Here is a 104,457-nt window from a genome sequence, read left to right as displayed (position 1 = left end):
GCAGCCGCTAGCAGGTTACAATCCACGCAAGTGTGGTGTATACAGCCTTATCATCCTTTTCCTATGCCGCTCTCTCTGCCTCTCCCCGCCATGATGAATGTGCTGTATGGGCTCACATGGAGCCTGTATTGAAGGATGCCATAGGCAAATGTAACACACCCACCACTCTACATATCATAAGTGATGGACCAGTGACCCAATACAAAAACAATAAAAAATATGTTCTTCTCAACACAACGCCTTTTCTGAGTGGGTTTCAAAGGGTCACTTGAAATTACAGTGAGAAATCGCATGGGAAAGGAGCTCCTGATGTAGTGGGAGGGGCTGTCAAGCGTACTGCAGACACAGCAGTCCAAAGAGGCACTGACTTGCAGACAGCTGAGGAACTTCCTGAAGGATCAGCCCTCAAGCATCGAGTACTTTTGGATATCCGAGGAAGTCGTTTCCAAGTACGACGAATTGGTCCCAACAAATGTCCCGGCCGTAAAAGGTACGCTGAAAATTCGACAAGTGACCTCTGAAGAGCGAGCTGCGATTCAGTAGAGGGAAATTTCATGTTTCTGTGCAAGACCTGATATCTGCAAGTGCTATGATCCACCTGCAGTAGATCTCCGCAACCTGCAGTCAGAAGACCTCCCCTCAACATCTACCAACTGTCAGCAGGATCTGAAAGGCAAGTTCATTCTGGTCAGATATGAAAGTAAGCCTTTCGTGGGACAGGTCATCCAGGTGGTGGGTGAAGAAGTAAAAGTGAGCTTCATGCAACAACTGGGTGGGAAGAATGTCTTCACCTGGCCTCATCTACCTGACATCCTATTCTATTATGAGTCTAATGTGCTGCACATAATCTCTGAGCCAGAACCTTTGAACTCATGTAACTCAAAACTCATGACAGACTGGAAACATTTCCAAGCACACACACAGCCCTAAACATACAATTCTCCCTCTCTCTCTCTAGCCCTTCCACCACCACCTCACACACACAACTTTTGACATGTTTTTACACTAATTCGTCGCAGTCAAAACATGAGTTCACATGATTTTTGGAAGTTTGTTTTTCAAAGTAATTCATAAAATAACAAGTTCACATGATTTTTGGATGTTTAATTTGGAAAAATTAATTAATTAATCTTGTTGATGTTTTTTCTTCATTGAAAATAATTTAAAAAAGTTCAATTGACCTTGTTCACTGTCATGCTTGATTTTTAGTGCCAGTTTCTTCAACAGACAATGGTCTTTGTAGAAGCAACATAGTCAAGTGGTGTAACTGGTTTGTGTCAATTGGTGTCACCAGTATTTTTCATAAAAATTGTATAATATACAGGAACATTCATGTGGAATAAGATGTAATCCTCTATTGCAATGTATTAACATGTGCTTTTACAGTTTATACATAATTTGTCAAATATTATTTACAAAACAGTGTTTTCAGCATTTGTCCTGCTCTATATTACAAAAACGCATACAATTTTAATTTAAAATAATCCTAATAAAATCTATTTTCATGTGATATTTTAAAATTAAGTAACTGTTTTCATAAGTACACTTGCACACATGAAACCAACATAAATACAAAATATACATTTTAGCAAACCTGATGCAAGCTTTTAAAAAAAATTTAATTTTTTTTTTGAATTGCTCATAATGCAAACCCTTATTTGTCACTGACCCGCCTCTGCCTCCTCATTGTGCTGCTGTGAGGAGGCTAACCCTAACCCTCATAACCATTGCTTGACCCCACACATCAAACATCCAAGATCAAAGATGTTTTGGAAAGCAGTATGGTGTGACAATTTGCTCCATCGCACCACTTTGTGCTGCAGGGTCTTTTTTGACCCCAGAGGACAATTATTAAGGATTAATAATTAATTATTAAGTAATTTGATTGGACATAATTCAATCAAATTATCTCAAATTTATTTCAATCACAAAAAGCATAGTATCGGACAACCCCCATTATTTTCAGACCATTTGATGAATAAAAAAACAATTTTGACGGGAAAAGATTTAACTTGGGGTCAGAACCCCAGGACAACACGAGGATTAAGGTAAGTATGAATTGTTGTTTTAACTTTTTAAGTTAAGTATGAATTGTTGTTTTCAGCTTTGTAAGGTGTCCTGTTCAAGCCGCACGTGCGTGGTCAACTACTTGATGTGTGGTGACGTCTGTGTGTCCGCACTGAGCAGTGGGGGAGGGGCGGGGGTTACAGATACAGCACACGCAGAGAGAGAGAGAGAAACAGGAGGGAGAAAGACACGCGCGTGAGAGAGAGAACAGCCCCTACAGAGACAACACGCTGGAAAGGTGAGAATTGAAATTGAGTGTAGAGTATTAGACTTGCAGGAAGTGATACAATAGGCGGAAATCATGAAAATTAATTTTCATAGTGAAATAACATTTTACTTTTTTGTATTTAAAATTAAAAGGTTTTCAAGTAAAATTCGAATTGTGAATTTGAGAATCTTATCAAAACAGATTTCCATTAATAAATGACGTGGTTTTATTTTGCCATTAAGTGTGGGGGCGGGGGAGGGGCGCCCCCTCTCCCTCCCTCAGAGGAGAGGGGCTGTGGGTTGAACTTGGCAGTTATTTTAAATCACAACATACTGCTCTCCTGAGTAGAAACATGGATTGGGCTGCAAACAAAAGAAACCACCAACCTAATGGCAAATACCAGGTAATACAAATGTGTAACTTAACTCATATATTTAAATAATATTATCTTTTATTTGCAAGACAACTTGTAAGTTTTAATCACTGGCGGCAGGTGTTCTGATCAAGGCAAACAGAGACTAGCATAAGCTACAAGCATAAGATAGCAAAGGCAATCTAATGTGTGTATGTGTGCATAACTGCGTGTGTGCGTATGTGTTTTTGATGGAGAGAGAGACAGACTTGGGCCAAGAATTGGTAACACAGATTTACTGTATTATTCCATATTTACCAGAGTTTACTCTAATAATGGAGACAACAGAGCCAGCGCAGTCAGCAATCCAGCCACACTCACAGACACTGGATGAAAAGGTGCGCTTCATATGTGGAAGTGCTCTCCAGGCAGATAAAAATAATCCACACATCAAGAACCCCAGGACAACACGAGGATTAAGGTAAATATGAATTGTTTTTTTCAACTTTGTAAGGTGTCCTGTTCAAGCCACACGTGCGTGGTCAACTAGGTGATGTGTGGTGACATCTATGTGTCCGCACTGAGCAGTGGGGGAGGGGCAGGGGTTACAGACACAGCACACAGAGAGAGAGAGAGAAACAGGAGGGAGGAAGACACACGCGTGAGAGAGAGAACAGCCCCTACAGAGACAAGACGCTGGAAAGATGAGAAAATGAGTGACGGCAGGAAACGCAGTAAAATTGAGTGTAGAGTATTAGACTTGCAGGAAGTGATACAATAGGCATAAATCATGAAAATTAATTTTCATAGTGAAATAACATTTTACTTTTTTGTATTAAAATTAAAAGGTTTTCAAGTAAAATTCCTTCTCAGTTAAGATTGTCTAGCCCTGCCTGAAAGAAATGTATTAATTCTTGAGTGTTTGTTGGGGGTATGGAACCCACAATTACCTCTGAAGGGCAATGTGGTTATGAGCAAAATAGAGAACCGTACTCAATTGCACTAAGAAATGTTTGGTTGTTTTTCCATGCGTCTCCCTCGACAATTTTGATGCTCGCAAATGCCAAGCGCATCTCTGCTAGAAGGTTGAGATGTGTATATTGCACTACTTTCAACATCCTAAACCTGAGTATTATGAGTGGCAAGGTATGATAAGCAACTTCACATAGGAATCCATTTTGTGCAGCGCTTCTCTGGATTCAGAGGCTTGTAATTCTAAATTCTAAAAACTAAATCAAGATTGTTCTGAATATTGAATTTGAGAATCTTATCAAAACAGATTTCCATTAATAAATGACGTGGTTTTATTTTGCCATTAAGTGTGGGGGCGGGGGAGGGGCGCCCCCTCTCCCTCCCTCAGAGGAGAGGGGCTGTGGGTTGAACTTGACAGTTATTTTAAATCACAACATACTGCTCTCCTGAGTAGAAACATGGATTGTGCTGCAAACAAAAGAAACCACCAACCTAATGGGAAATACCAGGTAATACAAATGTGTAACTTAACTCATATATTTAAATAATATTATCTTTTATTTGCAAGACAACTTGTAAGTTTTAATCACTGGCGGCAGGTGTTCTGATCAAGGCAAACAGAGACTAGCATAAGCTACAAGCATAAGATAGCAAAGGCAATCTAATGTGTGTATGTGTGCATAACTGCGTGTGTGCGTATGTGTTTTTGATGGAAAGAGAGACAGACTTGGGCCAAGAATTGGTAACACAGATTTACTGTATTTTTCCATATTTACCAGAGTTTACTCTAATAATGGAGACAACATAGCCAGCGCAGTCAGCAATCCAGCCACACTCACAGACACTGGATGAAAAGGTGTGCTTAATATGTGAAAGTGCTCTCCAGGCAGATAAAAATAATCCACACATAAAGGAACCCCACCTTGCAAGGACTGAAAACAATAATCGAGGTTGCTGAGGAACGAGGTGATGAAGTTCGTAGGAGAATATCCTCCTACTCTGATGACATACTGTCCTTCAAGGTTAAGGTTTCATATCACAGATCGTGCAGGGCCAATTATTCCAGTCCTAACAACTGTAAGCCTACGACCGGTGACCAAAAACCAGCCGAGGAACAGTGTAAGAGTGAACGACTGAGCAGAGACACTGGATTTGACATTCGTACCCAGTGTTTCATTTGCAGCCAGAAAGCCACAAATACAGAAGGCCTGACCCCTATAAGTACTGGTACAGGTGAAAGTACAAGGTCAAATGTACTCGGTGCAGCTTCAGAGAGGCACGATGAAAAAGTACATCATCGTATGCTGACCCGTCAAGATCTTTTTGCTTATGATGCCAAGTACCACAGAAGCTGCCTTGGACACTATATTTCAGAGAGAAACATTTCAGCAGCCAGACATAAATATCTGTCTGAAAAAAAGTTAAGTGAATATGAAGAAGCTTTCACTAAACTAATTGAAGAAATAACTAGCAGTTATTTAGTTATACAAGTTTTTTCAGGTCACAACACTGAATGCTGTCACCGAGAGCTATGTTTCAAAACTGAGTGCAGCTGCAGGACCAAGCATGTATAAATCATGGAAACTCAAAGAGAAATTGATCCAGCATTATGGAGATGAACTGATTTTCATTGAACGTCCTGGAAAATCAGATCTTATCTGTTCTAGTGCCGTCACTGTTGCTCACGCAATGACAGAAGCTTCCATACTAAGAGAAAAACTAACAGAGGACAAGTAGCCAATGCCTCAACTGAGAACAGAGACTCTCACTGACAATCAAATCCTACACAAGGCTGCAGGTATCCTAAGGAGAAGTATGGAAGAGGTTAGTGTGGTGGTGACACGCTTTCCCTTCTCCAGTGCAGTAAATATGTACCAGCAGAAGTGTATGATTTTGTTAACTGGTGCATTACTTCTGATGCCTTCAGAAAACTGCAGACCTGTAATGATGACCCAGCACTAAAGAAAAATCTACGTGTGATAACTCTTTGCCATGGTCTAATTGCACAGTGCTGCGGCCTGCCGCATATTCGTCACCAACATCAGATATTTATAAAAAGCAATAAAATCAGGCAACTACAAGGTCAACTACATTCCTGAGGACCCCATTTTCAAACCTTCAGCTCTACTGCATGCTTCAAGATCACTCAAGCTCCTATAAGTTTACCATTTTCCCTTAAACTTGTTCGTACAGATACTCTAGAGAGATGAAAGCTATGAAAAATAAACTTCAAGAGGTAACAAAGGATAGGAACAGAATGAAAAACCATTGGGTACAAGAACAAGCTTGGAATAAAAAAACACAAGAATCACCCTGAAAAAAAACAGAGCAGCTGCTGCGGGGAAGCCAACTCAAAAATCCCTCCATCAAGAAAATTCAGCTGTTCCACAATGCACTCATTCATGAAGTCTGCCCACAAGAACAAGAACTTGACGCTGTCAGGCAAGGTTCTGAAAAAATATTGGCTACTTCACCAGACAAGGCAATTTTGTTTTATTTTGTTTACCTGAACTTTGGTTCTACAGTGTTAATTAACATCTGTGAAAGAAACTGGAGTCTAGCATCCAATCAATGGGCGGCATATCATCTGTTCAGCTGATCAAAATAGAGCCTTAGGGATGGAAGTCTCTTTAGCCAGCCTGTTGTGCAGTGCATCATAGGTAGAATAAGATGATGCACAGAAGAGAAAAAAAATTGCAACAGTGACACTTTTGACACTGAAGTGGACTTAGCTTTTAAGCTAGAGATTTTAATGAATCCGTTGACACCAAATACACAATGCTGGCTTAATGGGAAAGGGGTGAAACGTTGCTCCAAAGTTGAAATGTTTTAGCACGAGTGAACTTTGAAGGGGTGACTTTTAATATCGCATGTCATGCGATGTGACTATCTCGCACGCGCACATCGCGATGGCGATGTTCAAACGATATAGCACTACTCAGAAGGTTCAGGATTTCTACCATAATGCAGCACGAATGACAACTGACATACAGGACACAATCACGCGCAAGAAAATAAAGCATCAGAGAATGATTCTGACTAATACAGTATTGAACCTCCACAAGAAGTTCACCAAGAAGGAACCAAGAGTGAAGCTCAGTTATTCATCCTTTTGTGCCTTACGTCCATTCTATGTCACAGCACCTAGACCGTCGGATCGTAAGACACGCCAAGTACCGTGAGAATGCTAAGCTGATGCTTGAAGTCCGAAGAGAAATGGTGTCATCGAGCCTATCAAACTGGAGGATAGTTTTGAACTTGTCTGCTGTTCACAGACAAGCGAGGCATGTCTTCTGCGCTCCTGCACCTGGTGTCTCCACAAACATACACTTCCCACACCACAGCAAGACCAGACCAATGTTGAATGCCAGCAATGGGAACGAGTTCAGGATCAACACAAGACTTGTTGGGAGAGCTTCTCCTACGATATGAAGACAAACTGAAGACAGAAACAACAACACACGTGTGCTCATTTCAGAACCAGACCAGAGAGTACAGCAGCATGATCGAGAAGTGCAATGATAGCACAGTAAGTGTGCGTGTTGACTTTTCTGAGGCGTGGAAATGCAAGTATACTTCTGAGGTGCAGTCATGCCATTTTGGTCAGAATCTCCCACAGCTCAACCTGCACACTGGCATGTACTATACAAAAGAACAGAAGACAGGCTTTTGCACAGTATCAGAATTCAAGCGACAAGATGCGTCTGCCATTTGGACTCACTTGGAACCAGTCCTGACAGATATTCATTTAAAGTTTCCAAAAGTTGATACTATTCACTTTTGGTCAGATGGCCCCAGCAAGCAATACAAGAACAAGAAGAACTTTTCTCTCCTCTGCAGTGTTTCAAGAGAACAACCTGGAACTTCTTCCCCACCTCACATGGGAAGGGAGCCCCAGACGGCATTGGAGGAACTGTGAAAACAACTGAGATGGTTGGCAGAAGCCACTGCAGCACTAAGCTCTACATCATTACTGAAGCTGACATGCAGTCATATGATGCACTCCTTTCTCAATCAGTAAAACCTGCAACTGCAACAAGGAAAATCCATTGCAGATCACTGTCCTGTTTGTGCAGTGAGCCACAGATGTGCGAGTGTTTCAGCCCAACAATATTCCAGGTGACTATACCAATGCAAAAGAGGAAAGGTCCTTTGGCAATGTTGATGGAGGAAACGGAACGGGAGGAAAGTGAGCAGGAGGAAATGCAACAGGAGGAAAGTGAGCAAGAGCCAATGGAGCAAGAGTGGTCCTGACGGGACTGTGACAGATCTATCTGCTGATGTAGTTCATTGCGGAGATTGGCTTGTGGTCATTTATGACCAGAACTGGTGGTTAGCAAAAGCTGTCACTGTGGACCCGTCATCAAGATGTGGAAGTGGAGTTTTTCCACCCTCATGGGCCCAACACACGATTCTATCCAAAAGGAGGTGGAAAGGATATGTGCTTCATACCATTTGACCATATTCTGGTCAAACTTGTGGCACCGTCATCACCAGGTCGTGTAAGCAGGACGATATACAGGAGGATATACAACCTGTCTGCTGAAGTCATGGATTTCATAGAGGAGAAACATATACACCATATACTTCCCAATAAAGCTAAATGAGTGGTGGAGTGATGTAAAACAGTCAGGGAATACTCACAGGAGTTCACGAATTATCATTATTATTATTTTTGTGCCAGATGTGTTTTGTGGCATTTACACAGAATGCTTTCTTTAATTTGAAACATTTCAGTTTATGGAAAAGAGACTGTAAGACGTAGTTATTCATTTATCTGTTCTTCACGTCTTGTTTACAGAAGAATATGATCTATATTATTTTATGAGTGGGGGGCACTACATGACAGTTAAATATGAGGTCAGTGATGAATTCTATCTTATTGCTACTGGTAATGATTTTTTTTTTTACTTATGATGATTATTAAGGGGTACTTTTATTAATGATAGCCTATTGCTAATTGAACATGTTTCTTATTGAATGTTTGCCACATTGCTCACAATTGTTATTTGTTATCTGTTCTTCACTTCCAATATACAGTTTACAGAAGAATATAATGTATTATTTTATGAGTAGGGGACACTACGTGACAGTTGAAGATGATGTCAGTGACGCATTTTACATTATTCCTACTCGTAATTACTTTATTTTTTACTATGATGATTTGATATTTGATGGTATGTAAGTAAACGTTGTATGATGTTAGATCTTTTAAAAGGAGTACACGTGAAACAGTATAAAAAATGAACAAAAGTGAATATTCGACATTTAACAGCATATGTTTACTAACGATGCCAGATAATGATTTAAAAACTCTAAATACATATTAGACAAAATAAATTAAAATGTATTTGCTTTTTATCATGTCTGCGGTGTGGACAAAAACAAAGTAATAACTGGAAGAACGCCTATTTTATGAAGAAAATACAAAATGAGGAGGTTGCACCGATACATTGCTCAACAGCCAAGACCTTGGTCTATAATGATATACCTTCAGATTTTGTTATTTAACTAACTTTTTATTTTCCAAATTAAAACCTGTTTTATTCAAATTCCCAAGAATCGGTGAAAGCCACTGGACCAGTTCTAGGTTCTGATGGAGTGGGGCGACAGATTAAAATTAAACCAGAGACCAGGTTCTTTAAAATTAAAGCCTGTACTTTACTTAAAGTAAACAAGAACAATAAACACAACAGTGTTCAGACAGTGTCTATCGTATCCTGCAGGTATGGGTTGGTATTCGCTTTCCCTTTTTCAGGTTTCTTTTCCTGAATAAGAAATATTCTTCCTTAATAATTCATCCAGGTAGGATGATTTAAATTATGTTAGACCGGTCTGTGACCAACTATCTCAATTTATGGTAATAGGTTGCACCTATTTTGGTTTCGTTATTTTTCTATTAATTCCATAAGTAGAAAAACCTTTTCACTATTTAAAAGCATCTAAATCCAAATAAAGTAAAACAATATTACACCTTAAATCACAATATTGACAATTATGAAACAGAATGTAAACTTGTAACACTTCAGTTCAAGTTCAGTGAAATATCTCCAACACTCCTACCTCTCTGGCAGCGAGTTTACCAGTAATCCATCTGGCAAATCCTCATTGAAGCGATGAATATGAAGGTGAAGATGAAGATGTCTTTTAGGGACCAAGTCTGTGGGTTTGGCTCGCGATCTTGTGTCCCACGGTCGCGTGCGTAGGCTATGTGTTGTCTCCCGCGCCGAGGAAGAGTGTCTCTCTCTGGTTTAGCTAAGGCGATTACCTCTTTGCTAGCGACCAGTCACTCATTCAAGTGCAAACAGTACAACGAAGCATCAATAAAACGAGCTGAAACTCACCAAAACCGCTGTGGCTTATTCAAACATGGTCCTCATGAAACACCAAGTACATGGGTATTATTTTCCAGGCGTTAAACCAACTGTCTCTGTAACTATTTCACTGTTAATTTCTCTGCTTCTCTCCCCTCCCCCCTCGCTCTCGGCTCTGCTCAGCTGAGCTGAGCGCTATGCGTAAACACGGGCAAGTGTCTTAAAGGGGAAGCGTCATCACATTTCTTAAAGGCATGTTTTAAATCATTTCCATGCAATTATTGCCAAATCTGTGTTAACTGGCTCTTAATGAAACGTATGCATTTAATCCAAAAACATACTTATGCTTCTAATTCTTTGTCATTTCCACATATTAATCCTGTGCTAACTCAACAAACCATACAAACTGAGGTAGAAACTATTCAAGAGGGTTGAGTTACTCCCTACGGAAGCGTATTGCATTCACTTGAGTAATTTTTTTTTTTGGTTTGTTTTTCGGGGTAATTATTTCTGTTTTTCGGAGTAATTTTTTTTTGGTCTGTTTTTCGGAGTAATTTTTTTTTTGGTCTGTTTTTCGGGGATATTATTTCTGTTTTTCGGAGTAATTTTTTTTTGGTCTGTTTTTCGGAGTAATTTTTTTTTCTGTTTTTCAGAGTAATTTTTTTCTGAGTTTAGAGAGCATTTGAAACAATAGACGCATTCATTCCTTTATTGAAAGCTCGATAATGGAGACAAACATGACCGACTTGTTTAATTGAATCAAGTTTTACTTTGATCTGGGTTTAAGACACTGGGCGATAGTCCTGTCTTTAAGTCATATAGATGGTATTACCATTAGTTTGTCAACTTTACGCAGGCACCTGAGGACGGCGACAGGTCGCCACTCCGAAGGTTCACTTTCATGTTTCGGAATGCCGGTCCTTTTTTGAAAAAAGATCGCCACTCCGAACCTGAAACCCTAACCTTAACCATAACCCGGTCGGAATGGGGCTTTGCGGTTGTTCAGAAGGAAAGCCCATTCAGATCTGCTAGACACAGTAATGTTTCTCCAGAATCAGTTGGACAGATATGGCAGTTTGGAGGTTCTCGCGGGAGTTCGAAGTATCGCGATAATTCAGAAAAAAAATTACTCCGAAAAACAGAAAAAAATTACCACGAAAAACAGAAAATAAATTACTCTGAAAAACAGGAAAAATAATTAGTCAGAAAAACAGAAAAAAGAAACAAACCAAAAAAAAATTACTCAGAAAAACAGACCAAAAAAAAATTACTGAGAAAAACAGACCAAAAAAAAAAAAATTACTCAGAAAAACAGACCAAAAAATAAATTACTCAAGTGAATGCAATACGCTTCTGTAACTCCCTGCCTTGTAGGCTACACTATTTATTAATAGAAAAATTAAAGCTCAATTTCAACAAACCAAACTGATGAACTGAAGTGACTGACAGTAAATCACACACTGTTCACTTAATTTAAATTCCCACAGAAGACAATAATTTTCACAGAACTATATCAGGTTGCAGTGTCTCATGCAGCATTTTAAGCGGGGTTACCCATTGTTTATTTTACTCCTGAAACCTGGCATCTTTTAGCTTTCGCAAGTGCATCGATATCAGGTGTCACATCCTGACTGGCAGCCAATTTCAGGATGTTATTCAAGTGCTTGTGCGTGAGCCTTGAGCGCAGCTTTGTTTTATTGATGCTCATTACAGAGAAAACTTGCTCACAAAGACATGTGGTTCCAAACATGCTCAACACTTTTGCAGCAAGGGCTGTCGAGTTGGGGTGACCTGGCAAGAGATACTGATAAAATGTGTCCAAGCCAGCTGTGGCAAATTAGCCCTTCAAATCTGAGTCACGAAAATGTGAAATTAACACCTTCATGACGTTAACACGTAAACACGTTTGACACCCCTGTTCTAAATCTAAAGGGAAATTTTGACACATTCGAGATTCTCCTCTGAAAATTGTGACACCACACACAATACAGTGAAATTCTATGAAATCAGAATTATTGCTTCAGTAATATTTGGCCGATGTATGTATATGTATATATTTATGTAGCGCTTTTGTTTCTATTCTGTCTACCAGTTACTACTTAGTTATTGTAGCCTACAACAGAGTTAGGAAGTCCCTATAACAGATATATTCCTGTGTTGCAGAAGAACCTCAGCGATATTGATGAAAAATGATGGGCTCTGACTGCCATTGTTTTACATACATTCAAACTTAAACTTACACGGGGTCAAACTAGCAGTAGCAGCTACAGGTAAACAAGCCGGCTGTCGGGGGTGCGCGCGCAGCTCAGAGATGACATCTTCCAGGTCGGAGGTAGTGGGTCAACCTACAGACCGCGGATGTTGATAACAGACAGAGGGGAATAGCACTAGTAACAAAATATTGGTGAAATGAACTAGTTTTGTGGCAGATAATGCTCATAGAGGCTGCGCTTCAGTGCCCCGAACACTCCAGTCCAGTCCGGTCCAGGTTGTAAAAAAACTGTAGTTCCCCTTTAAGTAGTTTCTGTGCTTACAATAATGTTTGTGTCTTAATTGAGAAAAATAACTTTTTCTCTGATCTAAAACAGAGCTCTGAGCTGATCTCCTCTGAAGATAAGGGGTCAGGTGATTGGCAGCCCCAAAAGAATGGAACAGAAGAAGAGGATTCTGAAGAGGAGGAGGAGGAAGAGGAGGCCAGTGTGAAGCGAAGGCTTCCCCAGCTGCGAAAGAAAAGGCCTGCACCCACACCCAGGAACAGTCCGGTGAGAGCTCCAATTTAATAAAGTTGGAATTTCTCTAATCCACCCAGTCATGGCCCATAGCCATGACAATAGCATTTCATGATGATGATATGATAACAACATAAACATTTCATTTTTAAGTATGGTAACTAACAACAGCAGAGCTAGGGAGAGGAAGTGTTGGTAAACCTAAATTTGGTTGAAAAAATTTCCACATTGAAGCCACTGATACATAGAAACTTGGCATTCACTATTTTGTGTTTCTGATAATATGGGGTTTTCTGTCTGTAGGAGATGACAAAAAAGGCAAAGATGGCTGCACAAGTCCCTCCCCGGGTAGGTGTACTTGTATTAGACAATCTGGCTCTATTGACGCCTTTAAATCTAAACTCAAAACTCACTTTTTTGACTTAGGCTTTAATTAGTCCTTGACATCGACTGCTAGCTTCCTCGGTGGGTCGGTCTCAGTCTCGATGAGTAATCTATAGTATTAGATTCCACATTGTCCTGAAACAAGCTATTGTTTTGAAGAAAGTTGCATAACTGACAGGGGAGGTTAGAAATGGGTCTACAGTTCGCCAATACACCTGAATCTAGAGTAGGCTTTTTAAGAAGAGGTTTAACTACAGCTAATTTAAATGACTGAGGTACATAACCTGTAACTAGAGACAGTTTGATCACGTCTAAGAAAGAATCAGAATCAGAATCCTTTATTAAGAACTTCTTTAAGCAGACTGGTTGGGACGGGGTCTAGGAGACAAGTCGATGGTTTTGACAAAGAGATCGTTGAGGTTAATTGTTGAAGCTTGATTGGAGAAAAACTGTCCAGGTATACAGCAGGTTTTACAGCTGAGTTTAAAGTTCCTGTGCACTTGACACTAACAAATCTGAAGATCAGTATTGGTGTATTTTACTTGAGAACCTGTTAGTGTTTATTTTTGATTTTTTTCTCTCAGATGAATTGGGCAGGGTGCCTGAGGAGAAGAGGACATCATGGAGACAAAGAAGTCAAAGTGGAGAGAGGGCATCCAAGGAGAAAAGGAACAGTTGGAGAAGAAGCGGGATGTCCGAGGAGAAGAGGATGACATGGAGACAAAGAAGTCAAAATGGGTTTTAACAACAGTTAAACAGTCAATGGGTTAAACAGTCAATGGGTTTTAACAAATAAGGTGCGAGTGACTTTGGAATCTTACTATAAGCATGTACTTTTACAAGTTACAATATATCTGACGAGAAAAAAAGGCAATTACACTGATTTACCGTGTGCTCCCGAATTAGAAGTCCATCTTCCTTACCAAGGTAGAGGCAAAGAGCCTTGAGAACTGCTGCCTTTTTGAGATTAACATCACTTGTAGCCTGTGTGAAGAGATTCCACCGATTAAAACATTCAGAAACACATAAATAACTGCAAAGAAATTTTCCAATATCCAACCTGTGGTAACCTACAAACATTGACTTCCAATCAGCTTTGTCAAGTTTGATCTATATAGCTCAAAAATATGTCAAACATACTGTAAAAGGTCATCCTTTTTTAATTACAAAATAGCTGAAGCGTGGCCTAGTTTTTATTTTTTTTAAAGTGAGGTATGAATATGTTTTAACTCCTGTTTATTAAGGGATATACAGTACAACCAACATCTACAGCCCGATCTTTTTATCACCACCTAAGAAAACAGGATTGAACTGGCACCTGTCTGATCACATGGCTGCATCTCTCGCCCATATGGTATTATTGCCTTAAAAAGACAATATTTCTTTAGAAATTATTTTTGCACCTTGCAAATAATCCAGGCTGTTACTGATGATGCAAACTGGGGCTTCATATGGACAATACAATTACACAGTGATTGCAATTAACATTGTATATTTAATATGCTGTTCTGTTTTAAGGGTGACTTTAACATCTGTCTATTTTCTGGCCAGAAACATCTCCCTTCTTCTGGAAAACAGATGTCAACTGGGGTAAAAGATTGTCCAACTGTACCATGAAGTTTGTCTCAAGTGGAAGTGTTGTAATCTGCTGGAATTAGGCATTTATCTGTTAGAAGTTAGAAGAGTAGCTTGCCATAGAGTTCTTCTGCCCCCAAGTGGCCAAAATAAAGAACTGCTTCCTCTACAGGAGATTTTTCTCTCTCCAAATGTTGGTTGTTTTACCGTATCAGACTTTAAATTTTAACAGGTGCACACTGAAATTGCACAATAAGAAGAGAGGAAAAGGCAAGCATGTATTTACCTCATCAGTATGAAAGAATGCAGACCATCTGGCTTTAAACTCTCTGGCTGCTGGGTTTTGCTTCACCACCTCACTGTTTCTTTGTCTGACATCATTCAAAAGTTCAACTCTCACATTTTCAAGACTTTCATCTGTGAGGGTGTGATGGACAATTTAATTTTAATTTTAATTTTAATTTTAATTTTAATGAAACGCTACAGATTGGATGGTGCAGGAATCATGTTTGTGATTGCACTTACATCTCCAACCCAACGCCACAATGCAATACCACCCAAAATGAAAGCCAACCAACGCTGCTTCTTATAGGCCAGTCAGCAATCACAGACATTACCCTCGTTAATACCAAATTGAGTTAAAATGTTGAAAGTGCAAAAATTACCAGCATGGCAATTAATAGAAGCAAATAAATATAAGAATACTGTGCAAGTGGGCCTAAGTTTTCACACATTTTGTAGGATAATTTTATAGTATAGCTTACTATTCATTTAACAGATATTTTCTTTTATGTGAAATAATATTTACAATTACACAGTCTTCAAAAGATTAGATTCTATGATTAAGTTTATCGATTTGAGGGTCCATCCTTTGCCCATTATCACCAAAAGTATATTTTTTATCTAGCTTTTAGGATCAACCAATCACAGCTTTTGTAATGATGACTCATACCTAGCAACGGGGTCAACCACACCTCCTCACTAAGATAGGAGTTTCTGTCCATTCCTTGCTCAGCGTTGTCTGAGAATAATCTGGAATCACTCCTAAGCTAAGACTCCTTGCTAGGAATTTTTAGGTTAAGTTAGGAGCTCTCTGAGAGGATTCTCAGAATCTTTAGGAATATGGGCCCAGGTAAATATTTGTACTTAGATCTGTATCAAGACAACACAATGTCAACTTCACGGTTGACCTTTCCTCCAATACAGTAATGATGACATTAGTGTTCTGTTATTTTGTCACTTTTTGAATTAAATTCTTGAGAATTTGGACAAAACTGGTTTAAACTTTGAAAAAAAACCCAAGAAGAAATCTATACTCATGTTTATAGAACAATTTCTCAACAATTAAGTACAGTAATGTAAGTAAAGTTTTATGTCATTTGTTCATAAAATATGTGTTTTTCCTGTCATAACTTAGTTTTTGTCAACACCGTTAGACACAATAGAAAATTAATCATTCCTATTTGTTTGGTCTGCTATAGATTTAACCCTTGTGTCTTCACCTTGACTACACACATGTTAAATGTTGAATATTCCTTTTTATTAAATTTTTATGCTGTGTCACATGTGCTCTTTGAAAACTCTTACGTCACAAAAGTCTTATCATTTGCATTTAATACAAAGAATAAAAGTTCTGGACATAAAAGAACACATTATTTCATTTAAAGAAACAACTACATTAATAATTTGGCTGTTTTAGAGAAACAGTTTGAAAGTATTCAAAAATACATACAAAATACTAAAGATTTTCTCCACTCAAATACATTTAACTTTGCTCATCCACTTAATTAAACAATTTGGTACAACAAATAACTTATCATGTAAATTTTACTTTCTTTCACCACTGTCAGACAGAGAAAATGATGGCGTTGACAAAAATAACAAACCTATAGGAACTTTTTTGACCTTTTTTTTTAAGCAGATGTGAAGAGTTGTAGGGGGGTCGTCAGGAATATAGCTGACTATGTATTTGTCTGATTTTACTGCTAAATTATAAATGGCTTTTTGCTGTGACGCTAGTTTGGATGCCTCTTTCCTTTTATTTTATTCCAGGCTGTTAAGGACAAACGCCTAAAGACATATTCGCCATAACGAACCCCTGCTTATGGTAAATATACCATATTTCAATATATTTCCATTGCACAGTCAGTGGTGTAGATGTCAGCGTTAGATGTTAACTACTATCTGATATTATTTTGCTTCTGGATTCTTTCTCTTCAGAAAAATTGGTCAGAGATTATCAAGGCCACGTTGCGGGTGCCAACCCCACAAAGAAAATGCTGGAGAACGCTAAACAGTGTTCAATGCACATCATTCAGTTTTTGCGGTTCATGGCCAACTCAAAAATCCCAAATGTGGATTTACTCTTTCTGAAGAATTATGGAAGAGTTCGAGAGTAAGACTACACATTTTTTAAAGATTTATCTCTTGGAATTGATGTGTAATTAAAATAAAAGACATGAACTTGAAAAAAATGTTCACCAAGGTTTGTGGCTGAACTCAAAGGGCGTGGATTCAAACCGAAAACACAGAAAATGTACCTCACTGATGTGAGGTGAGGTGTGATTGGATAAAAGTCTACAGTAACTGAAGGAACTTACAGCACCATGAGTGAGGAGGGCTTTGCTGTCCTTCAAGACAGTATTGAGGGCAAAATAGCTCCCCTGGAAGTCAAAAGATGTCATGATCATGATAATGATATATAGGAAATATTAAGGATATAGATGAAAAAAGACTTGACTTTATTGATCCCTTTGAGATGACTCCCTCAGGAAAATTGAATTTCCAGCTGCTTACAAAGTAAGGAAGCAGCACACAAGGCAGTTTGCAAACAACAACAACAACTACTCGCAAACGGGTGTATAAATATATATATACATATAAAAATAAGAAAAAAAATGAACAATAAACTCTTAGCTAAAAATAAACAATAAATTCTTGGTTAAAAATAGAAAGTAGAGATAAGAAGAAAATGAAAATAAATATAGAGGACTGTATATGGCATTGTGTTATTGTACAGTGGATAAATACAAGATACAGTTCAGTCACCAAACACGCTTAATTTTGTGGATTGTTACTCTTCATCTTGTGCCCTGATCAGGTTAATTAATAAGAAAGACAGATGATAAAGCTAAGATTCAACTATAATTCTCCTTGAGCATTAACATTCCAGGTCTGTCCTAATGTATACTTGTTAATTGATAGTATCAAGGATCAGGTAATACTGTATGTACCTTGCATGTACTTTGTGAATGTGGTAAAATGAATCCTTTATATTTTGTTTTTTGATCTTTTGTTTGTTTCAACTCACGCTTATGCACATAAATATGTATATATACTGTATATGGATTTGTATTATTCACCCCTTTGGATGTTTTCCTCTTATATATAAAAAAATATACAAAAAAAGAAACATTTTCAGAAATGGGGGAAAGCTGAAAATTCGGTATACAACAACTGTTGCCTGGGTTCTTCATCAGTCAAAGCTTTATTGTAGAGTGGCAAAGAGAAAACCACTGTTGAAGAAAGCTCATTAAATCTCAACTAGTGTTCACCCAAAGGCATGCGGGTCAACTGGAAGAAGTTTCTTTGAATAAAAAAATATTATTCATTTAATTTGCTGAGTAGCACGTTACCTTTCCTTCGTTAAATCGCCATTACATTGTGACTTCCGCCGGTATGCTTTTAATGTGAAATCTGACCGGAAGTTGGCTGTCATACAACCGCCAGCGTAACAACTCCGAGCCACAGCCACAGCTCCGTGCCACCGCTGAAGTCGATGAAACAGGGTAAACAAGCGGCGTGTTCAGTAAGTATTCAGTATTTTCTTGAGATATACAGTAGCGTAATGCCATGACAGTTTGATGCGTTGTGTAGTCATTTATTTATTTACTAAAACTGTCGGCTTTCTTGTTTAAGGGTCGCTAGCCGAACACAGGTGTATCACTAATTAGCACTTGCTAGAGTTAACAGTCAGCTAATTAAGACAGTTATCAGAGTTTTCGGGTACCATGGTGGACTGACTCGTTAAAATTAAGGTCATTTGCATGTTCGGGTGTCAGTTATCTTATTTATTTTTCTTTTTTATCTGTGCCAGGGTAGGAGTATAGCGGCCATATTCATCGAGTCCATCACACCTGGTGTGGGGGGATGGGTGATTGGTTTCGCAGCACAATGCACTTGACTCGATCCAAATTTAACCTGAAGTCATGCTTATGTGGGCGACGATAATCCAACCATGTTGAAGCAGGCAAAGTTTTTAGAGCCATGCTTTTCAGACAAGGCGCAGTTAATTTCGAACGATTTTAATGTTGGTTGGTTATAGTTATTAAGCAGTGTAGCAAGCCAGGTTTTGCTTGGAATATTACTTCAAAACGTAGTGGACGTGTAACCTAAATCATGCCAGTGGAAATCAAATTCAGAGAATATATATCTTTATATCATAGAAGAAAATAATAAACGAGCAATATGTTAAATGAAGGATTTAGGGAACCTACTGTTGGAGCCATATTGCTCATATATGAAATGTTTCTGTTTGAATACTGGTATTTATGCGTTTTATTTTTATGTTTAGAATTATTATATTATTGTAGGCTACATATTTTCATGAAACAGTGTTATGCCTTGGTTAGTTGAAATGATTGTTCCCCCTATGGTTTGCTTATGGTATCATCTGTGGCTTGATGATTAATTGTCAGGTGTGTTTAAACGGGAAAGCAGGAAGTGATTTCCCTTGGACATGGACGGGGTGATCGTACAGTTTTTTAACCACCGAATACCATCAGTTTACTATCAGTTTCGTTTCATTTGTTGATTATCCATTGGTTGATCGTTTGGAATTGTGCATCCTGATTTATGGAGTTCGTTTGGGATCGCAATAAATTGCTTTGGATTAATTAAGATAGACTACTGGGCGATTGTTGGAAGGTGCGTCTGAAAAGGTTTACCCTGATCTAGACTCGACTGTACTGATTGATTTCATTACACAATAAACTCAATATTTCACAACTAAGTTTAGGTTGGATTTAACAGAAATTGAGTTGGCATAGCACAATAAAAAGAACAGAAGACCAAGTACTCTGTCGTTTGAGTCTCGTCATCAGTTTAAATGCTTCAAAAGTGGCAGGTGGAGAGAGATGGTAAAAATTGAATGTTTGCACTTCCTGTTTCTCAGTTTGCTAAGGGGAAGAGTCCATATGTTACTCAGGTAACATATTGTTTAAAACCCTGTAATCTAATTTAACTAGAAGTGATGCCTAAGCTATCTCATTTTTTATTAATTTCTTTGCAGTTTGAAATGCCACCAAGGATCAGTCTTCTTAAAGATGCCTGTCACCATGTTGTTTTAAAGACTGACAAAACATGGAGATTGGAGGTGAAGTACATCAATGCAGTGAAAGGTAAGATGGTGTTAGATTAGATTAGATTAGATTGTACTTTATTTATCCCTTGGGAAGGTTCCCTCAGGGAAATTGAGGTTCCAGCAGCATCACAAAGACCGACAGTACAGTAAAAAAGTAAAAAGAAAAGAAAAGCACACAGAGTTCAAATAGACAAAAAGTAGAAGTAAAAGCACAAAAAGAGCACAGTTGTGTGTAGGACAGGTACAGTGCAAGTATAAATATATAAATACAAAAATATAATAAATATAATAATATAAGAAAAATGGTACATTGCACAGTAGATATTGCACAGTTATTGTTGTTATTGCACAGAGATATTGTACAGTTATTGTAGTTACTGCACATTTACAGCACTACAGATCTAGGTGTTCAGGTCATGTTGAATGCACCTTCCCCACTCTCCTGCTACTCCTCCCCCTCCCACCAAGTGCAGAGTTATAGAGTTTGATGGCTCGTGGGACAAAGGAGTCTTTGAGTCTGTTTGTTTTGCACTTAGGGAGGAGCAGCCTGTTGCTGAGAATAAATGTTATTGTTGTTAGTGTTAAATGTGTTATTGTTTATCTGGCTGTCTATCCAGATGTATAGATGGACAAGTGGTGATACATTTCTTATCAGTACATATACTCCTTATCAGTTCTTTTGCTTACTATTTTCTTTTTCCAAGAATAGATTCAGAAACAGATGATGATAATTTTTTATTAATTTTTATGTTACATTATGTTGTTTCTAGAGCAGCAACAGTAAAGCTAACAGCAGGAAAAACCACTATATAAACTAATATATCACTAGAAATTAGTCAAAATGTCGGTAAAATAAATACATATTCTTGAAATCGTAATATTGAGTAAAGTTTAGAAAGGATACAGAATACAGACGTCATACAGTAACAGCCATTCATCCTGTCCTCCTCCCTCTGCTGAGGTGATGCACTGCCTGCATGTATCACCTCAGCAGCAGCTGCGTGGCTGAACCGTATACCAGCAGGGTCACCTTAATAGCTGGCAGTTGGCAGCACATCTCAATCATGCAGCCATGAAGTGAACTTAAATGTTGAAAAGGGAAAAAGCAGGAAGTGGAAGATAAAAATGATAAAAATGGATTTAAAATCCTTTATTCAAAACATGGCAAGGTACAGGAATGTGTTCTTGTGATGGATATAATAATGGATGCAATTTAATGTTTGGGTATTTCTTATGAGTGTAGGATGTACAGGAAGAACATGTGGGGGAGGTGTGTCGTCTTAAACGTGACTTGTATTGGGATGTCCTGATGTCGGCCTCCTGTATTCACCAGAGGTGGGAATTGTGGAGTCATCAAGTCATCTCCATGCCATGTATTTGTTCTGCTCAGTCACTGAACCAGGTGCATTCACTAATTAGCTCACCTTCCTGGCTGAAGAGCTGTGCTGATTGGACTCAGCTGGTTTAGTGCATGAAAAGAACAAATACAGGGCATGGAGATGATGTGATGACTCCACAATTCCCACCTCTGGTATTCACTCAGTCAGGATTAGGTGGCCCCCCTTACCAAGGTTATAAACATTTTTGCCCTCTGTTCTCCATTTTGTACCCTGATGAATGCCTTTTAGGTTGAAACAGGGCAGTGTTTTATTGTTCCATAAGTAGCCATTTTTTGAACAAAGGCATTTAAATCCAACTCAAGTATTTTTGTCCTGCTCCATGTTCCTGCTCCATTGCTTTTTTTTCTCATGTTGACCCTATTCTTTAAGAGCTCCAGCATTTTATTTAGTTTGACAGTATAAAGACAGGGCATGAGCACACCACTACCACTTTTTCATAAATTCAAATTAGACATTATTCTTGCTCTTTATCTACAGTGTGTGTTTTTAATACATTTAGCTACAGATCAAAAAACAATTGTAGTGGACATAATTTGTTTTTTTTGTCCTTAATTTTTTTCTTACAGGACGTGGTTTATTCACCCGAGTTTCATTCTGCAAAGGACACTTTGTAGTTGAATGCAGTGGAGATTTGATTGATGATGACGAAGCCCAGAGGAGAAGAAGCTCTTACCACCGCTCATGCTCTACATTTTTGTTTGCATTCAAGTGGAGAGGGAAAACATGGTGGTAAGAGTTTCAGTTACTATACTGCTTTATAGTTATATACATTGTTACATTTTTTCTTCAACAATATCTTTATTAGATTTTTTAACAACCCTAGAGCTGAATGAAAGGGCAATGTACAACAATATGACAAATAGGTACCAGATCAGCCCATCCCCACAGGTCCGACCATACATTCCTACAGAGTGTGTACCAAGTCAGATTAGTAAGAATAAATACAAGCCTTCAGTATATCATAAAAGAAAGACAGAAACAAAAAAAAAACATATATAGCCTAAAACAAAACTGTTGCAGAGAGGGATTAAATGGCAGGGAGAGGTAGAAAAAAAAATTAAGACAAATAAAAATAAAGCACCAAATGATGAATAAGCATGTTTAACAATCACATGACATTGTTTAAATATAAGAGGATTACTGTACTGTCCACATATGGTAGAAAACCACCCCAGATCTTTTGGAACTCTCCAGGTTTACCCTTCAAATTATACATAGTCTTTTCACCTGGTATGCATGATTCTAATACATCTTTCCAATGCATAGCTATACATTTGTTGGCTGTAATAAGGGCAATTCTAATAAATTTGAGTTGGTTTTTATTGACTTTCAACATAGATGTGTCACCCAGGAGAATTACTCTTGGCTCTGCGGGGATGGTTAGTCCTGTAATATCATTAAGCACTTTGAGTATAGACATTTTATGTAGTCTGTCAGGGGTATAGTATGTTCTATGAATAAGATTGTATTGTGTAATTTTATGTCTCGAGTTAAAAGAAAAACACTGACTACTAGTACACAATGATCCCCTTCTTCAAAATTACACTCCAAGTCTTCTTCCTGTTTACATTTCACTCTTGGCTCTTCCCAACCTCTAATCTGAGAAATTCCTGAGTAAGAGTAGTATATTTACGCTGCCTGTGACGCATACCGGGACTTCTGTGAGATCGAAAGCTGTTGTTTACTGTGTCTCTCTCTTTCTCTATCCATCTTAGCTGTTTTTCTTTGATTTCTGAGTATTTCATAGTCAAACTGGTTTTGTACTGCAGCTAACGTTAGACTTTATAACTTGTACGTACTTTGTCGAACCGCTTTTCTGTTACTGGGTAGTCTGTTACTGCCCGGTTAGCTTCCTCAGCTTAGCCTAGCTCACTGCTTTTTGCCTTTCACCGCAGTCGACACAGCCTCGACAAACAAGTGTTACGATGGCTTGTGCTGACTGTTCTGCAGTTGCAGATAGGGTGTCTCTATTAGAGAGACGTGTCCGTGAGCTAGAACAGCTTCTCTCAGTTAGAAACACGGGCACTGCAGATAGTGTTAGCCCCAGGCCTGATAGCAGGTCGGCAGCTGCTGTGGAATTTGTCCCTGCTCGGTCGCGGCGTGGAAGGCACAGGAGCAAGCCACTGGTTGTGTGGTCTGCGTGGTCTGAGAGCAGATGGCCTTCATCCTACTGGAGTCGGCGCTGCTGCTTTGTCTAGCAATATAGACAGGTGTTTGATGCAGGTTTGACATCAGGGATGTAGCATTCGGCAGGTCACAGGTGACTAGAGAGCCTGCTAGCGATACAGTCAATGCTGGTGTGGAGTCTAGTTAACATGGTATTGTAGTGCAGAGTACCAGACTGATACCCTAGTTTGCAACATTGAGACTGTCACCTTCCCCCGCCACTCTCTCATTGAATCATGCTCTAAATATGTAAACCACTAGGGGTGTCAACGTTTACAATTTTTTCTACACGTGTACACGGGGCTTCTAACCGACGTGTACCCGGTTACACGTCTGAGATTTATGATCTCTTTCTATCGCAGTTGCCTCCATTCAACCGCCTCCTAATCCCATTAAATCAAAGCCATTCCAGTAGTTATCAGACAAAAACGTTTATTCAACGTTACTCTTGTAGACCTATTTCAAATAGGTACTAAATTAAAGCCAACATAACAGATAAATCACAGAGCTTTATTTTTTTTTTTTTACATTTTAAGGCTTAGGCCTACTTATGACAGAAAGTAAAATGAGTTGAAAATAAAATCTATCATTTTGACAGACAAGAAAACGTGAGTGAAAGCTGAAAAAAGGTTTAACCTTCTTTTTCAATCATTGTTTTAACTATTTCTCACAGTTGTACAATTTGTTTTTAAACTTATAGTTCAAACTGCATCCCTCTCTCGCAACGGAAGCTGCCTCTGAATTTTAATACGTCTCATAGTAAAAGTAATCTGGAATTGGCGATAGAAAGAAACTAAAAAAGAAGCCAAAGTATGCTGAAGTGAGAGGAAAAAACTTCACCTTTATATCCACAAAGCTAAAAAAGTAGAGGGGGAATCTCACAATTATTCACTAAAACTGTCCGGGGGGGGGGGGGGGGGGGGGGGGGGATGTTTTTTTCCTCCTCTTTAGACGCGAGGATATGTGATCAGGTCGTAAAAAGCCGACACAGAACACCAACCAACAATATAATGTATACAACAACACGTAACAATAAAGGCTAAAATAAAAAGCCATTACAATTTTTTTTCGATTGCTAAGGAGCATTGGTCGAAACTGAAGCGACATGTTCAAAACTCTTAACACAGTCTGCATTTCCATCTTGCAGCTCAGCTCAACAGTTAATCTCATGCCCAAAAGTGTGTCTCACAACACACACAATCACTCTTAACAAACGGAACGGCAAAATACTAACAACAAAGAACATTACATCAAATACATCTTATATTTCAAGTTTGAATGATTTTTGTCAGGTAAATCAGTATTTTATATAGGATCTTTTGCACTTTAATGGTTCTAAATTATAGTATATGCTGTAATATATTGCAACAACACTGAATCAGGAATGCAGAGATTTATTCAAGAACATTTGTGCTTTTGCGTAAGTACTTCAGGACCATACAAAAAATAAAGATTACGTAAACAGAATAATGCAGAATCTCAGAATTCCAGGGGTAGAATACAAATTACAGTAAGAGATAAAACTAAACTCCTTCCTCTCCTGGCTGCTCTTCTCTCTCTACCAACTTTGCCCGCTGCTCTTTGATCCATACTTGCACAGGAAAAAGAATCAGAAGCCACTCCTTTTGTATATGCTGTTATGGCTACTCTTGCATTCAAAAAAGGTCAGAGTAGTTTCTGAGGAGGAGGTCCACGACTCACTAAATAATAAGCACTCGCGGAGATGTTTCCAGTTTCAACAAAAAGTTTTGAATTTATTTACATAAACAGAAATATTCTCCGGGTTGACTTCAGACAATGAGCAAATAAAAAACGTAATTTAGTGGTTGATAAACTGTTTCACTCCTCACTCCTTCAACACAAAAAACAGACAAAAGCACAAACCAGCTGTCCTCTCTCCCTAATCACAGGAGGAGGATGGCCTGACTAGGAGGAGGGACCTGAGCAGCAAAACGATCATAAATAATAGTTCATGTACAATATATATCCTGAATAGTCATCCTTATCATTAGCATTATTTTATACCATTACCATATACCATTTTCCAAATAATTAATACAAAGAATCAATAGGCTCCAACATCCCGGCCCCTAATTGTTGGCTTTAGCAAAACAATTACATAAATAAGATTCAAAAGGAGCCAAAATAGAACAATTACACAAGGGAAATTAATTATGCTCTTTAAATTCAAAGTCCATTCAGTTACTTGATGATGACTATCTGTCTTCTCAAAGTTCATAATCGTGTCAGAATATCTGAAACGGTCCATAGTGAAGGCTGGAAAATCACGGCCTCTCTCCATTTATCCTGCTGCCTCCATTAGAAGACAGAGCTTATCTATTGGTCGTTGAATCGCACTGCTTTTGGTTTTAACCAAAACACTTCTCACACAGCCCTTGGCATCTGGAAATGTCTTTACAACACGGCCCATAATCCATGAGTTCCTTGGTGCTGTGTTATCAACAATGATGACCAGATCTCCAGGACTCAAGTTCCTTTTTATGCTCTTCCACTTACTTCTTTCTTGCATGAGAGGAAGATACTCTTTTGTCCACCATCTCCAGAAGAGATCTGTAAGGTACTGTGCTTGTCTCCACCTCTTCCTTGAATAATGATCTCCTGGTGGCATAGTTGTTTCGCTTTCAGTTGGAGCAAATGGTTTGGGGTTGGTGGTTCCAAATCATTGGGTTCACTTGACACTGTAGTTATCGGTCGGTCATTCAGGATGGCTTCTACCTCACACAGTGCTGTTGATAGAGTTTCATCGTCCAGCGTTTGTTGTTTTAGAACAGATGTGAGGATCTTTTTGACTAGTCTGATCAGTCTTTCCCAGACTCCGCCGTGGTGGGCTCACAAAGGAGGGTTAAGTCCATTTTACTCCCTCTGTTAAAAGGGTGTTTTGAATCTTCTGATGATTCAGCTCTTTCAAAGCTTCTTGTAGTTCCCTTTGGGCCCCGACAAAGTTTGTCCCACAGTCCGTCCTGATACTTATAACTGCTCCTCTCCTGCAGATGAATCTGCGTATAGCATTTATGCATGAGTCTGTGGTTAGGAAGTTTGCCATCTCCAGGTGGATAGCTGACTCACCAGGCAGTGTGTCTGACTCCTTCTTAGCTGACTTAGCAATTTAAGTAGTTTTTTCACCTTCAATATCCAGGCTACAGACCTCTGAAGTCGGTTCCATGATGAGTGATACTTGATTAATGTGCATATCGGATGTTGGTTTTCAATCCTCACAGTTAACTGTGATCTCCTTTTCCACACTGTTAACTGTGACCTCCTTTTTCACCTCAGGGTCATTTGCTGATATCTCTCCTAGACCTTGTGTGATCTTTGGCCATGTCTTTTTTTCCTCTGACCAGGTATTCAGGACCTCTCAGCCATCTTGATCTTAAGAAAGATTCCACGTGCAATCCTCGTGATGCGTCGTCAGCTGGATTGTCTCTTGAATTTATGTATCTCCACTGGCTTGTGTGAGAGAGATCATGGATCATTGCAACTCTGTTGGATACAAATGTATGAAATCTCTTTGTTTGATTGTGAATATACTTCAATACAGGTGTACTATCTGTCCAGAAAGTTGAATCTGTGAGTGGTAAATGCAGCTCCTTCCTCAGCATCCGATCCACTTTTACAGCCAATGTTGCTGCAGTGAGTTCAAGCCTGGGTATGGTGATCTGCTTGAGAGGTGAGAGTCTGGCTTTTCCAAATATAAAGGAGATATGGATTTTGCCTTGGTGATTTGTTAGTCTAAGGTAGCTTACTGTACCATAACCTGACTCGCTTGCATCGCAGAAGTGATGCAGCTCAGCGGTCGCCACTGGGTCGTAGTTCTCAGGCTTTATACATCTTGCTGCTTGAAACCCACGTAACTGAATTAATTCCCCGATCCATCTCTGCCAGGGCATTGCAAATTCCTGTGGAATAACTTGATCCCATCCATACCTGGATTTGCAGAGCTCTTGCAGTAGTTGTTTGGCTTTCAGGATGAAAGGAGAGAGAAAACCTAATGGGTCATGAACTGAACTTACTGTGGAGAGTATACCTCTTCTGGTTGCAGGCCGGCTGTTGACAGTTACTTTAAAGCTGAAGGTGTCACTGTGGGTGTTCCAGTGGATTCCAAGTGCAGGCTCGACTGTGATTTGTTCTTTCAGCTTTTCTTTACCCAGGTCCAGTTCCTTGACTGCCTTTGCTCTGTGATGCTCAGGAATGCTTGCTAACACCTCACAGTTATTGCTGACCCATTTTGTCAATGTGAAACCTCACTGATCGCAGGCTTTAGTGAGATCTTTGACAAGCTTTATGGCTCGGTCTGCTGTTGCCACAGATCGGAGGCAATCGCCCACATAAGTTAGTTTTGATGGTTTTCATAACTTCATCAGAGTAATGCTTCTGGTTGTCATCAGCAGTTTGACGCAGGGCAAAATTAGCAATGCTCGGGGATGATACAGCGCCAAAGAGGTGAACTTTCATCCTGTAAACATCAAGCGGTTTGCTGATATCACCCTCTGGCCACCACAAAAACCTCAGAAAGTCTCTGTCCTTTTCATCAACATGTACTTGATAAAACATTGCCTCAATGTCTGCCATAACTGCAGTTTGTTCTTGGCGAAACCTTAATAGCACTCCGATGAGGGCGTTTGTTAAGTCTGGACCTTGGAGGAGCTCCTTATTCAGAGACGTTCCTTGAAATGAGGATGTACAGTCAAACACCACCCTCAGTTTGAGTTTTCGCTTGTGGTAGATGCCATCATGTGGGATATACCAGACCCGTCCATCCCCTCTGCGAAGCTGCTGAGGTGGAACCTTCTCTCCATAACCCTTTTTGAGAATGTCCTCCATGAAGGAGGTGTATTCCTCGGCATACGTCTTATCCTTCTTAAATTTTTTCATAAGGTGCAGTGTGCGTTCCTTTACCGTATCATAGTTATCAGGCATGACCTTGTCTTTATCCCTGAAAGGCAGTGGTAAATGACAGTGGCCATCTTTAAGGAATGCTGAGCTGGAATCAATCTCCATAAAACGTTTATCCTCAACTGACATCTCAATTTTCTCCTCATACATGTTCTCAGAGAAATCCTGGTTATATTGTCTGATGAGTAGATCCTTCAACTCAACAACAGAGATTCTGTTACTTGACACTGCAATGGGCCCAGCACGTTCTGCAGGACTATTAACACTGAGTGGTCCAGTTACCACCCATCCCAGTAAGGTTTGGACTGCATATGGTCCATTATCATGACTGTTTATTATTTTCCATGGCTCCATTGCTCGAGGAACATCAGTCCCAATGAGGAGTTCAATGTCTGCCTCAATTTCCTTTAACTGAGATAAGGCCACCTCTCCAAATCAGCTTCTGTGATTATGTTTTCCTTTGAGACAGGGATTTTGTTCTGCGCGTAAACTTTCGGCAGGTCCAGATATGTGCAGCCCTCCAAGTCTCCCACCTCCAGTCCTCTGACCTCATAGGTCCCTGCAGGGTTTTCCTGTCCCATTGTTCGCAAAAGTATCTCTGTTTTGCGTCCTTTCGCATTCAACAGGTTCATTAGATTTTCTGTGCAAAATGTTGCTGTGCTGCCTGGATCGAGGAAGGCATAGGTCTGAATATACCTGCTCCCTTTTGCCACCTTAACTCTGACTGGAACAATCGCAAGTGCACAGTCTCTCCCGGCCCCAGTTCCATCACCTGCTGAAACGAGCACTGCTTATGGGGTTATCTTCTGTCTCAGCAGTGGCTTTTGGTTGATTTTCCTGTTTTGGGCCTTTTGCACTTTGAATATGAAGTACAGTAGGATGTTTCATTTGACAAACTTGACACATTAATCTTCTTTTTTGCTTTGATGACCTTTTAGTAGGCAACCAAAGCAGTATCCATGGCTTCTTAAGAATTCAACCTTGTTGTCATGTGACTGTGTTTTGAATTGTGGGCGGTCGATCAGAGTGCGTTTTACAGCGCATCCTGCTTTCTCTGTATTCACTGCTACTGAAGTAGCGAAGCTGCTGTTTTTGCCTCTTATTAATTTTGGTTCATTTTTACTTCTTGGGATAGACTTTTTTGTTGTCATTTGGTCTTGAATGTCCCCGAACAACGGATCCAAAAGCATCTTAGAATGTTTTTCCACAAAATCCACAAGGTGCTGAAATCTGATTCTCCTGCCAGTTCTCTGTTGTGTCTCATAGGCTGCGGTTCGCCACCTTTCCCGGAGTTTGTAGGGTAGTTTGGATGCTATTCGCCTTAGGTTTGATGGGATCTCGAGTTCCTCTAAATACTGTAAATCTTGCATTACATTACAACATGCTCTCAAATACATTGCATATGCATGCAGCGTTTTCCCATCCTCGGCTTTAATCGCTGTCCAGTTCAAGGCTTTTTCCAGGTAAGCTCCAGAAACTTTCATTTCATTCCCAAAGTGCTCTTTTAAGAGGTGTCTTGCTTCACTATAGCCCCTGCTCCCATCCATGTGCAAGTCTCTTGGTAAACCAGAGATAAACTGCTCAAGATAGTAGAGTCTGTCCTGATTATTTTTAGTCTTGTCTTCAATCCAAGTGTTCAAATGCATGGATAAAAGACTGATATGCCAATGGGTTACCATCAAACACAGAAATCTCTCTTGCAGGTAACAGACAGGTTTTGCTGTGAGACAATGAGTTCTGCTAAGTCATTTGTCTTTGTCTTTGAATAACCACATCCAAGTTATCATGAGCAGCATTAGTTATGGTGTGATTATGATTTGCAGTTTCGTTTTTATGTTTTTCAGTTAAATTCTTGTTTTGAGGTTTATTTTCTGGTGTGTTGGTACCCCTTGTAGGTGGAGGTCTGTGGAGACTTAAGATGGTTTGGTGAAGTGGAGTTTTGGGTATTGCACCTAACTGTGCAAATTCTACATTGCTCTCCATTGTTTCTGGTTCATGGTGAGAGTCATAATACTCCTTCATGCCATCACCCAGAGCTTCCTGATCCACCTCATCACTTTGAAGGATTTTTATTTTAGCAGTTGATGCTGCGAGGTCTGCTTCCAGCTCCATTTGCTCCATCTTTGATTTCAGTTTTGTTTCCTCCAGTTGCAAAGTGTGTTTTTCTTTCAATGCAGCAGCTCGAGCCATCACAGCAGCTTGTTCCGCTTTGGCCTTTTTTAACTCTGAGGAGACTGAGGAAGATCTGGAGGTTGATGTTCCAGTGGAAGTGGAAGACTTTGATTTGTGTGACACATTTGATATGCTGTCCAGTGGTCCAACTTTTGATTGTGCAATTTCTCTTTTCCATGTTTCAACATCTTTCATGAAGTAATTCAGGTTAGTTATTCTGGGTTCATACCAGTCATAATAATCATTTTCCTTTTCCTCCTCTGATAAGAGCTCTTGCACAGATTTGTGAGCATTTTTAAATTCATCCACAGCTCCTTTAAACGCTTCAAATGTGTCATTGACTTTATCAACATTTCCAACGTCAGTCATCAAAGCCTTTATTTCATTTGTCCTCCTCGTGCATGCTCCCAATCTGCCTCTGCGCGAAGCAATGCGCGATTTCAACATGTCCTCAGACTCAGTTGCGGTCTCAGGTGTGTCAGACATCATCACAAATAACCACACAAATTCCTTTAATTTCCGTTAAGTTCATTCTTAAACATCATTCCAACGTCCCCGTTTTATTGCAATCCACATCCACAATCCACAACTTTGCCTTCCATAGTGTTCGATTGTTTCTTTGTAGCGCAACGGCGCATTCGTTCATAGAGTCGATCAGCTGATTTTAGTCACGGCCCGCCGGCTGCTTTCTTCATCTGTCGGCGAGTGATCCGCCGACTTTCCACTTTCCTTCCTTGCATTCAAAAAAGGTAAAAAAAACCCTAGTTTCTGAGGAGGAGGTCCACGACTCACTTAATAATAAGCACTCGCGGAGATGTTTCCAGTTTCAACAAAAAGTTTTGAATTTATTTACATAAACAGAAATATTCTCCGGGTTGACTTCAGACAATGAGCAAATAAAAAACGTAATTTAGTGGTTGATAAACTGTTTCACTCCTCACTCCTTCAACACAAAAAACAGACAAAAGCACAAACCAGCTGTCCTCTCTCCCTAATCACAGGAGGAGGATGGCCTGACTAGGAGGAGGGACCTGAGCAGCAAAACGATCATAAATAATAGTTCATGTACAATATACATCCTGAATAGTCATCCTTATCGTTAGCATTATTTTATACCATTACCATATACCATTTTCCAAATAATTAATACAAAGAATCAATAGGCTCCAACATATGCTTTCTAATGAGGCCAAACGCAGTGAGACAGTTAAGCCCACATGCATTTCTGTTTTGCAGACTGTGTTAAGAGTTTTGAACATGTCGCTTCAGTTTCGACCAATGCATCTTAGCAATCGAAAAAAACTAACAGTTTTTGTTTTCAGCAGGACGACATTTGCGCATGGAGAAGATGAGCGCCGCGCTCTTCTCAAGTCCTCCGCAGCCTATTCTACACAGCAGCTGTCTTGCCTTTAAGTGGTCTCGCTGGTCTGAAAAACACAAATAGCTGTGGCCGCGGGTTTTTTTTATATATCACAGAACATTGTGCCCTATGCATCTATTGTGTATGCGGATAACTGCACTAGTGGGAACATTTAATTGTATAGTTAGTTAATGTTTTTATCTGAAGCTTTTAGGCAACATTATCACCCCTAAAAATACTATAGGCCTATATATTGGTGAGAAATAAACGAGGAGGAAAAATGACGCGTAAACTTTTCTAAACGGTTATGATTTATTATCCGCGTACCCGTTTACACGTGTAGATGTTGACACCCCTATAAACCACAATAATTTAATCTTGATCTCCACCTCTGACAGTGGGGAAATGTCTTAGCAAGCACCTTACACAGTCTCGCATAATAAAATACCAAAGCTAATCACAATGGCATCCCGGCATCCCGTCATCCCTACCTGCATAGGCAGCCAAATCTAACTACTAAAAGGTACCTTGTTCCAATTCCTTGGCTTTATTAATATTAGATCACTGTCAACCAAAGCCTTACTGATTAATGATTTGATTACTGATCATAAGCTGGACATGATTGGCTTATGTGAAACATGGCTGAAATCTAATACTTTTCTGCCATTAAATGAAGCCTCCCCTCCTGATTATAACTATGCCCATGTTGCTCGGGCCTCTAAACAGGGAGGAGGCGTTGCTCTAATCTACATCTATCTATTTTCAGTTTAAGCTCCAACCAGGAAATTAAATTTACTTCTTTTGAGGCCCTGGTGTTAAAACCATCTCCATCAAGTAGTAACAGGCTTTCCCCTGGTGGTAATCTACAGACCTCCAGGGCCTTATTCCCAGTTCCTAGAAGAATTCGGTGAATTTATTGCAGATCTTGTAACTAGTTCAGATAAGATCCTAATTATTGGGGATTTCAATATCCACTTAAATAAGCCTTCTGACTCTCCTAGTCAGTACTTCTCAAATGGTGGGGGGCGCGGTGAGGTGTCGGGGGGGCGTGAGAGGCAGGTCAGGACTTTCATTTCATTTTCATTTTCCACTGTCATTATTAGTAGCCCCATTCACACTGCTGTTTGCATGCGGGGATCCTGCGCCAATTCTCCCCATCTGCCTCTGTGTGAAAGTTTCAGATGCGGCGAGGGGTGAAATTTCCCTCTGCCTCTGATGCTCCTACGGAGGTATCAGAGGCACAGTATTGGCGAACCGAACCAGTGTGAGCAGATAAGCCGACGGTGGGGAGCGGGGGGTTGTCGATCTGATGGTGTTCACTGTGTGATAACTAAACAGGTCCGACACTCAATAAAATATAGAGAAATGTCCCACAAAGCAATGTTACAGGACCAAACAACAGTAACGTGGTAACTGGTCGTGTCTTTGGCAACTTATGAGGAAAAAAATACAGCAATTATATGTGGAAAAGTGTCTGTCAGCCTGTCGGTCCAACCGACTCTTCGTCACATTTCTGCCCGAAAAACGGCGTCTGTCCCCGGCAAAAAACTTTAACTCGGCAAGTGTTTGTCGCGGTGAAAAACATCACTGCTAAGTCAGCCCTACTGACCGAGACTTCAGTGATCTTTCCTCCATAAAACAGCCTCCCTCCCTGCGAGTGACAGACGGCGTCCCGTTTACTGATGGTGATTATGTAATTAAGAGAAAAATGTAACTTTGTCATTTTCCAGGATGTTTGGTGGGTCAGGATCCCACATTAACTGCATCCATATGATGATAAGTGTGTACATGTTTAGATTTGTCAGTGCGTAGTAAAATAACGTTTAAAAAAAAGCAATATTGTTGCAAATGTTGCACAAAAAAAATTAAAAAGTCCTTTTTGAAAAGGAATAAGCTGATGAAGCTGACAAGTGACCAATGTTTACAGTTTAAAGTTTTGAATGTTAATGTGTTAAGTCTATAAAAATGCACATCCCAGTGAATCATTTGCGCTTTTTTCTCTGTTTTGAGAATCACAGTCTTGTTTAAATGTTACAAATTGAGTTAATAAACTAAACTTGGAAATTGTTTGAAGTTGTTGCAGATGTTAACAGATGAGATGAGATGCAGATGTTTTTAATCTATTTTGATAATCAGGTGATTGTATGCAGAATGCTGGTGCCAGCAACTCATACAGTGGTTTATACAGATAAATGAATAATTATTATCAGGTTCTCAATAATATTTCAATTCAGGGGGGGGTGTGAAAAAATTTCTGTCCTCTAGGGGGGGCATGACAGAAAATAGTTGAGAACCACTGCTCTAAGTAAAGCTTTTTTGGGTCTGCTCGATATGTCTAGCTTTACTCAGCTCGTTCATGAACCTACTCATTCCAGTGGTAACACTCTGGATTTGATTCTTTCCCATGGATTAGATGCGTCAGCCCTGAATGTTGCTTCCGTCTCCTCTGCTGTGTCGGACCACTCTCTTATTACATTTGAAGCGTCATTAGCCTGTCCCTGTATCAATGACACAAATGTTTCCACCTCTCGTCATATCAGCCCGGCAATCATAGCGACACTCTGTGATAAATTGGCTGGGGTCCTGGCCCCTTTTGCGATTGCGACAAAGCCTGTGGAAAAATTCACCAATTAAGTTAACTCGGTAATCGTTTCTCTCCTCGATTCTGTGGCACCGGTCTCTACCAAGACGAGACGACCAAAGAAATCTTCTCCCTGGTTTACTAATGAAACCCGAGATCTCAAACAGGCCTGCAGGAAAATGGAACGTGCATGGCGAAAATCTAAATTAGTCGTTTTTCATCTTGCATGCTGTCATAGTGTACTTAATTACAAGCGTGCTCTTAATGCCACTAGAACAGCATATTTATCTGGCCTAATAAACAATAATAAACACAATCCTAGATTTCTCTTTGACACTGTGGCTAAACTTAATCAAAAAACCACAGTCTGTGAGCTGTACATCCTTTAATGCAAATGATTTCTTAGATTTCTTTTGCAATAAAATTGATGATATTAGAGCCAAAATTAATTCATCATCTCTGGCTTCCTCGTCAAAGTTGATTATAAAACAGCCTTCTGCCGATTCTCAGTTAGCCCCGGCTCTAAACAATTTTGAAGATATCTCCCCTGAGATATTGTCTAAAATTGTCTCATCCTCAAAGCCAACTACCTGCATCCTGGACACCCTTCTGGCAAAACTGTTTAAGGATCTATGGCCAGCACTGGGACCTACAATGTTAAATATTGTTAACTTATCGCTCATGACAGGTGTTGTCCCTGCTAGTTTTAAGTCTGCTGTGGTTAAGCCTCTACTTAAGAAACCCCACCTTGACCCAGGATCTCTAAATAATTATAGGCCAGTATCCAACCTTCCCTTCTTCTCCAAAATCTTAGAAAGAGTTGTGTCCCAGCAACTTTCAGGCTACCTAACTAATAACAATCTCCTGGAACCTTTTCAATCAGCTTTCAGAGCCTGTCACTCCACCGAAACTGCCCTTACTAAAGTGGTAAAGGACATCTTACTTACTTAATTTAGATTTAGACTCTACCTCAGTGCTTCTGTTACTAGATCTCAGTGCTGCATTTGACACCACAGGTCACGGCATATTGTTATATTGTATATATAAAAGTACTACATCGATATTTACTGATGTGAAGTATGGTGTTCCATACTCGGAGTTTGGGAATACAGAGTTAGGGAATACATTTCCACTATGTGGAACTATGTGGACGACACTCAGCTGTATGTGCCCATCAAAGCTGATGATAAATCTCAAATCGCCAAATTGGAGACCTGCCTGTGTGCCGTGAAGAGCTGGATGTCAGAAAATTTCCTGCTCCTAAATTCGGATAAAACTGAGATGCTGGTCATTGCTCCCCCTCGACAGAGACACCCCTTTGAGAAATAACACAACTGTCGAGAGTTACTGTCACGTGATCAAAGTTCAACTGTTAAGAATTTAGGTGTTACTTTTGACTCTAGCCTCTCTTTCCATCAGCACATAAAAGAAATTACCAAGATCGCTTTTTACCACCTGCGCAATATGGCCAAAATTAGGTCCTTCCTGTCCACGGCCTTTGTTTCGTCTAGGCTGGATTACTGCAATGCCTTATTTTCGGGTCTTCAACATGGGAGCACTAAAGGTCTTCAGATGGTTCAAAATGCTGCAGCTAGAGTCTTAACATGTACAAGAAAATTTGATCATATTACACCAATCTTAGCCTCACTGCACTGGCTCCCAATACATATGAGATCAGACTTTAAGGTGCTGCTGATGACATACAAAACTGTACACAGCCTTGCCCCGTCGTACATGTCAGATCTTATTATACTGTATTCTCCAACTCGTGCACTACGCTCTCAAAATTCAGGGCTCCTGATGGTTCCCAGGGTTAAGAAGAAGTCAGCTGGCTGCAGGGCTTTCTCCTATCAGGCCCCCTTCCTCTGGAATAAACTCCCAGCTGATATTAGACAATCTGGCTCTATTGACGCCTTTAAATCTAAACTCAAAACTCACTTTTTCTGACTTGGCCTTTAATTAGTCCTTGACATCGACTGCTAGCTTCTTCGGTGGGTCAACTCAGTCTCAGTGAGTAAGCTATAGTATTAGACGCCACATTGTCCTGCCGACGAGTAATAATCTGCTTATTCTGATTAACATTGCATTTCTATAACCTTGTTTTTCTTTCTGTTCCCACAAGGTGCAAGCTGTGTCACTTTCTCCCCCTCTTTCTCCTCCTACTCTCTTTTCATTCAGGCTCCCTTCTGATGAACTCAGGCCCCAGAGACCATCTACCTCTCCTGGCTCCTACAGCCCCACATACTGTCAGATCTGGATTGTCACACCCGGGCTCTGTTGGATCGTTCCTCTCCTTGTTTCGCTATCTCCTTATAACTGTATTCCTGTAAATTTTGAGGCCTCCTCATTCTGATCTCTCTCTCTACTACTAATTATCCTGTGTGGCCTGCCCTCTTCCAGGTCACCACGGTGGACAGGAGGTCGTGTGGCTCGGGCACCCCCTGACGATGCCTTGTCCTGCTCAGTCGTCTCCTGGATCCACATACTTTACATATATAATTTTTATCAGATTTTCTGTCAATGCAACCTGTAAACTGTGATTGCTGTTCTTTCTGTACATGCGACATCTATTGCATGACTGTCCGTCCTGGAAGAGAGATCCCTCCTCTGTGGCTCTCCCTGAGGTTTCTTCCGTCGTCTTTTTTTTCTGGTTAAAAGGGTCTTTTTTTTTTTTTTTTCCCCCCATCAAGATGGCAAGTTTTTCCTCACTCGAATCGAGGGTCTAAGGACAGAGGATGTCGTTCACTTTACAGACTGTAAAGCCCATTGAGGCAATGTGATAACTTGGAACAAAACTTAATAGAATATGAACAGGTTATAGATCCGGAACATAATCTTTTTAAAAACAAACACCAGTTGCTGTTGTTATACAGAAAACAGTTTAACAATATTACTGTTGAACATGGGATAAATATTATTCATTTTAACAGTAGAATTTATATGCAAACTTCCAAAGTATAAAAGAATATCTAATGCAGTTCAAAAAGCCTTTTAACATTATAGCCATCTTAGAAACATGGCTTGACGAAGAGAGAGGTACAGATTTTGTTTTGCAGGGATAGGAACTTAATTGCATTAATAGAGGGAGCAAAACTGGAGGAGACGTGGCTCTATTTGTTGACAAAGGCCTCACAAGGTTGTGGACAATATGTCAGTAATCATGGATGATGTAATGGAGTGTGTTACTATTGAAATATGTATTGGAAAAAAAGAAAAATGTCACTGTCAGTTGTGTGTATAGGAAACCTGGTTCAAACATTGAAATCTTTATAGAAAATATGGAAAGGGTATTCGCTAAAGAAAAGCAAAAAAGTCAATTATGTCTGTGGGGATTTTAACATAGCCTTGTTGAATCCCAACAACCATAAAATGACGGATGCATTTGTGGAAGCAATGTATAGTATGAGTTTATTTCCAACGATTACAAAACCAACCAGAATAACATCTCACTGTCACTCTGATTGACAATATTTTTACAAACAATATGGAGAGTAGTACTGTTAGTGCATTATTATTTAATGACATTAGTGATCACCTGCCTGTCTTTGCGATTCATGAATGTAACTACAATAGGAACTGGGGGTGTAATGAAGTTAAATACAGGAGAGTAAGATCTGAGGAAACTATAGCTGCATTTAGGAATGATTTAATTAATTATGATTGGAAAGTTTGTGAAGACACTGATAATTATTTTTAGACATATTCAAAAATGAGTATGACAAAAGCTGTCATATGTATATATATATGCAAACAATGTAACAAGAATAAGTATTCTGAAAACCCCTGGATGACTAAGGGACTGCAAAATGCCTGTAAGAAAAAGAATACTCTGTATAGGCACTTCATAAAATATAGAACAAAAGAGGCGGAGATTAAATATAAGAAATACAAAAAGGCATTAACTAATATTATGAGAGTATGTAAGAAGGGTTATTATAATAAAATATTAGAGAATAATAAAAACAATGTAAAAAGTATATGGAATATATTAAAGGTATAGTTGGTAATCCTGTTCAGAAACACTTTTTGTTATACTGGGTGAAATGGCCTTTCCATCCTGAGAGTAGTCCATACATAATGTGTTCAGAAAAATAAACAAAATAAATCATACCTCTGTGGCAGCTGCAGGCCTGTAAAATCTCTGACCAATCCCTCCCTCTCAGTCAGAGTTTAAAGAACCGTTGCCGGATATATTCAACACAGTCCACATGAGCTGTGTCCAAATTCAGGGGCAGCATCCTTCAAAGTGCGGATTTGAAGGCCAATCACAACGCTGCGCGAAGGATGTCCAAATTCGAAGGCTCCTCCAAATGCAGCCCACAAATGCAGCCTGCTTCTCCCGCTTTTTGGAGGACGGACCGCTACTATCCTTCGCGGCCTCCCATATCCCAAGATCCTTTGTGCGCCGCTGCTCAGTCACGAAAAAGAAGAGGGAAAACTGAACAATGGCGACATCAAGTGGCGCGGACTTGACATTTAAATGTAAGTTCTGGGTTTATACTCGGTTTTTACTCATTTGATCATCCATTGCCAGATATGTTAAACTTCAGCGGACTTTCAGTTAAAATACGTGACCCTGGTAATGCATTAGCATACGGCATAAATTAGCATTATGCCGTTGGAAGTAAAGCTATAAAAGCCTTCGCTTTCAAAATGTTAGACGTTCAGAAAACCATAAAATCCATTCAGTCAAAACTCTTTCGCGGGCCTGGGCGGCATCAATCATGACATAACCGTAAGGGCGGGAACATCTGGTGACGCAAACCAGGAAATACGCCGAAGGCTGGACCGTCCAATTTAACTATGGTTGACGCAACCGTCAAAGGACTCTCCGAAGGACCCGGCCTTCGAAGGATGCGGCCCCTGAATTTGGACACAGCTATGGAGTTAGCAGGAGATCCACACTCCAGTTCAGAAGGTGGCGGTAATGCACACCTAAAGTTGTTTGCCAACAGCCATAAAACAGCAGCAGAAGAAGAAGCAGCAGAGTTACCAAGAGAGAACAATGGCAGAGAAAATGCAGCCAAAAGTAGCACTTCCAGAAGTGATGCAGAGGTTGCTGTCTTTCTGTTGGACAGGTAATTAGTTGTTTTGCTTCGGGGATTTGTTATTTTCATGAAATATGTAACGTTAGCCAAATTAGCTACTTTTGTCGCTTGTCTTAGCCCAATGCTAATGGCTCTCCTCTGCCCTGCTGATGGACTGGACAACTATTCCCTTAAATAATATAATTAGAAAAAGACAAACCAAACCAGATTACCCTGAATTGTTTACGGACAATGGCATAACAATTACTGATAGGAATGAAGTGGTTGACAAATTTAACAGTTTTTTTGTTAATGGATGGGTCCTAATCTGGCCAAAGAAATAAATCCGAGAAGAAATGTGTTGAGGAAAAATGTGTGGAGAGAAATCCAAATTCAGTCATATTGGGAACTGAAAAGTAAGGAAATTATTGATATTGTAAATAAGTGTATAAGTAAAACGTCAAAAGATTAGAATGATATCGATATGAGTCTTCTAAAGAAAATAATAAATGGAATTGTGGGTCTGTTAACACATATATGTAATTTATCATTCATAACGGGAACATTTCCAGATAAAATTAAAGTTGCTAAAGTAATTGTATAAAGATGGTGATAAACACCTTTTCACCAACTATAGACCTGTATCCTTGCTTTCTCAGTTCTCAAAAATTATTGAAAAACTTTTTGTTACAAGACTGGATAATTTCATTAAAAAAAATAATATATTCATGGACAGTCAGTATGGGTTCAGATCAGGCAGATTAACTTCTATATATTTGTTGACCTAAAAAAAGCATTCGACACAATTGATCATGGGATGCTACTTAAAAAACTGGAGAGGTATGGCATCAGAGGGGTTGCATTGGATTGGATAAAGAGTTACATTAAAAACAGGCTTCAATTTGTGCAGATGGGTCTTCACAAGTCAAAGAACCTGAATACCTGTGGTGTCCCACAGGGGTCAGTCTTGGGGCCGAAGCTAGTTATTTTGTACATTAATGACATTTGTAGAGTTTCAAATGTACTGAAGTTTGTTGTCTTTGCGGATGACACAAATATTTTTTGTTCTGGGGAAGACTTGCAGCAGCTCTTGGAAGTGGTCACGGAAGAAATGTATAAATTAAAAAGTTGGTTTGATATAAATAAATTATCATTGAACCCAGGGCCGCCCCTGGCAAAATTGGGGCCCTAAGCAGAATTTTATTTTGAGGCCCCCCCCCCCCTTTACAAAATGACTGTATCACGGAATGCCATTTAGGTTTACAACCTTTTATAAGTAGGAACAAATCAAATGAACAGCCTCTTTCAACAATGGAACAAGCCTTTTACAGATGCAGGCTGCTTCAGTAGACATGGTGCCTGATGGCCCTTGTGACATACTGGGTGCTGGCTCCGTGTCACCCTTAGTAACAAACTTCAGCATTGACCCTGTTATGACAAGAAATCCACCATACAAGCAGATTATTAATTTTTGTTTTGGTCTTAATGGTAAATTACACAATGAAATTAATGTAAATACTAGCCTCACAAAGATTAAAATGCAATTAATGCAAATACGACTACAGCTAATAATATTCATTATGATTTGATTTGATGATATTTCTATATCTAAATATTTTTAAATACTTATTTTTACATTTAGTGCTTAGGTTCTATATTCCTACACTGCTGTTTGCTGCTGTAACGCTTTACATTTCTCCATTGTGGGTCAAGGATTATCTTAATTTTTCTTATCTAATCTTATATGACTGTTATAAATTAAATTCACCAAGAGATGGCGACATTTTACCTCCATAAAAATAGCCCAAAACTTCTATTGATAGCATAGATTGATAGGCTATAAACCTGAGCCAACATACGACCACCAACTGGTCAATTAACCGCTCCTTTTTCAACAGAGCTGAATGTATATGCAGTTAACAAGACATTCAATAAATGATAATCAGGGCCGCTGGAAAATTTCATCTCCAGTCCACATCTAGACAGAATTATCCTCTCTTCTGTCTCATGATTAGCATGCTAGCAGCTGGGGTGTTTATGCCACAAAGTTTTCTTTTTTATTTCAACAACATACCCACCTTCAAGTGAAGCACGAGCCTCCTCTTGTTTAGACTTTGTCTTTCTTTTGCTTGCTCCCGATTCATATTGCCGTTGGGAGGCCATCTCTCCACCTGCATCCAACTGCCTGTCGGCGCATCTGACCGCTGATTGGTCAGATGCTGCGTGCTGTCAATCATTGCGGCAACGTGTGCGGCGTCAGATTACTCGTCTCTTTTTTTTTTCTCTCCTGCCTTTGGCTGACTTGGTGCTCTAAGCGTGCCTCACGGCAGCGATGCGCATCCTTTGCGCATTTGCGGAGAATGCGTCCCCTTGTGCAAAATGGGGCCCCCCACGGATCGTGGGGCCCTACGCACAGCGCGTGTTCTGCGTCTAAGGAGGGGCAGCGCTGATTGAACCTGAACAAAACTAAATTTATAAATTTTGGACATCGTAAAATGAATGAAGATGTTCACGTAGAAATGAATAATGTTGCAATAGAAAGAGTTTATGAAAACAAATTTTGGAGTGTTTTAATTTTTAATTTATTAATTTAGTTTTGCTGGAAGGCCCACATTAAGTATCTGTGTACTAAGATGGCAAAGAGCATTGGAGTGCTGAGTACATGTAGATATATCTTGAATCAAGCAACACTACACTTTCTGTACTGTGCACTCATTACAATATCTTTTTTTTAATTTTTTTTATTATATCTTTATTTGGAATGGACATAAATACACCAGCATATCAACATTGGTAAGAGTGAAAACAAGTGTCCTTCCGGTTTTGTTTGTTTGAGTCCAGGAAAAACGCATCACCAGCCGTCCAGGCATGCGAGTCCAAAAAAGGTATAGTCATGGGTCGTGGATTAAATTACGTTCGGCCTTTGTAGTACCCACTTTCCTCTAATAACTTAAATTACACAGCAATTGTAATGGAATAATATCAGTGGATACAGGTTATCCTCTTAAAAGACAGTACTGATAATTTGCGTGAGGTACACAAAGCCAGATGAGATTTACATGCTCACTTAGAGAGAACTCTGGTACAACTTACTTGTAGATCTCATCTCTCATCTCACAGTTTAAATGGAACTATGTACAGGAACCAGGGTGGTCGCCCGCTGCTGCTGTCATAGAAATAATTAACAATAACCAGTCAGAAATTAAGTAAGTAATCTAGGAAGTAATATTACCAGTGAGATCAAATGAAATCTGCTCTCGTGGGGGTTATGAATGAAATCCAGTTGTTCCAGATTTGGTAAAATTTGTCCTTTTGGATTCTTAATTGATAGCTCAATTTTTCCATCCTAAATATCTCTAGGGTAATTCCAATCCAATCATCCAGGGTAGGCTGAATCGGGCTTAACCATCTCCTTGTAATTGTTTTCTTACTAGCCACCAAAAGTAATTGCAGCAGCTTTATCTCGGTCCTGCATTTCAAAAAAGAGACAAGACCCAGGTACAGAACATCAAAAACCAGAGGTATTTGAGTGTTAAAAAACGTGCTTAAGGAAGCCTGGATACCCCTCCAGAAATCATTTAACTTGGGACAATCCCAGAAGATATGATAGTGGTTAGCAACAGTTGAACCACATTGTCTCCAGCATGCCATATGTGTGGAAAAATTCTGATTCACGTTCTGTAAGGTCGGTCAATTTACATTCATAAGCAATATATGATCGTAATTGCAGGTATCTATGAAATTTGTTTCGTGCCAAGCCGTGATTATCCCGCAAGGTCTCAAAGCTGTGCACAGGCTTTCTTCGAGTAAGTGAAAGGAGTGTTGTGAGACCATACAATGTCCATGATTTAAAACTAGAGTTGTGCCTATTGGGAATAAAATCTGAGTCATAGGCAAACCATCTGAAAATTCTCAACATTCTATGCATCTCACAAATATTAATTACCTTCTGCCAGACTCTGAGTGTGTGGGATACCCAGGGGTTCGCCGACTTTTCCAAATGAGACGTTAGACCTTATCCGCTATTACACATATTACCATATCTGATCTATTGTGTTGAAATCTGGGGTAATACTTACAAGAGTACCTTAAAAAGGATATGCACATTGCAAAAAAGAGCAGTAAGGATAATAAATCATGCTGGGTATCTTGATCATACGAATCCTCTATTTTTTAAATTACAGACTTTGAAATTTATGGACTTAGTGAAAGTTAGAACAGCAATAATAATGTTTAAAGCAAGAAATAATGCACTGCCTGAAAACATTTAAAAAAATGTTTCAAGATAGAGAAGGTAAATATCATCTAAGAGGAAAATTAAATTTTAAAAAACCTTGTGTACGTACTGCTTTTAAAAGCATGTGCATATCAGTCTATGGGGTAACATTGTGGAATGGTCTTGAAGAAGAAATCAAAGTACTAGCTCTATACAGTTTAAAAACAGATACAAGAAAGCAATTCTTGACAAATATAATAAAAAAATAAGACCTCAAAACTATCTATTTTCTGGATGTAATTATTCTATTACATTTCTGTTCCTTATACGAAGCAATATGTATAATATAAATATAACTAATTGCAATCACGGCTGGGTTATGGAATACAGTACTTCACTTTGGTGGTATATGGGGAGTGACTGGGGAATTAACTTTTTCGAGTTTAGGATATTGTAGGAGGCTAGTTTAAGTATGCCTTGATTTTTTGTTAATTGTTTTGTTGTATTTATCATTTTGTCATTACTTTGTATTTTACTTTTATATATTTCTTTTTTGTTGTATTTATTTTATGATGTGAGGAAGTTGTGAAGAAGGGACAGGACTAAATAAGCTTTCTGCTTCCTCCTGTTCCCTCTCGAACAGATTATTTTGTTTGTCTGACATATCATTTTGATGGCTACTTGTTGTTCAAGATAAAATGAAGAATAAAGAATGAATTGTGATTTTGGGCTATATAAATAAAATTTGATTTGATTTGATTTGATAAACCCCCCCCCCACTCCCTGTTTACTACGCACAAGTTTATCTAGAGGCTGCTCTTTTAATGGTTGAAGATGGCCACCCTGTTCGGAGATAACAAAGTGCCTAACCTGGAGGTATTTGAAATAATGGGTGTGGAGTAGTCCATACTGAGATGAGAGCTCTTCAAAAGTCTGAAGGGTTCCATCTTTGAACAAATTCCCAAAAGTTGTAATACCTCTTGTAAACCATAGGTTTGTAATACCATCTCTAAGGGCTTTAGGTAAAGAGGGATTGGAGTGGAAAGGGGATTTGTCATAAATAGGTTGAATACAGCCCGTTTTCTTCCAAATTTGCTGCCATATCTTATAAGTATGGACAATAACTGGGTTTGTTGTTGTAACCAAAAGAGAGCTAAGCGAGCTGTTATATTGAACTGATTCCAGTTTGAACTCTGTTAAATGGTTCTGTTCAATTTGTTTCCACTTAGGTGAATGGGATTTGCACTGTTTGCCAGACCCACATTGCTGTAATTTGTGCTGCCCAATAGAAATGCTCAAAATTGGGGACTTTTCAGTCCACCTTTTTCTAGAGGGTTTTGCAATATTAACATCTTTATCCTGGGTGGTTTGTTTCTCCATATAAACTGTGTGATGCAAAGGTTGAGTTGTTGAAAAAATTGCTTTGGGACCAGAACTGGTAACATCTGGAAACCTGTACGCCTACAGGTGAGAGATTGACCATTTGGTGACCTGGTGCAGCCAGAACAACCTGGAGCTTAATGCTCTAAAGACAGTGGAGATAGTAGTGGACTTCAGAAAGAACCCAGCCCCACCCGCCTCCTTCAACCTGTGTGGCTCCCCAGTCAACTCTGTGGAGTCCTGCCGTTTCCTGGGCACCATTATCACCCAGGACCTAAAATGGGAGCCGAACATCAGATCCCTCACCATAAAAGCCTGGAATGGGAAATTGCATTACTATACCATTTTTATTCATTATGTCGTCTTACATTGTCTTCACTGTGTTCTTCCCACATCCTCGAATGTTTGTACTGTCAGCACAAAGAGAGATATGTGCTTCTTGTTATGGGAACGGAGCCTGGTACAGACATGAGAAGGACACAGGGCATTCCTTTCCTTTAACAAAAAGGGTTCTCAACTGTCTCATCTTGTTCTTCTTTCTGCAGACCGCATGCCACTCTGTTGATTGATGAACCTTTTTTATAAAGAATAAAATCCTTAAAAGACAACTGGTATTTCTTACAAGTTTGTTTCAGATATCTCACAAATAAGACAAATTTCCACAACAATTTGGTGTCAGAAGTGGGATTCCTTGTGTGACAGGATCTGGAGCCTGCAGCGGACTGTGACCGGCCAGCCTGGAGGAAAACTTCGTCCAGCCTCTACCTCGAGAAAAAATCTTAAGAGACGAGAGGACTGACCGCTGCGGCCCCGGACCGTCATCACTGGAATCCTTATTGAGGGAAAAAGGACCACGTTGCTTAACAAACGGTGAGATACTGAAAGAAACGAAACTTCTTTAAGAGGGAAAATAAATGAATAAATAATTATAATTATGTTTTGGGAAAAAAAAAAAAAAATTAAGTAAATTAGTAATTTTTGCTGGATTTCTGTTGATCATTGTGATAGTTGGGCGACTCGAACCAATTCAGGGCAGAGTAATACCGGGTTCTGGGAACACCGGCGCTAATAGGAAGAAAAGGTGTTTATCCTATTAAGCTGTTTTACCGCTGGATTGGGGGCCAAATCAGGGCCGAGTGAAACCAAGCAGAGACAAGGGGTCTCTTAAGGTTATCACCGCTGGTTGGCTGCTTTTTTTCAGAATTTGTAGCGTAATTAAACTGAATTCATGGTAATGACCGGGTCTTAAGGATAAATATAAAGTGCACTGGGACAAGTGACAAGTAGAACAATGGGAGGCAAATCCAGCAAAAAAACAGGAAGCTGGCGTAGGACCAGACCTGGCTGCCCCAAACATAAATTACATAAAGGTTAATGATGGTAATGAGGCTATAGAGCCTTTACATGTCTGGGTGAGAGAGTTTGGTTTTCCCTGCGGAGGGACATTCAGCATGAGACAGCTGAATCTGTTGGAGGAGAAGATTAATTTTAGAATAAAAGAGATAAAAGCAAAAAGAAAAGTGTCACATAAAAAAACTTGGGGAGGTTGAAAGGCATTTGAAAGCCTTTAGGATGTGGAAAGTGGATGCAGGGAGAGACGTAAATGTGCTAGTCAAAATGAGAAGGAAAAGAAGAGTGCAAGTGATGAGAAAAGAACAGAGTTGTCTTCTCAGAATCGGGTTTCTTCTCTGTATCCCCCACTTCCAGGTCCTATGCCTCAGTGTCTCAGAGTGGACTATGACCTCGATGCGTCCCTCCTGTTCAACCCATAGCACCGCCGAGACCACCACCGCCACTACGGTCTCCAGCACCACCGCCATACCCGGACGACCAGAAACCGTCATCGTCTGCTTCCCAACCAGATATGAGCGCAGCGGGACACAAACAAGGGGATGCGAAGCTCAGTGCCAACAAAGGACAGCTAACCAAAACCACATCTGTTGCTGCAAACTTTGGAGAACATTCCCCTCTTACTCCTCGACCTTACACCAGAAGCAAGGCCAACAAGGAAGATAATACAGGAGCCACCGGCACCTATCCAATGGTGGAGGTGGCAGGAGCCCGGGGCGTCCAAATGGTTTTCCGCCCCAGGTCTGATACTGATGTGAAAGAGGCCATGGCACACCTGCCACAGCCGAGTACATGTGGAAAGAAATTTGATGAGGACTTAGAACTTTTCTGTCGAGAATTCAGCCCAACCCTTCCTGAACTGAAACGCCTGCTAATCCTGAAAATGGGAGCAGCAGATTGGTCAAAGCTTTCAGAAAAGTTTCCAAGTGGCGACACGTGCTGCTCACATCATGACTGGGACGACGTGGAAAATGAAGACTATAGACATGCTGTTACCGCGCTGTATACAGTAATTACAGCTGCCTTCCCACCTCGGATGAACTCTGCTAAGATCTCTGACTGCGTACAGGCGAAAGGTGAAACTGAGGCTGCATATCGAGGACGAGGTCACAGAGGATACGGTGACTGGAGACGCTCTTATTGTGATCCAGAAGTGTGTCTCCGATGTGAACAAAAAGGACATTGGGCCAAGGATTGCACCAAGACTCTAGCTGCGACCTCCAGCCAGGCGGACTGAGAGAAGGGAAGGGGGGTGCGGCCGGACAGCTCATTCTCTACTCTGACTCACCCGACGCATCTGGAGCCTGGTAACACACCCACATCGCACACTACAGATCACACGTTTGAATTGTTATGTGATGCAATAACCTTCCTTGAAACAAAATGTTCACCTCCAGCTGGTACATATGTGAAATATGAAAACAATGCCTTTAAGAAAATGCCAACATATTCTCTATCTGTGAATGACAGAATGGTTTCTTTCCTTGTTGTCTCTGGTGCCACACACTCAGTGATCAAAGGAAAGGAGTTTCTGAGCTCTCCTAAAATGTCAGTCTGCTTTGTCAACTCTGCAAGTGCTTCTGGTGTAGTAGTACGTGAACATTTTACTGTTCCTCTTAAATGTTCCGATGATAACAGCACCAACTTCAAACATGCATTTCTGTTGTCAGACTGCTGCCCTATAAATTTATTGGGCAGAGATCTCATGTGCAAACTGGGAATAACTCTTATTCCCACACCAGATGGTGTTCAAGTCATAAAACCTCATGAAAATGCACAGTTGTTTGTGAAATATTGCCCTGATCAGCTGTTGTATGCTTATCAGTGGAAGCTACCGTAGAGCGATATCTGCAGTCTATTTTTGGAAGAGGCCAGAAAACACACACCCCCTGGCCCACCACACACGCACGTGCAGTGCATGCCAAATGACTCACTTCAGTGTACATCTTTTGTTTCAGTGGGTCCAGATAGACAGTATGAAAAGAAATGGTATGATGACAAATACAAAAATGAACGGTTGTGTATCACACACCTATGTTGGACAGAAAACAAATGCATTGCATCTGTGCAACTTACACCCACTCAAAAACATCAGTACTATGTAAATAACTCTGCGCCGCACATTGCACTTGAAAAAGCAAACACTGATAAATGGGAGGATTTGGGTCTTTTTGCACGTGCATGTAGATCAACCACTAAGTGGGACCCCACAGATGACCCACATGTGTTTTACAATCCAAAACTGCATGCATTTAGAAAGGTTTTTCTGCAACCACTCACACACAACGAACAGTTCAGTTAGTTCCACCTATAACATCCTCGCACATTTTTCTGTCAGAGACTGAGGCTGCAGCCATCCCAGCCCTCCAGGAAGTCCTAAGACTCTGTGGGCTCGAGGAAAACATGATGTTGGTCTAATTAAAACAGCAGAACCAGTGGTGATCACCCCCAAATCTGATTACAGACCTTGCCAACACCTTGCCAAACCTGAGGCTATTGAAGGTTTTTGAGTCCCTGAAAAAGGCAGGAGTAATTGTGCCTTGTGACACTTCTCCTGTGAGGACTCCTATTTTTTCCTGTGAAGAAAATAAGAGACAAAGGTCAACCAACTGAATGGCGTTTTGTACAAGACTTGCAAGTCGTAAATGATGCTGTACAGCCGAGAGCTCCTCAAGTTCCTAATCCTTACACAATTTTGTCACAAGTGGTTTTCGGTGGTGGACCTGGCCAATGCATTTTTCAGTGTTCCTGTTCATCCAGATAGTCAGTTCTGGTTTGCGAGTCCCGTACTGTTTACGACGCGTTGCGGAAAAGTCTAGAGCCTCTGGCTTTGTCCGAGGGCTCTGCACTTTTGCAGTATGTGGACGACCTTGTGATTTGTGCGCCAACAAAAGAACAATGCGAACGCGATACGATCCGACTCCTAAAACATGTCCGACAAAAGGTCACATTTTTGGGTCATGAGATTTCCAGCGACGGGAAATCCCTTTCACCCAATCGTGTTGAGGCAATTCAGAACATTCCCAGGCCTAGAACCAAAAAACAAGTTCTTTCGTTCCTGGGAATGTGTTCTATGCAGTGTTAGAAGCACCACTTGGTGCCACGGTGCATGGTAAAAGCCCACAATCACATGATTTAGTGACATGGACTCCTGAGGCTGAAAAGGCCTTCACTGACCTGAAACTAGCTCTACAGACCACACCTACTTTAGGGCGACCTCTCCCGAGCAGACCATTCACACAGACTGTTGATGAGAGGAATGCATGTATGACATCAGTGCTGCTCCAAGATCATGGGGGGAAACTTAGACCTGTGGCTTATTTCTCTGCTAAACTCGACCCTGTAGCTGCTGGGTTGCCACGTTGTCTCCGGGCTGTAGCAGCAGCTGAGAAAGCTGTTATGGCTTCAAGGGATACTGTAGGTTATTCAGATCTGACTCTCCTTGTTCCTCATGCTGTTTCTCTAATTTTGCTTGAACAGAAAACCACACATCTCTCCACAGCACGATGGCTAAGACACAATACTGTTTTGCTTGACATGCCTAACATCAAGATCAAAAGATGTACTGTTCTTAACCCTGCTACATTGCTTCCCATTCAGGGGGAGGGTGAAGATCACAACTGTGTTGCTGTGTTGGACGAGGTGTGCACCCATTGCACCGATTTGTCTGAAACTCCACTGATTAATCCTCACTTTGTTTTGTTTGTTGATGGCTCAGCATCCCGTAACCCAGAAACCGGTAAAAAAACAGGTTGGTTATGCTGTAGTCTCACTACATGAGACTTTGAAATCAGGTTCTTTGCCGCCTCACTACTCTGCTCAAGCTGCAGAGTTAGTTGCTCTCACAGAGGCCTGTAAACTAGCAGAAGATAAATCAGTAACGATCTGGACCGATAGTCGTTATGTTTTTAGCGTTTTGCATGATTTTGGTGCTCTATGGAAGCACAGGAAATTAATAAAATCTGATGGAAAGCCTATTCTGAATGGTGACAAAGTTTCTGCATTATTGGATGCTGCGTTATTGCCCAGAGCCATTGCTGTGTGTAAATGTCAGGCTCACACTAACAACAGTGATTCAGTTTCTACAGGGGGGTATTTCAGAAAGCGGGTTTTGTGAAAACTCTGAGTTTGTTAACCCTGAGATGAGAGAAACTCTGAGTTTTTAGTTCCAGAAAGAGAGGTTACTTAAACTCTGAGTCTGTTACTGCGGTAACTGACTCTGTGAACATAACCTGCTCACTGGCAGGTTTACCTGAAGAAACCCTGAGTCTGACGGAGCTGTCTGACAGCAGCTGTCCTTTCCTTCAGTCCGATCATGTTGAAGCAGAAATAATTCACATAGTTTTACACCAGGAGGGGAGATTTTAGATTCATTTAGATGAGCTCTCACTCCCCGACGAGGACTGAACCGAACAGTAGACCGCTTCTCATCAGTCCGTCATTTATATTCTCCGGCCGCACAGCGAATATCAGGCTACACATCACTGACGTGCTCTCAGATCTGAACAATCCTCTTTGTTTTGTTTTTTTTGTTTGTTTGTTTTTAATCACTTCGCAGGTTAATCAATCACCTTCAGCAGCCAGAAAAAGAGAAATAACTCACATTTCATTTGACTTTCTTTATTTCCCACAGATAGCTACAAAAGTAACCATCAGTAGAGCCTATTGTATTTTTTCCAACAACGTCATTTCAATGTCCGTGTTTCTAGTTTGCAGCCGCATTGAGTATAAGATTAAATGACTTCTAGTTAAATCTGTAGACAGTAGGCTACGTGTGTGTCTGACTCCAATGTTGGGTACTGGGGGAGAGTGACGCCCTCAGCCTCTGGTCACCCAGCGACCTGACTCAGGACCAGCTCCTCTGTCTCTGGCGGACGTGGTGGAGGTGAGCACCACTTCATGTTCATCTACTCAGCAGGATGTTAGGACACAGATGTGTGTTAAGCTGTTTAACACACATCTGCAGCCGCATTGAGTATAAGATTAAATGACTTCTAGTTAAATCTGTAGACAGTAGTCTGTTGGTGATAAAAGCTACTACAAGTTAAAATATCCACTGAATAAACTTTTACTTTGTTTAATATGTGAAATAAAACCAAAGTGAGGAGCCATCGTGAGACTGTTTTTATATTTTCAGCCGATTTGAATTAAATAAAATAGCCTAAAATAAAATAAAACACTGAACAACATTCAACCACTTCCTCAAAGGCTAATATAAAAGAAAGTGATGTTAAATTCAAAATGAAAAGACGGCCGCATCTAAAACTCTGTCAGTGATTTTTATTATGGCCGCAGCCGTGTTACTTTATTTCCCCACAGAAAATGTCTGCTTCCTGTTTTCTCCCCTGTTGCCATGGTGAATCACAGTATCTGAGCTCCATTGATGATGGCTTTTTACTAGTCGTCAGGCACGAGCTCAACTCAAAGTTAACGTACTCAGAGTCGACTTACCTAACTCAGATCAGCTATCCTGGAACGGAAAACTCAGAGTTTCACTTCACAGGGTAAGTCAACTCAGAGTTCAGGGATAGACTCAGAGTTTGTTGAACCTCCTTTCTGGAATACCACTCTGGAAATGCACGAGCAGACGCAGCTGCTAAAGCTGCTGCTGGAAAACATGGAGTAAGACACACCCACACCCTGCTTCACTCTGACCCTGAAAAACACACAGACACTAGTGCTTCCGACTCTGACACACACACACACAGATATTAGCGCTTCTGCTGATGAAAAACGAATCTGGCGATCACACGACTGCACATACACTAACGGCATCTGGCACAGACCTGACAGTAAACCATGTTTACCAAAACACTTTTTTCCACATTTTGCCAAATTGGGGGGGAGATGGGGGAATGTTTGATCTGATAAAAAAACATTGGTTCACAAAAGGCTTTACAGCCTATTCTCAAAGATTTTGCCAATCCTGTCATATCTGCACTACACATAATGCAGGTAAAACTACACGACAGCCACAAGCAGCACATCCACAACCAGAGGGACCTTTTGAACATGTCATGATGGATTTCATTGAACTAACCCGAAGTGAAGGCAAGAAATATTGCCTTGTTTTGCCAAATGGGTTGAGGTGTTTCCCACCTCAAAGCAGGACAGCGCTGCTGTGACCAAGGCCCTGATGACGTGTGTGATACCACGATGGGGTATCCCCAGGAAAATAAGTAGTGATAATGGTACACCATTTGTGAGTGAAGCTATTAAACAGCTAGGAGGTTTTTCTTGGGATTGACTTGAGACAACACTGCTCCTACCATCCAGCGAGTGGGGGTGCAGTGGAAAGAGAAAATTGCACTTTGAAATCAAAACTTGCAAAGTGCTGTGAAGAAACTCATGGACTAAAGCCCTGCCGATTGTGCTAATGTACATGAGAATGAGAAAAAGAGCACGCGCAAATCTAAGTCCCTTTGAAATCCTCCTTGGCAGGCCTCCCGAACTGGGAGTAGGGCCTGTTAATAGACCACTCCCTGAGACCTGTTTCTGTGAAAATGATATGTTGCAATATTGCCAGACGTTGTCCTCTGCTTTATCTCAAATCCACAGACTGGTAAAGGACGCCCTTCCTGCTCCGGCCAACCATCCTCTCCACAGCCTTACTCCAGGCGACTACATCGTGATTCGTGACCTCAGGCAAAAACACTGGAGGTCCAAAAAGTGGAACGGCCCGTTCCAGGTCCTCCTCACCACCCACACTGCCATCAAAATCGCTGAGAGAGCCACCTGGGCACACGCCAGCCACTGCAGGAAGGTCCCAACTCCACAACACGCTGAGGACCAGGAGTGTTCATAATGCCAGGAAGAGAAGCAGACGGTCACAGTATTGACATACTGTGGGACGAAACAACTTTCGGAGCGCCGATTGATCGAAGCACTGATTCACCTGTGTGCAACGTGGAAAGACGTCAACGTCCGTGGCATCCATTCAGGCAGCCAGGCATGTGCGGTCTCCGAGGCACCTTGTGCTGTCTTGTGGGGATTGCTGTCATCATAGTGGTACCCATAATATGGCCTTCGACTCATCCCAGCAAAAGTGTCTCACAAAACACTACCACTCACAACAGCACTGCACTTCTACACAGAACCAAAAGACACCTGACCTCTGACCCCTATGGACCAGACAGGGCCCCTGGATGGCTCTTAAAGAATCTGTGGATGCAGTATGTCAATTATACTGCACGCACAACGACAAACTCATCATGCCTCATCTGTCAAGGCTACACAGCAAACCTGTCACTGGTCAGTCTGCCTGGAAATCCTCATTGTCGCACTGAACCCAAACCAAGAGTGGGTCCCTTTGTAGTGTGTCTGGTGGACTGTTTGCTCACTAGAATATCTACACAACCTCACTGGAGGTACAGCCACTCACTGTTCAAATCTTGCCCTCCGCTGCCCCGTTTCTCAGTTCCTTCACCACCATTACCAGTTGCAGGACAAGTTGAAGTAGCATCGGGTGCTACCTTTATTTGTTTCAACCGCACCTATGGCAGTATCAGTGTCGGACAGACACGTCTTAAATGTGCAAAAACTCATATCCTGTATCCTCCTGACAGCAGCGGACAAAGCACAGAGAAAGGCAAAGAACTAATCGAGGATGGCTCTTATGGTCTGCGCTGGAAGCGTGATGCGTTTGACTATAAGATAGAGCCATACCCAGACATCTACTGGGATTGCGGTAGAATTCGAAAATCTCTACCTGCTAATTGGACTGGTTTGTGTGCAATAACCATGTATGCTTCGCAGGTACACCTGTGGCCGGTTTGAGAATACCATCACTCCCAAAATTACAGGGTGAAACGTTTTTCTAACCCACTTGGCAGTTTTGACAAAACAGTGTACATCGATGCTATAGGGGTGCCTCGTGGTGTCCCTGATGAATTCAAAGCTAGAAATCAGGTTCTTGCAGGCTTTGAAACAGCTTTTTGCTGGTGGTGTACACTGAATAAAAATGTGGACTGGATTAATTACATCATTACAACCAACAGAGGTTCATAACTACACACATGATGCCCTCACTGGACTAGCTGAGCAGATGTCAGCAACATCTCTGATGTCTTGGCAAAACACAATGGCGCTTGACATGCTGCTGGCTGACAAGGGGGGCGTCTGTGTAATGTTTGGTGACTCTTGCTGTACTTTCATTCCCAATAACACAGCCCCAGACGGATCTGTCGCCCAGGCTCTTGAGAGACTGAGGTCTCTTCGTGGAGAACTTGCTGAAAATTCTGGTATTAACAGCACCTTTGGCTGGTTTGATACAATGTTTGGTAAATGGAAAGCACTGATCTTGTCTCTGCTCACTGGGCTCATTGTAGCATTAACTCTCATGGGGCCGCCCTAAGCAGAATTTTATTTTGAGGCCCCACCTCCCCATTACAAAATGACTCTTTCAACAATGGAACAAGCCTTTTACAGATGCACACATCTGCATTTTCTGGATGCAAAGTCATCAATGAGGTCATCATATGACAGCTGCTATGCCACTTCTGAGTTGATGCTTATGATAGCTAGGCCGCTCAAGCGTTCTTGCACCATTGATGAGCTTCAGTTTTTGCTCAGCAAAGGCAACTGTAACAGGGAGAGTTACTGCAATGGTGCTAGCCTCCTCACAAAGATTAAAATGCAATTAATGCAAATACGACTACAACTAATAATAATATGCATTATGATTTGATTTGATGATATTTCTATATTTAAATATTTTTATATACTTATTTATACATTTAGTAATTAGGTTCTATATTCACACTGCTGTTTGCTGCTGCAACGCTTTAAATTTCTCCATTGTGGGTCAAATAAAGGATTATCTTAATTTATCTTATTTTATCTAATCTTATATGACTGTTATGAATTAAATTCACCAAGAGATGGCGACATTTTACCTCCATAAAAACAGCCCAAAACTTCTACTGATAGCATAGATTGATGGGCTATAATCCTGAGCCAACATACGACCACCAACTGGTCAATTAACCGCTCCTTTTTCAACAGAGCTGAATGTATATGCAGTTAACAAGACATTCAATAAATGATAATCAGGGCCGCTGGAAAATTTAATCTCCAGTCCACATCTAGACAGAATTATCCTCTCTTCTGTCTCATGATTAGCAGGCTAGCAGCTGGGGTGTTTATGCCACAAAGTTTTCTTTTTTATTTCAACAACATACCCACCTTCAAGTGAAGCACGAGCCTCCTCTTGTTTTGACTTTGTCTTTCTTTTGCTTGCTCCTGATTCATATTGCCGTTTAGAGGCCATCTCTCCACCTGCATGTCAGATGCTGCGTGCTGTCAATCATTGCGGCAACGTGTGTGGTGTCAGATTTCTCGTCTCTTTTTTTTCTCTCCTGCCTCGGGCTGACTTGGTGCTCTACGCGCGCCTCACAGCAGCGATGCGCATCCTTTGCGCATTTGCAGAGAAAGCGTCCCCTTGCGCAAAATGGGGCCCCCCCACGGATCGTGGGGCCCTACGCACAGCGCGTGTTCTGCGTTTAGGAAGGGGCAGCGCTGCATGGGACTGTGTGGTTGTTGCATCATTCCTTGCATTTTTTTTTTTTATTATTTATTTAGCACAAACAATATCATATAAAGAAAAAAAAAAACATGAACAATCAACATGACAGGGATGTGCAAAGGGGAGGTATGAAACCCAAAAGGGCTTATATGAAAACCTCACCCACATATTCAAAGATCAAATTTAATACAGTTTAAAAACAATAACATAGGAAAATAATTAAACAATAATGAAAAATAAGTAGAAAAGTAAGTGATTAAACATGTAAGGAAGTAAGGAAAAAATAAACCCTTTCTGTTTTGTATTATTCATTTGAATAATACAAAACAGAAATAACGAATGAGATGATAAGGAAAGAATAAGAAGTGAGAGAGAGAGAGAGAGACGAAGGAAAATCATGACAATAATTGTCTTATGTTTGATGGTACATGGTTTGACTGATTAGGTACTTTTTGAGAGCCTTTTTAAATGACGATAAATGAATAATTTTTTTCAGATAGTCGGGTAGCTGATTCCAGAGACGTAATTGCATTAGAGTCTTAATTGTTAGAGCCATAGATAGGTCCATCTCAACGTCAACTGGAATGGCATCACTGGAACCACCTCCATATTCAGAAGATAATTCCCTTGAACTGTTCCCTCACCCTGGTTGGTCCCCTCCTCCTTATCCTGACTCTGACGATGAAGACGTGTAAGGTGTGGTGAGCTGAAAGAACACACAGAGACTAATGAAGTCACTGTGTGTGATATCAGTATCATTTTTCTCAAGCTTATACTATTATGAAAAGTTTTGACATTTAGTAACAAGTTCACTAATCATTTTTTCTCAAATGTTTACAGCTATACTTTTATGATTATTGTTTACTCATTTCTAGTCATAAATTATGTGATGAATAAAGATCAGGGATTTGCAGCAGAAGACGACATCATACTACCTTGTGATCGTGCTAGTAACCTCTCCAAGGTAGTGTCCCCCTCTACGCTTGCAAAACGCAGGGGCTGTAGAGGAGCAAGCCTGCGTCCCTGAATCTATTTTAGCATGATAAATTGAAAAATATTCTTCAGTAATTCACATGTGTTTTGCCTCCTCCCAGCTTGCAATGAATACTAGTAATGTCTATGTTCCACAAAAACAGCTATTATTGATTTTCAACTATACAATATGTGATAACTTAAATTGAATCCAGAGTGAATTTTTAAGTTTGATGTCTAGTGTGTAGTTTGTATATACTTAAAGTGATCCAGAAATGATCAAAAGGGAGGAGTGTAATGGGAAATTGTATTACTATACCATTTTTATTCATTATTATGTCTTACATTGTCTTCACTGTGTTCTTCCCACATCCTTGAATGTTTGTACTGTCTGCACAAAGAGAGATATGTGCTTCTTGTTATGGGAACGGAGCCTGGTACAGACATGAGAAGGACACTGCCTGATCGTGGATGCGCCCACTGCTATGGCCCTGCCTGATCGTGGATGCGCCTACTGCTATGGCCCTGCCTGATCGTGGATGCACCTACTGCCATGACCCTGCCTGACACCCACCACTACTGTCGCTAATATTAGTCACATCTCTGTTACATACGTTCCACTACTATTATCGTACTGCATTGCTACATACCATCCTTGCCATTGATCATTACTACTGTTATCACTAGTAATCACATTTCCATGTGCATTTCATCATTATCGCTGTAATACATCTTTGTGTACTTTCACTCCTGTCAACCATCGCTTATAATTGAATACATTGTGATCTCGTTGATCTGCTCTGTACATGCGACATCTATTGCACGTCTGTCCGTCCTGGGAGAGGGATCCCTCCTCTGTGGCTCTCCCTGAGGTTTCTTCCGCATTTTTTCCCTGTTAAAAGGGCCTTTTTTTTGGGGCAAGTTTTTCCTCACTCGAATCGAGGGTCGAAGGACAGAGGGTGTCGTCTCTGTACAGATTGTAAAGCCCTCTGAGGCAAACTGTGATTTGTGAATTTGGGCTATACAAATAAAATTTGATTTGATTTGATTTGATTTGACACAGTGTAGGAGATACACTAGTAATAATTGTAATTTATTAATCACTGGCGATTAATAAAACACTCGTTAATGGGGCACCACCGCCGATGTTTTGTCTATTTGAATAATCCGGAGGTAATTGATCAAATCCGACTAAACAAGGTTAACTTGTATCAATTCTAATCAATTTTAAATCAATTTATTAAATTTATTCAATCTCATAAATGAAGTAGTGAATTCTACACAGTTTCCATCGGTTCTCCACATTAAAAACAAACCTGCACAGACAACGACATACGGTTAAATAGGTTTATTGACTAAATAATTCAGATTAAATAAATGAAATGGCAATTTCAATGAATAGCAACAGGTAACAGGAAATGTTACCAAATTTCTCTTAAACTAAAAGATCAGAACCCTAAGACACCACTCATTTATCATGTGTGAATCCAGCTGTTACGGGTGATGGAGAGCCTACTTTCTTAGCAGAGTGGCAGAGTCAGCGGCGGAGGGTTTCTCACCGGTGGTTTGCGACTCTAGCCGGAAGTCCCGGTCCAATGGCCGAGTGTCAGCTCATCGGGAATCAGCCGGTTGGGGACCACGGTCCGATGTCTTAGGAAGAGTGTGGCTGGTCCAGTACCGAGCCGGTGACGATTCTGGCTCACTGCCCAGCGGGGAGTTACCGCTTGAGAGCGTGCTGTCTTTCACAGGAACTCACTAAAACTAAACTATAGTTTTTAAACGTTTCAAAACAGTGCTTCACCTTTCACAGAATCTCACCATGGCTCAATAGATGAACTTTGTCTATCATGAAAAAGGATTATGTCATGATTAAAAATCACTGAACAATTAAAGGAAATTAAAACAGGATCAAAATAAAAACACACTTGAATATACCGTAGAACTAGTAGAATTGATCACTTACTTATTCCTCCTGGTTCTAGCATAATACTTGTTAAAACAAAACATATCAGAAACATTTACTGGTTATCAAGGAACTTATTACACAAAAGATCTCCTGAAGGTCTGTCCCAATCGTACCAGGGCTTATCATCAGGAGGTGCTGTGGTTTCACCGAACACAGGACACATTAAACATTAAACTTGATTTTAATCAAATTTCATCACAGAGACACGGGGAAAAGTTCAGTGTTATCAACTTCTTTAGCTGTTTCTTAATCTGTTAACATTAAGAGCATAAGTTCCTGGTTTAATGACAATTAGAACTTGCTTAAAATCTGGATGAGTGCAGAAACCATTATAGGATGGTATGTGTGATAAGAGAGGCATAGTCCTAAACCATTTGGGCAGGAGGGCTAGGAAAACAGAGGAGAGGCCCAGAGTGCTTTTACTCTGGAGGGTGTACTTGATAATTCTTGTCACAAGAAGACAAGAAGACACAGAACATCAGAGTCGTTACCTAATTTACAATTGCAAAGAAATAAGTTATAACACATGATTATGACAGTTCTTCTGTTCCTCTTCATCTCTGAAAGGAGATTCATTTGATGATGAACTTGACCTACCTGGGAGAAAGGAGTGTTCATCTTGAGTGGGGGAAGAGGGCAAAAAGGGTTATTCAAGCTGTAAATAAAGAAGAGGGGTTTTTCCTGTGATGCGTCAATCTGACAGTTTCATTGGAAGCAAAACAAGTCAGGTGAAGAGGTGAGAGACTTCATAGCGTCTCTTTCCTGAAAACAGTCAGCTTGCAGATGAGAGGAGTAATTAATGCAAGAGCAGAACCTCAATGGAATGTAGAGGCGATGGACATGTGTTCCTACAACAGGGCATTCCTTTCCTTTAACAAAAAGGGTTCTCAACTGTCTCATCTTGTTCTTCTTTCTGCAGACCGCATGCCACTCTGTTGACTGATGAACCTTCTTTATAAAGAATAAAATCCTTAAAAGACAACTGGTATTTCTTACAAGTTTGTTTCAGATATCTCACAAATAAGACAAATTTCCACAACAAGCCCAACAGAGGATGTTCTTCCTGCGGCAGCTGAAGAAGTTCAACCTGCCAAAGACGATGATGGTGCACTTCTACACTGCCATCATCGAGTCCATCCTCACCTCCTCCATCACCATCTGGTACGCTGCTGCCACTGCTAAGGACAAGAGCAGACTACAGTGTATCATACGTTCTGTCGAGAAGGTGATTGGCTGCAACCTTCCATCCCTTCAAGACCTGCACAGCTCCAGGGCTCTGAGGCGTGTAGGTAGGATTGTGGCCGACCCCTCCCATCCCGGTCACAGACTATTTGACACTCTACCCTCTGGCAGGAGGCTGCGGTCCATCAGGACCAAAACCGCCCGCCACATGAACAGTTTTTTCCCCTCTGCAGTTGGGATCCTCAACAAGTCCCGGGTCCCCCACCCCCACTGACACTGACACTGACTCTTTCACTCCTGCACTCAAACCCACCTCTGCCCTTGAATCTTTGCATTACATTAATGCAGAATTTGTACATCCTGTATTTTTAATATCTTCTATATTTTATCTTCTGTCTTTATTTATCAGCCATCCCACACTTTTTGCCTCTGTGTGTTGATAGCGTTTATATTGTTTATATTGTATATGTTATAGTCACTGTTTGTTTGTTTATTGTTTATTGTCTTCAATGCATGCACCTTATTCACCAAGAAAAATTCCTTGTCTGTGTAAAATCCCTCTTGGCAATAAATCTGTTTCTGATTCTGATTATTATGAATGCAGAATTGACTTCAACATAACACTGTAATGTATCTTATATTAGTGACAGGGGGTTGTAACTGCATGTGTTGGCATGTGTTGAAAGGCGTGCAAGATTACAAATTGTTATGTGTATGTGGATGGATTAGTATTTTGCACTGCATTGCTTTAGGCTCAAGTTCACATAGAATTGTTACGTTTATGAAATAAGAAAAAGTTTGGGAAATACTTTATACTTCAAGTCTCATGTGCTGATCAGAGTTGTGATTAAAAATAAGGGCGGGCCCCAGATGATTTCCAAATACCAATAGGGTCGCGTCATTCTTAAAGTAGGGAATGACTACACTCCCATTAAGTGTAATTGTTGTTTTTGTACACTTTTGTGCAGTTATGGTTACACATACCCTTTTTCCACCCTCCCACTCTTGTATTTCGTTTGTTATTCATTTGACATAAAAGAGAAAAACACACAGTAAATCATGCAGTGAAAAGCTGACAGCCCTATGCCAAACACATACTTTATATGACTTGTTAATATGGATTCAAATGGGCAAGCTGAATCATCAAGATACACATTTTGTAAACAACCCTAACCTGAAGCTGCACTTGTACTACTGGGATTGCTTTGAGTGTTGCTGTATATAATCTGAAACCATAGACAGCTGTTCTTGATCACGGAGACAAAGATCACAAACAACAAAGCATCAGGGTACTGTCAGTCCAATGGCCATTGTTCTCGAACATTTTTCAAAACAATTGAAGCACCCAGCCTTTACACCCACTGACTCATCCTCAGCATTTTTTTAATGTACCACAGTAATTTAATTTTTTTTAATGTAAAGTATACACTTACTTACTGGACAAAAGATTATGAGGTGCACACTCCACAGTAAACTGCACCCCAATAGACCCTAAAAATTGCTTCTTTTTTTCTTTAATGCCACCTAAAGATGTGCACTGAGCTCAAAACTCATATCTGCATATTTTGTTGTAGCCACACAGATATTGGCCGCGTTTCCCAGATACCATAATTCTTAAGGACTTAAGAAGGCTTGTAAATGACCTTTAATAAAATAGTATTTCTATAAATGTGTTTTTATGTTTACTTATTAACATTCTTTAAAGCCAGGCTTTTATTTTTTATATATTAAGCAGACGTTACATTCAGTGCTTTTATTTTGAAAGCGTCTCGCCGAGACCTCGTACACATCCGGTGCTTCGGACTTTACCTGCAGTAGGAAAAGTGTGTCTGCAAGGCTAAGAGTTTGTTTTCAATGCTAAAGTGTGCCTAACTCACATGAAACGCCCTAGCACCTGGCTAATAAGGGGCACAAGGTTTGTTTTGTTACCTTTTCATGCCATATTTATGTCCGGCTCGAGTTTGGTTGCCGTGGATATTTTCATGTATAGAACGTGTTGTGGTTAACGGTAGCTACTATTAGCAACGGCCAAGCTGTCGTGTCGGTCTGTATTGGAAATGAGATGAAGCTATAAGCTAACTCGTCTGTTTTATGTGAGATCTGCTAAGGTTAAAAACTGTTTTTTTTGAGTTAGAAACGAACGGTTAAAAATGCTAATTTCATGTTAAATATTGTTTTATATTTCACTCTATGGGAGGTTGTCCTTCAGTTAAAATATGAATTTTCCTTCATGATTGTTACATCAATCGTAGCAGTTAAAATATATATTTAAATTCATGGAGTAAAACCTGTGAGTCTACAATGAGTTTATTGAAATAGTTAAAAGGAGAGTCAACTTACATGATTGTTTATGGGATAAAAGCAGTTAAAAGTAATTTCATTTAAAGGTAACTGTATTTTGTTTTCTTCTTTCATAGCTCTTACGGTGTGTTTACATTGAATATGGTCCAAGGAGTAAATCATTGTGAACCATAAGTTTGAGAGTTCGACCATCATTTAGCCGGGGATGCTACAAGGCTCTTAAGAAGGGTTCGGCTAAGAAGGAGCGCTAATACACGGGTGTTTCCCAGACGCGTTCTGAACTGCCTTCTTAGGAGAACCTTAAGATCAAGCAAAAGAAGCTCTTAGTGGGAGCTGTCCACCGCAGTGGTGCTGAAACTGAATCAATCGATGCCAGGCAAATTGATCACCCACCTCTTTATCAGCACAAAAGTCACACACAGCGCCCCGTGGTCCCCCCACACAGTGCAATTAGGCTACGCATGTATCGTGTGTGTGTGTGGGGGGGGTTTGCGGGTGTGTGTGTGTGCCAACAGGTGTATCCAAGTAGTAATCAAGCCCATTAGCGCATATATACCCCCGTGGATATAGCCACACACGTGAGAATGGAAGAAACTGGCAGCAAAAGAAACAAGCGGGCACCGTCGTTTACCGCCGAGGAGATGGGCGTCTTAGTGGACGAGGTCTGGCAGCACCGTGATGTTTTATTCGGGGGAACAAGGGGCAAAAAGAACATCACAGTGAAGAACAGTGTTTGGCAGGCCATAGCCGAAAAGATCTCCCCCTCAAGCCCATGTGGCCTGCGTGAAAGTCCTCTCCATCATCGAGAAGACGGCCTCTGAATGCATTAGTGGGGGCATCGATGTTCAGGGGGACGAGGGGCTCTCAGAAAGTGAGGATGAAGAGGAGCCATCCGGGAGCGGAGCAGGGGTGTGCCCGCCCCCAGGAGAGGACGACCCCCACAACAGTGCCCTGTCCCTGCGCGCCAACCAGCAGGGCCTGCTGTCTGCATGCGGGGAGGCTTAACAGGGCAGCCCACAATAATGACCTGCGCCTGCAGCGAGATGCTGGTGGAGAAGCTGGTGGTGCTACGGGGGATAGAGGGCCGACTCGAACGACAAACTGCCCTGCAGGAAGAGATGGTCCGGATAAAGCAGGAGAGGTTGGAGCTGCACCGGAGACAGCTGGCGCTTGCCGAGGCGCAGTTCAACCGTCCCTCCATCTCGGTTCCAATCATCCTTCCCCAGGATTCAGGTACGGGGCATTTCTATTTTGTATCTGCATTATGCAATGTATCCCGTTCAATTTTACTAATCAATCTTCCTTCATTGCAGGTGATGCAGACGCCCAGTAAAGACAGTGCGGAGCCATAATGCTATCCGCAGCTCGAACATCTGCATCCCAGCTGACTTTGCTATCATTAGTAAGAGGATTTAGTAAATCTAATGCTGGGATTCAAAGGAAAATATCTCTGAATGAATGTTTAATTTTCATAGTTTTGGGGGACCATTTCGATAAATTATGATAGTCTAAATAATATAATATAATATAATATAATATAATATAATAGTAGTGACCAAAATAAATTTTGAAATTAGCGCTAGCTAAAAGTAAAGATATTTTACTGATACTTTTCTAAGTTTGATATATTCCAGGTATGTTGTGCCGTTCTCACTACCAGTGAGTCAAATACAGCAGCCTGGTCAGTTGTCCTATGCTTCTGAGTACGACACTGTAGTTACCCCTCTATCCCATTGTACAGTGATTCCCAAAGTGTGGGCAGCAGCAGGCTGTGGCCCCTGGTGGGCTGTGAAGGTAATTCACAATAAATAAATATGGTTTAAAAAACATAAACACACACAATAAAACTAAAATCACAGGATCGTGACAAGAAATTTCATTAACAGTCTGATGATTGCCTTAATAGATGTGTTCAAAATACACAAATCACAATTTCCCTCAAGATACAGTAGAGGATAAGGAAGATACGATTTGGATAAGGAAAAACTCCCAGCTTTGAATTTACAACTGACAACTTAAGAGCTATTTGAGAAGGTGGTTACATGCTAAAGTTGATACACAAACAATTACCTTACCAACATACAGTAGGCTAGCAAGGGATATTGAGCGGTAGGATAGCAGATAGGGATGCTGATTATCAATCACTGATCGAAACACCGTTAAGAATTTTTTGTCATATTTAGTTTATTTTTCATGTAACTTGGTGTATACCTTGTCTGTTCCTTTAACTCATAATGTAGCCTTATGTTGGGACCCACAGATGAAGTCATTCATTGTGGATTTCAAAATGGACTCTGAACTGAACTCAGTGTCCCAGAATTCCCCATTCTTCACACCTAGGTGCAATATTTAGCTTTGAGCTACTATTGGTCAGGGTGACAAACCCCCCTCTGATCAGAGAGTCAAAACTCCAGCGCCTTCCTTTGTTCTCTCTCTTCTCCTCAAGCCTCTCCACTCCTTTGACTTCTTATCCTCAAGGGCTCCTCTCCATCCCCCCCCACCGGGCTGCCTGCCCTCAAGATCTCTTCTTCCGGGCTTAACAGCTGCGGAGAGCTGCAAGCTTCATTTGCAGCAGGCCCAAAGAACTTCTCCTCACTGCAGCGGCACGAGGTCCTGCCAGTATTCCTGATCAGTTAGCACCAGCAGCTGCGACACAAAGCTTGCCAGCTAACTTCACCATCTGAGGAACACCAAGCAGGTTAGCACTGAGCTGCTACCCTCGCAAAGGACAGGAGCGAACCTTTTCCTCCTCTGCTGACTTTCATCAGTCCTTGCACAGCAAGAACAGCATTCATTGGAATCCCAACGTTCTCCTGCAACCACCGACACCTTTTCCTTAAAGACTGGTAACATTGAACTGGGCTTAGATAGCATAGCATAGCACAGCTAAGCACAGGACTTTAAACTCTGATTGATGTAATGCATGTGTGTTCAATTTATGTGTGTCCACTGTTTGAGTGTTATTGTAATCTCAGGTCAGGTTATTGGTAGTTTGCTTTCCTAGACGGCTAATTCTACATTAGTCGATTGATGCTTCACACAGACTCAGGGTCTTTGCATGCAACTAACCATCTTCTATAACCTGGCATCCCGTCACACACACACACACACACACACACACACACACACACACACATTCCTTGAGCCTGGAGCATATCAAACCCACATGTGATATCAGTGACCACCATTGTTTCTTTGTTCTGCCAGACACACACTCACACACACACACACACACATACACACACAAACCTGTATATAGTACATGGAAGTTAGTGTGTTTCATCTTTGTAAATAAAAGACTTTTGAACCCACATGTTGTCTATTTAATATTGTACAAGAGTGATTGTTGCCAACCTCTACTTTGTCAAGAGCTCCAAAATCCTTCAACCATTACTAGCTGTTATGGTAATTGGTTGTAGTTATTAAGTTCATTATTAATCAGAGTTACAAACAGTTTAGTACCTTTTCTGAGACTGATTTGGTGAATTGGCTTTTTTTCCCTTCTTCAAGGGTGGTGCCCCGAGGTGATCTAATGTAAATTGGAACTTATTAGTAATCATAATTTATAATTATCCCTGATAATCATTAATTATTATTGATAGCCAAATTTAACCCCAAACTCCCTATTACTGTTGCATGAAGCACTACATTATGGTGGCTCGTGTGTTGTGAGCACAACACTTATGTTTAAAGTGTTTTCCATAAAACAATATTCATATTTCATATATTATTAATGATTAATTGATAATCAGCAAAGTATCAATTAAAGAAATTGTTTAAAATGTACATCCCTAGTAGCAGATACTACGAGCAGTGTTACTTTTAAAGCCCCACTCCAATATCCAGTGTTACTTCATTATTAACAGTTTTGTTGTAACATTCTTTTCTAACAGACTATGAGCATTTCTCAATACCAAGAATGCAAAGAATGGACTTGTGTTCTTGAGGAGAATGTTCTTGCTAGTCGTTCTCCGAAGAATGAACTCCGGAGATCACAAGAATACAGAATGCTCCGTTTTCAGTTTTGAGATGATGCATTCTTGTGGAGCCAAATGCAGCCTGCACTGATTAAACAGCTGGGCGTTATCATCCAAAACAAGTGCTCTCTCTCTCTCTCTCTCTCTCTCTCTCCTGTGTATGTGACATGTAAATAAATAAATACACACGTACATAAAGCAGCAACAACCTTCATTCGTCGTACATAAGTATGTTATTTATTTTATTTTTAAGTGCTTCTCAATCTCACGAGCCAACAGCGGGAAAAAAAACCCCGCGAAAAGGCTGTTGTTTGTAGATGATCGCCATTGTGGATTTGTGGATTGTGTAGTTAGTAGAGTATTACCACCGTTAAATATGGACCGGCAAGTGTTGCTAGCTGTCGCGGTCGGTATTCTTTACTGGGAGGCTGAGGAGGAAGCTGCTGAGCTGAGGGGGCGTCTTCAGCGGAGGAGAGCCAGGATGAGGAGGAGGAGTCTGGAGAGACCTCGGGCTATCCTAGCCTTTGCTGGATTCGTAAGTTATCTTTTCTTCGGGAGCACTTGGTTTTCCATTCATATTAAAGTTAACAAAATAAATATGGTACGGTTTAGAAGTATTATTATAAATATTAATGTGTGAAACAGGATTAACAGGGTCCGCCCCAAACTGTTTAGTAATAGTAACGCTATAGACCCACCCCTTTCATTCATAAATTTCCTACTATGCTACTATACTTGATATGTGATACCTAGCACCACCTACTGGTGAAATCATGGGGGGACCCAACAATTACAGGTGAAATAGAGGAGCATATTAAGTTGTATAATTTCTTTATTTCTGATATCTGATACAAGTCTGATAAGTCTTGTGTAATGAATCAAGTGAAGCTCATTTGTATAGAACACAAAACATACATTAAGTTTCATGAGAGAACTATAAATACATTTTTACAGCATGTGTTTAAATTCATCAGTCTATTCAAATATTCATAGTTGATAGTTAAAAGCAAGTCATTAATAAATAAATAAATACATTCAAATATTATTTCATAAAGTAATAAATAAATAAATAAATTCAAATATTATTTCATAGTTTTACTAATTAAAAAATATTTTTTATTTTACTACAGGATCATTCTCCTCGAATGTATGCACAAGTTAACAACACTGTGCCCATCCTCTGCGCCTTCTTCTCTGAGGAGGCTGACCTCAAACCAGCCTTCAGGCTGTCAAGGGAGACCATCAATCTGTTGGTCCAGATGTTGCCCCGGCTAAAGCCACATGGCAGGAGCCACGAAATTGAGGTGGCTGTCTCTCTGTACTGGCTGGCATGTGGCACTTCCTACAGGGTCACGGCAGACATATTTGGAGGCCATGATGGGCATCCTCCACAAGGCTATCCATTTCCCCAAGCCTGAGGAGATGGAGGAGGTGGGAGCAGGTTTTGCTCGGCTGGCTGGGCATGAGGCTTTTCCGGCGTGCAGTTGGAGCCATAGATGGATGCCACATCCGGCTTGTCCCACCTGCGGAGCAGAAGAAGAGCAACAGGGGATTTTTGCATTTTTGGATGTTTACATCGGCAACACGGGGTCAGTCCACGATGCCCTTGTCCTCCAGAGGTCTCCTATGTACAAACAGTCCCTCTACTCACCAGCTGGCTTCTTCCTCCTGTGAGACGGGGGGTACCCTTGCCTGCAGCATCCGGTGGCCCTCATGACTCCCTACCGTCAACCTGTAGCAGGTGAGAGAATAAATTATTTATTACAGTTGTTACTTTGAATTTGAATTCCTGGATGTATTCTACATTACCTGTATTTTAATCAACAGGCCAAGTTGAGGCCCGTTTCAACAGGCATCACGCCAAGGCCCGCAACATTATTGAGCGCACCTTCGGGTTGCTCAAAACCCGCTGGAGAGCCATCTTCCTCCGGGCTTTGGAGATCCGGGCTCTGTTCGCCCCCAAGGTTGTTGGAGCATGCTGCATCCTCCACAACCTTTGCCTGTTAGCTGGTGACATCCAGGAAGAGGAGGAGGCAGAGGAGGATGACTGGGAGGATGAGGAAGCTGGGGGGAATGCTGCCCAAGGTCAGGAGCTGTCGGGAGTCAATCTCAGAGGCAGACTTGCTGCCGAAGAGTCTGCCCCTCAAGAGCTCCCGGCATTTCTGAGGGAGCATGATTACTAAAGAAAAACCCCAAATTCATAATCAGTTCAATAATTATTTGTAATTTTAATTAATGTTAATTGTAAATATTGTTTTGCTGATTAATTAAACATATAACAATGGTTAATTGTAAATATTGTTTTGTTGATTAATTAAACATATAACAGTTAGTTAAACATATAACAATGGTTAATTGTAAATATTGTTTTGTTGATTAATTAAAAATGATTGTATAGTTTATCTCAATTAAAAATGATTATATTATGTGTATAGTTAAACATATAACAATGGTTTGAAAAAACACCTGTAAGTAAAGTCAACCTCCCAATCAGATTTCAGTTTCAGAAGCGTTTGTTGTGACCACCGTTACAAGCCTTGGTGCCTCGATTTGTCTAGGAAGACGTTTTACCTCTCATCCAAGAGGCTTCATCAGTTCATGTTCGCTGACCAGGCTGAGACTGGTCCAAGGTCCGAGGACCAGTCTCAGCCTGGTCAGATGCGAACATGAACTGGCAAATAACTGACAGATAACCAAGTCCAGTTGCGTTTCGAATTTCTTTGAGACCACTTCATTCACAACTCAATACTCACACTATTTAATTGACAGAATAACAATAAAACAACAACAAAGAACTACATTTAAAAATTACCTACAACTACTACGTATATACACTATTTACATTTTCTCCACAAGCCTCTCAAAGAGAGACAAATACTTGTCAGCTCTCTGACTTGCTGCCCTCTCCCTCTCTTCTTCCCTCGCCTCTGCCCTCTTCTCCCTCTCTTCCTCTTTTTCTGCCTGCTCTCTCAGAAAGTCCATCAGCTGCCCACTGGCCCTGGCGGCTTTTCCCCTTCTCTGGGAGGGGCAGAGGACGGGAGGGTGACAACACCACCTGTAGCGGGGGTCAGATTGGCCGCAACTACCAGGGGCGGACTAATGGAGTGCTGCCCCTGGAGTGCGGCATCCATCTGACCATACCATGGCCAGATGGCAGCTGTCACCCCTCCTGCCTCCACCCCTTTCCCCGTTGGTGGGTCCCTAAGCTCCTAAAAAAATAAAAATTCACTGAATGAATGTTGCCATGTCCAACTTGTTTACTGAAAAGTAGATAGAATGGTGGTACCTTGTACTTTTCTTTCAGGTTATTCCACTTCTTTTGCGCCTGTTTGGGGGTGACAGGCACAGCACTGTCTCTCACAAAGACTCTGGATAAAGCACACACATTCACACAAAAAAGGACAACTTAAACATATTATTACACGTTGAGAACACGTTAACAAAGATATTACAGTGACTAACACACAAGCTGACAGAGACTACTGAATGTGATGTAGTTAGGATGATTGCACTTACATGCATGCAAGGAAGAGAATAGAGAATCACTATTCTCTTCCTTGCATTCATGTAAGTGCAATCATATTATATAGTGAATGTCTGTGTAAATACAAATACTTCATCAATAGTTATATTGATAATATATAGTTAATATTGTTAGTACAAACTAGTATATCACTTAGGTTGATAACTACACCTGTACTATTGCTGTTGCCCTTCACTTGTACTTTGTGGCACTTTAAGTCATTTTTGTTCACCAGGTTACAATTCACACTACTTATTTGATTTGTAGTATTATAAACATTTAGTTTAGCTTTATACTATATTTTTCTTTTATTCATTTAGGTTGCATCAAACTATTTTAAGAGGCTGTGAAGTCTGGCACAAACAAACACACCACCGGACCACTGCTCCTCGTATAAAAACACATAAAAAGCTTACTCACTCCCATCCGGTTTTAGACGAATTCCTCCATCTGGTGAAGAGGGCTTCGTTAGCGGCTCTCCATTTTATGAGAGCTGCGGTTTCGTCAGTTGTCCCTTGATTGAAGTTAAAACAATACAAAAATCAACCAAAATACAGGTCGTTAAACATTTGGCTAGGCTAAGTATAATCTCTTGAACTGACGTTAGTTTACATTATAATTACTCGGATATTAATTTGACGGAATGGCAGCTGTACGAATATGAATTGAAACCGGGGAGAACGGAGGAGCCTGATCCGGGGCCGGGGAGCGACTGAGCAGGAGAGGGAGACCAAAAAAAAAGACATAACATACACACACATGCGGGGCCGTAACACCATGCATGATGTACACTTATTTACGTTTGAAGGCACGGACCACAGCACCAAGCACGCAGCACGAAATACACAGACCACAGTTCGAGTGGACAGACCACAGAACGAGAGCACAGTATACAGTACACAGCATACACACACAGACCACAGCGTACCGTGTAGATAGATAGTTTATTTCGAACATGTAAAAACCAAAATTATCATGTACAAGGTAAACATAAACTGAAAACTATAAATTCTGTTTACATATCCGAAAAGGAATGGGAGGAAGGATAAACTTATTTTATTCCACCCCCTTTTAATAAATAATACCACTGAAATACTTAAAAACAATATACCCCTATTGATTATCAAACACCTGCCTCATTTCTGTACCTTGTAAAAATCATCTCCTTATTTTTAAAAAGAAACTGGTTTATGTTTGGACATTCCCTGAGCGTCCCCTCCAGACTGTTCCATACCGTTCTAGTTTCTTGAATAATATATCATGGTTTTAGGTCTATGAATATCTCAACTGTATACTCTTTTTGGTCTATTGAATTTGTTAGTTCCTCAACTGAATCGATTAATGCCAGTGATGTTGCTCTGTTCGATCTAAATCCATATTGACTTTTAGTGAGTAATTTGTGTTATTTATGAAACTGTCCAGTCGGTTATTGAAATGTTTTTCTAGAATTTAAGAGAATCTATAGTAATGACACAGGTCTGTAGTTTGTGAATTGGTGTTTGTTCCCAGTTTTGTACAGAGGTATGATCTTTGCTATTGTCATTTTGTCTGGAAATGTCTGGATCTGGGATTTCAGAATCAGAATCAGAATTCCTTTATTTGTCCCGCAAATGGGGAAATTTCTTTGTCACAGCAGCCAAAGGACAGTATCACACTTAAACAGTAATAAAAGTAAAAAATAAACAATATAATAAGACATAAGAAATAGAATTTAACTGGTATATACATAATATCTACAATATGAAATTGGTATTTACAATATGACATAGTATTTATTATTTATAATATGGACAGTGTAAGTTTAAACAGTTGGTATTTTTATTTACAAACAATAAATAATAAATATGGATATTAAAAATTGTCCAATTTGTGCAAAACAGAAAGTGTGTGGATATGTGCAGAGTTTTTTATTGTACAATGCACAGTGAGGTCTACTGGGAGCAGTGCTGGTTGTAGACTCTGACATCAGCAGGAAGGAAGGACCTGCGATACCTCTCCTTCACACACTTGGGGTGTATCAGCCTGTCACTGAAGGAGCTGACCAGTGCTGTGATAGTGGCCTGTAGGGGGTGGGACTCCTTCACCAGCAGCGATGATAGCTTGGCCATCATCCTGCTGTCTCCCACCACCTGCACTGGGTCAAGATTTGTTCTGCTAGGTCAGGTCCAACACTAACAAAACATTTATTAAAGCTGTTAACTACTTCATTCATATCGTACTTTTCAGTGTTATTGATAATAAAATACTTAGGATAACTTGATTGTTTAGAGCTATTTTTTATTACAGTCTTCAGTATGTTCCATATACCTTTAATGTTATTCTTATCATCTAATAGTTTGTATACTATTCTTTCCGAGCTCTTATAAAAAATATAAAAACAAGTTAACTAATATTATATTTTTTTTCTGCCTCCTTGATTCTCTGTCTCATACTTTCTCTGTACAGTATATTTCTCTTTTTGCAGGCATTCTGCAAACCCTTTGTGATCCAAGGATGATCAGCATATTTTAGTTTCCTATTAATTTTTATCATAGTGTTTTAAATATTTTTAAGAATTCATCATATGCACTATTTATATTATTGCTATTGTATACAATATCCCAGTTTTGCACCATTAGGTCATTTTTGAATGCCGTTATCGATACTTCTGTTCTCACTCTCCTGTACACAGTTTTATTGTCAAGTCAAGTCACAAGACAAGTCACAATTTATTTATAAAGCACATTTAAAACAACCTCAGTTGACCAAAGTGCTGTACAATTGCAAAAGCACAACAAAGTTAATCACAAACACTACAACAAATAATTAAAACAACACAAGGGATAGTAGTCAATTTAAAACAAATTTAGATTAAAAAGAGAGAATAAAAAAGGAGTAAAAAAGAGAGAGAGAGGGAAAGAAAAAGAGAGAGCCAAGATTGCTTGCTTTGCTGGGAGTGAACGCCAAGGAGAAAAGATACGTTTTTAGGAGTGTTTTAAAATGTTCAACGGACTGTGCAGCTCTAACATGGAGAGGTAGGCTGTTCCACAGCTTAGGAGCCGCGACTGAGAAGGCTCTGTCTCCACGAGTGGAGAGTCTGGACCTGGGTACTGCCAGGAGCACCTAAGTGCCCTAGCAGTGGTGTGCAACTGTAAAAGCTCAGATGAATAAGGTGGTGCCAGACCATTCATACATTTAAAAGCAATTAATAAAATTTTAAACTGAATCCTAAAATTAATAGGCAGCCAGTGCAAAGATGCAAGGACAGGAGTAATGCGCTCGCGTTTTTTCCTTCCAGTCAGCAGGCGGGCAGCCGCATTTTGAACAACCTGCAAGCGGCGCAGTGCTTTCTGGTCAAGGCCAACAAACAAGGAATTACAATAATCTAAACGTGATGTAATAAAGGTGTGAATTAATCTCTCAAATACATTTTTTGGGAGATAAACATTTGCTTTTGCCAACAGCCTTAGTTGGAAGAAGCTTGTTTTGACTATGGAGGATATCTGCTTGCCTAAAGTCACTCTCTAAAATAACACCAAGGTTCCTTGCAAAAGAATGACAGTAAAACTTAAGGGAGCCAATGGCGCCGTCACATCCATCAAGCAGATTTTGTTGACCAAATAAAATGATTTCAGTTTTGTTTTTGTTTAAAGACAGAAAATTAACTTCCATCCAAGTTTGGATATCTTTAAGGCAGTCTAGTAGAGTCTGAACAGAGGCTCGCCCATTTATCTTTAGGGGTAAATAGATTTGTACATCATTGGCAAAACAATGAAAAGAGATGTTGTAATTTCTAAATATGGATCCCAGAGGCAACATATATATCGAGAAAAGGAGTGGGTCCAAAACAGAACCTTGGGGCACTCCACAACTTAGAGGGGAAGTGGCTGAAAAATGCTGGCCAAGCTGAACAGAGAAGCTCCGGTCTGAGAGGTAGGACTGAAACCACTTAAAAACAGTGCCCCTAATGCCCACACAGGTGTTCAAACGTGACAGAAGAATTTTATGATCCACTGTGTCAAAGGCAGCTGTCAGATCTAAAAGGACCAGGACAGCAGAGTTACCAGTCAGCTGTCAAAAGAAGGTCATTAAACATTTTTAAAAGCGCTGTTTCTGTGCTGTGGCGTGACTTAAACCCAGACTGGAACTTCTCTGAGATACCATTTTGATCAATAAAAGACTGAAGCTGTTCATATACCACCTTCTCCAAGACCTTAGAAAGAAAAGGAAGCTTGGAGATGGGCCCTAAAGTTTGATAAAACTGTTTGGTCAAGGTTATGCTTTTTGATGAGGGGCTGGACCACAGCATGTTTTAAAGCAGCTGGAACACAGCCGGTCATCAAAGATAAATTCATCAGGTCCATAACACGAGGGCCAATGATATGGAAAACCTCCTTGAAAAGGTGGGGGGGTGCTGTCAAGAGGACAATAGAAAGGCCTGAGGTGCTGTACAATATCAGTTAAAGATGGGAGGGAGACTTGCTCAAAATTCTCAAAGACAGCAGGGCATATAGGAGGGACAGCAGGATCTGATGCAGACGGCAAAAGAGAGGACCTAATAACAGAAATTTTATCAATAAAGAAATTCAAGAAATCTTCACACAGTTTGGATGAAGGAATAATAGCACTGTGATCACAGGGGGTTCAAAATATTATTCAAAGTACTAAAGAGAAACTGAGGCTTATGGTTGTTAGCTGACACAAGATTGGATAGAAACTGACTTTTAGCAAATTTGACAGCATTTTGATATTTGATCAGACACTCATTTAAGATTTCTATGGAAACTTGTAGATGATCTTTTTTCCACTTTCTCTCAGCAGGTCTGCATGTGCGTCTTAACGTGCGAGTGGTGTCATTAACCAAGGCTCTCCTACTCGCTTAGAGCGTTTGCACCTAAAGGGAGCCACTGACTCTAATATGTCAATACAGGTACCATTAAACATGTCCAAGAGCTCATTAAGAGTGAGACCACAGTCGTGATCCTGCAGTACAGAGTCGCAAAAGGCTGCAGAGAATTCGCAGGCAGTTGAAGGGTTAATTGTGCGCACACGGAGCTCCGTGGCGCACAATTTAACCGGGGGATGAGGCAGTGTGATATTGAATAAAACAGCAAAGTGGTCGGAGATGTGTGTGTCAACAATCTCAATGACATTTAACTCCAGACCGAATGACAATATGAGGTCTAGTGTGTGTCCCTTTTCATGTGTTGGGTCAGATACAGACTGAGTAATATTAAGGTAGATTAGTCTTGTAGTCATTGTCATACACTGTAAAAACTGGCAGATGGTCACTGATGTCACTAAAAATCTCACACACACACACACACACACGTAGATGTTGCTCGCTGCACTATACTGTATAGTATACTGTAATACATACAAGCAATGATATATACCTATAAAGTCTCCCTAAATGTCCCACCCACAGCACTCTTTGTATATATAAACTGTATACACACAGTCCACATACACAGTATACGTATACAGTCCACAGGATATGAAAAGAAGGATTGGCTGACTGTGGCTATCCTGAAGAGACTGTTGCCGGTGTGGGGAAACGAACCCACCATAGATGATCCGTCAGATTCATAGTCCAGTATTTCAGTTTCAATTAAATTCTTTATTGGTGATTGAGCATGATTGCAAACTTAATTAGGTGTGGTTTTCCTATAAAAGGAAATAAACAACAGAAATAATAGCGAAGGCTTTGACCATCTGGAAGCCCCCGGCAAAGGCACGGACCGCCGGTGGCGAAGGCTCGGACCCTCTGAAGCCGGAGGCGAAGGTGGCTAGAACCCTCTGTAAGCCGGCAGCGAAAGGCGGCTGGAACCCTCTAGAGGTCGGCAGCCAAGGCTCAGACTCTCTGGGAGCCGGCGGTGAAGGCAGCTGGAACCCACTGGAGGCCGACGGCGAAGGCTTGGACCCTCTGGAAGCCGGCGGTGAAGGGGGCTGGAACCCAATGGAAGCTGGCGGCAAGGGCGGCTAGAACCCACTGGAAGCTGGCGGCAAGGGTGGCTAGAACCCTCTGGAAGCTGGCGGCCAATGATCGGACTCTCTGGAACCCAATGGAAGCCGGCGGCGAGGGCGGCTAGAAACCTCTGGAAGCCAGCGGCCAAGGCTAGAACTCTCTGGAACCCACTGGAGGCCGGCGGCCAAGACACGGACCCTCTGGAAGCCGGCGACGAAAGTACGACCTGCAGCGTGAAATACACAGACCACAGAACGAGTACCCAGTACAAATGCCGCATACACAGACCACAGTACGTACACCGAATACACAGAATAGAGTACACAGACCACAGTACATAGTATACAGCATACACACAGACCACAGTAAAAATCCACGGTATACAAAACAGTCCACGGTATACGTATCAATCTGAAGTGCACATACACGGTATACACAACAGCCCACAGAATACATACAGTCCACATAATAGTCCACAGTATGAATACAAAGTATATATAACAGTCCACGGTATCAATCCACAATATACATAACAGTCCACGGTATACACAAGAGTCCACGGTATACACAAGAGTCCACAGTGCACAGACACGGTACACATAACCGTGCACACAACAGTCCACAGTATGAATACAAGGTATATACATAACAGTCCACAATATGAATCCACAGTACACACAGTCCACATAATAGTCCACAGTATGAATACAAAGTATACACAACAGTCCACGGTATAACTCCACAATATACATAACAGTCCACAGTATGAATACAAGGTATATACATAACAGTCCACGGTATAAATCCACATACAGGGTATACATAACAGTCCACATACAATATACATAACAGTCCACACAGTCCACATAATAGTCCACAGTATGAATACAAAGTATACACAACAGTCCACATACATAAAAGTGCACACAACAGTCCACATAATAGTTCACAGTATGAATACAAAGTATACATAACAGTCCACGGTATAACTCCACAATATACATAACAGTCCACAGTATGAATACAAGGTATATACATAACAGTCCACGGTATAAATCCACATACAGGGTATACATAACAGTCCACATACAATATACATAACAGTCCACATACAATATACATAACAGTCCACACAGTCCACATAATAGTCCACAGTATGAATACAAAGTATACACAACAGTGCACATAACAGTCCACGGTATAAATCCACAATATACATAACAGTCCACAATATGAATCCACGGTACACACAGTCCACATAATAGTCCACAGTATGAATACAAAGTATACACAACAGTCCACAGTGCACATACATGGCATAACAGTGCACACAACAGCCGACATAATAGTTCACAGTATGAATACAAAGTATACACAACAGTGCACATACATGGCATACATAACAGTGCATACAACAGTCCACAGTATGAATACAAAGTATACACAACAGTCCACAGTGCGCATACATAACAGTGCACACAACAGTCTACATAACAGTCCACGGTATAAATCCACAATATACACAACAGTCCACAGTATACACAACAGTCCACAGTATACACAACAGTCCACAGTATACACAACAGTCCACACACAGTGCACACAATAGTCCACAGTGCACACAATAGTCCACACAACAGTCCACAGTGCACACACATGGCATACATAACAGTGCACACAACAGTCCACATAATAGTTCACAGTAGGAATACAAAGTATACACAACAGTCCACAGTGCACATACATGGCATACATAACAGTGCACACAACAGTCCACATAACAGTCCACGGTATAAATCCACAATATACACAACAGTCCACATAATAGTCCACAGTATACACAACAGTCCACACACAGTCCACAGTATACACAACAGTCCACACACAGTCCACAGTATACACACCAGTCCACAGTCCACATAATAGTCCACAGTATACACACCAGTCCACAGTGCACACACCAGTCCACAGTGCACACACCTGGCATACATAACAGTCCACATAATAGTTCACAGTATGAATACAAAGTATACACAACAGTCCACAGTGCACATACATGGCATACATAACAGTGCACACAACAGTCTACATAACAGTCCACGGTATAAATCCACAATATACACAACAGTCCATATAATAGTCCACAGTATACACAACAGTCCACACACAGTCCACAGTCCACATAATAGTCCACACACAGTCTACATAATAGTCCACAGTGCACACACGGCATACATAACAGTCCACATAATAGTTCACAGTATGAATATAAAGTATACACAACAGTCCACAGTGCACACAACAGTCTACATAACAGTCCACGGTATAAATCCACAATATACACAATAGTCCACACACAGTGCACACAATAGTGCACACACAGTGCACACAATAGTGCACACACAGTGCACACAACAGTGCACACAACAGTCCACAGTGCACACACATGGCATACATAACAGTCCACATAATAGTTCACAGTATGAATTCAAAGTATACACAACAGTCCACATAATAGTTCACAGTATGAATATAAAGTATACACAACAGTCCACAGTGCACATACATGGCATACATAACAGTGCACACAACAGTCTACATAACAGTCCACGATATAAATCCACAATATACACAACAGTCCATATAACAGTCCACAGTATACACAACAGTCCACACACAGTCCACAGTATACACACCAGTATACACACCAGTCCACAGTCCACATAATAGTCCACACACAGTCTACATAATAGTCCACAGTGCACACACGGCATACATAACAGTCCACATAATAGTTCACAGTAGGAATACAAAGTATACACAACAGTCCACATAATAGTTCACAGTATTAATACAAGGTATATACATAACAGTCCACGGTATAAATCCACATTATACATAACAGTCCACATACACGGTATACATAATAGTCCACAGTATGAATACAAAGTATACACAACAGTGCACATACATGGCATACATAACAGTGCACACAACAGTCCACGGTATAAATCCACAATATACATAACAGTCCACACACAGTCCACATAAGTCCACAGTATACACAACAGTCCACATAATAGTCCACAGTGCACACACATGGCATACATAACAGTGCACACAACAGTCCACAGTATGAATACAAGGTATATACATAACAATCCACGGTATAAATCCACATACACGGTATACATAACAGTCCACAGTATGAATACAAAGTATACACAACAGTCCACACACATGGCATACATAACAGTCCACATAATAGTTCACAGTATGAATATAAAGTATACACAACAGTCCACAGTGCACACAACAGTCTACATAACAGTCCACGGTATAAATCCACAATATACACAATAGTCCACACACAGTGCACACAATAGTCCACACACAGTGCACACAACAGTCCACAGTGCACACACATGGCATACATAACAGTCCACATAATAGTTCACAGTATGAATTCAAAGTATACACAACAGTCCACATAATAGTTCACAGTATGAATATAAAGTATACACAACAGTCCACAGTGCACATACATGGCATACATAACAGTGCACACAACAGTCTACATAACAGTCCACGGTATAAATCCACAATATACACAACAGTCCATATAATAGTCCACAGTATACACAACAGTCCACACACAGTCCACATAATAGTCCACACACAGTCTACATAATAGTCCACAGTGCACACACGGCATACATAACAGTCCACATAATAGTTCACAGTAGGAATACAAAGTATACACAACAGTCCACATAATAGTTCACAGTATTAATACAAGGTATATACATAACAGTCCACGGTATAAATCCACATACACGGTATACATAATAGTCCACAGTATGAATACAAAGTATACATAACAGTGCACACAACAGTCCACGGTATAAATCCACAATATACATAACAGTCCACACACAGTCCACATAATAGTTCACATTATGAATACAAGGTATATACATCCACATACACGGTATACATAACAGTCCACAGTATGAATACAAAGTATACACAACAGTCCACAGTGCACATACATTGCATACATAACAGTGCACACAACAGTACACATAACAGTCCACAGTATAAATCCACAATATACACAACAGTCCACACACAGTCCACACTATACACAACAGTCCACATAATAGTCCACAGTATACACAACAGTCCACACACAGTCCACAGTATACACAACAGTCCACACACAGTCCACAGTATACACAACAGTCCACACACAGTCCACAGTATACACAACAGTCCACATAATAGTCCACAGTATACACAACAGTCCACACACAGTCCACAGTGCACACAACAGTCCACAGTGCACACAACAGTCCACATAATAGTTCACAGTATACATATAGTCTACATAAATTGTATACAGAACAGTCCAGTCCACATACAGTCTACAGACCACAATAGACATAGCACAGTCTACATACCACCGACCATAGTATACATACCACAGTACGAGGATCTTCTGGAAGCCTGCGGTGAAGGCGGCTGGAACCCCTCTGGAAGCCAGCGGCAAAGCAAGCAGGAACCCTCTGGAAGCCGGCGGCAAAGCCAGCAGGAACCCTCTGGAAGCCGGCGGCAAAGCCAGCAGGAACCCTCTGGAAGCCGGCGGCAAAGCCACAGACCCTCTGGAAGCCGGCAGCAAAGCTGGCTGGAACCCATTGTAGGCCAGCAGCGAAGGCTTGGACCCTCTGGAACCCGGCTGGAACCCACTGGGGGCCGACGGTGAGGGCTTGGACCATCCGGAAGCCAGCGGTGAAATCAGGGACCATCTGGAAGCTGGCAGCGGAGGCTCGGACCCTCTGGAAGCCGGCTGGAACCCACTGGGGGCCGACGGTGAGGGCTTGGACCATCCCGAAGCCGGCGGTGAAAGCAGGGACCATCTGGAAGCCGGTAGGAACTCGATGGAGGCCAGTGGCGAAGGCTCGAAACCTCTGGAGTACACAGACCAAAGTATGAGTACACAGCATGCAGACCACAGCAGGAAATACATAGAACGAATGCTGAGTACACAGTGCAAATACACAGTACCAAGTACACAGACCCTCTGGAAGCCAGCGGCGAAACTGGCAGGAACCCACTGGAGGCCAGCGGCGAAAGCTCGGAACCTCTGGAATACACAGCACGAGTACACAGCATACACACAGACCTCAGTACGAATACACAGTATGAGTATACAGCATATATACAGACTGCAGTATCAATACACAGTACGAGTACATAGCATACATGCAGTCCACATACCACAGAACATAGTATACATAACATAGTATACATACCACAGTAAAAAAGGATTGAATCCTCTGGAAGCCAGCGGCGAAACTGACAGGAACCCACTGGAGGCCAGCTGGGAAGGCTCGGAACCTCTGGAAAACACAGTACGAGTACACAGCATTCACGCAGACTACAGTACAAGTACACAGACCACAAAACTAGTACACAGATCACAGAACAACTACACAGTACGAATACAGAGTAGACAGGCAGACCCCAGTACCAACAAAGAATACACAGTACGAGTACATAGACCACAGTACATGCAGTCCACATACCACAGAACATAGTATACATACCACATAAAAAGGATTGAATACTTTGGAAGCCTGCAGCAAAGGCGTGGACCCTCTGGAAACCGGCAGGAACCCACTGGAGGCCAGCGGCGAAGGCTCCGAACCTTTGGAATACACAGTATGACTACACAGCATACATACAGACCACAGTACGAATACACATCATACATACAGACCACAGTACAAGTACACAACATACACACAGACCACAGAACAAGTAAACAGCACAAAATACAAATTATTATTATTATTATTATTATTATTATTATTATTACATAAGTTTATGATGAAACCTAAATGCAGTTTAATTCATGGTTCTGCCATCAGACTTTATTGAAATGTTTAAGTTAAAATAGTGGTGAGAGATTACTTCCTGTCGGACTAATGTAAGACGTGAGCCGGAAGTTGTGAGTGAGAATTGAGGAAGAGAAAAAGAGACGAGAGAAACTACTGGCTAATCAGGCACACACATTAATTATTCTGTATATTTGTGTACGTTTTGTATGGTAAATAATTTCTGAGAGTGATGTATGTGAATTGTGTTTGTTGCAGTTTTCACAGTGCTCCGTAACTTTCAAAGAGAGAAAATAAATTGATTGTGGACATCAGTAAGAGGCGTGATTCCTTTAACCAGAGTAGATACAGTGAAAATGTGTCCTAATCCATCACAAGGCTTCAGAGTTTCTCATCCGACTACGGCTAAGACGAGTGGCAGTGCTTACATCCTGCAGCAAGCTACAGGCAGTGGTGCTACACATCCTGCAGCAAGCTACAGGTTTCGGTGGGCAGCAGTGCTTCTCATCCTGCAGCAAGCTACAGGTTTTGGCGGGCGGTGGTGTTTCTCATCCTGCAGCGAGCTACAGGCATCGTTGCTACACATCCAGCAGCAGCTGCAGGTTTCAGCGGACACGCCGTGGAGCAGTTTCGGGCTACAACGTGAGTCCTCAGGTCAGACTGCAATTATTATGCCTCAGGAAATCGATGGATAGAACATAAACTACCGTTTAATCTCGACAAACAGGAGTAAAGGGATCCTGAACATCAAAAAAAAAAAAGGGTTCTATTGAATGCTTTAAAAATAACTGCTATTGTTTTGCCGAAAAGACTGCTCAATATTACTTGATTTCATCAAGTTGGGAAAGTTAATTTCAGGTACTAACTAAATATTAAGGTGTCACTTTTGAGTGAAAGTTCAAAATGTCTCAAAATGGTGATAGTCAGTCTAATGTCATGTCACAAGGGCAAGATGCAGGAGAGTTAGATGAGGAAAAAAAGAAAATCCTCTCGTGAAAGACGATTAACACCTAAAATGCAAGAACTGAAAGAGTAACAGTTAATTCAAAATAAGAAATTTAAAGTAACATGAGAAATGGAAAAATATAAAGGAGGTATTAAGCTGGTTTAGATCCTACCTATCTAACAGAACTCAGTTTGTACATGTTAACGATGAATCCTCTTTGTACACCAAAGTGAGCTATGGCGTTCCAAAGGATCAGTACTTGGTCCAATTCTATTCATTTTATATCTGCTTCCTCTTGGTAGCGTTATTAAAAAATATGACATTAATTTTCATTGTTATGCGGACGATGTTCAGTTATACTTATCCTTTAAACCTAAGGCAACCAACAAAATTTCTAAACTTCAAGCTTGTCTGCAGGATATTAAAATATGGATGACTCGTAACTTTCTGCTGCTCAACTCAGATAAGACTGAAGTTATTGTACTGGGTCCTAAACATCTTAGAAAACATCTAGTCAATGATACTGTTATTTTAAATGACATCTCTTTAACTTCAGCCCTCACGGTCAGAAATCTTGGTGTTACTTTTGATCAGAATTTATCATTTGACTCTCACATTAAAGAAATCTCAAGAACTGCCTTTTTTCATCTGCGTAACATTTCCAAAATCAGATCCCTTCCATCTCTAAAGGATGCTGAAAAATTAATTCATGCATTTGTGACTTCACGACTTGACTACTGTAACTCTTTACTGTCGGGTTGTCCGAGTAAGTCACTAAGGACACTCCAATTAGTTCAAAAACACTGCTGCCCGTGTCCTGACTGGGACGAGAAAAAGAGACCATATCTCTCCTGTCTTGGCTTCTCTACACTGGCTCCCAGTAACTGCTAGAATAGATTTTAAAGTTGTCCTCCTAACATATAAAGCACTACATGGTCAGGCACCCTCATATCTTTAGGACCTTATAGTTCCCTACCACCCAAATAAGACTCTGCGATCCCAAAATGCAGGCTTGCTGGCTGTGCCTAGAGTATTAAAAAGTAGTATGGGAGGCAGGGCTTTTTGCTATCGGGGCCCAACTTCTCTGGAATCAACTCCCAATTCAAATTCGTGGGACAGATGCTCTCTCTATTTTCAAAAATCGACTTAAAACATTCCTTTTTAAAAGAGCATATAATTAGGGATCCGAGTATGGTATCTTATCTTTTTATTTTTTCCTCAAATTGATTTGTTTTTACCTTGGCCTAATTTTATTTGTATGATTGTTTTTTTGTTTTATCACTGCTATTGTTTTGTTGTCACTGTGTATTTTTACTGCCTGACTGTTGATTAATACTGTTTTTAATTGTTTGATGATTTGTTTAAAGCACCTTGAGATGCATTTCATGTATGAAAGGCGGTATATAAATAAAATTATTATTATTATTACTCGTACAAGGTTGAAGCAAGAGTGCTCTGAGGGCGCCATGTATGACATGTTGGATAGAGCTGAGAAGCTTGGTTCCCAATTAAAGGAGCTGTACGATACCATCCGACTCCAAACTACACCAAGTCAAGAAATTTGGAGGAAAGTTGATGCATGCTCAGCTGTGACAGCAGACTTACCGCAATTAATGAGTACGCCTCACTGGAGGAGGAGATGAGTTTGATGCTCAGGCAGAAAGATCAAGGTTACGCATGCTACTTGATAACGACTATGCTAGGTCCATATATGGATCCGCAGCCTCCAGAGTTACTGCAAGCAGCTGCCACCATTCTGACCATCTCTCAGAGTCACCTAGCATTTCGGCTAAGAGGGCAGAAACAGCTGCTCAGTTGGCTGCAAAGAGAGCTGAAATTGATATGGAAGCTGCCATTGAAGCAGGTGAAAAAAGTGAAAATCAGAGAGACATTGATGTTATTCAAGCAAACTAAATGTTTACACTGAAGAAGAGACAAAAGGAAAGGATGGATCATGCAGTCCTGTATGCAGCAAAGTTAATGATACGAACCCACTCACTCACTCACTCCATCCCAGGCCAAGAACAGCAAGCTGTAAAAAAAAATGAGACATCCCTAGTCCAGGCATTACAAGAGTCATTAGCTCTCACTCGCCTTCCAACCCCAGAACCTACCGTATTCTCAGGTGATCCTTTGAAGTTCACAGAATGGAGTACAAGCTTTAAAGCTCTTATAGAAAGACGATGCTCTAATCCTGCAGATAGGCTGTTCTACCTGCAAAAGTACATGGCAGGGGAAGCTAAATCTTTTCTTGAGGGCAGCTTCTACAGAAAAGACGAAGAAGCCTATCAACAAGCATGGAATAGGTCGAACGCCAGATATGGCCATTCCTTTGCAGTGCAACAGGCTTTCAGAGAGAAGCCAAGGATCGGTGGAAAAAGAGTGTCAAGCTGAGAGAATTCTGTGATTTTCTCCAAACATGTAGTAATGCCATGTCCCATGAAGAGTTTACAGGTTCTGAACGACTGCGAGGAGAACCAGAAAGTGCTGGTCAAGCTTCCTGAATGGGTGACATCCAGGTGGAATTGCGTCACAGAGCAGCTGGATCAAGGCCGTGACTATCCAAGCTTTCATGAGTTTGCTTCATTTGTCGCTAAAGAGGCACATATTGCATGTAATCCAGTGTCATCCTTACATGCTTAAAGGCACTCTGCAGAGACACCAGCAAGAGAGATGAAGCGCTCAAAAGCGAATACGTTTGAAACAAATGTGAAGGCCCCAGTTTCATCGAGCTCCACATCCAAACCAGACCTTAATGAAATCCGGTTGAAAGATGCTGGAAAATCAAAGCAATGGAGCACACCGCTACAAAACTCAAACATAAGCAAGTGTATTTGCTGTGGAGAAAACCACTCCATACATAGATGCAAAAAGCTAACAAATGTCTGCAGGAAAAGAAAAAAAATTATACATGAAAATAAACTGTTTTGTGTGTCTGAGAAAAGGTCACAATTCTAAAGACTGTAGAAACAGAGCCATGTGTGGAACAGGCCCGGACTGGCCATAGGGAGAACCGGGAGTATTCCCGAAGCGCCGGCCTATGATTGGCCTGCTGGCCTGCATCTCTCTCTCTGGTACCTGCTGCGGTGTGTGTGTGTAGCGAGTGGACCGGGAGAGGAGATGAGGCTTCGTCGATGATGGACCCTAACCCGGGTAAAAAAAAGAGGAAAGGCGGTGCCGAGAGGGAGAGAGAGAAGAAAAAGAAAGGCGCTGGAGGATGACGCGGCCAAATGCCTAAAATTGACTAATTTATCCCCCCCCCAAAGCTAAGTTATCTAAAAAAAACACTGGTTCTTGTCAAAAGCTACAGGCAGCAATGGAACCAGTAAAGCTGAAGCTCTCCACCATGATGGGGAAAGATTCAATTGTGCAGAGTCAAAGAGTATGTGATCTCAAAGTCAGAGGTCTCTCCTCAAACATTTCCATCAACTTACCTCCAGCCTACACGAGAGACTTCATTCCTCTTGACCGCGCACATATCCCCACTTGTCAAACAGCCAACAAATGGAAACACCTGGTCAACATAGCCCAAGAGATACCCCCATTAAAGGACTGTGGTGTCGGATTATTGATTGGCTATGACTGCTCCAGAGCGCTAATTCCAAGGAAGGTCATCCCTGGGTGTGACTGAGCCCTACGCTATTAAAACTGACCTTGGTTGGAGCATTGTGGGAAGCGCACCACAGCGTGCGACTGCTAAAGAGGTGACTGGTCTTTGTCATCGAGTATCTGTCAGAGAGCCACCACCTATAACACCATCTTCTGAATATTTGCTTCCTGCAGATTTTAAAAGGGAAGAATCAAGCAAAACAAGCATGGTCACCTTGAGATGCCTCTTACCTTTAAGGTACGTCCTCACCTCCCAGACAATAAGAAGCTGGCTTTGGCTCGGCTGAAGCACCTCAAAAGGAAGCTGGACAGGGATCCCAAGTTTCAAAAACGACTATGTGAGGTTTACGGAAGGCGTTTAAGGATGAGGATGCAGAGAAAGTAGACACCCAACCAGAGCCTGGGAAAATCTGGTATATCCCACATCAAGGGGTTTACCACCCCAGGAAACCAGACAAGTTTCGGGTTGTTTTCGACTGCTCTGCAAAGTACAAAGGCACCTCATCAAATGATTATCTGCTAACAGGACCCGATCTTACAAACGGTCTCACAGCTGTACTGTGCCGTTTCCGTAAACATCCCATTGCAGTCATGTGTGATGTGGAAAAAATGTTCCACAGGTTTCATGTCAGCAAAGAAGATAGACTATTTGCGGTTTCTCTGGTGGGAAAACGGGGATACAAACTCAGAACCCACAGAATACCGCATGAAGGTGCACCTGTTTGGAGCATCATCTTCCCCTGGATGCGCCAATTATGGCATGAAACACCTCGCTAGTCAAAATGAGAAAGAGTGCCCCTTGCAGCTAGCTTCATCAGGAAGCATTTCTACGTCGATGATGGCCTCATAAGCGTGAAATCGGTTGGTGAGGCAATTGAGTTAGTGAAGGAAGCCCAAGTTGTGTGTGCTAAAGGACAGTTGCACCTTCACAATTCCTTTCAAATAGCCGAGAGGTACTAGATTCCATTGACATTGCAGAACGCGCTGTGGAGATAAAAAATGTTGATCTCAACCATGATGACTTACCAGTGCAAAGAGTGCTAGGTGTAAGATGGAACATTGAAAGCGACAGCTTCTCCTTTAAGGTGATACTTGATGAGAAATCAGCGACATGACAAGGGATTCTTTCAATCGTGGCCTCTTTATACAACCCTTTGGGGTTTCTAGCTCCATTTATCCTTGAAGAAAAAAAAGAGTACTGCAGGAGATGTGTCAGAGAGGTATGGGGTGGGACGATTCACTACTGGATGAAGGATTTGGAAAACCTTGAGAAGATCAAGATTCCAAGATGCTTCATACCTGATAGCTTTGGTGAGGTCCAGAGAGTTGAACTGCATCATTTTTCTGATGCGAGCAGTCAAGGATATAGCCAGTAACCTTACATCAGGTTGTTGAGCAAAGAGAAAGTGCACTGCTCCTTGGTCATGGGCAAAGCGAGAGTCGCGCCAACCAAAATAGTCACAATACCAAGGTTGGAGCTAACTGCCGCAGTAACCTCAGCAGCCGTAAGCAACATGTTAAGGGAGGAGCTGGAGCTCACGATCGATGAGGAATATTATTGGACAGATTCTCAAGTGGTTCTTGGCTACATCAATGAAGCACAAAGGTTTCATGCTTTTGTTGCGAACCGTGTCCAGAGAATTCGAGAAACCACTAACAAGACAGTGGCACTACGTCGACACAGGAGAGAATCCGGCTGACGATCCCTCCAGAGGCCTCAAGGTGGCCGACCTCATCAACTCAAATTGGCTCTCTGGTCCTAAGATTTTATGGGAGAGAGATAACCACAAACCAGGTCACATCAGAGCTGTTGGTGGGAGATCCGGAGGTGAGGATTACACAGGTGCTGAAAACTGAGGCTATAAGGCAGTTTGACATCCAAGGACACCTGTCAAGGTTCTCAAGATGGACCACAGCGCTCAATGTCATTGCTTGTATCTAGCGGTTGGCTAAGAGAATCAAGACCACGGAACCTTTAAAAAGGTGAAAGAGAGAAGGCAAGCCGCACTGACTCATTAAGCTTGCGCAACAAGATGCCTTCCAAGAGGAGTTGGACATGCTCAGTGAGAAATCAGGAAAGCTGCCTTGCAACCACCAACTCAGCTTGACCCGTTTCTCCAAGATGGTATAATGAGAGTGGGAGGAAGACTGAGAAAGGCATCTGCGCCTTTTGAGTTGAGACACCCAGTAATCCTTCCTAAAGATGGCGCTGTCACAAACCTCATCATTGCACATCATCATGATAAAATACAACACCAAGGCAGAGGACAAACTCTCAATGGACTAAGAGCCAACGGTTACTGGATAGTGCGTGGAAGTATAGCTGTAGCCTAATACATCAGGCAGTGTGTATGGTGCAGGAGGGTGCTTGCACCGCCAGAGGAACAACGGATGGTGGACTTACCGAGTGACCGTGTTGATCCTACACCACCGTTCACTTACTGTGGCATGGACTGCTTCGGTCCCTTCCATACCAAGCAAGGTCGTAAGGAACAAAAACGGTACGGCCTCCTCTTCACATGTCTTTGTTCCAGAGCAGTGCATATAGAAATGTTGGAGGATATGACGACCGATGCGTTCATCAATGCCTTCCGATGCTTTGTCGCTATCCGTGGAACTGTTAGACACATTAGATCGGACCAGGGCACTAATTTCGTGGGAGCAAGAAAGGAAATGGCAAAGGCTCTGAAAGAACGCAATAAGGAAAGAGTGGCTGCATACCTGGCAGACAATCAGTGTGACTTCCAGATGAATACGCCGCACTCAAGTCATGCTGGAGGTGCCTGGGAGCGCCAAATCAGGACAGCGAGAAGTGTACTGAGCACAGTCCTTGCCAGCAGTGCTGGAAGGGTGGACGATACATCCTTAAGGACATTCCTTTAGGAAGCTATGTCCATTGTAAACAACCGCCCACTCACTGTCGACAACATCAGCGATCCCACAAGTTTGGAGCCACTCACGCCAAATCGCTTGATCACAATGAAATCTTCTGTTCCACTCCCTCCATCGGGAAAGTTCATCAAGGAAGACCTGTACACTAAAAAACGGTGGAGAAGGGTTCGATACCTGTCAGAGCAATTTTGGCACGGATGGAGGAAGGAATACCTATCAAACATTGCTCTATGACAGCGATGGCATGCGCCAAGCCGTAACATGGATGTGGGTGATATTGTAATCATCAAAGAAGAGGACGTCCCTCGCGATGAATCGAAAATTGCTAAGGTTGTTGAAGCACGTGAAGATGATGGTGGACTGGTACAAAAAGTGACAGTGCAAGTTGGAGAACGAAAGTTAGGAAAAGGGGGTGAACGCCTCAACCAGCCATCCATCGTTCAAAGACCCATTCAGAAGCTAAAAGGGGGAAAGATTAGTCATTGATTAAATGTCTCCTTTAAGCTAAAAGTGGTCATTAGCCGCTTCAAGGGACGTCCCCTTGAAGCGGCTGAGCTGCAAGCAGCAACAGAGCGCAGCAGAGCCAAGTTTGAGATAACTTGCACTACAAGGAAAGTGAAAAAAGGAGAAAAAGACAAGTGAGAGGAAATGGGGAAACCTAGAACAAACACCAGGTCGGAGAATAGCGCCGAAGCTGAGTCAATGTTGGACGCTATGAATGAAAGCCTGGCGGCGATGAGAGAGGAGCTTAAGGAAAGCATGACCGAAATCATGAAGAAGATGGAACCTCTCCAAAAGGTGATAGCTGAAATCAAACAGCTCCAGGAAGAGAATGCAAAAAAAGACCAGCTGCTAAAGGAGCTGGGGAACAGAGTGGAGGAGCTGGAACAGCAGGGAAGACTCAATGAGGTGATTGTGACTGGCCTCAAAATTAAGCATCAGACATACGCAAGGGCGGCTGCGGCCAACCGGTCGTCGGAGCCTGATGAATCGGATACCAAATCTGTGGAGAAGCAGGTGTCTGAGTTCCTGGCTGACAAAGACATCGATGTGGATTTCAACAATGTGGAAGTATGTCACCTCTTACCCCGGAGGAAAGAGTCTGGAACGCGAGCTGTCGTGCTGAGATTCACCAATAGAAAATACAAGACAGCACTGCTGAAGCAGGGCAGGAAGCTCAAAGGCTCGGATGTCTACATCAACGAGAATCTCATCAAAAAGAATGCTGACATCGCCAGAAAAGCTCGCCAACTGAAGAAAGGGGGCAAGATTCACCACACCTGGACGGCAAACTGCAGAATCCACATCAAAACAAATGGATCTTCAGCAGAAGAAGTCATAATAATACAAATCAGGAGTGAGGACGAACTGGAGAAATTCAACAATTAAGGTATGGCTCACGAACACTCCATAACTACAGCACAGCAAAGGTCAAGGGTTTTTACACAGACTAAAAAGATGATGGAAATATCAGAGAGGATTGCTGAGCATGAAAGTGAGGAGCTGATTACAAATCAACATGTGAACCACACCTTAACAGACCCGAATGAAGGAATTGACCCGGATAATCACTTCTACTTTAACATGACTGAGAAATGCCAGTGCTACACTGAAGATCAATACAACGAGAGCATTGAGATGGATGGGAAACTGTCTAATTCACTTTAATAGCAGGAGTCTATAGACCAACTTCAACCACATCAAGGAATACCTAACATCACTTCAAAAATCCTTTCATCATTGCGGTGTCGGAAACATGGATTAATGAAGACGAAGGCACAGATTTTTGCCTGGATGGATATAAACTTGTTTGTGTTAACAGAAGAAACAAAGGTGGAGGAGGAGTGGCCCTGTTCATTGACAATAACATCAAGTATGAGACTGTACAAAATATGTCTAAAGCTGTTGAGCACTTAATGGAATGTGTGACAATTGAAATCTGTGACAAAAGGTAGAAATATAGTGGTAAGCAGATTCAAAAATAGAAGCTATCAATGAATGTGTGGGAGGAATAATCTCAGAAACTAGCCAAAAGAGGGTTTTTATCTGTGGTGATGTAAATATTTACTTACTCAACCCAAAACAAAATACAGTGATTGATGAGTTCACTAATATGATGTATACGATGGGCTTACAACCTCTCATTACACGACCAAGCAGGATCACAACACACAGTGCTACTCTAATCGACAATATTTTCACTAATATTATATTATATTATATTATATTATATTATAGGGAATGACATAATAAGAGGACTACTGATAAATGATACAAGTGACCACCTACCAATCTTTGCCATCTATGACTGGAAACACTGAGACAGACACTGAACAAAAACACATATAGAAGGGTCAGGACTGAAGAAGGAATGAATACACTGAAAAATGAACTACTGAGGCAAAACTGGAACAATGTTTACAATGAAACAGATGTGAATGGTGCATATGATTCCTTTTTGCAAGTATTTAAAACGCTGTATAACAGACACTGTCCTGTGAAAAAAAGACAAATCAAAATAAGGAGGGGAAACCATGGCTAACAAACATTGCTAAATGCCTGCAGGAAGAAAAACACCCTGTACATAAAATTAAGGACGGACCAGTCAGAAACGAGATACAAACGATATAGAAACAAACTAAATAGCATCCTAAATGATCACAAGAAAGAATACTACAGTAATCTACTAGCAGAAAACAGGAACTATACCAAAAAACTATGGGATACTCTAAACGATGTGATCAAGAATAAAAATACAAAACCTAGCTACCCTCCCGACTTAAAGGATAATACCATGAAGGAAGATAACATGAGAATCATAGCAGAAAGATTCAACAACTTCTTTGTTAATGTGGGGCCAGATCTAGCCAAGGACATTCCTGACTCATCCCTACAATGGGACCACTTTGATAAGGACAGAGGCAGAAATCCCAGCACAATGTTTCTCACACCAATGAAGGACATAGAGATTAGACACCTGGTCAACAAATGCGTAGCAAAAACATCCACTGATGTCAATGACCTCGACATGACGCTAATTAAGAAAGTATTAGATGGAATCATTTCACCTCTAACACATATCTGCAACCTGTCATTTCAAACTGGGACATTTCCCACCAAAATGAAGTTGCAAAAGTTGTGCCACTGTTCAAGAAAGGTGACATACACGAAATTACTAATTACAGACCAGTCTCAATACTGCCACAACTGTCAAAAACTCTAGAGAAACTATTTAACAATAGGCTAGACAACTACATCAACAAACACAATCTGCTATACGATAGCCAATATGGATTCAGAAGAAACCACTCGACTGCTCTAGCTTTAACTGAGTCTGTGGAAATCATTACTGATGCTGCTGACCAAAAACTACATTCAATAGGAATTTTCATAGATCTGAAAAAAGCATTTGACAACATTAACCATGATATTTTGATAGCTAAACTGGAGAGATATGGTATTAGAGGTATAGTACTGGAATGGGTCAAGAGCTACCTACACAAGAGATCCCAATATGTTAAAATGGGTGATAACACAATAACTTGCTTGGACATAGTTTGTGGGGTCCCACAGGGGTCAGTTCTGGGTCCAAAGCTGTTTATACTATATATAAATGACATATGCAAAGTATCCAATATTCTGAAATTAATATTATTCGTAGATGATACTAATATTTTCTGTTCTGGGGATGACTTGAACCAATTAGTGGAAACAGTCAATAATGAAATGGCCAAGCTTCATATGTGGTTTAATATAAATAAACTATCACTAACTCTAGAGAAAACTAAATACATGCTGTATGGGAAAAAAGGCTACAAGAAGAGTATTAACATTCAAGTTAATGGAGTGAATATTGAAAGGGTTAGTGAGAACAAAGTGCTGGGAGTGATTATCGATGACATGTTAAGTTGGAAGCCATACATAAGACACTTAAAAAGTAAGCTGGCCAGGAGTGTGTCCATACTTTGGAAGGCACAAAAACTACTAAATCAGAAAGCACTTTATCTGTTGTATTGCACACTAGTCTCTCCACACCTACAATACTGTACAGAGGTTTGGGGACACACTTATAAAGGCAACACACATGCCCTGCTAATACTCCAAAAAAGAGCTTTGAGAATTCTACATTATGCCAATTACAGGGAACATACAAATCAATTATTTATCAAATCAAAAATACTCAAATTATATGATTTAATAAACCAATTGTACCCAAACAATAGCTGACATTGAAAAGCACAAATGTCAACTTGTGTGAAGAACTCAGCTGACTCCTGTAAATCGAGACACTAAGGAGAATCAATTGGTCCATGATGGAGTTGCTAAGCTGGTCACTGAATGCGATTGACAGACTGTTCTCAACAAGGCGTGTGGGTTCTGGTGAACCTACATGCCCGGACGGGACCTTCCTACCTTCCTATCGGAGTCAGGAATTGAGTCTCTAAACGACCCGGACTGATTTGAATACTCCAGCCCTCGCGCTGGGTATCTCCTCCCACACTATGCCAGCTACCTTACTCGCTTACTTGTAAGGTAATTGGCATAGTGTGTAATCTTAGCTGCTGGCATGAGAGACCAGACCTGAGAGCACCAAAACGTTATCTGCAGTAAAGCAATCACTACTTTGTTTTGGAGCCGGAGACAGGGGTTACCTGCTACATGTCTGCTGTGCTACTATCAGTTATATGCAGGCACGGACACAGAAAAGTTGCTTTGCGTTGTGTATTGCTCGTTGCCATGGTCATGCGATGCCATCCTCACGTCTTCCTCCTGGCAGGAAGAGGTGGGAGGCGCATGCAGTAGGGAAAGGCACTCAAACCGGCCGCTTAGAGCAGGGCTGTGAAACTGGTGTGTAAAGAACCCTGCTGTGCTTAATCCTACGTTTTTTTCGACCAAAGCATGTTACTATCATTTAATTTAGACCATTTAGTCACCTTTAAAGGACACAACAGAACAGTACTCAGAAATCACCATTAATCATCTAATGAAGAGTAAGTGTATTTCACATCTCCATTTGTGCTAATCAAAGGTAATTTGGTGAGAGTGTAGCTGACGCTCGCCATAGCATCTATGTGTTACCATGGCAACACCGAAGTTGGGTTGATATCACATTTGACTTCTGAATTATTATTATTATTATTATTATTATTATTATTATTATTATTATATGATGAAACCTAAATGCAGTTTAATTCATGGTTCTGCTGTCAGACTTGAAATGTATGAAATGTTTAAGTTAAAATAGTGGTGAGAGATTACTTCCTGTCGGACTAACATAAGATGTGAGCTGGAAGTTGTGAGTGAGAATTGGGGAAGAGAGAAAGAGACGAGAGAAAACTGTCTACTACTGGCTAATCAGGTGCACACGGTAATTATTCTATACATTTGTGTACGTTTTGTTTGGGAAAATAATTTCTGAAAGTGATGTATGTAAAATGCGTTTTGTTGCAGTTTTCACAGTGCTCCGTAACTTTCAAAGAGAGAAAATAAATTGGTTGTGGACATCAGTAAGAGGCGTGATTCCTTTAACCAGAGTAGATACAACAAGTACATAGCATACATACAGACCACAGTACGAGTACACAGACCACAGTACATGCAGTCCACATACCACAGTATACATACCACGGAACATAGTATACATACCACAGTAAAAAGGATTGAATCCTCTGGAAGCCCGCAGCGAAGGCGCGGACCCTCTGGAAGCCGGCGGCGAAACCGGCAGGAACCCACTGGAGGCCAGCTGGGAAGGCTCGGAACCTCTGGAATACACAGTATGAGTACACAGCATACATACAGACCACAGTATGAGTACACAGATCACAGAACAAGTATACAGTACGAATACAGAGAAGACAACACGCAGACCACGGTACAAACAACAAATACACAGTACGAGTCCACAGCACAAAATACACAGCAGGAAATGCATAGAACGAATGCTGAGTACACAGTGCAAATACACAATACCAAGTTCACAGACCACAGTATGAGTTCACAGCATACATGCAGAGCACAGTACGAGTATACAGCATACATACAGACCACAGTACGAGTACACAGACCACAGTACATGCAGTCTACATACCACAGTATACATACCACGGAACATAGTATACATACCACAGTAAAAAGGATTGAATCCTCTGGAAGCCCGCAGCGAAGGCGCGGACCCTCTGGAAGCCGGCGGCGAAACCGGCAGGAACCCACTGGAGGCCAGCTGGGAAGGCTCGGAATCTCTGGAATACACAGTATGAGTACACAGCATACATACAGACCACAGTATGAGTACACAGATCACAGAACAAGTATACAGTACGAATACAGAGGAGACAACACGCAGACCACGGTACAAACAACAAATACACAGTACGAGTGCACAGACCAAAGTACGAGTCCACAGCACAAAATACACAGCAGGAAATGCATAGAACGAATGCTGAGTACACAGTGCAAATACACAATACCAAGTTCACAGACCACAGTATGAGTTCACAGCATACATGCAGAGCACAGTACGAGTATACAGCATACATACAGACCACAGTACGAGTACACAGACCACAGTACATGCATTCCACATACCACAGTATACATACCACGGAACATAGTATACATACCACAGTAAAAAGGATCGAATCCTCTGGAAGCCCGCAGCGAAGGCGCGGACCCTCTCGAAACCGGCAGGAACCCACTGGAGGCCAGCTGGGAAGGCTCGGAACCTCTGGAATACACAGTATGAGTACACAGCATACATACAGACCACAGTATGAGTACACAGATCACAGAACAAGTATACAGTACGAATACAGAGGAGACAACACGCAGACCACGGTACAAACAACAAATACACAGTACGAGTCCACAGCACAAAATACACAGCAGGAAATGCATAGAACGAATGCTGAGTACACAGTGCAAATACACAATACCAAGTTCACAGACCACAGTATGAGTTCACAGCATACATGCAGAGCACAGTACGAGTATACAGCATACATACAGACCACAGTACGAGTACACAGACCACAGTACATGCAGTCCACATACCACGGAACATAGTATACATACCACAGTAAAAAGGATCGAATCCTCTGGAAGCCGGCAGCGAAGGCGCGGACCCTCTCGAAACCGGCAGGAACCCACTGGAGGCCAGCGGCAAAGGCTCGGAGCCTCTGGAATACACAGTAAGAGTACACAGCATACATACAGACCACAGTACGAGTACACAGCATACACGCAGACCATAGTAGGAGTACACAGACCACAGTACATGCAGTCTATATACCACAGAACATAGTATACATACCACAATAAAAATGCACAGGCCACAGTATGACTACACAGACCGAGTACACGGGTACGAACACCAAATCGCAGTACAAGTAAACCTACCACAGAACGAGTACACCAACCACAGTAAACAGTACACCGCATACCACAGTGTACATACCTTAGACCACAGAACAAGTACACGGTACAAATACCGAGTACACAGACCAAAGAACTAGTACACAGTATGAATATCGAATACACAGTACCGAGTACACAGTCCACAGCACAAAATACACAGCCCACAGCACACAATATGCAGACTGCAGCACAAAATACACAGCAAGCACAACAGTCAAGCAAAACTTTGTCGTCTTTTCAAAGATTTTTAAAAACGGGTATAAAGAACAGGATTGTAATGTAGGACAGTAGCTGAAATAATGCAAAGTACTAACTGGAAAATAAATCATATTTTAAGCCATCCCTGAATCAAGTTGATTTCCAAGTGCAATGTTATGCCCCTGGTCTAGGGGAACCCAGGACATAACTGGATGGGAATCTACCCATTCTTTTCACTCCAAAAGTCAGTGTCACAGAGGAGTCACATTAAAGAAGCATTTATTTTGCTTCAGAGGGAGAACAAGGCTAACACAACAAACAAAATCCGTTTACCCTAACTTCCTGCCTCAAATCAAAAATATAAAGACAAAATCTTCCCTCACTCCTAAATCAGTATAAACAGGAGAAAAATGGGTTGTCAAAAGAAAAAGGCTTCTCCCTCCTACTATGCTAACACACAAGTAGTCTATTAATGAATTAAAAAGGACAGGTAAAACCAAATTCAACCAGTTCAGGCTATGAAACACCTTGAAAAACCTTTTTTCAGTCAAATACAGCTTATGCTACTGTACAGTGCAAAAAGAGACTTCTCTCGCTCAAAATTGACATAAGCCAGTTTTCACCCTTAATGACTTAAAGGACAGGTAAAACCTTGTTTGTCATGAAATGGATCCAAATTCAACATTCAGGCCAGGAAACTTGCTTGAAAAACCTTTTTTCAGTCAAATGCAGCTTATGCTACTGAACAGTGCAAAAAGACTTCTCTCGCTCTGAATCACTCAAAATTGACATAAGCCTGTTTTCACCCTTAATGAATTAAAGGACAGGTAAAACCTTGTTTGCAATGAAAGATCCAAATTCAACCAGTTCATGCCAGGAAACTTGCTTGAAAAACCTTTTTTCAGTCAAATACAGCGTATGCTACTGTACAGTGCAAAAAGAGACTTCTCACTCAAAATTGACATAAGCCAGTTTCCACCCTTAATGAATTAAAGGACAGGTAAAACCTTGTTTGTCATGAAATGGATCCAAATTCAACATTCAGGCCAGGAAACTTGCTTGAAAAACCTTTTTTCAGTCAAATACAGCTTATGCTACTGTACAGTGCAAAAAGAGACTTCTCTTGCTCTGAAACGCTCAAAATTGACATAAGCCAGTTTTCACCCTTAATGAATTAAAGGACAGGTAAAACCTTGTTTGCAATGAAAGATCCAAATTCAACCAGTTCATGCCAGGAAACTTGCTTGAAAAACCTTTTTTCAGTCAAATAAGCCAGTTTTCACCCTTAATGAATTAAAGGACAGGTAAAACCTTGTTTGTCATGAAATTGATCCAAATTCAACATTCAGGCCAGGAAACTTGCTTGAAAAACCTTTTTTCAGTCAAATACAGCTTATGCTACTGTACAGTGCAAAAAGAGACTTCTCTCGCTCTGAATCACTCAAAATTGACATAAGCCTGTTTTCACCCTCAATGAATTAAAGGACAGGTAAAACCTTGTTTGCAATGAAAGATCCAAATTCAACCAGTTCATGCCAGGAAACTTGCTTGAAAAACCTTTTTTCAGTCAAATACAGCTTATGCTACTGTACAGTGCAAAAAGAGACTTCTCACTCAAAATTGACACAAGCCAGTTTTCACCCTTAATGAATTAAAGGACAGGTAAAACCTTGTTTGTCATGAAATTGATCCAAATTCAACATTCAGGCCAGGAAACTTGCTTGAAAAACCTTTTTTCAGTCAAATGCAGCTTATGCTACTGTACAGTGCAAAAAGAGACTTCTCTTGCTCTGAAACGCTCAAAATTGACATAAGCCAGTTTTCACCCTTAATGAATTAAAGGACAGGTAAAACCTTGCTTGTTATGAAATTGATCCAAATTCAACATTCAGGCCAGGAAACTTGCTTGAAAAACCTTTTTTCAGTCAAATGCAGCTTATGCTACTGTACAGTGCAAAAAGAGACTTCTCTTGCTCTGAAACGCTCAAAATTGACATAAGCCAGTTTTCACCCTTAATGAATTAAAGGACAGGTAAAATCTTGTTTGCAATGAAAGATCCAAATTCAACCAGTTCATGCCAGGAAACTTGCTTGAAAAACCTTTTTTCAGTCCAATGCAGCTTATGCTACTGAACAGTGGAAAAAGACTTCTCTCGCTCTGAAACACTCAAAATTGACATAAGCCAGTTTTCACCCTTAATGAATTAAAGGACAGGTAAAGCCTTGTTTGCAATGAAAGATCCAAATTCAACCAGTTCATGCCAGGAAACTTGCTTGAAAAACCTTTTTTCAGTCAAATACAGCTTATGCTACTGTACAGTGCAAAAAGAGACTTCTCACTCAAAATTGACATAAGCCAGTTTTCACCCTTAATGAATTAAAGGACAGGTAAAACCTTGTTTGTCATGAAATTGATCCAAATTCAACATTCAGGCCAGGAAACTTGCTTGAAAAACCTTTTTTCAGTCAAATGCAGCTTATGCTACTGTACAGTGCAAAAAGAGACTTCTCTTGCTCTGAAACGCTCAAAATTGACATAAGCCAGTTTTCACCCTTAATGAATTAAAGGACAGGTAAAACCTTGTTTGTCATGAAATTGATCCAAATTCAACATTCAGGCCAGGAAACTTGCTTGAAAAACCTTTTTTCAGTCAAATGCAGCTTATGCTACTGTACAGTGCAAAAAGAGACTTCTCTTGCTCTGAAACGCTCAAAATTGACATAAGCCAGTTTTCACCCTTAATGAATTAAAGGACAGGTAAAACCTTGTTTGTCATGAAATTGATCCAAATTCAACATTCAGGCCAGGAAACTTGCTTGAAAAACCTTTTTTCAGTCAAATGCAGCTTATGCTACTGTACAGTGCAAAAAGAGACTTCTCTTGCTCTGAAACGCTCAAAATTGACATAAGCCAGTTTTCACCCTTAATGAATTAAAGGACAGGTAAAACCTTGCTTGTTATGAAATTGATCCAAATTCAACATTCAGGCCAGGAAACTTGCTTGAAAAACCTTTTTTCAGTCAAATGCAGCTTATGCTACTGTACAGTGCAAAAAGAGACTTCTCTTGCTCTGAAACGCTCAAAATTGACATAAGCCAGTTTTCACCCTTAATGAATTAAAGGACAGGTAAAATCTTGTTTGCAATGAAAGATCCAAATTCAACCAGTTCATGCCAGGAAACTTGCTTGAAAAACCTTTTTTCAGTCCAATGCAGCTTATGCTACTGAACAGTGGAAAAAGACTTCTCTCGCTCTGAAACACTCAAAATTGACATAAGCCAGTTTTCACCCTTAATGAATTAAAGGACAGGTAAAGCCTTGTTTGCAATGAAAGATCCAAATTCAACCAGTTCATGCCAGGAAACTTGCTTGAAAAACCTTTTTTCAGTCAAATACAGCTTATGCTACTGTACAGTGCAAAAAGAGACTTCTCACTCAAAATTGACATAAGCCAGTTTTCACCCTTAATGAATTAAAGGACAGGTAAAACCTTGTTTGTCATGAAATTGATCCAAATTCAACATTCAGGCCAGGAAACTTGCTTGAAAAACCTTTTTTTCAGTCAAATACAGCTTATGCTACTGTACAGTGCAAAAAGAGACTTCTCTTGCTCTGAAACGCTCAAAATTGACATAAGCCAGTTTTCACCCTTAATGAATTAAAGGACAGGTAAAACCTTGCTTGTTATGAAATTGATCCAAATTCAACATTCAGGCCAGGAAACTTGCTTGAAAAACCTTTTTTCAGTCAAATGCAGCTTATGCTACTGTACAGTGCAAAAAGAGACTTCTCTTGCTCTGAAACGCTCAAAATTGACATAAGCCAGTTTTCACCCTTAATGAATTAAAGGACAGGTAAAATCTTGTTTGCAATGAAAGATCCAAATTCAACCAGTTCATGCCAGGAAACTTGCTTGAAAAACCTTTTTTCAGTCCAATGCAGCTTATGCTACTGAACAGTGGAAAAAGACTTCTCTCGCTCTGAAACACTCAAAATTGACATAAGCCAGTTTTCACCCTTAATGAATTAAAGGACAGGTAAAATCTTGTTTGCAATGAAAGATCCAAATTCAACCAGTTCATGCCAGGAAACTTGCTTGAAAAACCTTTTTTCAGTCCAATGCAGCTTATGCTACTGAACAGTGGAAAAAGACTTCTCTCGCTCTGAAACACTCAAAATTGACATAAGCCAGTTTTCACCCTTAATGAATTAAAGGACAGGTAAAACCTTGTTTGCAATGAAAGATCCAAATTCAACCAGTTCATGCCAGGAAACTTGCTTGAAAAACCTTTTTTCAGTCAAATACAGCTTATGCTACTGTACAGTGCAAAAAGAGACTTCTCACTCAAAATTGACATGAGCCAGTTTTCACCCTTAATGAATTAAAGGACAGGTAAAACCTTGTTTGTCATGAAATTGATCCAAATTCAACATTCAGGCCAGGAAACTTGCTTGAAAAACCTTTTTTTCAGTCAAATACAGCTTATGCTACTGTACAGTGCAAAAAGACTTCTCTTGCTCTGAAACGCTCAAAATTGACATAAGCCAGTTTTCACCCTTAATGAATTAAAGGACAGGTAAAACCTTGTTTGTCATGAAATGGATCCAAATTCAACCAGTTCAGGCCAGTTCAGGCCACTTGCTTGAAAAACCTTTTTTCAGTCAAATGCAGCTTATGCTACTGTACAGTGCAAAAAGAGGCTTCTCTTGCTCTGAAACGCTCAAAATAAGCCAGTTTTCACCCTGAAATGCCAGATTGTAGTGCAGCTGAGTTACTTACAACTGGTTTACGTCACAAACAAAACACTGGTCAAACCAGACACTGGTCCATGTTGGAAGTGGAAGATTGGTGGAAAGGGAGATTGCAGTAAGCCGGTGGTTTAAAAAGGGCTGCTCTCCTCCCTCTGACCAATCCAATGTCAGCAATCAAGCTGAGCAAGCCAATCAACAGGTCCAACCTGCTCTCAATCAGAAACACACACAATCACACAGAGACTGCTCACACACAACACTGAGGAGGAGATTAAGATCAGCAGCAAATGAAAAAAAAAAAAAAACACAATCATGACTCAGGGTCACAACAGTAGGCCTAAACTATATTCACTATATATTTAATCACATAAATGTCTGAACTGATTACACTTAAATTGCAGACACGTGTTTGCTTTTATCACTATTGTCACTACTATTTGATCACAGGTAGGCCATATCCATGGACACCGCAGGAAATCGGTGTTGGGCTGTCGAGGTCATAAAACAGCCGTCATCAGAAACGGACATTGCTTCACGTGACGCTGCAGATGAAAGGACGTCTCACTTGTATTCAAACAGATTTCTTTGGTCCTCTCTCCTCCTGTGGTTTCCTCGGGTCTCTCCCTGAATCCTTGGGGGCTGGACTAAGACACAAGGAAAGGACGCAAGAAAGGACGCAAGTGAGTGAAACGTGGATGCAATTTACTGGCCAAATTGGGGCCCTAAGCAGAATTTTATTTTGAGGCCCCCCCTCCCCATTACAAAATGACTCTTTCAACAATGGAACAAGCCTTTTACAGATGCACACGTCTGCATTTTCTGGATGCAAAGTCATCAATGAGGTCATCATATGACAGCTGCTGTGCCACTTCTGAGTTGATGCTTATGATAGCCAGGCCACTCAAGCGTTCTTGCGCCATTGATGAGCTTCAGTTTTTGCTCAGCAAAGGCAACTGTAACAGGGAGAGTTACTGCAATGGTGCTAGCCAAATGCAATTAATGCAAATACGACTACAACTAATAATAATATGCATTATGATTTGATTTGATGATATTTCTATATTTAAATATTTTTATGTACTTATTTATACATTTAGTAATTAGGTTCTATATTCACACTGCTGTTTGCTGCTGTAACGCTTTAAATTTCTCCATTGTGGGTCAAATAAAGGATTATCTTAATTTATCTTATTTTATCTAATCTTATACTGTTATGAATTAAATTCACCAAGAGATGGCGACATTTTACCTCCATAAAAACAGCCCAAAACTTCTACTGATAGCATAGATTGATAGGCTATAAACCTGAGCCAACATATGACCACCAACTGGTCAATTAACCGCTCCTTTTTCAACAGAGGTGAATGTAGATGCAGTTAACAAGACATTCAATAAATGATAATCAGGGCCGCTGGAAAATTTAATCTCCAGTCCACATCTAGACAGAATTATCCTCTCTTCTGTCTCATGATTAGCATGCTAGCAGCTGGGGTGTTTATGCCACAAAGTTTTCTTTTTTATTTCAACAACATACCCACCTTCAAGTGAAGCACGAGCCTCCTCTTGTTTAGACTTTGTCTTTCTTTTGCTTGCTCCCGATTCATATTGCCATTTGGAGGCCATCTCTCCACCTGCATACAACTGCCTGTTGGCGCATCTGACCGCTGATTGGTAAGATGCTGCGTGCTGTCAATCGTTGCGGCAACGTGCGCCATGTCAGATTACTCGTCTCTTTTTTTTTCTCTCCTGCCTCGGGCTGACTCGGTGCTCTATGTGCCTCATGGCAGCGATGCGCATCCTTTGCACATTTGCAGAGAATGCGCCCCTTGTGCAAAATGGGGCCCCCCACGGATCATGGGGCCCTACGCACAGCGCGTGTTCTGCGTTTAGGGAGGGGCGGCGCTGGCAATTTAGGTGAAATGGGATGCACTTCTGCTGTGAACGGTTGTTAAGCTGTCTAGGGAGGGAACTCAGAACTGCATTGTAGGTGGGTGATAGGTAATGTCGTAGACCACCTCCTCTGTTCAAAGATGGTTGTTCCAGTTTGACATAGATGGACTCTTTTACTCCTCTTTCAAAACATCTGTCTTCTCTGGACAGGATGTTTACATTGTTGTCCTCAAAGGAATGATTTTTCTCCTTCAGATGTAAGTGGACAGCAGAGTCTGGACCTGAGGAGTTGGCCCTCCTGTGTTGTGCCATTCTTCTATGGAAAGGTTGTTTTGTTTCCCCAAACAGTATTATTTAGTTGTAAAGCCTGAAGCTGCTCCTCTGTCACTAACATAGTTTATAACTCCATGGTATCATAAACTGTTTGATATAAATAATCTAAATTCAAATATACTGTTATATCCCACATTGTTATTTATTCAACTGAACATCACCCTGAAAGTTTTAGTGTAGCACAGAGTGTAGAAGATCAATTGACTACTGTGTTGTTGTTTTTCTTTACTTTTTCTACAAGTGGAGTTTTGTAGTGTATTCCTGTTAGTCATTATATTTCATATGACTTTGTGCTCAGAATGCCGAAAGGCCTTGAAATTGTAATTTCCTAGAGAAAGATATCTGTATACAGTAATTGATAAAATAAAATAATAATAAGTATAACCAGTATAATAATACTGGACCAGTACTGAGTGATAAACCTACACTTGAACCACAGATAATGATGATGGAATTAGTAAAGCTCATACCAACAATTGGAAAGTGTGTATGTTGCAGCTGCAGGTGTGCCACTGGAAGCACAATGACATCATGACTTGTAACCAGGCCACTCTTGTCCAGGTTCCCAAGCCTCCTCTGTACACCTCACAGCTCAACCGAGAG

The 104,457-nt window shown here is 40.9% G+C and overlaps 1 protein-coding gene and 1 long non-coding RNA gene across 6 annotated transcripts; both read left to right on the top strand.

Moving 5' to 3' along the window:
* Positions 1-18,334: 18,334 nt before the first annotated feature.
* Positions 18,335-55,872, top strand: LOC311253841. Of its 3 annotated transcripts, XR_014621960.1 has the most exons (5): positions 18,335-18,409; positions 19,892-20,000; positions 21,930-22,092; positions 45,882-46,049; positions 53,088-55,872. It is a non-coding gene; the product is annotated as an uncharacterized lncRNA (long non-coding RNA). The 3 variants fall into 3 exon arrangements; XR_014621961.1 differs by lacking the exon at positions 53,088-55,872 and having other exon boundaries at positions 45,882-46,919; XR_014621962.1 differs by lacking the exons at positions 45,882-46,049; positions 53,088-55,872 and adding an exon at positions 36,679-38,568.
* A 6,022-nt stretch (positions 55,873-61,894) lies between these two features.
* On the top strand, positions 61,895-68,746 carry LOC311253845 (uncharacterized protein). Of its 3 annotated transcripts, XM_084384319.1 has the most exons (5): positions 61,895-62,254; positions 62,590-63,706; positions 63,787-63,875; positions 67,581-68,191; positions 68,278-68,746. In XM_084384319.1, exons 4-5 carry the CDS (start codon positions 68,164-68,166, stop codon positions 68,631-68,633), a joined length of 384 nt encoding a protein of 127 aa, XP_084240445.1. In that variant the 5' UTR covers positions 61,895-62,254; positions 62,590-63,706; positions 63,787-63,875; positions 67,581-68,163; the 3' UTR covers positions 68,634-68,746. The 3 variants fall into 3 exon arrangements, 1 of the variants encoding a protein (XP_084240445.1); XR_014621966.1 differs by lacking the exons at positions 67,581-68,191; positions 68,278-68,746 and having other exon boundaries at positions 61,921-62,087; positions 63,787-64,352; XR_014621967.1 differs by lacking the exons at positions 67,581-68,191; positions 68,278-68,746 and having other exon boundaries at positions 61,922-62,254; positions 62,989-63,706; positions 63,787-64,352.
* Positions 68,747-104,457: the final 35,711 nt, after the last annotated feature.

Source organism: Pagrus pagrus (genome assembly GCF_965226575.1).
Source record: "Pagrus pagrus genome assembly, contig: HAP1_SCAFFOLD_52, whole genome shotgun sequence".
NCBI classification, from domain to species: Eukaryota; Metazoa; Chordata; class Actinopteri; order Spariformes; family Sparidae; genus Pagrus; species Pagrus pagrus.
Note: the sequence above shows the minus strand (reverse complement) of the source record. Positions and strands in the feature narration are given on the sequence as shown.

Excerpts from the sequence above, each read along its gene's own strand:
- LOC311253845 (XM_084384319.1), top strand. The coding sequence starts at position 68,164 with ATGACTCCCTACCGTCAACCTGTAGCAG. Across the intron at positions 68,192-68,277 it reads CTACCGTCAACCTGTAGCAG|GCCAAGTTGAGGCCCGTTTC; the intron begins GTGAGAGAATAA and ends TTTAATCAACAG.